Here is a 134,451-nt window from a genome sequence, read left to right on the forward strand (position 1 = left end):
TATTTGCATCTCAGTACAGAGCAGGAAACACCCCTGTCAGAGAGAATGGATTTCCTAAATTCTATCACACGGGCCCATCACCCTACAAACACCTTCCCACCTCCCCTTTTCCAGGGTGTCAACCTCCTCTTTAAATCCTTCAGCAAGGGACACCCCAATCCATTTCATTATTCAGAGATCTTTCGCTCACTCTCTCTCACACTTCTTTTTTATTTTGATTACCTCAAAGTGTGAGGTAGGGATTCACTTTCACATTTTAAAAAATGTAAGAATGTCCTCTTGAGGGCTGGTTTTGTGGCTCAGTGGTACAGCGCTTGCCTAGCACACTCAAGGCACTGGGATCGATCCTCAGCACCACATAAAAATAAAAAATAAAATAAAGGTATTGTGTCCATCTAAAACTAAAAAACAATTAAAAAAAAAATCCTCTAGAAGCCAGATTGGGGTTCCTGTTCTACCTTTTCACTTGCTAGCTCTGTGACCTCAAAAAATTTACTTAAACTCTCTCTGTTTCATTTTCCTTATCTTTAAAATCTTTTAATTCTGGTTCATAGCATGGCTGTGAGGATTTACAAGAATGTCTAGAACAGTGCATGGCAGAGTGGGCACTAAACACAGGTTTAATTTAATCTTATATGAATAGTTATATTGATATTAATTAATTAATATAAATATAATTAATATTAATATTGTATTAATTGAAACATGCTATATTTCACCAGTCCTAAGGCATATTTTGTTTTCTCGTTGTAATCAGCCTGCAGTAGCTGGGAGTGGTTGTCGTTGCCTGTACAAACCTAACTTGCTTAGGAAAGTTTCAAGTGCCTTCTATTTCCTGGGTATGTTCTGTTTAATTGCCATTTAAAATGTTTTCAAAAAGGTTATACTGTGGTTTAGCATTTAAGCAGTTATTGTGTATCCAGAAAGGCATGGAAACAGAGGAACAAGCAAGAATTTGATATTAGTGAAGCAAATAGCTGTCATTAAAGAATGACTATAATTCCAAATTTTCTTACAAAACAGCAGCCAAGTGTTTACGAGATCTAAGAAATCTGTGCGGTGTTGTTATTACTAAGGAAAGAACAAAATGATCGCTGGTCACACATGAAGCAAGAAAACACCTGCAATAAAGCTTACAAGAATGAAATCTGGGGCTTGTAAAGAAGTTCTGGGAAGAAGCAGATAATCTTTTAAGAGATGGGCCATTCTGATGGACAGAGGCTACTCAAAAACACTGAGACAAAAAGGGATTAGAAAAGTTGAACTCTGAATGTGAAGAAATTTGGAGACTGTTTTGGTCAATTGTTTTGCCTATGATTTCCTTTATTATATACAAGAGTGGGAGCACATGACTGGAATCCCAGCTGCTCAGTGGGCTGAGGCAGGAGGATCCTGAGTTTCAGGGCCGCCTTGGCAACTTGGCAAGCCCCTGTCTCAAAATAAAATGAAAAGAGCTAAGATGTGGCTCAAGACCCTGGGTTCAATCCCCAGTTAAAAATTAATTAATTAATTAATTAATTAATTAATTAATTAGAAAAGAGTGATTTTGACTTGAAAAACAGATACCTGAGTAAATCTAAAAGACTAATAAGTAAAAAACAAAATTGTTGGTTGGTAAGGACCGTTTTTTGTTTTGTTTTGTTTTGTTTTTTTGGTCAGTTTCCTTCTCTGATTTTAAAAAATCATTATTTTTAATGGTGGCAAAATACATATAACATAAAACTTCCCATATTAACAATTGTTAAATGCAAGGTCTCAGGTGCATTCACATAGGTGTGCATCCATCTCCAAGAAATTTTTTTTTTTTTTTTTTCCACATTCTAATCGGTAGTGCACCTCAGGTGTGTCCTGGGCTCCTTAGACTCCCAACGGTTCCTCTAGTGGTGGCAGTAAACAAGGCCCACCCAGAACCACAGCAAGAGCCCCACTGGCCGTGACAGGAACACCTTGCTTGCTTGCAGAAGGCAAAGTCCCATGCAAAACTTGGGCCAGGTGGGGACACAGTCATGGTCAGCCCCTTCTCCTTGTTCCAGGCTCAGGCCAGACAAGAATGTCCTGACTGCTGTGGTAAGCTGCATGATCCAGTGAGTCACAATCTCTCCAGACTTCATGTTCTAATCTGTAAAATGAGATCCACAGGCTAGACAATCTCTAAAATTCCATCTGTTTCTTTTTCTGTTTTATTGCCTGGTGGTACTTGGGATGGACCCTGGGCCTCACAGGTGCTGTGCAACTGCTATACTACTGACCTGCACCCCCAGTCCTATGGCTGTAAATGTATGATTGAGCAACTGAATAAACACACACACACACACACACACACACACACACACACACAATCATAAACGCTCAGAAACTTGTGAGCTACAGAGAGTGGCCTATTCTGGGTTTATCACAACACCTGACTAGGATATGGGCAGTCCTGCTCAGAACCACTGGTCAGTGAGCCATTCTCATGATCACAAACATCTGGATGAAAAAGGGTAGAGCAGAAAAAGTGTGTGGCCCATCCAAGCACACACAGCAACTCAAGTGTTGAGGGTGGGTTTGGACAACATTACCACAATTTCAGGTCATGAGGGGAGAGTTTCCCAGGGACCCCTGAGGCTCAGGTGGGAACTTGATGTGTTGGTATGAACAGTGTGTCTGAGGGTCAGAAGAAGTGATTCATGAAATCACAAATGGAGAGAGTGGGGGAGGCACAGATCCTGGGAGGGAGCAGGCTGCCCAGCCAGACCCCTCTGGACCCTTGTCTCTTTCTATATGCCAAGTCTGAAGGTGGGTTCCAAGATCATAAGGCAGGGTCGAGGCTGCCTTCTCCCTCTGGAATTCCCAAGTAGGTTAGAGTACTAGGGTACTAAGTACCTGTGTTCCAGGCCCTGTCCTAGGCACAAATCCCACAAGAATCCCAATCTTTTCGAGCTTCCCTCTGTTTGTGTCATTTGTGGTTGTTTCTTCCTCCCTTCCCTCCTCCCCTTCCTCCTCCTGAACAGTGGGAGCTGCAGGTCCCAGTGTGTGTGTGTGTGTGTGCGCGCGCGCTCACGTGTGTATGTTGCAGTCTCTGTTGCAAACACTTTTCCATTCCATCCCTTACTACATTCTCAACACAGTTTTGTATGCAAGGAAACTAAGGCTTGGAGTGTGACTCAGCAGTGGAGGGTGCTGTGGAACGCTCTCCAGACTAGGTCCCAGCCACAGATCAGCCACCCACTTGCTGGACCACCTTGCGTAAGTTACTTGCCCTCCTGGGCCTTAGCATCTCCCCTATAATATAACACAAGAAGCTCCACTCTATAGTCTCCAACCCCTCCCAGATCTTCATTACTGGGACTGGGACTTGCCCAAGGACCTACTGGCCATGAGGTCCAGAAGCCCATCCTCCTGACCCCACTGGGAGCCCAAGTCTGCCTTTGGATTCCCCAAGGAAGGGGCAGGGCTGGCGGGCTTAGGGAAGAACCCCTTCTGGACCCCAAAAGCTATAGCAGCAGTGATAGCATGGGGTGGCCTTGTGGAGACACTGGCTGGGCTGAATGGCGCCAGAGAGTTTCTTATCAGGCATCATGGCCTCCCTGAGCCTACACAGCTCGCTGCCCCACAGAAATGTTTCACCCTGTGGCCAGATGGCCCCAAACTCCAGGGGGGTGCCTAGAGCCTGTCACAGCTTCTGGGCCCCCGCGTTTAGGGACCTGTTCTCTTCAGAGCACAAATAACACTGTCGGTAATGGCCGGTAAGAGCGCACCGTTTACTGTGGGCCAGGTGCTGCTTTGAGGGCTTGACATTTATTATTTCTTTTAATCCAAACCCCAATCCTGTGAGGTAGGTTTTATTGTCCCCATTTTACAGAGAAAGAACCAAACGATTACGTCTCAGAGCTGGAGCAGGGTGGTGCTGGAAGGGAAGTGCTCAGCTTCCTCAGTCAACTCTGGGTGACTCCATCACCTAGAGCCAGGGTCCCCGTACCACTGAAACCACCCCTGCCTTCAGACTATGGGAGCAGCTATCTGGTTGGGGCTCCAGCGAGGAGCTGAAGCTTAATGACTTAAGGGGGATTAACTACAGGAAAGCAAGCAAAGCACAAAACACAAAACCTTATCTCTTGGTTTGTCACAAGTCGACCAGTTGTTTTCCATCCCCTTCAAGAAGGAATAAGTGGAGGTCAGACAGCAGGAAGAAATTCCCAGTCACTAGAAGGGTTCCTTTGACATCTAATGGTCAGTTCTGGGTGAGATGTGGCCCCAGCCTTTACTCATAGTTTGGGTGAGAGAGGGATATTGGACACACTGCCCTATAGAGGACTGGCATTTGCAGATTGCTGTGGGGGTTGGGAAGGCCCCAGGGCAGTAACCCTGGGGTAACTGAGGGAACAAACACGGAAAACAGGGGACGTCAGTCCTTATCTGGAGGTCATTAATGGGGAACATTAGTCAGCTGTGAAAGCAAAGATGGGGTGATAGACATGTAGGTGGGTAGGGGCCAGGGGTGGGAGCAGGGGCAACCAGGGGGAGAAGACGTATTGGCCTAAACTCCACCTCCACCCCACGTGCCCAAATCCAGGATGGACGCATACTATAAGTGGGCACAGCCCAGCCACCCAGGGGCCCAGAGAGAGAGAGAGAGAGAGAGAGAGAGAGAGAGAACCACAAGCCTCCTGGCCCGCAAGACGCAGGGCAGCCCACAGAAGGCTCCGCAGCATGTGGGAGCTCCGATCCGTAGCCTTCTCCAGGGCCGTGTTGGCAGAGTTCCTGGCCACACTCCTCTTTGTCTTCTTTGGCCTGGGCTCAGCCCTCAACTGGCCACAGGCCCCACCCTCTGTGCTACAGATCGCCATGGCCTTTGGCCTAGGCATTGGTACCCTGGTACAGGCTCTGGGTCATGTCAGTGGGGCCCACATCAACCCTGCTGTGACTATAGCCTTCCTGGTGGGCTGCCACGTCTCCTTCCTCCGAGCTGCCTTCTACATGGCTGCCCAGCTGCTGGGGGCTGTGGCTGGGGCTGCTCTGCTCCATGAGATCACACCAGTGGAAATCCGCGGGGACCTAGCTGTCAATGCTGTGAGTAACCAGAACTTGGCCCCTTCCACAAGGGGCAGATCCTGGAGAGCCGCCTGTAAAGGATGAGATGGGAAGGACTAGCTCTGGATGGGGGTCTGGGTGGGCAGACAGAGACAGACAGAGCTAGACAGAGCTGGAGCCAGGAACGCAGCACCCTAGGAGAATAAGGGAAGGAGGTGTCAGAGCAGAGGCAGGGTATGGATGGTCTGCCGGATCTTCTAAGCCAAATCTGGAGGAAGAATGGCATCAAGGTTTCTGTTGGACCCAATGCCCACATTACAGTGAGGACCGGGCCAAAACTCAGCAGGGGACAGTATTCAGAGCAGGCAGGTCTTCTGCTCTGGAGGAAACCTCAGAGCGCAGCCACTAGGTCTTCTGGAGAGAAGAGGGACAGGACCTTTTTCAGTGTCCGCTGTGTTTGGGTCTCACGATGGTCACTCCTCACGTGCCACCCACTAACACCTCACAAGATGGGCATACTCACTTCTTAAAGTTGTGAGGCCTGTGATTTCAGTGAAAGAAAGCGACACTCAACCCTCAAACCTGGGCTTGACTATGAGAGGCAAGCTCTTTCCTCCTGATCAACATTCCTGAGCCACCATCCAAGCCTTGTGCTACAATCCCAGAAACTGGAACTCAGGAAGGGGAGTGAGGGGCCAAGAGTTCTACAGTCTGTCAGTACCAGAGGAAGCACCTTGGAAACTTTGGGAGCTGAGGGAATATCAGGACCCTTCCTCTCTCCTGCTCTGTGCAGGTCTGGGACCCTGAGGGGCATGGCAAGCTTGGTCCCCTCAGCACAATTCCCACTCTCCACCCCCATCCGAAGCCAGGACAGTGAGGGCCTCTTTCATGCCCCAGTGTTCTGCATTTCTTGGCCTACTCCATCCCTGGGCTCTGATGTCTCTGAAGAGTCCTGTAGTCTCTGCTCCTTCTGCTCAGGAAGGAGTCTTCTTCATGAAAGGGGCAGAGTTGTGGGAATTCTCTCTTCTTCAAAATATAAGATACGATGAGGTTGGGAGCCCAGGGTCAAGAAAAGCTAGAATGGGTAAAGTGATGGACAGAGTGCGCCCATTTCCATTGAGAACAAAATGAGTTCACTTTGCAGTGGAGAGAGGTCCAGTTAGACCGAAAGAGGAACTTCCTGAGAGCATGGCAAAAACTCCTTTTCTGGGCTGGGGTTCAATCCCCAGCACCACAAAAAAACCTCTAATAGCAGGGCACTGGGAGCACTAAAGATCCTGGGGAACACTCACTCCTGCTCCTCCACCATTTTACAGCCTCAGAAAGGAAGGGCCTGGGAAGGGTCTTCAAGATACTTCCCAGTATTTATCATCTTGAGGAACTGGAGAGAACTCTGCCAGGCTGGAATGGGGCAGTAGTGGGGCTGACTTGTCCTGAAGCTAGGGAAACCTGGATGACCTCCAAAGGCTGTCTCAGGTACACTTGAGGACACTGAGAGCCAGCCTGGCCACCAGGAAGTTGCCACGGTTACACATCTACCCTGTGCCAGGACAAATACCATCTCATCCTTGGTACAGCACTGTGGGATAAATTCTGTAGTCCCCCCTCGCTGAGTAGCAAATTGAAGCTCAGCATCTGATTGACACAAACCACAGAACGAGTAAGTGGCAACACCTGGAAACAGCCCCAGAGCTATCTGACACCAACCCATTCCATCATTCATACCATCGCAGCCATTTACTAGCAGGAATGGGGCTGTGGCACTGGTCTCGTCATTTCCAATCCTCACACAGTCTTCCAGAATCTGTTTTGTTACTCCCATTTTATAGCAGGAGAAACTGAGGCCAAAGTGAATAGGATCCTCCAGCAAACCAGAGGCCTCCAAAAACTGTTTGCCTCCAAATCTCTTTTCATGATCCCCTGGAGGCTCTGACATTAAACAACAAAAGAAAGGGTGAGGATAGACTCTAGCAGGACCCCCAGGTGTTGCCTGAAATCTAGGACCAAGAGGTGGGGGCTCAGAGCCTGGAGAAGCAGCGTGGGAGTTGAGAGCTGTCATAGCTTCACCCAGTGCAGTGCCCAGAGGGCAGGGTGCAGAGTACATACAGGATGACAAAACCCAGAGAAATACCCAGTGCTGGGTGTGGCCCACTTATGAAACTGCCTCTTTGCTCAGCCTCAAGTTCTCTCCTTACCCAGGGCAGGGTCTGGTGGGACCAAGGGCACCCCACGAGTGAAGGCTTCGCCCCAGCCTCCAAGGGATGTGCAGGCAGCAGCCCATAGGCAGAACTAAGGCCAGCAACAGGGAGCTGGCAAAGCCAAGGGGAGAGGCTCCCACACAGGACTCATGGGGGAGGGGCACATCAGGACCAGCTCCCAGACCTGAGTCCCTAGACCCTGTCCAGGGAAGCCATTTGACCCCAGGAGGAAAGACTCCCAGCTTCCTGTTGCATCAGAATCATGTGGTCTAGAGAGGAAGGCCTTCCTGTTACCTGGCCCAGAGTTTCTTGCTGCAGTTGAAGCCTTTTCCCATATGTGGTCCTGGAACAGGAACTCTGGGTCACAGCTTTCTTTTCCTCTTGCGCTGTAGGCACACAACCTCAGCCCCCAGATCTAATGGGCTATGGATCTCCACCTCTGTTTGGGTGCTGTGAGCACACTGGGGTCCACCCCTCCCTCAGGGCAGGGGCCAGGAGGAAGGTGGTCTGGTGAGTCCCAGTGGTGTTCGGGCTCCCGGCCCAGGGACCTTCCGGGGCCTACTGCTGGTGGGCAGGAAGATGGAGCCAGAGAGGGGTGCATGATCTGTCAGTAAACCCTGCTAATTCCCATCCTGTTCCCAGCTCAACCACAACACAACAACTGGCCAGGCGGTGACCGTAGAGCTCTTCTTGACCCTGCAGCTGGTGCTCTGCATCTTTGCCTCCACTGATGAGCGCCATGGAGACAATCCAGGCAGCCCTGCTCTCTCCATCGGTTTCTCTGTGGTACTGGGCCACCTCCTTGGGGTAGGTTATGGCCATAAGTCCAGCATCCTTAGAGAGACAGACCCAAAGACCTTCCCAAAGAAACAGATGCACACACATAGAACTTTCCAAAATGACAGATGCTAAGACCCCCAGAGGGACAAATACATAAAACCCCCAAGAGGGACACAGAAACCAGAGGCTTTGATTCTCAGACACCCTAGAGGGACAGATATCACTCTAGCCTCAAATGAATTCAGAGCCCAGTAATTAAATCATGAAATTAATTGTCCATCACACAGATTCCCTTAAGGTCAAGCATTGGAGGGGAACAAGGGCACCTGGCTCTGTCTTCACCTTCCTTCCCTCCTTGACCCGCCTTCCCATCACAGATCTACTACACTGGCTGCTCCATGAATCCTGCACGTTCCCTGGCTCCAGCCATCGTCACCGGCAAGTTTGATGACCACTGGGTAATGGCTGAAACCCTTGCCTTCCACTTCCCTAGCTGTGCCCCAAACTACACACTCCTCCTTCTGAGGCCCTGGGAAGCCTTGAGTTCCACCCTTTAGTACTTGTGTGCCAAAGACTCAGTTTCCCCTCCCTGTCCCCACCTGTAAATGAGGAAAACAATAGTTCTTATTGGCTTAAGTTCTATTGTTCTTATAAGACTTACTGGCCTCTTGAGAAAAATAAGGAAGGTTACCAGCATAGAACAGATACCACATGCCTGGCACTTAGACCTCAGTAAATAGCAATATTTATACCAGTTAACACATATTTTTATTATTTAGCACCTATTTAATGTTAGGCTCTAAGTGCTTTGCAAAGATGAACTCATTTAGTTTTCACAATCCCAGGAGGTAAGCATTCTTACAATGAAAGGGAACTGAGGCACAGAGAAGGCAAGTGGCTTGCCTAAATTCAAGGTGGAATCAGGTATCATATTCAGACAGTCCACTTCAGAATTCGCCCCACTACCCCTTGCACTAACAGGTTGTCCCAGGCAGTTCATGTTGTCGTTGCTAATTACATAAATAAGTATTTTACTGTGTTAGTGTTATGAGAGACCTGCTCTCCCACATGGAGCAGAGAGGAGAGCGTTCTCCAAGCCCCAGACCATCCCAGCGTGCTCTACTCGCCCGCAGGTCTTCTGGATTGGACCCCTGGTCGGCGCCATCGTGGGCTCCCTTCTCTACAACTACTTACTCTTCCCCTCAGCCAAGAGCCTGTCGGAGCGGCTGGCGGTGCTGAAGGGCCTGGAGCCGGACACCGACTGGGAGGAGCGCGAGGTGCGGAGGCGGCAGTCGGTGGAGCTGCACTCTCCGCAGAGCTTGCCACGTGGTAGCAAGGCCTGAGCAAGGGACCTCTACAGCACCGTCTCCCCGACGGGGCCCCCAGCCCATCTTGGAAGGGCCCACCCTGTCCCTCTTACCATAGCCCATTGCAGAGTAGCTGCTTCCAGGCCAAGGGTGCTTCCAGCACCAGTGAGCCCGCAGGAAGGAGCAGCAGTGGGTCAGGGAGTCAGGAGCCTGGTAGATCCCCTCCCCTGAGGCTTTGAGCCACAGCTTCAACAGACCGGCAAGTGGAGACTTGGGGACCTAGCCCTGGAGGAAGGAGGGGCAGGCGGGCCAGGGTGGAAAGCTCTGGAGAGCCTGTACCCAGGTCCTGGGTGAGGAGTGCACAAACGCAACCTTGGGGTTCTGGGAATGGTACATTCAGTTTTGCTAGTATGCAAGTGTGTGTTCATCCCGGAGTTTCTTGTCCTCAAGTGCAGAGTTTGCACGCTCCTGAGTGTGAACAGTATGACTACAGTAGTACAAGTCTATGCAGGACTAGGAACATCTTGCTTTTCCTTGACCCTCTCCTCCCACACCTGCAATAAATCCACTTCCTCTGCAGCAGATGAGTCCTCCCTACCAGTCATCCCAGAAGAAGGGGAAAGGTGGGCCCTGATTTCCATGCCCTCCCTTGCCCCTTCAAGAAAATTCCCCCAAGTTGCTGGGCTGGGCCTCAAGATTTGGCATGACTTGTTGCTGGAGGGCAAAGAAGTGTCAACAAGAGAACAGCTCCTTTAGAAATGGCCTCTGGAAAAAGGATTGAGTGGCCAAAGATTTCCTTCTGTCCTGAGGAAGGAATCTTCAAAGAGGGAAGCAGTTATGTGTGTGCACACCTGTGCATGTGTCTGTACACAACCCTCATCCCCATGGGGGCCCCAGACTCAGAGATTAGCCTTGCACTTGGTTAGAGGAAACAAAAGCCCTTTGTGGGCCCCCGGGGCTTTGTCGTGGAGAGGGGAGATTTGCAACTAGACACTTCTTGAAAGGAGACACTCAGTTTCGCAAGTAAGCCCTGTCACCCAGCACACACCTATAGCTGGCTGGGCAAGGCACTCAGGCATACAACCACTGGCACCAGGCAGCACCCCCCGTCACCTGCCGTTCTCACCAGGCAGCACTCCTCCCCCCAGGACTCTCTGTTCCCTCTTCTCTGTTTCCTCTCCTGGCTGTGCTCCACCCACTTCTGGCACCCACCACAGGACGGTTATCATTGTGGAAAGAGCTACTCTCAGGACCAGAAAAGGGAAATGACTTGCCCAGGCAGAGGCAGGTCTGAGTCTAGAATTCAGGCTTCTAAATTTCCAAACCAGAGCAATGTTTCTCAAATGTGATTAACTGGGATTAAGTGAGATGATGCATGTAAAGATGCTGTGTGAACTGTAATTCTTAATACCATTATCACGCATTATTAGGTTCTTTTTCATTATTTCTGCTTCCTAGGGTGAGAGGAGTATGCAGAGGGACCTGACCCTCAGCCTCCTTTATTTCCTTCATTTGGTGGTCAAAGCAAAAGAGAAGAGAGGTGTAGGAGCCCCAAGCTCCAGGCAGAAGAAGATGGGGCTGGCTCCATCCTGGTCTGGCCTCTGAACTTCTCCTTACCCTGAGCACAGACTGGCAGCTGTCCCACTTCCTTCCTGCCACTGTCCAGCCCATCCATCCCCTCCCTCCCGCCTCCCTCTCCAGCCTGCTGCATAACTAACCCAGGGAATCACACCAACAGCCCCCTTTCCATGTTCTCTGTCGCCCCCAGGCTTTCAAGGCTTTTGTCTGTGTCTGTCCCACACTATACCAAGCTCCCTCTGGGCACCAGGCAGGGAGTCTATCGCGCCCCCTCCAGTCCCTTCACAGATGCGCCTCTTCTAGGCTCTTTCTTGTCTTCCTTGACCAGAGCTCTCATTGGAGTCAGAAAAAGACTGCCCTGTGTCATAGATGCTGTGGAAAGGACCCTCCCAAACCCCCACAGCTGGTGACAGCAACTTGGCCTCACTGCTTGGGGAGGGGTAGAGTCAGAGACCACACTGACCTCTGGAACTGTCCTCCTGGCAGCTTGTGTCCTTACTCTGGAAGTTCAAAGGCAGCGAGGTACCTTATCCCCACCCTGCTTCACCCCACCAAAACCCTCTAGAAGGTGCCAAGAATTTCTCTGTGCTACTTCCTGCATTTCATCTCCCCAAAAACTAAATGTGAGGTTCCCACCACTTGTAGCCCCAGTTACCCATATTAAGGTCAAAGGTAAAAGCAGGATTCTATGTGATAGGAGTGGAAGGGACATTGACAGTTACTAAGCATCTCTGTTCAGCAAACACTATGCTGGCCAACTCACATGCATTAGTTCATCTAATCCCAAAACTTCAGACAGGTTCTGGAAAGACAAGGTCCCCAGCCCCATGCAAGCTTTAACTATTTTCAAAGTACTCCCTTTAGAATCTCTGTAATTACCTCCCAATCCTGTGACATAAGCAGAGTAAATACTGTTCTCCCCATCTTGTAGATTCAGAATCTGAGGTTGAGACCTGCCTAAAGTCACAGAGTTAGAATATAGTGGAGTCAAGGCTTGAACTCTGGTATTATACAAAATCCCATGATCTTTTCACTTTGGCTAGTCCTAGGGTCCTCCTGGGAGCCCTGGCAGAAACTAGAACATTCAGCTAGGCCTGTCCAGTCCACAGTCTTGTGGTAGACACAGACCCTTGGAGAGAGTGGTAGCAGGGTAGGGAGGAAATGACAAAGAACATGAAGCTAGTTTCTGCCCTTGAAGAGTACCCAGTCAGGAGGAAGGTGGAGATCAGCTACACCCAAAGTAAACAGAGGCCAGGCAGTAGATGGACAGACTTCCAGTTAGGGACAGAGAAAGCTCTAAGTTGAGAGGAGGAGGCGGCTGACTACTGGGTCCCAGCAGCATCCATCCCCACATTCCCATTTTGTGTCAAATGATTTTGTGCCAGCAAAAGTTGCTTGGATTTTTTTTTTTTTAATCTTTAAGCTGTGATTCTGTGTGTGTGTGTGTGTGTGTGTGTGTGTGTGTGTGTGTGTATAATGTAATGCCTCCCCTCTAGATTGACTTTTTTTTTAACCCAGGGCTTTGTGCTTGCAAGGCAAGCACTTTACCGGCTGAGCTATCTCCCCAGCCCCTCCCCTCTAGATTGTAAACCCTTTGTGGATAGGGCTCCTTCCAGTTCTTGGATGGTACTCTCCTATCTTGCCTATGGGTCTTATCTAACACAGTGCTCTCTGCTTACAGGAAGCACTCAATAAATGCTCACTTGTTAATAAGTGCTATTTCTCCCACAACTTAGACATGGTCAATACAGTCCAGGTGCCAGACGACAGGCTAGGTTCCCTACCATTTCCACCCAGCTGTTAGTTTGTCCCAAGGAATCCAAAGGACAGGAGGGGAAGGGGCTTTCCCTGAGAGATTCCAGTCAGTGCCCCCTGCCACAGTAATGAGACCTGCCACAGGGGGGGACACATTCCTCTGGAGCTAGCAGGACAGGACCTAAAGTACTCAGCACAAACTCAATTTCAGGACATAAGAGCTCCAGTAGTTTCTTGTAACAACTTGGGGATAGAGTGACCCTAAAGAGATGGAAGGACCTCAGGCACAAGTCTAAGAAACAGAATCAGCTGCCTCTCGTGAGTAACCTTGACCTCCCTTAGACTCACCAGGTCCACTCCTGGTGACAAAGTCTATGTGGCAACCTGTGGTTCCCATCTCAGGTCATTGCATGATCCTGGGCAAGTAACCTGAGTCTAGGTTCCTTCACAAAGTAGCTTGGAATTAAATCACATAGTAGAGGTCAATTATAATGTATAATTTTATAGACTATATTCTGAATCAATAAAATGGTAAGAACAACTTCTTGTCTTTCATTAGCTGAAAAGGACCTAGTTCAAATCCTCAGGTAGTAGTTTCCCCCACTAGTTCAGCCTCCTGTGAGCACTTTTGAGTTTTGCCGGCTCCAAGATGTTGGCATTTGAGAACCATGAATTAGTGAAGACAGTGTTGGGAAGAAAATATGAGAAAAAAGGTGGAAGGTCAGACTGAAGGCAAATTCAGCAGTAGAGACTGACGCCAGGTCTCTGGGGTCATTAGGGTCATTGTCCAATCTAAGCCCCAAGCCCTGAAGAAAATCTTGTATATAGCTGCCATGTCCTGCTTGGGTCAGGGCCCTGGGACACATGTGAGAAAGGATAGACAGCCCTCCTGCCTTAAGAAAGATGTAGGGGAGGAGCTGCTCCAGCAGGAAATGCTACAGCAGAGTCGGAACAATAGCGGGATTTCTTTGGCTCCTGTTTTCTTTGGCCTCTTTGCTGCTATGGAGTCTGATACCAGGTCTTCAGCTTTCCTGTGTGTTCCTCCCCTTCGCCTCTGCTGGACAAACTGACAGGAGGCACCTGTTCTCTCCCTCTGCTGCACCCTAGGGTTCAAACCCTCAGGGGGCTTTTAAAATAATGCCCACAGCAGGAGAAATCTGTACTGAGTCTTCCTCTGTGCCAGGTACTGTGCTAAGTGCTTCTCAAAGCATATATGGTGGGGGTAGGGGTGTAGTTCCTTTCCCAGGATCCTGAGGGTGGGTCCTTGCTCTGAAGAACCCTCCAGCCTCATTCCCCACATGCCAAGCCTGGGGATAGGAAGACAGAGGGGTGAGAGGGGCTAGAAGCTGCGGGGTGGGGAGAACTAGAAGAAAGTGTTGCCCAGTCCAAGAATGAGGCAAAGACAAAAACGAAGGAGACACAGAAATTAAGAGGCAGAGGAAAGGAGAAAAATGAATAGTGACAGACTTAGATTGTAAAAGAAGGAAAGATAAAACAAAGAATAGGGCAGTGTGAGAAAGAGGGAGGGGGAGAATTTAAAGACAGACTGAGAGACTGAAACAGGAGAGGGAGAAAGACTGAGGAGTGACAGACTGAGAAAAACAGCAGGGAAGAGACAGAGGGAGGAGATGAAGAGAGACAAGAAAACCAAGAACATTAGCACATGTGGTTCAGAGAAAGACTGACAGGGATAAGCAGCAGAGAGAAATCAAGACCTAGTGAGTGCTTAAAGGAGGACACTAAAGAGAGCAAGAGTAGGAGGAAGAGGAAGAAAAGCTGAACCCATACGGACAGACTTTTGACAGGGAGGCAAGAGAGGTCAAGGTCTTCATGGGAGTTCAGTGGTGCCTCTGCCCTCTCCTTTGAGCCTCCGGAGTCCCAGGACCTTTTCCCTGACTCCAAACAAACCCGAATTGCCCCCACTCCTGTCTTATCAACAAGGGTAATTCTCCGTCCCCACCTCCTGCAGTGACTCGCAGGATCCCCAAGAGGACTGAGCCCTGGGAAAGTAGCCACAGAGGGCACCTCGGGGAGTCTGCTGCCTAGTCGTTACTGCCAGGGCACGCGGCATCGAGGATTGCTAATCGCCGGGACAGGCTGGCACAGTGCCTCTGATCCCAACGCCCCCGCTCCAGCCGGGGCCGGGCCGGGCCTGGGAGAGGCCCACGACGACCGCACCGCCTCCACCACCCGCTGACAGGGAGCTAAGAGGCGCTGTCCTCTGGGAATCGCATCACTCCGGCCCAGCTGTGGGTGAGGCCGGGTCAGGATGCCCGAATCGCTGGAGGAAAAGGGGAAGCCCGACCAAAGGCCTGAAGAGAAAAAAAGGCGAAGACCACGGACGGAGGTGAAGGCCCAGCCGAGGTAGACTTCCAGAGCGCCGTCGGACTCCGGAGTCCAGACCTCGCCAAGTCTCCCAGGGAGCCCGGGTCGCACAGCGCGGAGGAGAGCACGGGAGCTTTCCTGAGCACACCATGCGCGGGTACTCCGCCGCGCGGCCCGTCTACACCGCGGCCTGGGTCACGTGGCCCGGGCGGGTCCGCCGCTGCCCCGGCGGGGGGGCAGGCGCGGGGTCCGGGGCGCGCGGGGTCCGGGGCAATGGCGAACGGGCGGCGGCCGCCAGGTCTGAGCCCTGCGCGCTGCCCTTGCCCCCGAGCGCGGGAGCCGCCCACTGCCCCCCCGCGCTAGTCCCGCTGCGGGGCGCCCGCCCTCTATATAGCGCGCCCCTGCCCGGCCCGCGCCAGGCAGCCAGCCACGGAGTGGGCGCCGGAGAGTGCTCGGCGCCTCGCAGCCAGACCCCTGCCCCCGCCGCCGCCGCTGCCCCGACGGCCGCCCCCTGTCGCGGCTGTTGCCACCGGGGCCCCAAGGCCACCATGAAGAAGGAGGTGTGCTCCGTGGCCTTCCTCAAGGCTGTGTTCGCCGAGTTCCTGGCCACCCTCATCTTCGTCTTCTTCGGCCTCGGCTCAGCCCTCAAGTGGCCATCGGCGCTGCCCTCCATTCTGCAGATCTCGATGGCCTTTGGTCTGGCCATAGGCACTATGGCCCAGGCCCTGGGGCCCGTGAGCGGGGGCCACATCAACCCTGCCATCACCCTGGCCCTCTTAGTAGGCAACCAGATTTCACTGCTCCGGGCTGTCTTCTACGTGGCAGCCCAGCTGGTGGGTGCCATCGCTGGGGCAGGCATCCTCTATGGGCTGGTACCGACTAATGCCCGGGGCAACCTGGCCGTCAACGCGGTGAGTGGCCAGGAGGTTGGGGAAGGGTGGACAGGGAACCCGGTGTGTGCTCAGGACCAGGTCCGTGCCCTCTCTTGAAAATGGGTACAACCAGAGGGAGATAGTGCACACTCTTGCCAAGAAGGCCTGAAAGATGACTCTCTGGAGGGACCCCAGCACGCTGGTTCACATTCATTTCTTCTGCCCCGTCCCCTCATGTTGCTCCTACCTGGCCTTCTTCCAGGAGCCTATTGCTTCTCCTCTTTGCGTTTATTCCTCTCACCTCTGAGTTCTCTCCTTCCCCTTGGGTTTCTCACCTCTTGTCAGCCCCTCAGCTGAGCAGTTTTAATGTAACCACCAGAGAGAAATGGGTTGTAATCCTGGGTTTGGGTGACCCTGGCTTCTCTGTGCTTCTTTTTCCTCAGCCATTCACCAGGTTGGTCACATCATAACAGGTGTCATGGGGTTTACATTTAGGAACCATGGGCATGACCCTCCTCCAATGCATAGTGGTCTCTTAAATATTGGTTCTCCTTTTCCTCACCCCTGCTGCCTCCCTGCTTCTACAGCCCCAGTTTCAGGCCCCCTGTCCCATGTAAACTGGGTTCATTAATCAAACACAGAGGAGGATTTTCGTGGCCATTGTCAACCTGTGAGTCAGCCACACTGGAGAGACGGGTTTGAGGTTGGCACCAACAGCGGGTCAGGCACTGGTAGGAGGCCAGGGGCAGTTTGCAGTAGGCAAACTGGGCAGCTGCCCACAGGAGGGAGGGTAAATGCCAGCTTGTGGGGGCTGGGGTTGGGCAGAGCCGTTGACAGGACTGAGTCCAGGAAAAGCTCCCCTGACACTCTGCCTTTTGGCCACAGGCCTGAGCTTCAAGCTTCTGCATACTGTGAAGTACACAGTCTCTTCAATGAATGGCCTCTCTGAGGCCAGGTACTGGGCTTGGCTTCCTGGTACTCAGGCTCCAGGTGTCTTTGGAAGCTGAAAGCTCCGTTCCTCTAGTCCCAGCCCCAGAGCCTGAAGGCAGCAGGAGTCCTACCTAACCCAGCACCCCTACCCCCACCCCACAGATCAACAACAACACATCGCCAGGCCAGGCCGTGGTGGTGGAGCTCATTCTCACCTTCCAACTGGCACTCTGCATCTTCTCCTCCACCGACTCCCGCCGCACCAGCCCTGTGGGCTCCCCAGCTCTGTCCATTGGCCTGTCTGTCACGCTAGGCCATCTTGTGGGGGTAAGTGGAGCTGACATTTTGACTGGGGTGCCAGTTGGGGAAGACACTCAGAAGAAATACTGGTGACTCAGTATGGCATCCCCTTCAGACTGGTGAGCCCCCAAAGTAGAGCTTTGGGCCTAGTCTTTGTGTAGCTGGACTGGCCCTACTGGGCCCCAGACTTGGTCCCCCAGATTTTTTCTGGACTGAGAGAAAATAGGAGCAAGGGGAAGTGTGGTGGGAACAGGACATCAAGCCCAAGCAGAGGACAGAGAAGAGGGCATGGATAGGGTCCACGGTTAAGCCAACAGCTAAGATCCCTGCAAAGAGTCACCAGCTCTAGAAGACTTGAGTTTGAGACCTGGCTAAATCCCTGGACTGCTTTGTGACCCGGGGGGAGTCTGGACTCTATGGGAGTGAATGAGGACCCTGCCCTCCTCACCGCTGCCCCCATCTATCCAGATCTACTTCACCGGCTGCTCCATGAACCCAGCCCGCTCTTTTGGCCCCGCAGTGGTCATGAATCGGTTCAGCCCCTCACACTGGGTGAGTCTGGGCCCTCCTCTGGCTCCCTGGCAATGAGGGCCTGGAAACCTGGCAGAGGCAGTGGAGAGCTGACCGGATTTTCTGGATGCTGTGGGCCCAGAGCTTGCGGGTGGGCGTGGGATCTGTGGCTGGAGAGAAGGGGACGGGACACAGAAGGGAATGGGATGTGGCGAGAAGAAAGGCAGGGTTGGATTTATATGGACTGAGCCCCTGGAGACAAAGGGCCAGGGTGTGTGTGGGGGTGTGAATGTCTGTCCCTCTGGAGAAGGAGAGCTGTACTTTCTCTAGAGGTACAGAAGAGATCTGTGTTGATTTCCTCTGAGGATTTTGTCTCCCCTCTGGGAATCTGTGTATCTGTCCTCTCTGATGTTTTATTTATCTGTGCCTGTTGAGGGAGAGATTCCTGTGGGTCTGTCCCTCTGGACAGTCTGTCACCTCCTTTGAGAGCTTGTGGCTACTTCTTCAGGGGCTGTTTTTATGTGGAGGGGATAGTTCTGCCCAACTCTGTCTGAGAATCTATTTCTGTCCCCTCTGAAGGTTCACTTGTGTCTCTTTGGGGTGGGGTTGGAAAAGATCTGTTCCTGTGGGGATCTGTCTGCCTCCTTGGAGAGTCTGTACGTCTGTGATCCATGTCTCTGTCATTGGGGAATGGGGTGTCAGTGTATCTTTCTTTGAAGTGTGAGATCTTTCCCTCCAGACATCTGGAAGTCTGTATGTCTGTCTCTTCTCAGGGCCCATGGGTCTGTCCTCTGGTGGGGAAGGTCATGGTCCCTGAGGCCTGGGACTCAGCCTCTGACCTCTACCTGTCTCCACTAGGTCTTCTGGGTGGGGCCCATCGTGGGAGCCATCCTAGCTGCCATCCTCTACTTCTACCTGCTCTTCCCCACCTCCCTGAGCCTCAGTGATCGTATAGCAGTCATCAAAGGCACCTATGAGCCCGAGGAAGACTGGGAGGAACATCGGGAGCGGAAGAAGAGCATAGAGCTGACTGCCCACTGACCAACGTCAGACAGGGGCAGCCCCTGAACCACAGAAGAAAACAGAAGAAAGCTATGATGACACAGCTTTCTTCTCACACAGCTGGTCCTCTTGACTGGGGAGAAGGTGCTGCTGGCTTCCTGGGCTGCACAGTTAGAGATGGGAGCAGGACCCCATGATGAAATGCTCGGGTGGGGGCCAGTGGCTGGGGTCTGGTGGAAACAGGGTCTCTTTGGGACAGGGCAGATTGTGCTGCTATGAGGTCAGACCTCAGAGACTGTAAGCACAGTGCCAAGCTCGCTGGCTGCCCCAGGGTCAGGCCAGAAAGCGGAGGCTGCTATCTGCTCCCCATACCTGTAGTCCCTCAAGAGCCAGAGCCAGGCCTTAGGCGTGGAGAGGTGGACACTCCCCCAGAGCTTCTTAGCAAACTGATTTGTTGAATGCTACCTTATTTATTTCTGGTCAAGGATGCATGGGGTGGGACTGCTGGTGTTTGGGTTGGGAGCTTCCTAATAAACCACTGATCTTCATGTTTTGCCTCCATCTTTCTCCAGAGGCCTCCTGGATACCTTGGACCCACACCTTTCCTCTTTGTCATTCCATGCCCTCCCCCTTGATCTCAGTGGGGTACAAAGAGACCCTAAGACAAGTCCTCTGTGGAAAGAAGGGAAAGCTGAGGCCAGGGAATGACTAGAGGACCAGAGAAATGTGGAAGTGGTGGGGAGAGAGTGAAGAGAAGAGATCAAATATAGAAATAGAATTAGAGGCTGGGTGTGGTGGCACATGCCTGTAATCCCAGCGGCTCAGGAGGCTGAGGCAGGAAGATTGCAGGTTCAAAGCCACAACTTAGCAAGGCCCTAACCAATTCAATAAGACCCTGTCTCTAAATAAAACAGAAAAAAGGGCTGGGGATCTGGCTCAGTGGTCAAGTGCCCTTGAGTTCTATCCCCATTAAAAAAAAAAAAAAAAAGGAAGAAAAGAAATAGACCAGGAACAAGGGGTAATTGAAGGCACCCCCTTCACTCCTCTCCCACACACTCCTCATTCCTCAGTTATGTCAAGTCCCTGCCACTTGAGGAGGGCCTAGCACAAGTGCTAGGGTGTGCCAGTCAGGGTGGAGGAGAAGTAAACCAACCACAGACCCTCGAGATGCTAAGGAGGTGACCAGCCAGTTCTGTCATACAAAGGAGGAACAGCTCTGATCTCTTTCTCTGCACCTTGCTCTTTTAAAAAGGTGACTGTTGGGTTCCTGTCTTAGAGGAGCTGCTCCATTCCCCATGACATACCAGAAGCCACTCCTAGCCCAGCCCTTTTCCAGGTCTCTCTCCTGCCACCATCGTCAGTGTTCCCACCATCCTCCCCTTTGTCCTTACCTGTTCTTGTCCTGTGGACACTGACATTACTCAGGAATCCTCCTTAACCTCTCTGAGCCTCCATCTCTTAACCTGAGAAATGGAGATAAAAATGCTTCCCTCACGGGCAGTTATAGGGATCTGATCAAGTACGGGAGTAAGATGCCTAGGACTGACTGGTTCTTTGTGAGGAGAAGGGTGGAAGTCACACAAATGAGCAGTTTAAGACACAGCCCAACATCACAGTTAAGAAGGCCAGCTTGGTGGCAGATAACCTGAGTTCAAATCTTGCTGCACAACTTTGGGAAACATAAGCTCTTGGAGCTCTAATTACCTCATTGGTAAAATAGAAATGCTTTTACCTAACTCATGGGTTGTTTTGAGGAGAAAATGAGACAATGGGTGGAGATGAGACTCTGCTGCAAACAGGGCCAGGCATCTCGGCGGGTGCTCATGCAGTAGTGTGGAAAGAAACCAGCAACACACACGCCTCTGCCCTCCTGCCAGTGTCTGAACCTGTGCTCCTGCTTCTCTGGTATGGGAACCGCTCCCCTTGATCTTTAGTTTTGCCTCAGAAGAGGAGGGGCCAACAGGGCCAGGAGATGTATTAGTAGGGATGGGAGGAGCTACAGACCCTGGCTGGTGAGGCACAGACCACCCAGAGCTCCTCCAAACTGGGTTCTAGGCAACTGTGAACAGGGACCACAGGCACTCCTAACTTCACCCATTGGCTTATGATAAACACCAAGAGGCAGAGTGTGTGAGAACCATAGGGTCTTCCTACCCCATCACCCCACCCTCAACTCCCTACCTCCTGCCAGCTGCCCCAGGCCCAGGAAGCCAGGCTGCAAGTGCAAGATCTTGCCAGCAGGGGGCAACCTCGTCCACCAAATTCAAACCTGCATTTCCTCTTTCCCAAGTCTTGGGGCTGGGCTCTAGGCAGATGAGGAAGGGATGCAGGGTGGAGGGCACCGGGACCACCAGGAAGCAGCGTATCCCCATTCCACTCCACCTCACTACCCAGGAGGAGATGCAGAAGAGAGAGGAGCCCTTCCCCTTTAGTATTCAGAAGACTCAGATACAGGCATAGGGCTAACTGGAAGGCTGGCCCCTTTCTCCAGCCCAGCAATTCATGCTCCTTTCTCTCACCAGCCCTAAAGGGCAGTGTGATAATGAACAGTAGACCTATGGGGATATACCCTTGAGGGAGGGTGGGGCACCCAGTCAGAGGGAGTTATAGGTCTTGAGCTTCCTGTAGGTAACACTGACCCTGTTGGTGGGCCAACAGAGCTGTGAGCTGTTAGTGGCCAGCAGGGGATGCTATGCTCCTTGTGTCTGATCTGCCATAAGCCACTGGGTCTGTGGGCTGACAAAGACCTGTGCACCCAGGAGCACACACATGCTAAACCTCACATCTCTGGTTCCCTGAGTCCCACACAGACCTTCAGTAGTACTTAAGGGGCTGCTTCTTCTGTGTGTGTGCCCCTTCACTCAGCACAGACAAGGTCATTCCTGACGTACAGAGTCATAGCAACCCTCCCCGAGCTTTCACTCTCAGGGCCACTTGTGGACCAGCCTATGAATCTGACTTCATGTGTCCTCAGAGAGGCACACACGTGTGTAGTCATATCCAAGCACACACATTCTCAATCCTTTCTCTCACCCTCTGTGCCACCTGAAGATGGATCCAAGAAGAGTCTATATTTTCCCTAAAAGGCTTCCCCCCACCTCCTTCTCCCCCACTCCTCCCCCCAGGGGCTACCAGTTTTCACCAGTGGAAGGTGAACATGGTGATACGATGGAGATATGGAAGTGGACTGAGCATAAAGGTGGGGAATGGACAGAGCCTGGTTCTTTAGATGAATGGACAGGAGGAGGGATTGCTGGCAGGATCAGATCTATTAACGCCTCTCAGGCTCGGCAACCTCCTTTATCAAGTGCAAGTGAGGATATAAGACCTCCCTAACTTTAAATGTTTTGTAGGTAATTAGTGAGATGCTGTACAAGAAGTCACCTTGAACACTTCCCTTCCTGTCCTCTCTCCTCCCTTCTCTCCTGATCTCCTTACCTTCTCCAAACCTTGAGAGGATCTGGATCAGAGTTCATGTATTAATAGGCAACTGCAGGCAGCCTGGTGTAGGGCCTTGGCAAAAGGTCTCTGAGCATGAGTGAATTCAAAGCTTGACACTAGAGCCCAGAACTGGCAGGGTCCAGGAGGTGCTGGCAAAGGCAGGTAAAGTCAGAGCTGGAGCAGGCCCCTAAGAGTGGAGGCCCACCTGCCCTCAGCAGGTATAGGACTTGACCCAGGCCAGTCATGGCCCAAAGAGGCTCTACTGCACGTCAGCTGGGGAAAAGGGCTACCACTGCACCTAATATTCTTAGCTCCAGGGCCCAAAGCATGGATTCCAGATTGTCCTGGACCTGCCACAGCAACCAGGACCCTTCTTTACCCCAGCCCTTCTTTACCACAGCTGTCTTACTGGAGAGACATTTTGTGATTGGAAGACACTTTCCTAGATGTCAGTTCATTTACTCCTACCAACACATGGGGACCAGGGGATTATCATACCCATATTAGTGAGGGTACTGAAGTCACAGAAGCTAAACGATTGGTCAGCAGTGCAGTGCACATGGCAATTGCAAAATGATTTTTTGTTTTGTTTTATTTTTATTTTATCTGTTTATTTTGAGATAGGGTCATGCTGTTTCCCAAGTTGTTCTTGAACTCATGAGCTTAACATGATCCTCCTGTCTCAGCCTCCTAGGTTGCTAGAACTACAATCATGCACCACTGGGCTGGGCTGCAAAATGCTTTTACTTGTCTTATCAAAAACTCTCAACAGGGGCTGGGGATATAGCTCTGTTGGAGACTGCTTGCCTAGCATGCACAAAGCCCTGGGTTCAATCCCCAGCACCACCCAAAAACAACAACAACAACAACAAAACAAACAAACAAAAAAAGCTTTTAACAGGTATCTCTGCTGTTTGGTGCCTGCTTTACAGGTATAGAAACGGAGGCTAGGACAGATGTGGGGGACTGGTAAGTGTCTACCAAGCCCTCCACTGGCCCTGTTTGAGGGGACTGAATGGGAGATGGGCTCTTCAGTTACCCTGGGACACCATAGTGCCCCTCATCCATACCCCTTCCTTTCTTGGGTCTTTGTCGAATGACTCCTCTGTGCCAGGCAGGGGTGGAATTCTGCACTAGAACAGGAGAGTCACTTAGAAAGCAGAGAGCACCCTGGATCCCTGGCTCTGCTCAAGCCTGATTTCTCTATGAAGTTTACCCTGATTTTGCTCAGGGACTGGGTGGGGGTAACCAGGACAGACTTCAAAGAGGAACTGCCCTTAAGCAAAGTCTTAAAGGAGAGACAAGGAGGAAAGGCATTCCAAACATAGTGTGCATAGGGTTTCAAAGCTCATTTTAGGAAACTATGTTTGGCCTAAGTAAAGGGGTAGGATGCATGATGAGAGGGGTCCTCCCCTCCATGTTAAAGATGGAGTCAGACTTAAACCTGAGGCAATGGGGGGCCATTAAGTGTGTTTTAGTAGAGGAGTGATGTAGCCTGTATGACAGTTTGAAATAATCTCTGGACATAGAGGTGAGTGGTGTGAAGGGGCATGGACTTTAGTCCAAGAGCCCAGGAAGGAGTTTAATGCAATAACCCAGAGATTTAAAAAACAAACAAACAAAAAACAAACAAACAAAAAAAAAAACTAAACCGAGCCAGTGGCAAATAGGAATAAGAAGAGGTATCGGTTGGGAGGAAGAAGCAACAGGAGCCTGGCCACTCATTGGGAGTGGGCTGAAGGAAGAGGAAGTGTTTGGCTGATCCCTGGTTTTGGTCTGACCATCTGAGTGAATGGCAGAGCCACTTGGAGATGGGGAAGCAGGAATCAGCTGGAAGGTGCAATGGGGAGGCCACATGGACCTGGAGTTCAGGAGAAAGGTTGGGGCTGGAGGCCATGTTGAGGTCACAGTCTATGAAGAGTATGAAGGTCACCTACCCACATGAAGCTTCCAGGCACCATCGCACCGAGAGTGAAAAAATCAGTGATCCAGGAGCAAAGACCTGAGTGTAAAGGTGAGCAGAAGAGGAGCTAGCCAGAGGCAGAGATAGGAAGAAGCTGTAGATGGCTGTGCCTCATAAACCAAACCCAGAGGCTTCAAGAGTGAGAGGTGTTCAGCAGTGCCTGTGCCACAGTGAGTCAAAGGGGAAGAGGGCAGAAGAGGTGGCACAGTGGCCTAGCCAGAGCAGTTTCAGTACGGGGTAGGGGTTAGTGTAGTATGCAAGTGACTGGAAACTTGACTCCAAGCCACAATTTTCCTCTGCCCCAGGGGTACCCAGGTACATTACAGGTAAGAAGTTAAGGGAAAGAAAGGAGTGAAAACCACAGAGGAGAATGGCCAAGAGCAGGCCCCAGTCACTTAAAGGGAGTTGACACAAGGAACCCCCGACTTGGATAAAGGAGAATGGCCACCTCTTTTTCAAAGCCATGGGGACCCAAGGCAGCTGCAGGTGAGCCTGTGACTGGGTGAGAATGGAAGAAGTTGGTGTGGCAGCCTGGCTTTCTAGGTAGGATGGGAGGCACAGGTTTGGCACTCTGCTGCAGGAAAGTCAGAGTGAGCTGGTATTTGAAGAGTCAGGGAGAATTGAAGAACGGAAAGGAGATTCAACTAGGGATGGTGGAAGGATTGCTGAGCAGAGCTATAGCCCCTGCTGAGGCCAGAGACCTTAAACTGAGGCAGTAATTGACCAGCCTCTCCAGCAGTGCCCAGAAGCAAACCAGGGGGCAGAGAAGTGTGGAGTAGACTGAGGATGGAGCTGCCAACTGGGAGCTGCAAGTAGGGCCCTGGCAAGAGCCTGCTCAAGGCAAGATGCCAAGGAGTCCTCTGGGGCAGGGAGGGTGAAGCCAGGATACCTGAAGAGCAGAAGAGGATGGGTGAGGGATTTCACTGGGACTGAGGAAGGCAGAGCCTGTGGTCTAGATTTGCGAGTTTTTCCTTGTTATCAGAGGACCTCAGTCCCAGAGAGGACAGGTGTAAGGCTGTGGGAACAATATGCTGAAATGAAATAGACATGAAAGTCATTTGCCTGCAGGAGGCCAAAATTTTTTGATTCATTCAATCATTCAACAAATGTTTATTGAGGACCTACTATAGCCGATTTCTGCAAGACACTACATATAGGGATGAAAAAACTTGGGTTCCTGCCCCCTAAAGGCTCACCACATGGTTGGAGGTTGCGGGGAGGGCAACATTAACACAACACCCTGTGGCGATTGTAGTATATAAAATTGTCTAGGCATGGTGGGAACACACAGAAGGTCCTCACCCAGAAAAGGAGCAAGTGACATGGAAACTGAGCCTTAGCGATATGTAGGAGTCACCCAAGCAAAGAGAGTGGCACAGGCTAAGAAAAAGCAGGAGCATCCTCCCAGGAGCAGGAGCAGGTGTTCATCTGGTGGCACCAGAGGGTAAAGGACAAGGCAAGAAAGAGGGACAGGGGAAGCAGGAGAAGCAGGATCCCAGAGGACCTCAGCAGCCAGGCATGGAGCTTCCAAAGGGATGGGAGGCTTTGCAGGGATTTCAGCAGGGGAGCAGCAGGATCAGATTTGCATTTTGGAAAGATCACTAGGGCTACAGTGGGAAGAATTGATTGGAGCAAAGCAAAGGAGCAGAAGACTGACTAAAGGCTGCTGCGCTGCAAGAGGAGGGCATAACCAGAGTCATTGTAGGATTCAAAATCAGCAGGACTCGATTCTTTTAGTGAATGGGGAAAGGAGGGAGGGAAGGTCCAGGATGCTTCCCAGATGCCACCAGCTGAGTTGGAGACAAAGGGAGTGCATGGAGGTGGGTGGTGAGGAAATGATTTTGAGACAAAAATCAGAGGACAACCAGGTGATCTCTGTGGGCTGGTAGATACAGTCAGAGGCAAGGGCAGGGCAGGTGTGGGTACTCTTTCAACAGTCCTTCACAGATTCTTCTTAGAGAGGAGCACTTTTGTTTGCCTTGATATGCTGTGGATAAAAGGGGAGAGCCTAGGTGTGGGTGAACTTAGGGCCCATATAGCCACAGAAAGGTTAACCTGCTCGGTATGAGAAAAGAGAGGAATGTTTTGGGTCCTGAGAGGGAGGTAAGGGGGTGGGGGAGGCAGAGAGCAGCAGAAGTGTGTGAAGGGCCAGTGGAAATTCCCACTGGTGGCCAGCGGAGGTGCCCACCGCCATGTGTGTGTGGCGCCTGGTGCAGCTTGAGTAGCTATGGAATAAACCCCACCTTCATCATTCCCTTTTGCGCCTCTAGGTCCACACCCTCAGTAAAGGTGACTCTGTTGATATCTGTATTCTGTAAATGAAGTTTTAGGTGGGAATGGAGGAGAGAGCTCAATTTCACAACTTGGTTTATGGGGTGCAGAATAGACTCAGCTCATTTGCAGGCAGAGAGGATAGGAGAGCAGAAGCTCCTGGGAATGCACAGGAACCCCTGAAACAGGCCTTGGACTTGGGATCCGAGTGATCTTCCTCTAAGCTGACCTAACTACAGTTGCTCTTGCACCTGCTCTCACCATAGGTGAGAGACCTCTGTGGCAGTGCAAGTCAGGTGGGTCCTGGGTTGAAAAATCTCCTGAGAGGTTCCAGCTCAGCACCCTGGGACTTCTCCTTATCTGCTGCCCCTCCCATCAGGTGAGCTCAGGGTGGAGCAGGCACGTGAGCACCTCCCCTCATTCCACCCTGGCACTTTCCACACACCTAGACAACTCCACCTGCAGGCTCCCTGCCAGTCTGACCAGCTCAGTCCTTGGGACAGCAGTGTGGTGGAGAGCTGCAGGTGGGGTGCTGAAGTCTCCACAGAGTGAGATAGCCAGAGTCAGGCAGAGACAAGAAACCAGGGGAGAGAGAACAGAGGCGAGGAATAGAAGAGAGGCCTCTCAAGAAAAGGAGGTGACGCCAGGGCACAGACGCCAGAGCATGGATCCAGGGGTGTGCAACAGGGCACACATGCTGGTGTGCAGGCTTTGGACAGCTGTTAGTCGAGCACTGTTTGCTGAGTTCCTGGCCACCGGGCTGTATGTGTTCTTCGGCGTGGGCTCAGTCCTGAGATGGCCCTCTGCACTTCCCTCGGTGCTGCAAATCGCCATCACCTTCAACCTGGCCACAGCCACAGCTGTGCAGGTCACCTGGAAGGCCAGTGGGGCCCATGCCAATCCTGCTGTGACATTGGCCTTCCTTGTGGGCTCCCACATTTCTCTGCCCAGGGCTGTGGCCTATGTAGCTGCCCAGCTTGCAGGGGCCACTGTGGGGGCTGCTCTGCTGTATGGGGTCACTCCAGGGGACATCCGAGGGACACTTGGAATCAACATGGTAGGTGCAAGGAGGAGCATGTGGCGAGTGCTTGGGCAGAGGGTACCCACAGGGCCAGAAGGAAAAAGTTGAAATAGTAAAGTAGGAGGGCTAGACCTGAGCAGAAGGAACAGAGAAGGAAAAATTAGGCCACATGCTCACAACCAGCTCTGAGCTGGGCCCTGGGACCCAGAGAAATCAGACTTTGGTCTTCATCTAGACAGAATGGGATTGTGGTGTGAGGAACAGAAGGAAGAAGTCACACAAAAGGGAAGGACCAGATATCTAAGGGCAGGTGTAGCCAAGGGAGAGCTGAGCCTGTGGGTAGGCCAAGCGGCTCCTATACACATTCATTTTCCTCCCCACACTCCAGGCTGTGTCCTTTGCCCCTTCATTTTCCCCAGGTTCCTCCCTGCCCAGCACCCTGAAGCCTGCCTCACTCCCCACACCCCATTCTCCCAATCACCTTTGTTCCACCTACGTCCCCAGATCTTCTCCTTCCACTCCTACCCACTGGTCTACTCCCATACTACTCTAAAACACACATCCCCAGCATCTCAAGCCTTCCCCTTCCTCCCACTCCTGAACTCCTCTGCCCCATCCTGAACCATTGGCCCTAACCAACTGGTGGGGTGGGAGAGGTGCCATTCACCTCTGCAGGGAGCAAGTGTCCAGGGATTATATGAACTGCACAGATCTCCTTAGCTCCTAGAGCTGGATGCTGTGAGGTGTCACCCCCTATAACTGAGAACTCAAGGCCCAGGGGGTCACTGTCCTGCGGGTAGAACCCAGGTCCACTCAGCATAATCCCCTCTGCCAAGGTCTACAACAACTCCTCGACTGGCCAAGCAGTAGCAGTGGAAGTGATTCTGACCCTGCAGCTAGTGCTCTGTATCTTTGCTTCCACGGACAACCGTCAGGCACTGGGGTCCCCGGCCGCCATGATTGGGACCTCTGTGGCATTGGGCCACCTCATTGGGGTAAGGGACATGCACACACTGGATCCTTCTCTGGGGAAGTTACAGGGCCCTGAAGGCCAGGAAGTATTTCTCCTTGAGCTCTTCATGCCTTGGGACCAAGGCAATGTCTAATATTACAAGCCCAGGATATAGCACTGTGAAGTGAGGCTGGGGTGGGGCAGGGAACTGTCCTTTCCCAAGCTGCCTCAAGCCCCCTCACACCCTGACTGGGCACTTGCTCCCCAGGTCTACTTCACTGGCTGCTCCATGAACCCAGCCCGTTCATTTGGTCCTGCTGTCATCATTGGGAAGTTCACAGTCCACTGGGTAAGACCCTTTGCTGGGAGCCATGGGGAAAGGAGAGAAGGCCTGAACAGAGGCCACAGAGATGGAGGGACCAACAGGGGTCCACAGAGAATGAGACAAGGCCCATCAGGTCATTTAGATGTGGGCGTAAAGGTTTTCCTGAACTTGAAGGGCCAGGGTGAGTATTTTGGTTTGTACTTCCTGTCTCTCCAGATCTCATAGCCTGAAGTACCCAGTGAACTAGTGAGAAATGGACCAGAGCAGGAGCTGCAGTCTTGGCCCATGTTTTATGTTCTGTTTCCTTCTTTACTTTCTCCAGCTGGACCAATTTTCAAACTTGAATAAAGAAAAAGACAAACAGAAATAGATACACCAGCAGAGACAGAAACAGCAATAGCCAGAACTTGGCTAAAATGGGGGAGTGAGAGGAAAGAGGCAGGAGTGGATGAGGAGACCAGTCACCACCCCTAACCATGGCTGCATAAGCTTGGGCCTGTCTCCTTAGAAGCAAGGTCTCCTCAACTCCTGGGCTCAGGAGGCAGGATTTGTGGTTCTCAATTTATTCTTGTAGGCAGAGTTCCTGGTAGGCCACTAGGAAAGTAGGCAAGGTCCTAGAGTTGCCCTATGATCCTGATAGCTCACTGATAGGTACATACTTCTGTCTTAGATATTCTGGGTGGGACCCCTGACAGGGGCTGTCCTGGCTTCGCTGATCTACAACTTTATCCTGTTCCCTGACACTAAGACCCTGGCCCAGCGACTGGCCATCCTCATGGGCACCACAGAGGTGGAGAAAGTAGGGGTGGAACCCCAGAAGAAAGAACCTCAGTCCAGTTCAGGGGATGCTGAAGTGAGTATGTGAGATGGCAAAGCCCTTGGTCCTTCAGGCTTCAGAAAGGCCCCCTGCAGTAGGGTAGCTTGTCTCCTATACCTTGACATCAAGCGTTCCTGATGGTGGGCATATTATAAAGGGAATCAGAAGGCTTGGTCTCTTCCTAACAGGGTGGGCCAGGGGTGTGTCGGGGGGTGATGTCAATTTCTATCTCTAGCATTACATTTTTTTCTTTCTTTTTCAAGATGGGATCTCACTATGCTGCCCAGGCTGGCCTTGAACTTGCAATCCTCCCTCCTCAGCCTTCTGAATAGCTGGGATTACAGGTGTGCATCACATTTATAAAGAATCTGGAAGCAAATCTTTCCAGTGCCCTTCCCTAGGCCTTCCCCATCTTGGAGGGAGAGGACTTTATGATGGTTTCCCCTTCTCTCACCCAGTTGGAACTCAGTGGGATTCTGGAGTCTCCAGATCCCTGTCTTAAGGAAAGGGAATTGGAGCCCAGAGAGCCATTCTGTCCAGACTCTGACCAGAGGAACTTAGGGAGTTCTAACTTCACCCACCCAGGGAGCCTTTGGGGAGGAGAGGATAGGCTTCTGAGAAGAATCAGGCCCTTGGCACAGCCCCTGAGCTCCTCAGAGGAATTTCTCTGCCCTTGAGTGTGGTTTGGGGGCTGTGGCTTCCCTATCAGACTGGAGGCTTGCTGAGGACAGAGATTACCCTTCCAAAAGATTTTCATTCCTCATTTCTCCAAATGCTCTGGAAGGTCCCTACCCCTGAGAAGAGCTGTCACACTGAGGAATCTTTCCTTGGGCTGGCAAAGGGGTAGGATATAAGAAGGGAGCTCTGGGCCAGACCAGCCTCAGAGCAGGTTCTCCTAGGAGTTTGCTTATCCTGAGAGGGGAAGCCCCCATTCCTGCCCTTGGTTCAGGATCTGGGCCAGAAGAAGCCTCTCCAGTCTCATTCTCAGTACCCAGGATTCCTAAAAAAGCTATTGAATAAGTCCTAGGGACTGTGGAAACACAGGAACCAAACCTCAAGGTCCAGTGTCTCTGAAAGACTACTGAAGGCTGAATTGGTTTGTCAAAATTTAAAGGTTGTTGAAAATTTACTCAGCCCATGACTTGGGGTACAATCTGGTTCTTAGCGTCTCCAGTTGTAAAATGGGCACAAATCCTCCCCATGGTCTGCTATAAAAGCAAATAAGAAGTTAGAAAATGCTTTTGAAAGTTAAAATGCTAGAAAAACAACCCCAATAAATGACGATTATCATTGCTTTACTGTAATTACTGGGTTTGAATACAATTGCAGTTGATAATCACAGGGAGGAGGGAAGAAGGGAGAGGGAGATGATTGAGAGGGAGGAAAGAGCAGATTTCACTCTCTTTCATTGGCTCTACTTATTAGGGCCCTGTCCCCTTCTCTCTTGGACCTGCTGACCTGGGAGCTTTGTGGGTGTGGAGGACAGGGAGGAACCCTGAATGAAGACACAAGCCAATAAATGTCAGTTCTTCTCATCCCTATGGCGCCTATCACCATGGTATCCTGAGATGTAGCAACCAAATCCATAAAAAAGATAGGTCTCAAGGGGTTAGGGATGGGGGAGGGGCTAAATTCTTCTGAGAGCAGAATAACAGACCCAGCCTGTAACCAGTGCAATAGCTGAGTCCCTGAGGCCCATGGTCCCAGCTTTGCTCAGTGTTCTGTACTATTGTCAGTGCACAGTACTGCGTTGATCTCTCCCAGCTGGGTTCTACTCATCTGTCCTCATGATCTCTCAGAGCCCAGGGCTTCCTGTGCCCTTTTAGGAGCAGGGACAGTTGTATTATATGTATGTGTGTGTGCACACATATATATGTGTGTGTGTACCGAGGATATGATTGACTTGCCAAAGGTCACCTGGCTCAGATGCATAGACCCCTAAGTTCTCCCTAGCTCCCAGCTTAGAATTTTCCAAAATAGAGCTACAGGGGGCTAATACAAACTGCAGCACAGGAAAGGAGGGGAATTACACGATGGAGGGATGGGGGGTGTTTCTGCAGTAGGCTCTTAGGCTCCTTGACAAATTACCTCTGCGACCCCAGAGCCAATCACACATTGGGTGCTCAATAAAAGTTTGATGAATGAATGACTGAGTCTGGGCAGCTGGGGAAGGAGAGGAGGCAGTAATTGATTAAGAGGAGGAAAATTCTGGAGTTACAACTCCAAATGAGCCAAAATGGCAGCATCTGAGAAGCTCTGCTTCGATGCAGGGGCTGGGAAGAGGCACACAGCCAAGAGTTTGGGTCTCCACCCACCATTCCAGCCTTCCCACCCTGTCCCAGAACTTACAAGACCAAAGGGTAAGAATGGTTGCCTGAAGGGAAAGCTGAGGACTGCTTTCACTGATAGTTCTTCAGCACTCTTCTCTGTCAGGATAGACTAGAGCAGGAGATAAGCTTCCTGAGAAGTGAGGAATTAGGTTAGAAGCTGAAGAGCACTGAATGTCAGATGCAGAAGTAACCAAGGGTTAGCTTCTCCTTCTCAGGAGTCCTTTAATAGGACAGCAGGCCATCTGTTTGGATGAGAGAAGGGTTGGCCTCTGCGATTCCAGCTGGAGAAGCAGGATTCACCAACACAGCAGCAGGCCAGGGTGGGGGGTGGAGGCCTGGGGAGGACTGAGACCCAACCAGGAAGCCCTTGGTGTGCTTTGCCTTCCTCCCGCTTGTGGGGGAAGTTTTTAATTAATGGTGTGTAATCTGATCTGGCCCTTCTCCCTGCTGAGCACTGCCTTCAATCAGTAGAGCCATCTGCAATTGCAATTCATAATTCTCCTGAAAGGGAGGGGGACTCAGGATGGGTGCCTTGGTGATTAATACAATTAGCCTTTTATGTTGATGATTGTCTTAGCAGGAGCAGATGATGTGAGCTCAGCGCCTAGGCCGCTGCTTCCAATTGGCTGACAGAAGCCCCTGGCTGCTGCAGCCCCCACTGCTGGTCTTTAACCAGCTACCTCCAGGTATAAAGGTGACAGGCAGGCCTAATCTGGGACCAAACTGCAAAGGGGAAAAGCCCAGGAAGGGGCCAGGATCTAGGATACATATAGTCCCCTAGGACTGAGGAAAAAGGAGGATCAACACAATGGTCCAGAGATTTTCAGTTTCCAAATAAAATGACTTTGACCTAAAGGATTCTGTACACGAAGGTTAAAAGGCCACATCAGCGTAGTCAAGAGGCTAGAAGAGTTTTAATGAAGGCTCAGGCACTCACGAGCTCTGTGACTTGAGTAATTTACTTAAGGATCCTGAGCCTCACTTTCCTCATCTGGAAAATGGGAATACTTAAAAGGCTGCTAGAAGAGCAATATGAGACATGTTTAGCACCATGTCTGACATAGGCAGATCTCAGTCACTGCTAGCTAATTTTACCATCACCATCAGAGTAGATTCTATTTCAGTTACCATGAGTAAGGTTGTTTCTCTCATGAGGCTCAGGGAGGTAGAATCCCAGGGGAAAGAGGAGTCAAGAGTCAAACCCAAGAAAAATAAAGGTCTTCTCAGAACAGAAGAGTGGAGCACTAAAGTGATCATACTGGGAGAGTTGGTTTGGAGTAGTTTCGGGGAGTGAGGGAGAGGAAAGCTAGGTAAAGTAGTAAATAGATTTTTTAAAAAAGCAGGGATTTGAAGATTTGGAATTTCACTGGGAAAGCTAAGTAAACAAAAAGGGAGCCACATCAGAGCTGAGGCTTGAAATGTAGCACAGACCAAAATCATCATGATCTTTAATGAGGTCAAGTAATGTGGAATAAGTCAATTGGGATTTTGATGGGAGGCTCCACTGGGTCAGGAGAGGAGATATCCCCAGTTCCTCTGGTCCCACAATACTGTTCCCTATGACCTGGAGCAACACCAGGAAGTACAAGCAAAAGGCCCAAAGAGAAAAGAGCTTAATATTAAGAGATTTTAAACCTGAAGCTTAGTGCCAGCCCGCTGCAATGTCAGAGGAAAATAGGGAAGAAGAGGTTAAGAGCTAATCAAGATGAAGCATCTGGCCAAGCTGTGGCCACTCTAGGTAGCTGTGGCAGGGGGTCAGCACAGCCAAGACATGTAATCATTTCTCAGGGAGAGATACACCAAGGCATAGTCACATATTTAGCAAAAGCTGGGGAGGCTAGGCACGGATAGTGAAGGGGGTTTACAGGAATCCAGTGGCACTAATTAACAGGCTACAGTTAATGGGTAGAACAAGGGAAAATGAAAAACAGTTTGAGTCCTGATTAAGGCAGATGAAAGGGCAGTGACTGCCAGACTGGGAGGAGGCCAGAGGCAGGAGACAGGGACCAGTAACTCACACCTACTCCCATGGACAGATGATACAAGGCCCCGCCAGGCCAGGGCCCAGGCTTCAGTCAGAGAAGAGGCCAGGGCAGCAGTCAGGGGTGTCTGATTATGGAGCAACAGGAGGGGTGGGCATCCTCTGGCTGGGGATTTCATACTGAATTCCAGCTTTATGTCATGACCTTTGAGGCTCTCATCCCGCTGCTCCCTCCTTCCTCTGAGCTCCCATACACTCCCTGCCAACATCTACCCTGGCACTGAACCTTTCTCCCCCACTCTGAGAGGCAGGGGATTCAAACCACGACCCTTGTGCATGCTAGATGAGCGCTCTCCAAAATGAGCTATTTCTTCAGCTATGGAACCTTTCTTCATAATTATTTGAAGACCTGTCAATACCTGGACAGGAAGACCTTCTTAAACATTTTTAATCTAATTCGAATTTTAAGACAACAGGTTCCCTAACTTTTAATATCTATCCTATAAAACAGGCTCCATTTTTTTTGTGGGTTCCCCAAAGGGAGGAAAGGTCTTCCTCTGATATTCTGGATTTGGTAAACAATGAACACCGCCCCCTCTGCCAAACAATATTTAACACTTCTAGCCTCTTCTGTTAAAGTACTCTGATCTCCACCAATGCTGACCCACAATGTCATCTTCCCTCCCCTGTATCGGCTATGGGAGCCAAGACTGGTACAGAGTTTGATTCTTTTCTACACATTGCTTATCTTTGAATTGAGCCTTAGTTTTTCTGCTTTTCCTATAACATCTTCTCTTAGGCCTAAAGAAACACATTGCTTTTTTATTTGTTTGTGGTGCTGTGGACTGAACCCAGGGCCTTGCACATGCTTTACCACTGGACCTCCCTGTTTTAATGTCTCTTTGAGCACAACAAAGTAGCAGGTTACCTGCTGCGTTTGGTCCAGCCAACAGTCATTCTCTCATGAACAGCTAACATTTTCAACCCAAATAACATTGATTATATAAGAGGACGCACCACTATCTTATGAACAACTAAGAAAGCACACTGTACTGTTTATAAGAAACCACTGATTATAAGATATCCCAAGTCTCAGAGATATCATCAATACATTTTTTTAAAGCACATCTTGTAATCATTGAGATGGTCATTGTCCTTTAAAGCCTGACTCTTTAAATAAGGATTTAGTAGAAAGAGGAATGGAAAGCCAAAGTGGAGACCATATTGGAGGGCCTCTTAACTCTGCACATCTGGTTGCTATACCAGTTTTTAGATACACAGGCTATGTATGCCTCATAGTAAATAACTCCTCTCCCTCAGTGCCAGGGAGTCCACTGAAGGGAACTCCATTTTTTTCACAGGCAAAACAAAACAAAACCACCCTAATCTGAGACCACAATTTTGAGGAGATAATAGCCTAGCACTCCAACACCATTATCCAACCACTTCCCACCCCACCAGGTTATCTTCCCCAGAGCCCTGTCATGAGAAGATGGCAGAGATTAGTCATTTCCTTCTAATCGGGCTAAGACAGCTCCGTTAAGCTGCCAACTGCAGGCGGTTCCTGTTAAAGCAAAGCAGCTGGAAAGGGCTTAGCCCTTTAATGCCAGCAGCTGTATCTCCACAGTGCGGCTGCTCTGCTGAGGGGCTGGACACTGTCCAGAAGCATCAGGCGTTTAGCCCCAGTCAATGTATATTAACCCAGGAGGAGAGACCAGCCAGTTCCCTGGGAGGAGGGGCACCTCTGCCCCTAAGCTTTGTTTTCCAATAAGGAAGAAAAATCCTAGCCCCTTCGTATCTTTCTTGCTACTAAAATCTGGACTGTATCATTTCATAGGCAGAGTTTTCTCTGTGGTAGGAGCAACTCCATTTTAAGTGCTCACCTAAGGACAGAAGTCACTTGTTAGTTTTGACAACAAAAAGACTTTAGGCCATTAACCACAGACTCATTCTCCTTTTTAAACTGACCCTCACCCCCACCCCCCGCTGCCCCAGGTCTAAAGTATCCTTCTGATCCCAGGTATGCATGTGTGTGGACAAAACAGACCAATACCTCTTCTTGGAGAGCACTGGGTCTAGAGTTGATGAGGGAGAAAGCTAAACAACCCTCAGAAAGCCCTGGCACAGAACAGGTTGCTGAAGAGAGATCACTTGAAGACTTCTTACTCAAAGCCAGATGGTGAACATGAGACGGGGTGAGAGCTAATGCCACTCAGGGGGAAAGCCAATAAGCTAATCCGCTGATATGTTCCTCGAAGCAAGCTGATGGCTTGGCTCAGAGACTTGCCAGTCCCTGGCTTTGAGCTTCAGAATCCACACGCCACTCATGAGTGGCCTGAGAACTGACTACCACCAGGAACAACCTCAAGGACTCATACCAGCTCATCCTTTCACACAGCAAATAGTTCAGGACACCAACTCCAGATCCTCCATTCTGCCAGGCAGTAACCCCATTTGAAAATTCTGTCCCAAATTCTCTCCCCAGCAGCCTGAGCCTCCCTGCTCTTCCTGGGCCATCTGTTCAGAGTACATAACTATATCCACATATAGCCCTTAGTGGAATCTTGGCCCTAGGTTGTGTGTGACATAAAATTTCTTACAATGGGGAGAATTCCTAAATGATCTTCTGCTACAGTTTTGTTCATTTTATATTTGATCACTTTGCAAACAAACACCCTTGAATGGGATAAGTAACACGGGCCTAAGCAAAGGTCACTTACTAGCATTTAATGCCCAATAACACATTAACAGGCTCCACAATGCTAAAGAAGTCTGAAAGAGCAAGCACCAATGCTGACCTCTAGAATAAGAGGTGTAATACCCAGGTTCTAACCCCAGGTAAACTATACATTAGTTTGTGGACTCTGGATCAAATCACATCTGAATTTGCCAACTGGGAAAATATCGCCTGTCCTGCCCACCCCACATAGGTGTGGTGAGAACCAGTAAGCGATAAATGATGGCACTCTGAATATGATAAATCATCGTATTAAATTTCCTAGAGATTTTATGGGGAATCAGTTCCTAATTCCATCTTCAGTGATGACCAGAGATTGTAACTGGCAAGTGCTTTATTAAAAGTCTAAATATCCATTTATATGTGTCTGAGCCTAGCACACAGATGGTACCCAACTGTGTGAGTATGAGGATACTGCTGTATAAAAAACAATGAAGCTAAATGAAGCCTGGCAAGAGTTACAGAGGGAGAGACAGATAAAAAGAAAAATTCCTGCCTCCAACTATGAGTCCCTGAAAAGTGGCCTCCTTCCCCATCCATCCCACATGACTATTAGAGGACTAAGTTCTCACACTACAAGGTTATTCCTGGTGACGTCAAGCTATTTTCCACCTGACTTCATGAATAGAAACCATCAACAAATACAGCTCTGAGAACCAGTGTCTAATAAATTACACAAGTTAGGAACCTCTTGGCCTGGCATCTTCACTTATTTACAAAATATACCAGTTACAGGAAGCATATTAAAAAAAATTACTAAGTTCTTAGGTTAAGTGGCTATTCTCCAAGTCCTGTTTACACTAAAAGCACAAAGCTAACATGCCCAAACTCTGCATGCCTAAAAGTTTTTTTGTAGCAGGTCTGAAATCTGAGTTATCACCAAGACCATATCAAAACATATTGATTTAAAATCTATGGTGAGGTGTGCTGACTTGAACACTGAACTCTGTGCTACCCTCACTCCTTAAACCTGGATTCCACAATATCTCTTTCCCTGCTCATGTTCAAACTTAGTAAAATTAATGCATAATTAAGAAAACCACTCCACACATCAGGTATAGCAATGTCTCCCAAATGTTTTTCAAATAGGAAGTCATATACTGTAATATGTGTAATATAGGTGTATATATACACATATATAATAATGTATGTGGATTTGTATCTATGTATAGAGATAGTATTTCCCCATCCCATCTGTGGTTTCACTTTCAAATTTTTCAGTTACCTGAAGTCAACCACTGTCCAAAAATATCACGTGGAAAATTCTAGAAATAAACAAGTCTTAAGTGTTAAATTGTGAACCATCCTGAGTAAACATGATGAAACATTGTGCCATTTTGCTCTGTCCTGCTTGGATGAGAATCATTGCTTCGTCTAGTATATTCACACTATCTACAGCATTTGCCTTTTAGTATCACTTATTTATCAGATAAACTCATGGTATCACAAAGAGTATCACTGGTATCAATGGGTATCAATGGTATCACATGCCTATGTTCAAGTAAACCATTAGACTTAATAATGGCCACAAAATACAAGAGTTGTGATGCTGGCACTCTGGACATACTATAGAGAAGTCATAAAATGCTCCCTTAAAATGAAAAAAAGGGAAAGTTCTTGACAAAAGAAAAAAATTATGCTGGGTTGCTAAGACCTATGGTAAGAATAAATCTGTGATATTGTGAAGGGAAAAAGAAATTTGTGCTAGTTTTGTTGTTACATTCCCAAACCACAAAGGTATGTAAAAAGTACTTAGTTAAGAAGGAGAATGCTGCCCCACATGTAAAGCCCTGGCTTTGATCTCCAGCACTGAAACAAACAAAAAAATATAGAGAAGGCATTTGATTTATGGGTAGAAGACATGAAACAGAAAACGTTCCAACTCAAGACGTGTTGCACCAGAAAGCATTGCTGTTGAACACTGCAGCAAGAGATCCCCCAAAACTAATGACATCCAGTTATTTACTGCAAGTAAGTGATGGTCATGTAGACTCTGGAATAGGTCTGGACTGAAAAATATTAAAAAAATTACTAGAGGGCTGAGAATGTAGCTCAGTGGTAGAACACTTGACTACAATGCATGAGGCCCTAGGTTCAATCTCCAGTATCACAAGGAGGAAAAAAAAAAAAAAAATATATATATATATATATACATACACTGGCAAGACTGTGTCTGCCAAAGGCACATTTCTAGAAGAACTGAAGTTAATTTAAGGAGAAAGGTCACCATAGCAAGCCTTCAATTCTGATGAAACCGGGCTCTTCTGGAAGAAAATGCCCAATATTCTACATTGATAAAAGTGCAAAAGCAGCATCAGGGCATAAAATATAGGACACATTATTATGTGACAATGCAACAGGCCCTATGACAAAGCCAGTAGTGTACAGAACCCATACGCTGACAAACATGAAAACAAAAATTCTATTTGTGTGGGGGTGGGGTGGAATCCCAGGACCTTGTGCCTGTATTATCACTTCGACCCCTGCAAAGATTTCATATCTAAAAGCTTCCAACAACGACCAACATAAGTAGGCAAGTGCTCTCCCACTGATCTATAGTCTCAGCCTCAAAACTTCTGTTTTGAGACTATATTCACATAGCTTTTTATACAGTATATTGTTTTAATTTGTTTTGTTGTAATCCTTTATTGTGCCTAATTTATAAATTAAAATTTATCATAGGCATATACAAACAGGAAAAAGCATGTGTGTGTGGTGCTGGGCTGTCCACGCTTTCAGGCACCACTTGGGGGTCTCACAATGTATCCCCTGAGAATAATGGGGACAACTGTATATGTGTCATCTATCTGAAGTTAGAGGTGGACAAGAAGACCCCACCACCATAAGAAAACAAAAACAGCAAGACTTTCTTTGCTCCCTGCGCTCACTCATCAATCCATGTCATTTTGTGCCACTCAATAATTTAGACATGAATTTAAGAATGCAAGATCCCTTTCACTGCCACAGGTTCACTTCATAGCCAAAAATGACCGATTCCTCAGATCCAAACTCAAAAGTCTTCTTGCCTTCTGTCTCTACAAGCAACAAATTCACTTTAAGGAATGAAAAATCACTAAGTACCCAGTAATAAATACAAATTGTTGCTGCTGAATCAAATCACGTAATGCTTGCCCAGTTAAATAAACATCAAACTGAGGAGTCTTGCAGATTGAGGAGAATGGAGGTAAATGCTGTGATTTAAAGATTCCTGTTTTTAGCAAGCAAAATAATAAAGTTAAACTGCCTCAAGATGGAGTAAGAAGCAGCATCAGAAAGCATTAAGACAAAGAGATGGGGAGACAACCACCCCAAAGAACTGGATCCTTTCCACAGATCTCAGCTCAAGAAAACATAAATTAAGAAAATCCTCAAAAGTCAAGTTGTTCCATATGAAGTCCTATTAAAGTTGAAAGTGGGTATATAGTCCCCTTTGCTAATACCAGAATTATATTCATGGTTAAGGTCTCTTAGCCTAGTCCAAAAACTGAGCAACTAGCTGCCAACATTTGACACACAGGACCATTTCCTTTTTCGTTAATGGGCCATCAACTCCTGCACAGGGTAGTCTTGCCTTCACTAATGTTTCACAATCCATTTACTTCCTCTACATTAGTGACTGCAAACGTACCTTGGGGAGATACTGCAGAACAGCAAGTATGGAGCCAGGCCAACTTGAGGTTTGCAAAGACATAAGAAAAGAGGTAGTATCTAGAAAAAAGTTAAAAAAAAAAAAAGCCTAGCAGGCATGTGTGTCAAGGGGAGTATGGGGAAATGGGACCAATCCTCTGTCAATTTGCTGAGGCAGATAGGCCCTGCTGTGAGAGTCACCCCCTCCTGGGAAAAAAGCCAGTAGGTTGCCTCCTCTCTCCACAGTTACATATTAAGCCTGCAACTGTTTACGTTCAATCTCAGATACATTCTGTTCACCAGCTTCAGAGTTCCAAGTGCAGGTGCCCTCAGTTAATCATCCCAGCTCACTCCAGAGTCACTTCCAGCAGTGAAGGATGTTCTAGGCAGCCAGCCAACCAGCGGCATTTTTTTTTTTTTTTTTTTTTTAATTTGTACCATTCTGGTCCCTAAAGACAGGTTTTAAAAGTTTGTTTTTTGTTTAAAGTACTCTCTTCAAATGTAAGAATAAAAGTCATAAGATAAATATAGGACTTTGGTTTGGACAAAGACTGAATGAAAAATAAAAAAACAAACTTCTGGAGGTGGTCGAGTTGGGGCGGATCCAGAGGTGGGAAATGGAGATGAACAACAGGCTCAACACATCTTGAGGAAAGACAATTTTGAAAAGGCATTGAAGGTTAATATCCAGGACAAGAAAACCAATCTCATGTTTATTTTGAAAAAGCTATTTACTTTTTTTCAAATATGTGTCTTACAGACAAGCGGTAATATGAGTCAAAAACATTCTATGGATGAAAAAATTTTATAGATGTTGAGAATAATTCTAATAGAAGTAAAAGCTCACATTTATCTAGATGTGGCTATGTTCCATGGGAAAATTTCAGTATCCAAAGTGCAAAAGACAAAAATGACTGGTTTTTCTGGCCACATGAAATATTGACAGTCTTCCCTACAGCCTCTTCTTAATTGTTAGCTGGGATGACAAACAGCATACCAACCTTTAGAAATAGGAATCTACTGGACAAGAGGTGGGAGGGTCAGGCATCAGAATGAATTCAACTTTAAAACAACAAACTGGTTATGACCCCAGTCAAACCCAAAGTCTAGCAAGTAGCCCATCAGAGATAAATAGAAGTATAATAACATTTATAAGGTTGTGTCACTTCATACTATTAAGACCTAATCAATCCAAATTAAAGTTATACATACTCCCACAACTAGTTTTGTCCTCAACCTATCATTTTTATGAAGGTACCATGCTACAGTTTAATTCATAATAGGAAAAGGGAAATCCCAGGTTCTGAGAAGAACCATCCTAAATTCTTTGACTAATCTTTTCTTTACCCTGTCCCCCCACTTCCTACCCTTATCAAAGAGGTAAGGTTTCTATCATTGTCTCGTGGAAATTAGTCAAATAACACAAGAGAAAAGTCATTCCATGAGCACTGTTTGGCTTTAGGTCAAAGTGATGTCCCCTGCCCCCAAAACATAATTTCCTATTTCCATATTTCCATATAAATTCCATATTTCCCCTTTGGCCCCTGTAAGGATCTACCGTCTGAAAGCTCCCAACAACCAGCACAAGGTGCTGATAGTGTTACTGGAGGAGGAGAACAGGGAGATATATATAGTTTTAATAAAACCCTCATGCACAATTAAACTTGATTAAAAGCCTGGAGAATGCTAAAAGTAGTAATGAGTACAGGAGGCTGCAGAGCAGAGAATATAGGTGTGCCCTTTTCCTGCAGTTGGTAAATGCTGGGAAGTAACAGGCAGACGTGACTTCACTTGAGCATTGGAGAAGCAAAAAAGTTGCCTTGTCGTCCTAGGTTGGTGGCAGACTTGCTTTTGCTCCCAAATCTATACATACATACAACATTAAAAAAAAGAGAGAGAGAAAGAAAAAGTATTCTATATAAAAAAGTGAACAACCAACCATGGTGTTATATAATCAACTAAAAATAGGAAACTCTAGACAACTATTTTATAAGGTACTCTTAGTCACCTGAAATAAGAGGGAAATTAATAATTACCTTCAGACCCTTTCTTAAGAAGGGGTCCTATGGCTCTAAGTTTACTTTTAAAGTCTAGATGCTAGCTTAAGATCTGGTTTGATTTTTCTTTCAATAAACTTTGATATGCCAGAAGAGAAGTCTAAAGAAGGAGTAATCTTTAATTTAATAAGAAGGCTAATTCTGCATACCTGGGAGTGTTCTTGGTGAGGGTAGAGCGGACTCTCTGGGATAGGGAGCTGGATGAAGGAGTCTTGAGAAGCTGGTGCTCAGGAGTAGTCACGGGCCCCAGTAAGCTCACTTCAAAGAGTTCAGACATATTTTTTAAATAGGGGGGAAAAAAGAAAGCACCCTTGAAGATGACCAGCTTTAAGCTGACTACCTTCTGAAGCACTTAAGAGCTAAGGTTAGGCACCAAGCAAAGTCCCACAGATCATTTTTGTCATCATTTTTGTAACATGCAGGTGTATCTTTTGAACTATACAGGCAACTATTCAGTAAATAGCTGGCATTCACTGCCTGATTTAGACCAATCTCAAACTCCAAACTTCACACATCAAACATCTGAACATTTGGTTTTTACTTATACTAGAAAAAACAATATGCTTTCTTTTTCTTTTTTAAGTTACAGATGGACACAATACCTTTATTTTACTTATTTATTTATATGTCATCCTGAGGATTGAACCCAGTGCCTCACATGTGCTAGGCAAGTGCTCTACCACTGAGCTACAACCCCAGCCCACAATATGCTTTCTTAAAAAGAAACTTGCAATAATGAAAAAAAATAGATATTCAATGCCACTGAGGTTGGAATGAAATCACCCTTTTCATACAAAACTGTTGATGTAAACATAAACTGGTAAAAGTCTTTAAGATATCAAGGTGGGAGCCAGGTGCAGCAGTGTAATGCCTGTAATTCCAGTGACTCAAGAGGCTGAGGCAGGAGGTTCAAGAGTTCAAAGCCAGCCTTAGCACCTCAGTGAGGCCGTAAGCAACTCAGTGAGACCCTGTCTCTAATAAAATATAAAAAATGGCTGGGGATGTGGCTCAGTGAAGCACCCCTGGGTTCAATCCAAGAAAAGAAAAAGAAATCAAGTTGGTAAAATATATCAAGAAACATAAATATGTTATCAAAACTTTTAATTCAGTGATTGCCATTCATGGGAATTTATCATTAGGGTATATGTATATAATGTTAGTTGCAACAAACATTATTTCTAGCCATGAAAAATAACATCAGTCCCTAACATAACATTTAAGTTGTTGGCCAGACTCAGTAACATAGAGAGGCCCTCAGAAACTTCTTGAGACCCTGTCTCAAAATTAAAAAGGGCTAGGAATGTGGCTGACTGGTGAACCACTCCTGGGTTAAATCCTTAAGACCCCCACCCCCCAAAAAAGAATAAAAGCATATAGTACTCACAATGTGCTCAGAAAATTCTCACAATATGATATGTGTATAGGAACAAATTGTCTCTAAGCTATTATATGTACATTAAAAATATATACCCAAAGCAGGCGTGGTGGCACACGCCTATAATACCAACAGCTTGAGAGGCTGAGGCAGGAGGATCCCAAGTTCAAAGCCAGCCTCAGCAATTTAGAAAGGTACTGAGCAACTCAGGGAGACCCTGTCTTTAGATAAAATATAACAAAAATTTTGGGGATGTTGCTCAATGGTTAAGCACCCCTGGTTCAATTCTCAATTACAACAACAAGAATTACATACAGATAGGAATACATGGAAAAGTAAACCAAAAAAAAAAAAAAAAAAAGATGGTACAAATTTTCCTTTAATGTTAGAATTTTTAATATAAATTTAATTAAAAAAAATTTGTTTAATCTGTCAATGGACCTTTACTTAATTAACTAATTTGTGGTGCTGAGAATTGAACCCAGTGCATCACACATGCTAGGCAAGTCCTCTATCACAAGCCACGACCCCAGCCCAAATTTAATTTTTTTGACTATGAATTTCAAACAGTTATAGCAAAAGAAAGGGAAGAGAGCACATGACCAAAACTAAAGAGAAGCAAGTCATTAATGTAACATAAATTGAGGCCTGACCTTTAATATCTGGTGTCTGTGGTGTTGAAAAGGCATTTGAGTTTTCAATAACATGCAGAGGATCAATGTTCTCTTGCTCCACCATCATAAACTGACTCCAGTATTCCAGGGGCAGTGAAAGCAGGCGCTCTACCACCTAGAAGTTACCAAATATATTTGTAAACTTCCAGAAGCTTAGGGCTTATTTCTCATTATCCTCTCATGTATCATTTTGCACAAGTTCATACATTTTATATGAACATACACACATAAACACACATCTGTAGTCACATACACCTGTGCCTACCTTGGGTTGACGCTTGATGTCCTGTAACATTGTCACTGGGTCAGGATTGGGCACAGCATGGGCAACAATTGTAGGACCAAAGACTTTAGCCAGATTGGCAACATCCATTTTAGTGTTTGGACTCTGAGCCACTCTAATCAAAAGAGTATTATGTTAGATGACTTGCTCTCCCACTTAAATGCAGACCAAAATATAAATTCTATAAGAAAACAATTCACCTCTCACACTCCCTCACACCCAACCCACATTATAATCTCCTTGGAAAATTCCCTAATTCCCAGAACAAGTTTCTGCTGTACTAACCTCTGCAAATGAATCATGAGGAAGGCTAATGTGTCCCTGTTGGCCTGGGGTAGTTCACCAACAGCCTGGTACATGGCAGCTATGCTGTTGTCTTCATCTGTGATTTCTATAAATGAAAAGAAAGCACCAAGAGGTCTAGACTTCTTTCCCTTGACAGCGGGCCTCCAGGTTATTGACCACAAAGTCTTGTCTATACAGTAAGCTTCTGAAACTTCTGATTAAGTTCATGACTCCATCAGACTCTTGTTTCATTAACAAGCAGGACACTGGCCAACAGCTCAATATTAGAAGCCAGAGCATTTTAAAAATCACCCTTGTAGTTAGGGAAAGTAGCTGGCAAGCCATGCTAGGAAAACAGACCTAAAACTGCAGTGATAACAATTACCAAGAAGGTACTCACTCATAAGACATATTTAAGGGCCTACTATGTATGTACCAGGTTATCCTCTAAGTGTTAAGGATAAAGCAAACAAAGTCCTTACCTCCTGGAAGACACATTCTAATGGAGGAGTTAGTCAAAGAGCAAATACATTTCAGATTGTGATACATATAGTAAAGATGTCAGGCAAGAAGTTAGAAAGTAATGGGACCTGTTACTTTAGACACAATATATTTGAAGAGAAATTTGAAAGAAACAAAGAAGCAAACCACACAATTTTCTGGGAAGTGGTCAAGGCTGAAACAACAACAAATGCAATGGACTCAAGGTGAGGAGTAAACTTGGTACATTCTAAGAAGTGCAAAAATTCAAACATCCAAAATGGTGTTGGACACAACTAAGAGCCAAACAATGGAGGTCTTTTGGGCTATGTTAAAGACTATGGACTAAGTGATGGGAAGCCAATGGAGGAAAATGAGGACAGAAGGGATATCATCTAACTTAAATTTTAAAAAGGACTACTCTAGCTCATGTTTAATAATGATCATACCATATCAGACAAGAGTAGAAACAGAACAATCAATTAGCAGGTTCTTATCATATTGCAGGGGAAGAGTATGGCAAAAGGCATAGGAGCACTTCTACTACCACTCCTGACATGTATCAACTTTAAGATATATTTACAACACTGCCTAAAGATTTAACAATAGATTAGATGTGGGATGTAAGGAAAAGGAATCAAAAGGTGGTTCCAACTTCTAAAGGACAATCTGAAACTTGAACAAAAAATAAAAATGACAAAGGCAAAACAAAGAACAACCCAAAAAAACTATTAATACCCTACACAGTTTAGAAAGGAAGAAGGGACAGTCATAGGGGATATGTACTTAGTTATTCAAACTGTATGAGTACCCACTAGGATCAGGCACTGTCCTAGATTGAGGATAAAGCAGTAAAAAAAAAAGTAAAAAATTCTAGTTCTGGTGGAACTCACATTCAAGTATTAAGATCTGCAATTACCTGCTGCTTCCATAAAGGCTTTGTTTAGCCTAAAGGTTAGAAGGGGTTCTTTGAGGTTTCGAAGGAAGTCTTTTAGAAGGCTACAGATGGCATGGATATCATCCACTTTGCTGAGAAGGGGTACGGTTTTCACTCTGAGGAATTTCTCTTTCAGTTCTTTTACTGTCCGATCACAGCCTGAGATCCTATACAATCCTGTCTATTATTAAGATGAAAATCTTATGTGAGAACCTCCTAATTATTAACACAAACAACAAATTCACCCTGTCCTAGGGTTCACTCTTACCTCAGTTAGACCTCTCTGCTCAATTTCATTTACACAGTGGACAATAATGGAGGGGATCATTGGAGAAGTTTGGGACACAAAATCAGCCAGCATTCCCTGGAAAACAGCTTCCGATTATTATTTACACCATTTAGACAAACAGAGGACTACGCATTAAGAACCACTTCTAAACTAATGCTGAAGCTGGGACACATGTCAGCTATTAAATTCCTTTTCTCAAAAACAAATATTAAAACAGATTCTCAGTTATTTTTTCTGCCTCCACACTAAGAATGATTTATGATCATATATACCATACTCCTGCATGAACAAGTAGTAAGACCACCAGCTATGACTGCCTCCTCTTCTCAGGGGCAATATTGAGATTATAGTATGGTCTTATTATTTTGAAAAAGAAAATCTTTTTACATTTTAATTATTCTCAAAATTATTTAACATACTTCACAGTTGATCATGACATAAACCACTGTATAGGAGAGAATTCCATGATTATAGAAAATTCATAAAAAATTTTTATGCACTGATAAAAACTACTAAGATAAGAGAAAAATAACAATTTGACTTTCTGGGAGTGGGTAGCATTATAGTTATTTTGTTTTAATTCTTACTAATATTGTTATACAATCAGTAATTTCTTAATTGATTTCTAAATAATTTACTGGTAAAAGCTGGGAGGAGGTGATAAGAGAATTGATAAATCAAGAATGGACTTAAGGGCTGGGGCTGTAGATCAGTGGTGGAGCGCTCACCTAGCATGTGTGAGGCCCTGGATTCAATCCTCAGCATCATGTAAAAATAAAATAAAGGTATTGTGGCCACCTACAACTAAAACGAACAAACAAGAAAAGCATGGACTTGAGGTGCTGGGCACAGTGGCACATGCCTATAATCCCAATGGCTTGGGAGGCTGAGGCAGGAGGATTGCAAATTTAAAGCCTCAGCAACTTAGCAAGGTCCTAAGCAACTCAGTGAGACCATGTCTCTAAATAAAATAGAAAAAAGGACTGGGGATGTGGTTCACTGGTGAAGCACCTCTGGGTTCAATCCCGAGCACCAAAAATTTAAAAAATGAAAAATGGAACTGAGTTAATAATCATGGAAGATAAATGATAGGAACCAGTAGTTATATTAATCTTCATACCTTTTTATTTTTTTATTTGTTAGTACTGGGGAATGAATCCAGGAGCAATTTACCACTGAGCTACTTTCCTGGTCCTTTTTATTTATTTATTTTTTAATTTTGAGACAGGTTTTTTGCTAAGTTGTTAGAGCCTAAGTTGCTGAGGCTGGCCTTAAACTTGTGATCCTCCTGCCTCAGGTCCGAGTCACTGGGATAACAGGCATATGCCACTGCACCCAGCACTAATCTGTATACTTTTGTTTACATCTGAAATTTTCCAGAATAGGACAGGATGGAAGGGAAGCAGAAAGTAAGGAAGGGAAGGGAAGAAAAAAGGAGAGGGAGTAAAGGAAGAGTAGTAGAGGGGAGGGAAGAGGAGTTTGTTTTAGAAAGGTTATTAAACAGACAAACCCAAATAAGGACTTTGCTACAAGTTAACATTTTACAATTTCTATCCATTGTTCATGAATGGAAATGTATTTGACATTAAGTCTTTGAAAGGCTAAAGAAGCCACAAGAGTCACACCTCTCCAATCTTGACAGGTGTTCCTATCAGAGTAGGAATGCAGGGAAGAGGACAGCGATCCCGACATTCTGGATGAGAAACCACACGACAGTCTCGACACTTCAGAGACAGCTTGCCAAATTTTATCCGTTTCCCACACGGAACACAGGATTCAGGTTTAATAACCTGAGGATAAAACAGAACAAAAAGAACAGAGTAGTTATAAATTACAAAATTATCATCATCATCAACCAATATCTATTGAACACTTAGTATATACCAAACAACCCTCCAAGGTCCTTATACACATTTTTTATGTAATTAAAAAAAATCCAATAAAGCAGGTTTGTTTTTCTTCATTTTAAGATAAGCAAACAGAGGCAAAAGGAGGTTAAGTTACTTGCCTGAAGCTATCCACCTGGAAGACAGCATGTATAATAGTGGAAAGAACTTCTCTCTTGACAAGCTGTCAGAAAACCTGGATGCTAAATCTGCCACTGTATGTGGCTCAAACAAGTCAATTAACTCCTCTGAGCCTTGGTTGGTTTGCTTGGATTTTTATACCAAATGGTATAAAGTTAAAACATTTTGAAAACCTGCTGGGTATGGTGGCACATGTCTGTAACCTCAGACTCAGGAGGCTAAGACAGGAGATTGCAAGTTGGAGGCCAGTCTCAGCAATCTAGTGAAGCCCTAAGTAATTTAGTAAGAACCTATCCCAAAAAATAAAAAGAACTGGGGATACAGCTCAGTGGTAAAGCACCCCTGGGTTCAATCCCTCAAACAGAAAAAGATGCCATATTCAAATGCAAAATTTAAGCATGTATTACTAAAAAGTACAATTATTTCTGACAAGTTGTTTTCTTTAATACAAACCTCCATAACCAGGAGATATGTTTTCTTTAATACAAACCTCCATAACCCTGGAGATTGAGATTGGAAAGAGGAAAGGAATTTGACATTTAACTTTATAACACTAAAGTGTTTACACTTATTCCAGTACATATTATTTTTTCCATTAAAATATTGAATGCCTGAAAGAAAATGAAGCAATCACAGATCTACCGTCTTAGAGACAAAGTCATGCAGGCGCATCCCTCCATTACTCTGTGGTGTGCCTGAACTATCATTCTCAGTTCTTGGCTCCAGCGGTCTACTGTTCAGGGTGGAGTCACTGTTCCAAGGTTGTAAAGTACCTAGAAAACAAGCAACTTTAAGCTTTATCTTAAGAATTTTGTTCCTTTTGAATTTTAGCCTCATTTTTAATTTAAATGATAAACAGTAATCTGTAACCATAACCAAAAGGGAATCCCAACAGCTATGCAAAAAAACAAAAATAAAAGTTTCAAGAAAAACTAAATTACATACTAGTGGCATAGACAAGGATAGCAACCTGAAAGTAAAGCATGACACAAACATATCTTTGATCCTCAGTAGACAGTGAAGAGAAACTACCCACTACAACCAACCCCTGTCTCAGGGGGTTCTAAACAATCTACTCTTTCAAGATCAGTAGAGTACAGAGGTATGGGAACAGGAGGAAGGAGGAAGAAAGGAAAAGGGGAAGTGCTGGGACTGAATTAGAGAAAATTATATTCCATGCTTATATAATTATAACAAAATGAATCCTAATATTATGCATAACCAAAATGAACTAATAAAAAAATAAAAAAGTAACCAACTCTCTCAAATTTTTACCAGTTGTTTTAGAGATTTGGGGTAAGGGTGAGGTATTGGGGATTGAATCCAACAGCACTCTACCACTGAGCTACAATCCCAGCCTTTTCTTTAAATTGTTTTTAAGTTGCTGAGGTGGGCTTTAACTTGGAATACTCCTGCCTCAGCTTCTCAAGTTGCTGGGATTACAGGTGTGCACCACCATGTGTGGCAGTTACCAGTGGTTTTAGTAGGCAATTTAGTCACAAACCAACAGACCTGTTTTCCTTCGGCTCCTCATCAAATATGGCACAGTTTCAATAGTGGACACAGCTTCAATGGGCCCACCATCATTGGGAACAGTTACTGTAGTCTTTGCAACTATGGATTCATTCCCCTGCAACAAAAGTAACAGGAATACATAAAGATTCTAACTTTCTCTCCACTGAAGTTGAAATTTCATACATCAAAATATAAATATCAGGGGCTGGGGAGATAGCTCAGTCGGTAGAGTGCTTGCCTTATAAGCACAAGACCCTGGGTTTGATCCCCAGCACCCAAAAAAAAAAAAAAAAAAAAATATACATATATATATATATATATAAATATCAGTCAGAAGAATAAGTGTGTGTGTGTATGTATGTATCCACATATATGCAAGCAACAAAGAATTACAGCTGACAATTATTTACTTAATCAGAGTAATTACACTCATGGAGAATAAGGATCTTATCACATAGAAAAACTCTCATCAAGTACCTCTCAAAATAACAATGTAATGTTGACTACAGTGTTTCAGTGCTCAGGGCTACTAATCTGTGGTTATGTTCAAGACCACAGTTCTCTCTCTCTTTTTTTAGTATATTTTTAGATGTTGATGGACCCTTTATTTATTCATTTGTTTATATGTGGTGCTGAGAATCAAACTCAGTGCCTCACACATGCTAGGCAAGCACTCTATCACTGAGTCACAACCCCAGCCCCTAGACCACAGTTCTTTACTCTTCTTACCTGGTCTACTGTGGAGCCAATGGAACGAGTTTTCTTTACAGGACCAGGGGGTCCATCAACAAACTGTCGGCTATTGGAGCGCTAGAGATGGGGCAAAGACCAAAAACTTTAGGGCCACGTACATCTGAAGCACAGAAGATAAAATTATTCTATCAAACAAATGGATGTAAGTCCTAAGGCCTGGGGCTACAATAAATAACAATATGCTCTCTCTCACTGCCCAATTCAAATACAAATTGTACATTTTTGTACAAATACAAAAATGCCCTCAGTGCCCTAGAAAAAAGGAACAAGCTTTGGAGAAATTTAGATGATAGTGCCAGAAAAAGTAGAGCTGTAATCCTATCTAAGTACATGAAGTCTTTGGAAACACATTAGGTACCCTAAACAAGCACACATAGATAGATCTCTATATCCCATTATACACACATTTCATCCAAAGCTTATATTACAGCACAAAAGTCTCGCATAAAAATTCTTATGACAACTCAAAACAAACTTAAGTATTTCCATTTCTACTGTATGAGATGCAGCCCAGACCAGTGAATAGGACAGAATCCTATCCTGACTCATTTCCTTGAAGACTATCAATACCAGCCCTACAGGATGAATTCATCAATAATATGTGTCTCACAATGATTAGAGCAAGTATCGGGAATGCAGTACCAAGGCAAAATTTCTAGAAAAAACTCTTCAGTTTTACTTCATTAAACAAAACAAAACAAAACAAAAAAATACCTACCCTTTTTTCCCTCTTCTTCAGTTTGAAATTCTTCACCATAGAAGAATCCCAATCCTGTTGACAATTACACTGTATTAATTTATTTCTTTGGTTAGGGCTCTCCTAAAGCCATTCAAATAAATTTACAGAGAACTTTCAAGGCTTCTTGCCTAACTTATATTTGGAGTAGAGAGGGAAGGGAAGATCTCCAGTGTTGTAGCTATAGAGCTATATAGTACATTAACATGTTGTCTATCAACAATGGAAGCTGTTTTAATAAAATCAGGAATCAATACCACAGAGGCAAGAAAAGGTTAAAGAATCAACTTCTGTCGTGATTATTTCCAGTGCCTGGTCCTTTATTTCTCATTATTTTTGTAATTAGTTTTAGAACTTACAGAATGCTAGGCAGTATACTGATGATGTTAGGTATGATTCTTTGCCTTAAGGTATTGCTACTGTCTCATCAGATGTTCTGTATAATCCTGTTACTTAAAAAGTTCGAATTTAGTTTTACCTCTCTCAGTTATCCCTCTTAGCTCCCCCACCCCACCTTGCAACAAAAAGAAGTTTACCCTGAAGAATTGTATTTTACTGTGGTCTAGTTTCAATACCTTGTTCTAACCATGTGCATTTGTTTAATTTTTTTTTTTTAATATTTTTAGTTGTAGATGGACACAATACCTTTGTTTGTTTAGTTTTTTTATGTGGTGCTGGGGATCAAACCCAGTACCTCACATGTGCTAGGCTCTACCACAGAGCTACAATCCCAGCCCTCCTTTTAGTTTTCTACCAGTGATTTCTTTATTCCTGATTGTCCCTGAAAGCATAGTGTCTAAAACAGTCACATGTAGCAAATAGTATCTAGGCTAAATAAATTCAACTTCCTCAATTCATACTCAAGTAATTTAGCTTCTGGTTGTTTGATTCAGTTTCAGTTATAAGAAATAGCATAACACAGATATAGCTCAAAAATCAGCTGCTATTGTTTTTATTTTATAGCCAAGACCTATTGTATATATATCATTCCTTTTTTCAGAAAGGGGTTGCCTAGTATTTACATCCACAAAATGGTCATTTTTCACCTCTCATCAAACACTGAATTTGGAGACAAAACTCCTAGCCACGTAATAGGTATTTGTCACTATTTTGCTAAGGCAGAAAATCAACAGTTAATAACTTTATCTGATTTATTCTTTGGTTTGCTAAGTTTCTGCCAGTAACAAAAAAGATACACCAATCAATGAACTACCTGTCTCCTAAATAACAAAGAATAGAATATTAGGAGATGATCTTTTATGCAGAAACACCATCAAAAAGTAAGAGAAGAATGCTGCCTCATAAAAGCAGAGTAACAAAGAGTTTAAACGTTATCCATTGATCAAAGCACTATACAATATCTAGAAATTCTCATCACATTCTTCTTGGCTGAAGTTCTAGCACTTCAGCTTCAATCTTTTTTAGCGGTGGGTGGGGACAGTACTAGGGATTGAACCTAGAGGACTCTTACCACTGGGTCACACCTCTATCTCTTTATTTTATTTTAAGGCAAGTACTCACTAAATTGGTGAGGTTGGCCTCAAACTTGTGACCTTCCTGCTTCAGCCTCCCATGTAGCTGGGACTGCAGATGTGTCACCAACCTTGGTTTCCTTCTAATTGCAAAGTATGGTTAGCTTTCCTCTAGAAAACTAATTCAGAAATAAGGTACTCGTCAGTTGGGTGCAGTGGCATATGCCTGTAATCCCAGTTACCAAAGAGGCTGAAGGTGAAGGATTCTAAGTGGCCAGCACAGACAACTTCTTAGTGAGCCCTGTCTCAAAATTTAAAAAATAAATAAATGAATAAAAGGGTAGGGACATAGCTCAGTGGTAGAACACCCCTGGATTCAATCCCCAGTATACAAAAAAAGAAAAAGAAAGAAGACACCAATGTGTTAGCTCCAAGAACAGCATATAAACCCTGCCTAGATACAGCCTTGTAAAGTTTTTATTGTTACCTGGGGTTTTAATAAGTCAAGATATCATAGTACATGCAACTCACAGAGATCCTTTAAATAAACTCAAACTCATTCCAAATCTTGAATTCTACATTTTCACTTCTAGAAACTAAATATATAGGTAAGACAGCCTCTTACAACTTGTAAATTGCTAGCTCAGAATCTATAACATATCAATTAATAAAGCAGTAATAAAGGGTGTCCAGGAGAGATGTTCCTCTGGGAGCAAGGTTAAGAAAAGTAAATAATTATCATCTGAGATTAAATGTTTATTACCAGTGATTCATCAGTTTTGTCAAAGCTGATATCTGATAAAATGGAACCAGATTCATCAATGGTTGACAGTCTAGAGAAACAGAACAATACAGTGTTAGACATACAAGACTGTGGAAAGTAAAACCCACCAACATTCAGAACAAGTCCCACTGGTCAGGTAACATGAGCAAGTTCATTGCATTTCTTCTCTAAGGACACAAATACAAGTTCAAACCCTAGCTTTGATGGCTGCTTTTTATGTTTTCATGGGGAATGTGTGCATAAATACAGGTGTATCATAGTTGCTTTTTCAGCAGAGGGCTTATAACAGCAGGTGAAAATTATAGCCAGGGCTATGGGTGCTGCTATTCCCTGCTGAGTCTATACTATAGGTTACTAACAAAAATCACAAGGCAAAAGAGTAGAAGTTTCATTTGATGGCAATTGTGGCTGCTTTCTACAAGACAATACTACCAAGCATTGGCTTTTTAAGAAATTAAGTCCATATATCTTCTTAGTTATAAAGATTCCCCATAAAACAACCAAGCAACAAAACAAACAGCTCTAAGAATGCTGACCTTTCCCTACTTATTGTATTGGGATGTTCAATTTGAAACTTGGCTAAGACTATTTTAAATAGTGATACTGTGAAACAAAATTATTGGCTAGTATTGGGCTCATAGCAGCCTTTCTAAACCAGAAAAGCCACAAGAGCTCTCTGGAGAGTAAACACTGAAAGTATTGCTGAACTGCCACTTTCACCTTTAGGTTTCTTAGCAATGTGCAGGATTAGTTATTGATGTGCAATTTAGCACTAACATCAAAATTTTATCCCTGGTGAAACAATATCCTAAGGAGAGATTTAAAAAAAAAAAAAAAAGAAAGAAAAAGAAAGAAAAAAAACAGATCCCTGTACCTTTATTACCTACCACCCTTCCCCCAGTCTTTTTCTGCTTTCTTCAGCACACATTTCAGAAGCAGTGTATTTAAGAGTTCAGATAACAGGAACTTCTGACAGCTGGGTTGCTTGTGATCAGATAACAACAGATGCAGTTCCCCCACCTTTTGTTCCCAGCATTGCCACTGGATGGTTGGCCTCTGTTGAGAAAAGCCAAAGCTGATTTTTGCTCCTCGCTTAGTTGAATGCTACCAGATGTGTCACACATGAGCATCTCTCGAATCAGCTGAATCTGTCGTTCCTACAGACCAAAGCAGGGTAAAACATCATATCTAGCCAGGGAAGAAGGCTTCACCTCAAATTTATGGAATAGGCAGACCAGAAGACATTAAAATACAGCATTATGCAAATGGACCTTCAGGAAGGCAGCTACACCAATAGCATATTAATTCACATCAAGCCCAGATTGTGGCTCTGATTTCTGACTGTTAAAATGAACTCCATCTAGAATAGTGGGGTTTCTGCTATAAGACTTTCCGATCAAACTGCTAATCCAAGAGGAAAGTAATGCAAAATGAAAGTCCCAAAATAGCAAAAACACTTTTGTGTCATTTTATCAGGAAAACTATTGACTTCTTCTAAGGATCAAAGCAGTCACCCACCTTTCTAAATGGTGGAGCAAAATGCATTAAAACGGATACAAAGCTGTAATGCACTGGAACCAGACAATTTGAGTTTACTGAGGCATCTAACACTGAACTAAGATGGATTAGTCCCTCCAAGAAAAGGCTTTCCTTTGCACCATGACCCACCCTGGCACATCAAAATGATAGTGTTTTATGTCAGTCACATTGCTCAACTGGTTGACTACATCTAGCCCTTTACCCTAAATTAGACAGCAGTGAAGAAGGAAAGAGTTCAAATTTCCTTGCCTGTATCAATGACAAAGGACCACTATTCACATAAGGAACAGTGGGTAGCACTTACAATAAACAATGTGGGATGCCAATAACTTGTGACAGATCAAGAACACTAGAATGTCCCTGCATTCCCCCTAATTTTAACTCTAAGTGCTCATTTGTAATCTGTCATTGAGTAATAGCTTCAAGTCTAAGGGATAAAAAAATTTTTAATTTCATGAGCCATAGGCTACAATTTCAGTTCCAATCACAAGAAGATGTCAAAGGACAGGTCACTTTCAGTTCTTTAACATGGAGGAAACTTGGTATCTTTGGCAAGTGAAAACATTCTTAAAATACTGCTTCCCCTGAACCACCACTGTTCAAGCATAGAAAACAATACACACCAGTTTTTCACAGTCAGCCTCAGCTCGCTGTCTCCGTTTAATCTCTACATCCACTTGATTTCGTGCATGCTTTAGCTTAACATCCAGAGCACTACGCTCAGTCTCTGCTTTCATCAAAAGATCCTTGTATTTCCCCAGCTCATGGTCTGTTCTCTGCCATTTCTTCCGGAAATCCTCAAAGTCCTTTGCCAATTGGATGAATTCTGAGGAAAGATAAAAACTTGAATAATTCAAGTATCAAGCAGAATTTACTGCTCAAATAAATGGGTCCTATGGTTAGCTTAACTATAAATATGTAATTAAGGGACCAACTGAACTATGGGCTAACCCAGCTGAAAATAACCAGAAGCAGATCCTGGATATGTTTATTACTATAGATGAGAGCTTTGTGGGGAACAATTCCTGATCAATAGGCCACTTACTTTTGGCTTAGCCAGTGGCATCTGCTATAGAATATGTAACTCATTATTCACCTGGCTCCAGATGTAACACCAACACTGAACAGAAGGCAATCAAAGGGGGATACCTTTGGGGCAGCTGTCACACACCAGGACAGTTACAGCTATAAAACAAAAACAGTCTCCTTCACAGTCACGCATTGCTGCGTCAGAGACACTAAACAGCAAATTCAAATGTAACTGCTGTAATATGCTCCAGTAGATGTAGATTAATATTATAGATGTCTAGGCCTGCGATTCCATTCAGCTATATAATTATACAAATATTGATTTGAAAGTAAAGAGCCAATTTGCTTTTGCTGTTTAACACTGCCTGGAGGTTATGTAAACATTCTAGTTGGAAAAACAGAAGAGAAGATCATAAAAAGTTCTTAAAAAGTCACTAAGAGCAAAATGTGGACTATCCTCAAATGTCTGCAAAGAGGACTGAGGTCGTGATTCAGTGGCAGAGCACTTGCCTGGGTGTGTGAGGCACTGGGTTTGATTCTCAGCACCAAATTAAATAAATAAATAAATATTTAAAAAAAAAAAAAAAAAAAAAAAAAAAAAAGAGTCTGCAAGACAGCATCACTTCCAAGTTAGCAACTCAAGCAAGATAACCCTCATGGCATTCATTCTTATCACCTGGTATTGGTGAAGACAGTCCTACGATGTATTTGCTTTACAATTTTTTAAAAATTTATAACTTATTTATTTATTTTTATGTGGTGCTAAGGATTGAACCCAGTGCCTCACATGTGTGAGGCAAGCACTCTACCACTGAGCTACAGCCCCAGCCCGTCTTACAATTTTCTGGTTAACATCAATCTATCTAGAAGCATCACTCTCCATCAACATCATGAGGAAGGTTCCAAGGTATATATCTACTGCTGGTCAAATTAACACAGTTTACAGTTGAAACTAGGTCACTAAATCAAAGCTAACCCATTCTGAGGCAGTAAGGGCACTTTTTCTATTTAAACTTAACCTGAGAGTATAAAAACAATATAGCATCCTTTTATAACTTGACAATTTCAAAACTTACAAATTAGGATACCAAATCATTCTAAAGAAACCAAGTCATTAAGGAAACCTTAGGTTTTGGCAAATAACAAATTTTAGCAAAATAGGATTTATGACCTAGTTATCACAATGTAAATAGCAAGGATTAAAAATTAAGTTTTACCATGCAAATAGTTTTAAATAACATGCTGGTTTAGCAAACGGTCAGAAACATTACTGGTTTTTAAAAGTCATATATATATCCCTCTGTAAATTTATTTCAACATTATAGATTCACAAGTAACAATTTTTAAACAATTTCTTACTTGGCCATGCTGACTGACAATTTGTCAATCATGACACTCACATTAGTGCATTTCTGTGATGTATATAATATTTCAATTTCAAGAAATAAATTTTTAACCTCATAATCAAATTTTTTTTAGCTCTACACTGTGGTCCATTACATAGTATTTCTAAATATGGTGATATATATATACAATTAAATATTTACAAAACTGAAAATCAATTTGATAATGAAAAATCACCATGCAACCTCATTTTTGCTAGTTTGTTCTTTAGGATATTTCTCTCTCTCTCTCTCTCTCTCTCTCTCTCTCTCTCTTTCTCTCTCTCTCTCTCTTTTTTTAGTGGCACTGAGAATTGAATATGTAGGTGCTCTACCATGGAGCAACAGCCCCAGACTTCTTCGTTTTTAAAGGTCTGAGTTGCTGAGATTGGCCTCAAACTTGTGATCTTCCTGCTTCAGCCTCCAAAGTAGCTGGGATTACAGGTATACATGACTCACTTGGCTTCTGCTGACTTTTCTGGGGGAGAGGGAAGTACTGGGGATTGAACAAAGGAGTGCTTTACCATTGAGTTACTTCCCTAATCTATTTTATTTTTTGAGACAGGGCCTCACTAAAATGCTGAGATTCACTAAGCTGCTGAGGTTGGCCTGGAACTTGCAATCTTTCTGCCTCAGCCTCCCAAGTCGCTGGGATTAAAGTCATGTGCCACTGCACCCAGCTTCCTTTTGACATTCATAAAGAGCAGGGACCTTGTGTTTCTTCTGCTCTTTTATCTCCAGTGCTTACACTCTGCCTAACACATAGTAGGCACTTAAATATTTGTTGCATGAGTGAATAAAGAATTGCTATTCAAATCAAATCTAAACTCCAGGCATCCAAGTTCATCTTACCAATCTAATCAAACTTACCTCCTACACTACACAATATTCTCCCTCACTAACCCGGTCTGTCCCTACCCCCAAAACGCATATTTACTTCTGTCCTCTACGGGCAAGTTTTTGGTACTCCAAATGGAATACCCTGCCTACTCTTCTTTATATACCCATTTTTCAAATCCCATCTGCTCTGTGAACCCTTTCCTAGTTTGCTCCATATTAAGTTGTTCTAGACTTCCCAAAAGAATTTACTGGTATTTGTACTATCTGCTATTTCATTAGGGAAAAAAAACACCTAAGTTTCCTGTGGTTGGCACACTCCCCTGGCTTGCTCTCTTATTATTAGTTTTTTGTTTGTTTTTTTAGCAATACTGGGGGTTGAACCTGGTGGCTGTCACACTGGCTCTCCCACAGAGCTACTTATTATTTTTTATTTTGTGACAGGATTTCACTAAGTTGCCTCAAACTTGAGATTCTTCTGTCTTGGGTTCTAGAGTTGCTGGGATTACAGGCCTGGGCCACAGCACCCAGCTATTCACCCATGTTCATTGTACAAAAAAATGGGATTCATAGTGATGAGCTCCTATTGTGTGTATAACACACTTTAATCATATCTGCCCTTTATCTATTGTTTCCTCCTCTCTGTCATCTATGGGTGATCAGGTCCACTCATAAAGTGTTAATTCTTAACAACCAGATCTAGGTCAGGCATGGTGGCATATGTCTGAAATCCCAACAGCTCAGGAGGCTGAGATAGGAGAACTGCAGGTTCAAAGCCAGTCTCAACAACTTATCAAGGCTGTAAGGAACCTAGCAAGACAATGTCTCAAAATAAAAAAATTGGGCTGGGGAGATAGCTCAGCTGGTAGAGTGCTTGCCTTGCAAGCACAAGACCCTGAGCTCGATCCCCGGTACCACAAAAAAATAAATAAATAAAATTTAAAAAATAAAAAAATTTTTTAAAGGGCTGGGGATGTGGCTCAGTGATTAAGCACCCTTGGGTTCAATTCCTGGTACCAAAAAACAAAAAGACAATCAGATCTATCTCAGATTTCTCCTCCACCCAAAATGTGTATTGCCTTGTGGATTTTCTGACTTGGGATGCTTTTAATGTGAAAGATTAAAAAATAATAACAAAAAAAAACATGGAATCAAAAAAAAAAAGAAAAAAACTCCTGCCTCTGAAACTAAAATATCATAATTTTTTTTTTTTTTCCTGGTACCGGGAATTGAACTCAGGGGCACTCAACCACTGAGCCACATCCCCAGTCCTAATTTGTATTTTATTTAGAGACAGGGTCTCACTGAGTTGCTCAGCATCTCAAAGTTGCTGAGGCTGGCTTTGAACTCGTGAGCCTCCTCCCTCAGCCTTCTGAGCCACTAGGATTACAGGCATGCATCACCATGCCCAGCACCATAATTTTCTTGATGACAAGCACCATATCACATTTACCTCATCATGTATAATGTATAATTACTATTATACATAGTATAGCACAAATCTACTATGTCACTGGCACATAGTAGGTATCTACTAAATATTAAGATATACCTATTCTTTTTTTTTTAATTTTTTTAATCATAGATAGACATTATACCTTTTTTTAATTTATTTATATGTGGTGCTGAGAATTGAATCCAGTGCCTCACACTTGCTAGGCATGTGCTCTACCACTGAGCTACAACCCCAGCCCCAAGATATACCTATTCTTAATTTATACACCAATGATATCAAAAATGTTCAGGAAACTTATAACAAAATAAAAATAGAAGATAAAAAAACATGTAGATTGGGTAAAACAAAGATAATAAAATATGTAGACTATTAAGTTATTTATTGGAATATTAACTTTCATTCTTAGTTTTCAATAACCTTGGGTTTAGTTTTTAGAAAAATTGGACAAAAAAAAGAGAGAAAGTAAAGAAATTGTGAAGAAAGGCAAAAATAAGGAGTCAAGGCATATGTGGCCATGGGGGGAATTCCTGGGATCTAAGAACAGGACAGATACTGGGGTGTTTGCACAAAGATTTTAGAGCCTAGAAAACACTGAATTACTTTAGTTTCTCAAAAGCCAACACTGCAAATTATAAATCAGCGGCGGGGGAGCCGGGGTTGGGGGGGTGGCGCAAAATGTTCTTCTATTATAAAATAGAAATAAATAGGAAAATGGAAATTTGCTTGTTTGTTTGGTTTTGGCATGATCACTTCCAAAAATATTTTCACAACTAGTGCATCAATGTATCCCCAAATTCTCACAGCACTCCCAAAACAAAGATAAAGATATTTAAAATTCCTGTTATAGCTAGAGAAACAGAGAAATAATAGTTTAAAGCCAGCACTAGTTTCCAAGACACTAAACCTCAAATTCTTTCCTCTAACCCCACATCCTATCTGTTGTCTCTTCCTACAGGTCTTATCATCACAATCTCTTCGACACATTTTCCCTTGTTTCCATCTTTCCAAACACCATCCCAGTCAGGATTGGAATTTCTCTTATTGCTTCTTTCCTGAGCTATGGCAACTGTCTCCTTTCTACTAGTCCCCCAGCCTCCACCTCTGATGTAGTCTATACCTCTGCCAGGGTAAATCTTACTAAAGCACAATTCTGATTATGCTACCACACCTTACTCTGATTCTCCTCAAATCCTCCTGCCTCCACCAAGGCTATTGCCTGACCTGAAATGTCCTCATTCATCTCTGCCTGTGAGGATCCTACCACTTATCTAAGGTTCAATTCAAACCCTACTTTTCTCCATGAAGCCATTTAGTTGTCCCTTTCCCTCAACTCAACATATGCTGGAAGATGTGATAGGTTCTCACAAAATATTTGCTGAATGAACTTGGGTTTTAAGATCTCTTATTTCATATCTGCTCCACTAGACTTCAAAGTAATCCATCTTCTGAGATGATGTGACCTCAAAAGAGAAGTCTGATTAGTATGCCATTGTGGTTACTGAGCTGATACCAGATGACAGGGTCATGCAGCAGCTATTAGAGAGAGAAAATAGAATATTGTTCTGAGAGGCCTGTGAGTGGAAAAGAGCTATTAAAAGCATCAATCAATTTAAATAAAATATTGCATGGAATAAGCAAGATGCTGTACTAAGTACTATGGAGATAAAGAAAAGTTCAAGACACAGTTCTTGCATTACTTTCATACCAATAAGGCTGACTTGAGAGCAATACTTACTAAACTGGCAATTACTGAAAATCTGAAAGAGGAGAAGATGGCAACACAATAAGAAGCTGGCAGAGAATGATTTCCTTATATTACATACACCAAAGCCATTAGCCCCATTTTCCTTTCTTGCTTATTAACTTCCCAGACTATTCCCTCTATCAACACCTACTTTTTTTGGTCTTTTTGGAAATACTGGGATTGAACCTCAGGGTCACTCTACCAGTGAGCTCTATCCCCAACCCTTTTTATTTTGAGAAGGATCTAAGTTACTGAGGCTGGCCTTGAACTTGTTATCCTCCTGCCTCCTGGATCTCTGGGATTATAGGTGTGTACCTCATAGCTGGCTAATACCTCCTTTTTCTTTCCAGGTCTCCACCCTATCTCAATCCTTCATTACTATACATTAAACATACAGAGTAGGTAAAAGTAAGTGACAAGTTTCTCCTTCAAAAAGAAGTTAAGACTTTTTTTTTCTCAACTGAAAATGTTTTATAGAACAGAAAAAGGTCAGGATAAAAAATATAGACAAGGGGCTGGGGTCCGTGGCTCGGTGGTAGAGAACTTGCCTAGCATGTGTGAGGCACTGGGTTGGATTCTCAGCTCCACATATAAATAAAATGAATAAAATAAAGGTCTAACATTTAAAATTTTTTTTTAAATATAAGGAAAAAAGCAATATCCTTGGAAATCCAAATTTTTCTCAGTTCATACAAAAATGAAATTTGCAACTAATGCCAACAATTCAGTGGAAAGAGAACCTTGATAATGAAAAAAGTCTGGATAAAATCCATTTAAGAGCAAATATGAAACCATGTGTGGTGATACACACCTGTAATCCCAGCAACTAGGGCAGCTACAGCAAGAGGACCACAAGTTCAAGGCCTGCCTAGCAACTTAGTGAGACCCACCTCAAAATAAATTTTAAAAGGGCTGGGGATATAGCTCAGTGGTAAAGCACCCCTGGGTTCAATCCCCAGTACCCCCCCCCCAAAGAAAAAAGAGCAACTGTAGAAAAAATTTTAGTGCCCATTTGGAATGAGTGCCCATTAACCTTTGATCATGGATAAGTGACTATCACTTTCTTTTTAGATAATCCAAATAAAGAGCAACTTTAAGACCGGAACATTCTTCAGTTTTGTAGAAAACCAAATTTGAAGTGTTTTTTTTTGTTTTGTTTTTTTGTTTTTTTTTTCCTTTTTGCACAGATCAGCTCAGAATGACTTACGGAGTTCATTTCCTTCACTGAGAATCTCCACCCGGCGCACAAGCTGCTCAAACAGATTCCGCAAATTCAGCATTGTAGTATCCATCTTTCTGCCAAGAAATCAAATATACATTAGGGGTCCTGCCTTCTTCCCTTGACAAAAGATGCAATAGCAATCCAGTACAGCTATCAGTAACCAACATCTGGACTCTTAACATTTGCAGCTACCATTTTAAGAATCTCAAACCACCACCCATGTTTCGTGTGATCTTTATTATAAAAACAAAGTTGGAATGTTTAAGACTCATTTGAAAACTAGAAAATCTTTTCAGACTTCTAAAGATAACATCTCCTCTCATGCCTAACTTGCCTAACATTGTAATCATTCTGGTGCTAAGAAGGAGGAAATTAGGAGCAAGTAGCTCAGTTGATTACAAGATGTCCAAGTTCAAACTGTAGTTCTTTAGTCAAACCTACTGACTAATATAAGTTTTGCTACTTACTTCTTCTGAAAGTTGAAGTCCCAGAATGTAACTTTAAAGGTTTATTTTTTTATTACATTTTTAGCTAATGCCCTGTTGCAACTGCCTTTCAAAACACAGGACTTGGTCAGCACATTTTCTACCAATGGCATAGATGACGTCACACGAGTGATTAAGTGGGGAAATTGCCAGCTCAGCAGCACAAGAATTATTTCTGTAATACAGGATTCTCTGCTGGACTGTGTGCAGGAACTATGTCTAATAAATTTATACTAAGTATAGGCAAAGGATTATGTTGTACCATATTCTGGCATCAGAGAGACAATACACCACCTTCACAGTTAGAAGGGCAAAGGAAAAATCATTTGTTACTGTGTTCTATATAGTGAATTTCAGCTTCTTATTTCCCCCCAAAGACCTGCTGATATTACATTAAAAATGCAGTCCTTGCAGGCAGTTCTGTTCTAAATAGACTTCAACTGGGAACATTTTGAGGAAATAAGATCTTCATTTTGCAGTCAAGAAAGACACACATTTACTGGATGTCATGAAAATTATCAAGAAATGAAATAAGTCAAATATGATTTGAAAAGCAAATGTCCTCAAAAATAATATTAAAAGACTCCTCGTATGTTTCTCTAACCAACCCTTAACATTCTAGTCTAGGCTATTATTTCATGTATCTAAATAAAATTTTTTAGAGTTTTTTAAATTAATGTTTAGAGATTTTGTAATTTTTGTAAGATTGTGCCATAAGTTATAAGGGCAAGAAAGGGAAAAAAAAAAAAAAAAAAAAAGGAAAAACAGCCCACAAAGGACAAAGGAATAGAAACATAAGGTATTTTCTATTAAACATTGCAGATGTATTAACTTATACTCGTGTGACAATTGCTCTAATAGCAAAAAAAAAAAAAAAAAAAAGACTTTGAATTCCAGTCTTGGATGCAATATATACCTGAATCAGGGCTGAAAACCAAGATCTTCAAATGGCAACGTTATCTGTTCTAAGCTACATAATCACAGCAAACTGCTAAGCAACCGGACCAACAAATTTATTACAAAGATCTTTCTCTAAAATAAGAAAAAAAACCTAAAAGAATAGCATTAAAGCTGGCAGGAAGAGATCTGGAAGTCATGAAGATGTTCATAGACTTAACAAAAATAAGCAAACAAGACCAAGTACTACTGGACAGAAGCAGGGCAGGGCATTCAGTAGTTAATTCAAATGATGATTTCCTTTGGCTCCCAGTATAAATGGAAGACTCTAAGCATTAGTTTTAATATAGGGTACTGATTTCTTTCATCAATACTTGTCAATTATCCTAAAATTTTTAAACAGTAAACTTCTTTCCAAGAACACAGAAAAGGAAATTTTCATGATGCAACTAACATACTGAAAACTGGCTTAAAAATTGAGTTTTTAATGTTTTAAATGATAATAACATGATTTTTTTTATCCCCTCTGATTTGAATGTTTGTGTCCCTCCAAAATTCATGTGATAGTATTAAGAGATGATTAGAATGTGAATGGAATTAGTGCTCTTATAAAAAGGCTTAAAAGAACTTGTTTGACTCACCCTTCTGCCATGTGAGTACACAGCAAAGCACCGTCTTGGAAGCAGAAAGCAAGTCTTTACCAGAAAAAGAACCTACTAGTACCTTGCTTTTGAGGAATAAATTTCTATTATTTACAAATTATCTACTCTTAAGATATTTTGTTATAGAAGCAGGAACAGACTGAGGCAAGCCTCTTAAAAAAAAAAAAAAAAATCCTCACATTTTCTCAAGTTTCTTTAGTCCATTATTCTCTAGGTTCTTTGTGCATACTCCCTGGAGTGAGGTGGTCTCTTGAACACAAACATGGATGGGCATAGTGGTGCAAGCCTATAATCCCATGACTCGAGGCTGAGGCAGGAGGATTGCAAGTTGGAGACCAGCCTCAGGACTTTAGCAAGACACTGTATCAAACTAAAAAATAAAAAAAATTTTAAAGAAAAGAATGGAGCGCCTGGGGGTAGCTTAGTGGTAGAGCACCACTGGGTTCAATTCAGGAAGGAAGAAAAGAAACACAAACCTGATTCCTGAAAATAATTCAACACATTGAGAATCTACATGGGGAACATCTCACCACAGTAACTGGTATACATACAACAAGGGCAATAAACATTAGTCTACTAAATGATGCCTAGGAACAGTACCGATGAGGTAGTTATTTAACTAAATTCCTAAGGCTGTATTATAAACAACAAAGAGGCAATCCTTAACTGTCAGATATTCATAGTCTACATATTTAGAGTTTTAAAAATAGTCTGATTATCACTTTTTGTTTTTCCCTCAACACCAGACATCCCATAAAGTTCAATCTTCCAAACACTCAAACTTATCAAATATTCCACCTTAACTATTACATTGTTATCCTATCCTACAGACTTCCAAGCTTGACCTCCCTATTTTTATCATTCTCCCAGAAGCTAGCTTTCAAACTTCAGAAATGCCTTTGGTTCCTCCCTTTCCTATAAGCACATATCAACTCCTATAGCCTTTTCCCTTATTTATGTATTATACCCACCCCCTCACCACTCGCAGGTTGTAATCCTTCACTTCAACTGATCTCACTGCCTCAAGTAACATTCCTGCCACCAGTCTTTCCCCTACCGCTTTGCTCAATTGCCACTCAGACACACATACCTTGCACTTCAATTTAATTTTATCATATGCTTCTGTCTTGTATCCCACGTAGACTCTAAATTTGAAGGCTGAAACCTTATATTTGACACTACTGTATTACACACACAAGTATTTAACATGATGCTTACACACAACAAACATAATTGATAAATGGAAGTCAGAGAATACACACACACTCATGATACCTCTGTCAAAAGAATTTCCATTCTACCTCAACATTATTGTATAACATACATTAAAACAAAAATAGGCGTAGGGTAGAAATCCTGGGATAAAGCTTTAGCTCCTCTATCAAAAGCATAAACTTTGGTAAACTGCTTAAATTCTGAGACTAATCTATAAAGTGAAAACAACAGTATTTGTCCTAATTATCTCACATAAAATTATAAATTAATATAGATAAAAATGTTATAATGCATAAATTGAACTTTACTATCAAAATATAAAGTATATATTTATATGAAAGTATGAAGTGGGTATTTTGTTTTGAGTCTCATGCCTGTTAATTATATCCTAGAACAGTGATTCCCAAATCTAATATTTTTTTCTAGACTATCTCCACATAAGAATATCACTAAATTCAGAATTTTACACTGTTTTTTAAAATAGTGCTATATATTTAGGGAGAAAAAAATCAGTATTTACTAGGTACATTTGAAGTGATTTGGGCACCAAAACTGACACTTCACATATATATTTTAAGTGAATCTAATTAACTTCAATTTAAGACAAACACAACTTAGGTTTAAAGACCTTAAAACACTAATAAATGCTAAGCTCACAATGAAACCCCAGTGTAAGTCCAAAATCTATGTTCTGGGAGAGGAATAGGAAGAACAGTAGAATTAAGTAGACATAATTTTCCTAGTCTTGTATTTGAATACATGACCAGGGTTACTCTGCATCGTGTACAACCACAAGAATAGGATCCTAATTAGAATAAGTTATATTCTATGTATGTATAATATGCCAAAATATATTCTACTGTCATGGATATCTAAAAAAGAACAAAATAATTTTTTTTCAAATCTGTTATCCACCTCAACACATCAAAGAAATGATGTTACAAAAATATCAAACTATGTTGCAGATGTTGCCAGACACCTCCCTGCAAAGTAAAACATGTCAGACAAAGAATGACACATATAAAAACAAAGACCATAGCTAAATCCCAGACCAAAAAGAATCAAGGACATAGTAAAATTTTACCAGGTCAAGGCTTCTAAACAAGCTGTTCAAGGAAGCTTGTTGCTTCTGAAGAGTTAATTTTTTTCCTCTAGGATAGGTTTACTTAAGGTAATCCAAATATGGCACTAGCAAAACATAATCCTCTTCTCTTTATATGCTGAGGGACCATATATTTTTATTACCATTCTACAGAAGTGACTCTCAGGAATTATTTATAAGTGACAAAAATATCTTTCTGCATCACCACTAACTCTTGATATCTCAGCCAAATTGTAACTCGAAAAGCTAAAATTTACTCAACCCATTCAATGTGTCAAATGAGAATGGTCTTAATTTTCCTGTTGGGTCAGATTTTTACCCTCTTGTTTATTTCCTCCCCCTTTATTATTTAGCTCCATAGCTAGGAGATGCACTAATGTGAAAGGAAACAAAAACAAAGTCATATCTAGTTGCATTACTTTGAAGCAGTAAAACAGCTGTCACTTTCCACAACAGAGACTGCTGCCTTTTGGGAAAGCTGAAATGATTCCTGTGTGTAACAAGGAAATCAGTTTGTGGAGCACTTTAAACAAAAAGGTGCTGGAGAATCTCAGCTGTTATTGATGGCAATCCCCAGAGGTGGAGAAGTCACTGTGTTACAGATTCCCAATCTGTGAGCATCCCTAAGGGAGCAATTTGGCAACACTATGAAAGAGTCTCAGCTTTCCATGATTGCTCTGAGACCCCAATTTAATTTCAATCACCCAGGCAAGAGACAGACAGTCCTTCAGAATAACAGACCTATCACAGATCTTACTGCAGGGTATCCTGGGAAAACTATATTCTTCTACCTCCCCCTACAAACAACATTATTAAAAGACCTATATATCAGGGTTTTTTTTTTTTTTTTTTTAGCTCCAACAAGGGTGTTAGATATTGAAAGACACACCAATAGAAGATCACTTGAGTTTTCCATCAAAATGTTTCAATGAAAAACATCACAAACATGGCTGATCTGGAGATTCCTAAGAAACCAACAATATAGATTTGGGGCTGCCAAGGAAAACCATACCCAAAGAATCTCAATACTAAGATTTTTTTCATACAAAAGCATTTCAGAACAATTCTTTCCCCCGCAAATGTCCAGCTTCTGCTTCACTATACTGAAAGCCTCAACCCAACTGGCAAGCAGAAGGAATATTATATTGAAACCAAATGTTATTATGAGCAAATCAACTGCAGAAAAAGTAAACAGAATGCCCTCAATCCAACATGAATGAAGACTAAAATAAGGGTAGAATTGAATTATGATTTCTCATAAAATTGTCAGTTCAACATATCACAGGTCAGAATACTTTCTTGTTATCCTTCTCCTTCTTCTGTGAATTCTTCCCATTCGGAAGTCTTCCACTCTTCAAGGTTTAGACTTAAGTCTTACAAATTCACTGAAGCCTTCCCTAACCATTTCAGTCCAAAATGACAAAATGAATTCATTTATTATCTACAAACTCATTTGGCATGTATAAAAATACTGCCTGGAATTATAGCTCAGAGGTAGAGTGTTTGCCTACCATGTACAAGGCCCTGGGTTCAAACCCCAGCACCATGAAAAACAAAACACTGCTTAATAGTGTAAATGTTCTATGTTCAAAAATATTATCTTTTAAAATAATAAAAAACCTCATCAATCTAAACAACTATATGTATATCCATATATATCCTTTGCTCATTATACATTCATAAGAGCTGCAATCACAGATTACATGTAATTTTGTGCTTTCCTTTTTATTATCATGTTTCCATTAAGTTCAAAAGAGTTAATGAACGACTACTTAACCATTCACTTCCTTAGATATTGAGATAATTTCCAGATTTCAGTTACCTCTTTGCCTGAATCTCTTGCGTGGTCACTCTCTTGCCTCTATTAAGTCTTTATTAACATCTCATTTTGTTTTTCAGTGAAGGCTTTCCTAACCACCCTAAATAAAATTTCAGACTTTCCCCCAACACTTTCTTGCTTTATTTTGCTCCAAGGCACTTATCTCCATCTAATATACTTATCTACTTATTTTGTTTATTGTCTGTGGTCTCCCCAAAAGTTAAAATTCCAAGAAGGCAAAGATTTTTGGCTGTTCTGTCCATTGCTGAGTCACTGGTGCCTAGAACTGTGTCCAGCACTTGGTAAATGATTAATAAATATTTGCTGAATGGATGAATTGAACATCCCTATGGATGGTATTTTTCTTTAGGTGACTGTGTTGCTCAAAATAGATTTCCAAATACTATATTGGAGTGTAAAAACCTTTTACAGTTCTTAATACTGCCAAAATATTTTCTAATTGGGCTGTACTAATGGGTGATACTCCCCAACAGTGTCTAGGCCTACCAGATTCACCACAGTTTTCTTTTTAAGTTCTATTGCCCCAAATAAACTGCACACTCCTTTAAAGTCAAACAGGATTGTCTTCTACCTATACTTTGCACTTAAACACCTGTTGAATGATTAAGCTACAGGAAAGGGGCCTTCTCTAAACACTCTGAATAACTCAAAAGGCTTATTTACCCGACTTATTAAAAAGTAAGATAATGACATTTTTCAAGGCTTATCTTTCCACCCACCCCACTTTTCTACCCACTCTCCGACTACGAATGAGATACTGTTAAGAAAAAGTACGTGTAAGTGTAAAAATAAGGCCTCGCTGTTAGTGAAGCTAAGAATTAGGATAGGAAGGGCAAGATATCACAGCCTCCGGCAGCCTAACCAGACACACGCCCCACAAGGTAGTGGGGCTCCACTTCAGACTGCTCGGGCTTCTCCCATAGCACGTCTTTTCCCGTAGAAACATCCTGTGCCTTCGTAAAGGATAAGGGATGTTACCCCGACCACTCCCACACTGTTATTCGAGAGACACTTTTTTAGAGTGAACCCCTGACCTGACCTGTTCAAGCCACATCTCAAAAAGACGTCCCCGACTTGCCACATAACCCGGCGCCAAGAAAGAAGTCCCCCACCCTGCCAGCCCCCGCCGCAGGGAAGCGCCAGTGGAAGGATTACAGTTGCCAACCTTTCCCCCGGTTCCTGAGGTGACCAAGGCTTACCGAGTCGGACGCTCTCCTTCCTACCACAATCCAGCGCCAGATGCACCTAGTCTCGCAATGCCCGGAGACCACTCCGCCGGGCCAGACGGGCCCCAGCTGGGAGGCCTTCCACTTACCTCCGCGCCTCACCCAACGGCAGAGGGGTGCCGCGCCGCCAGCTCGGGTTTGAAATCCTGAACCAACCAATCACAGAGAAATTTATTCCTCCCACGCCGTCCCTCTGCGCTAGGACGCACGCGTAAGGATCACGGGGGCGGGACCAGTACTACGCATGCGCATTCCGATAGAATGAAACCAAAGCCATTTTAACTAAGGTCAACAATTTTTTGTGGGTTTTTTGTTTTGTTTTGTTTTGTTTTGTTTCTCGGCGCGCTCTCCTGAAGCCATTGGGACGCCATGTTGACTAAGGGCAAGCAGTGTTTCAAGAGTACATATTTATCCTTCCCCTTTTCCTTGTTGTCTCCCCCAGGCAGGGAAACCGAGCTCTTGGAAACTGTTAACATTTTCCGAATGTCGCTGTAGAACAGGAATAATTTCTGAAAGAGAACAGTAGTCATTTTCAACCATATTTACTGAGCTGTATTATCTCTTTATTCGCATCTATTCAGGCTTTCATTTGACATTTGACATAAAGTACTCCGACTTCATAACAAGCGCTCTGCTAGGAATCAGAAAAAATAATGTGGTCTCTGCTTTCCAGTGGCGACAATGGAGGAGACAGTTCAAGGAAACAAAAATAAACACAAAATTAAAGTGTTAATTCAATCTAATAAATGTTATTTAGAACCGGGCATTGTGCTACTGCAAGGGATTTCATACCTTTAAAAAATCTGGATCCATAGTGAGAAATACATTTTACATTACAACGAAGAATCAGCGAACTCTGTTCATCCTTACTATATGTAAATTAACCTGTACTTTTTTGTCCCCCCTTCCTTATTCAGGTCCCTACCTCATGAATTTACTATTCAATGAGTGACAACCTGCACTTTGAAAAAGTATTGACTAGAGTATACGAGAAGCAGTGTTTAAGTAGGACAGAAGAGGCTGGACACCAAGGAATTTTCAAGAAAGTAGGTTTATTGACTATAGGATCCAGAGGAGCTATCACCTAAAAAATTCTCCCTTGCATGAAGAAACTAGTTTGAGCTTTGTACCCAGTGGGAGGAGGGGCTTGGAGGTTTACGTAACAGTATTTCTTTTTCTTTGAGGTCTCAGAAAGTGTTTTTTGACCCACCCTCTATACTAGACAGAGGTTTCACAAGTTTTTTTCTGCAAACCTGGCATTAACAAAAAGAGGAACTACCAACCACAAGGCCCTCTGCATAAGTTTTTGTTAATAAAAAGCTTTCTGACAAGAAGAGGAACTTATATATTACAAATATGTTGGGGGTTTCTGCTTACTTATGGTAAGGATCTTCTGGGTAGGGGTCTCTGGCCTGCTTTAGTGTGATTTAATAGAAATATCACATTTGGAGAGATATTAGTCAAGGATATGAAATTTCGCTGGGTGCCATGGTAACATACCTATAATCCCAGTCACTCCAGAGGTTGAGACAAGTGGATGGAAAGTTCCAGGCCAGCCTCAGCAATTTAGACTCTATCTCAGAAAAAACGGTGGTGGGAGGGCGTTGAGGTTAGCTAGTGGTTAAGCAGTCCTTGGTTCAATCCCCAGTGCAAAAAAAAAAAGAATGTAAACTTAAGAGAAGTTAATTCAGGAAATTATTATAACATGATGACTATAGTTATTAACAATGAATTGGGGCTGGGGAGATAGCTCAGTTGGTAGAGTGCTTTCCTTGCAAGCATAAGGCCCTGCGTTCGATTCCCAGCATCACAAAAACAAAACAAAAAAAATGTACCCTTGAAAACTTCTAAGAGAGTAGATCTTCTCACCACCAAAAAAATAAATAAATAAATAAACATGAAGGAACTGGATAAGTTAATTAGCTTGATTCAGTCATCCTAAAGTTCATACATGTAGCAAAACATTATTTTGTACAACACAAATATACATATTTTTTATTTATCCATTTAAAAAAAAATCAGGACTGAGCACAATGGCCCATGCCTATAATCCCAGGGGTAGCTGAGCCAGGAGGAGCACAAGTTGGAAGCCATACCCCACAACTTAGGGAGACCCTGTCTCAAAATTTAAAAAAAATTTAAAAAAATTAAAAAACTGAGTAGGTAGCTCAATGCTAGAGTGCTGAGTTCAATCCTCAGTACTGCAAACATCACAGATTTTAGAACCAGAAAACTTGATTCCATTTTTGACAATACTAATGGAGCACTGTTGTTTGCTAGGCATACCACTTAACCAGCTTGCTTGCTTGCTTGATTGATTGATTGACTTTGTACTGGGGACTAAACTCAGGGCTTCCCACAAGCTCTACCACTGAGCTACACACCTCCAGCCTCCACATTATTACTTTTTATTCCCCCAGTACTGGGGATTGAACCCTGGAGTGCTCTACCCACTGAACTACATCTCCAGCCCTTTCTATTTTTTATTTTGAGACAGGTTTTCACAAAATTTTTGAGGGTCTCACTAAATTGTTGAGGCTGGCCTTGGTCTCCAGGCGGCTGGGATTACAGGCATTGCGCACTACCATGCCCAACATTTTTTAACTCGTATGTACATCACTTCCTCCAACTATAAAATAGAAATAATAAAAACCATTACTATCTCACAGGCTTATTCCCAGATCAATTGAGGTAGAGTATGGTATGCTATCAAACTTTATCCTCTGTAAATTGTAATAGATTATTAGTATTATTAGGAAAGGGATGAAAAAGGAAATGCAACTGCAAATATATTGCCCCATGTAATCCTCCCAACAACCTTTCAGAGTTAGAAGCATTTGTTGATTACATTAGCCTGTGTTCCTAAGATACCCAAGGACTAAATTGTCCAACTTCTACTAGAACAGAGATATGTGTAAAGTAACTTAGAAGCGCAAATGAGAAAGCAATTAATCCTATCTGGGGAGTGGGAGTGTTAGAAAAGCCTAGATGCTGACATCTGAGCTGGGACTTGAAGTGTGAATAGAAATTTCCCAGAGAGAAGGGATTGGCAAATTCCTGGCAATGGAAAGATCATGTGACCTCTGAGGAATGAGGCAAGTGTATATTTAATAAATACACAAGCACACAGTTTACAAAGGTTTAGGGCTATGAGGGAACATTTACTTCAACTTTCAGATGACCCTGGGGTTTCAGTAGGTGTAATACGTCTGGGCAGTATTGCCCTAAGAAGGGGAAGGAAAAACTGGCAAAGTAGATTGGGAGGAGACCAGAAAGAGATTGGATTTTGTCCTATAATAAGACTCAATGACAAGTGAGGTATGGACTGACTTAACTGATTCAGGACATAGGGCTGGGGGTATGGCTCCATGGTAGAATACTGCGTAGCATGCACAAGATCCCAGCTTCAATTAAAAAATATGTGTGTATATATATGCCAAGGTGACTTGGAGGATGATCTAGAGAGGAAAACATCTTGATTTAGGCCAGTGGCAGTGGTGATGATGAGGAGGGGACAAGTGGAAAACATTCATGAAAGCAATGAATTAGATGAAACAAATATAATAAATGATTGGAACTCAGGGTTGAGGGAAAGGAGAGAATGTAGAATGACTTGGCTCTCTCTCCTTTACACCCCAATTACACTGAGTACAACTCCTGATTCTCTTGTGTGTGCTCTTTCATCTTCTAACTACTGTTATACCCTAGTCCAGTTCAAGAGTACAACCACCAGTGAAACTGTGTGCCCCTCCCCTGCATTCTCCCGCACCCCTTGGTACTGGGCATTGAACCCAAGGTTGCTTTACCATTGAACCATCCCCAGCCCTTTATATTTTGAGGTCTAAGTTCCTAAGGATTTTGCTAAATTACTGAGACTGACCTTGAAGTTGCCATCCTCCTGCCTCAGCCTCCCCAGTTGCTGGGATTACAGGAAGTGCTACTGTGCCTGCTCCCTCCCTTGCATTCTTTACACCTTGAATGGTCTTTAAAAATGCAATTGTAATCATGCCTTTCTGTTGCTTAAAACCATTAATGACCTCAGCTTGCCGCCTTAATTAAGATCAAAATGCTTATCAAGACTCTCCTATCCTGCCCTTGCTGTCCCCTTCAGCTGTACTTCTGGCTTTTACAGTTGCTCAAGTGCATCATGCTACTATTCCCATCCAAAGTTTCACCCTTGCTATTCCATCTACCCCAAACATTCTTTCACTGCCTTTTCATCTGGCTAAGTTCTAGTCATCCTTCTGGACAGCTTAAACTTTTACTGCTTTCCTCAGGGGGGCATTTCTGATACCTGACTCCATGCCCTTGCTGTAACATGCCCTTAGCACTCCCATCTTCCATTCTCATCCATGTCACCTCGTTTTTCTTTCTTTCTGGTTCTTCTGTTTACTGTTACATGGTCTTCCATAAGCCAACTGTGCTTTGGTTCACTTGTCTATAAGTAGAAATAATATCACCTATCTCATGGGGTTGTTTTTGTGTGTGTGATGTTTTTGTTTTATTTTTGTAGTGGGAATTGAACCCAAAGGCCGCTCCACCACTGAGCTGCTATAACCCCAGTCTTTTTCATTTTTTGAAACAGGGTCTCACCTAGTTGCTAAGGCTGGTCTCCAACTTGGAATCCTCCTGACTCAGCCTCCCAAATCGCTAAGATTACAGGCTTGCACCACTGGACCCTGGCTTTCACATGTTAAGAGGAATAAATGATACATTCTTGCAAAACAGCGCAGGGGGGGGGGGGCGGGGAATGGGGCAGGGACACACACACACACACACACACACACACACACACACACACAACAGTTCCTGGCACGTGGCATTTAGTAAATATTCCTTATTTTCCCTACTAGACTATAAACTTCCAGAGAACAAGAGATGGTACTCCTTTCACTTATTGCTATATTTTCTTGCAGCTGAGCTGAGTTCAAAGACACAGTTGGTAGTATTGCACTCATCCCCCAGTCCGTGTGCCCCAAATGATGGGCGAGGAGCTCAAGACCCCTCCCCCCTGCCCGTGCTGGGGATTGAATTTAGGGCCCTGTGCTTGGAGGTAAGCACTCTAACAACTGAGCTACATCCTCCGCCCCAAATGTTTAAGGGGGTTCTTAACACAAGTATGGAATCCTAATTAGAATAAGTTGTACTCCGTGTATGTATAATATGTCAAAATACACTCTACTGTCAAGTATATCTAAAAAAAAAAAAAAAATTTAAAAGGAGGGGTTGGGAGATGGGGATATAGCTCAGTTAGGCAGAGTTCTTGCCTAAGGCCCTGGGTTCAAATCCCTAGCACCGAAGAAGAAGGAAGGAAGGAAGAAGAAAGAAGAAAGAAAGAAGAAAGGAAGAAGAAGAAGAAGAAGAAGAAGAAGAAGGAGGAGGAGGAGAAGGAGAAGGAGAAGGAGAAGGAGAAGGAGAAGGAGAAGAAAGAAGAGGAGGAGGAGGAGGAGGAGGAGGAGGAGGAGGAGGAGGAGGAGGAGGAGGAGGAGGAGGAGGAAGGTCTTTAACTCCCTTTCTTCCCAAACTATAGTTCTTTGGGTAGGGAGGCATCCTGGGGCTCCACCTTGTACCAGAAAAAGCAAAAATGTTAGTACCGGAAAGCATAGAGTTCGATTCCCGGCTCTGTCACTTGTTAGAGGCGAGATCTTTTGCCCTGGTTATTTAATCTCCGGCGTCTGGAGAGACAATCACCGGGTGGTTGCGAGGTGCCAGGGAGGTAATGGCTGTAAAAAGGACTTCTGTGTGCTGGAACGCGCCGTCAGAGGACGCGTTATTTCCCTTAAGCTCAGGAGGCGTGCCCGCGGGTCGGCGGGGGCGCCACTCTGCGCCCGCCCCCGCCCGCGCAGCCCCGCAGCCAGGCGCTGGGAGTGCTAATGGGATTTATGCTAATGATGAGGATGCGGGTGACCGCCCGAGCGCGCCCGCGCTTGGTTTCGCTCGTCCGCACCGCTCCAGGAGTCGGCCGGTTGCCCGGAAGTCGCTACAGAGGAACTGTCACCGTCAGTCCGTGGGCAACCGGAGAGGCCTACAGGGATGCGAGGAGACGCGGTCCCTGACTGCGGTCCGTCTGGCCGCCGACGAGTGTTTGTCTTCATGGCACCCACCCCGCCCCAGCTGGTTTCTGCCTTCCAGTTCCTTTTTGATTGCTCTCGGTCTCTGGAGGTCTCACTCCTTACCTCATTCTACGGTTAGCTGCTCTCTGTCTAGTAAACCAAGATATTTTGAGCACTTCTGCCTTCCGGATAGTTCTCTAACCCTCCCCCCTGGGCGGCGGCAGGATGAAGAGGAGGCCCCGAGGCCAGTAGCAAACAGCTCCGAGCGCCCAGTGAGGGCTGTGCACTGGGGGCTGGGCGAAAGTGAACCCACTTCTTGCCAGGAATCAGGAGAGAGTACCCGAAAGCCAACCCTTTGGGCTGAGCTCTAAAGGAAAGATAGAACCCCAACTAGGATGGGATTTGGAAATGATGTAGGCAGATGTGTTAAGAGAAATGGGAAAGCCAATACAGGGTGGGTGACTGGAATAGAAGGACACTGTTTGGAGGTTTGGGGGGGAATGCTGGAAGGGATTTTGAGAGGGCAAGGTGAGAGATCTTAAGACCAGACCAAATAAGTTAAATGTAATTCCTGAAGCACTAGGGAGCCATTGACGGCTTCCTTCCTATTTCTCTAAAAGACACAATAAAGCTAGTGGTTAAATACATGCTGGGACTCTGGAATTACACCGTCCTGGTTCAAGGTTTACAGTCCACAACTATAACTGTGTGATGTGGAACTTCTCTTAGCTTCTCTGTGTCCATTTCCCTCTTAAATTTGGGTGATAGTAATAGGAAATGATAAACGGCTCTTGGAAGGAAGATATGAAGCTGTTTGCAAAACAGCACAGGGCCTGGTACATAGTGTTACAGGAGTATTTGCTACTATTATTTTGTATCTCCCCAACTTCCTTTGTTTGATTAGACCTCAGAAATGCAGGAACATAGATATTTTCTCCAGTTTCACCTCAGCCATCCTCACATAAAAAGGGGCTATAAGATGAAAATGTTCCTAACAAGACAAGAATGGACTTCACTAGAACCTTGGGAGCCCAGGGAATGGATGGAGACTCATGGAATCAGGGAAACCTTTTTGAAGGGAACCATCAGGGAGAGTTAAAGGGTCACATCCAGCAGGGTGGTCTATCTAAAACGGGGATAATTAGGAGAAGACCTCTGATAATAGGAAGGGTATGCCCTGCCTTGCAATAGGAGGCAGTAGCTCATAGCCAGAGGAAAGAATACAGGAAGCCAGAACACTCCTTCCACTCCCTGTCCACTACCTGCTGAGCCCTGGGCAGAAGTCTGAATGGCTCATCCAGACCATTCTAGTCAGAAGTATCTCCTAGGAAAGGCCAAAAACCTCAAAGAGAGAAATTGGTCACACAAACACACACACACTGACTGAGACACTCTCCCACTCATAAACTATCAGGATCCAGAAAATATTCTAGCCTAACCTGAAGGTGCATCCTAAAGATAAGATGCTCACTATGATGTGATACAGAGACACTACCCTACCCTAGGAGAGTAAAGGCTGGGAGAGTGGTCAAAATGGAACCCATCCTGGCAAAATGAAAAAGATCAAGCAATACATTTGCTGTCAATGGCATTGGGGGTTGATTTTTTTAGCAGAACAAATGAACAAGGACCAGGGTTTCTGGTCCCTCAGCTTCTCCAGTCAGAGCACCAGATTCATCCTATGTCCCTTCTACTCTATATATGCCACCTGGTCCTTCCCTGGTCAAGTCCCACTCATCTGCACTTCCCTTTCATGTACCCCTAACTGATTCTGAGCTCTAGATTTCTTTCCACAATCCTCTGTCCCACCCTGTCCCTTTGTCCCTTGTCTGGGGTCTAGGTACTATCCCTGTCCCCCAGGCTGGGTGCTCCCAAGTCTGTTCCTCCCAACTTTCCACACATCTGACCCTTCCACGAGGCCTCTCTGAGGTTTGCCAAGTGATTGCTCTTAAGTGGAGAAGATCAGAAGGAGACACAGCAAAGGAGCAGCAACATGCATATTGGCAAGTCTTCTCTGGACAGCAGAGGACAGTAGGACAGGCAGGAAGGTCTCACACACACACACACACACACACACACACACACACACACACACACACACACACACACACCAGGACTCTGTGCTCTGCAGAGGTCAGTTTCCCTGGGGCCTCAGGCCTGCATCCTTATTGCCCACCAAGTCTTTCCTATCTGCTTCCACAGGGAGACCCTGGTCATGGGGGTATGGAGGGACTGGCTTTCCCTAGGGAACCTCCACATTCCAAGAAGCTTTCAGCCTTCCAGTGACAAGGCCATTATCAAGTCTGGGATCATTGCAGCTGCTGCCCCATTGATAGCCCAACATGCCCTTCCCCTCTCCCCTTATTTCTTCTCCTCCATCATGTCTCCCTCCCGCCTCTGTGAAGACTTCAAGGCTGTGAGGAAGGACAGAATGGAGCCCATCCCTGCAAAATGAGAAAAGATTAGAGCAATACATTTGCTGTCAATGGCAATAAGGCTGCCTGAGCAGGGAAGGAGGAATATTTGATTTCAGGCTCTCCAGGGGTCTTGATGGAGGAGCACCGGCAGCCTGCAGCCCGGGGCCTGACTGAGTGGGGAGGGCTGGTCCCAGCCCCAGCCAACTAGAGACCCTTGTGTCCCAGCCCTCCCATCTCCATATCGACTCTATCCTCTGCAGTCACCTGCAGGGTTCCAGCTTCCTCCTCCCCACCCATCATTTCTTCCTCTCCACTGCCAAACTTGTTTCCCCACAGCAGTTTTTCTACCCGGTGCTGGGTGATAGAGCAGAAAGAACACGGCCCTAGGAGGTGGAGAGGAGTCTTTGGCTCTAACCCACCTTTTGCTTCAAGCCCAAGTCACTCCTCTCTAAGCCATGGGACAGCATGGGAGAAGAGAACAGGGCGTTTGGCATCCTGAAACCTGAGGTCAGCTAAGCCACTCACAACTTTGGTCCTTTAACCTGTCAGCTTCTATTTATTCATCTGTAAAATGGGGTGAAGCAAATAATAAATAATAAGGTTTGTGTCCTAGGGTGGTACTGAGCATTAATAAAGCTGTGAGTATGAAGGTTGTTAACAATTGTGAGGATTCATGGTACATTTCCTGCTGAAGGTTGGGTCTGGATTTCACAAGACTCCCGAGGGTCCTGCCAGTCCTAGGATCCCTGATTCTGGATCCTGACCTTCAACAATGAGGAGAAGGTATAGCCTCTGTGGGAAAGGGGATAAGGCAAATTCTCTGCCAAAAAGTCCAGAACTGAGAGCCTTCAATTCACCTGGGATCAATCCTGAAAGACTTTCTGCAGGAGGAGGTTTTAGCAGTGGCTGGTCACTAGTGTCTTCTTAATTCCACTGACCCTCTTATCCACATGTGAATGGTGCCCCCTGGAGTTACTTAGTGGCAGGCCTGCCTGGATGCCATTTCTGCCCAGCCAGCCTCCGGTGCCAGACAAGGTGCTGGAAAGGAAAGGGTGGAAGGGACTAAAGAACAGAATTAACGTTTATTACTAGGCTGCCATGTGCCAGACACCTAACAGTGTTTTTCATGTGATATCTAGTCTACAGATAGAGCAGCAGCCTAGAGGTAAATATGACTGATATGGAGTTGATTGACTTTCCCATTGTGATCACCAGGTGTCTAGAGCCCATCACTCCACACTGCCTTCACTAGGGTTGAGGCTTCTGTCCTTGGCCTGTCTTCCATGGCTGTGCTGGAGAACTGGGCAGATTTTTCCCCCCTGGGGAATTGAACCAAGGGTCTCACAATGCTCAACTACTGAGTCACATTCCTAGTCCATTTAAATTCCTCTAAACCATAGTTTTCTCTTCTATTAAAGAAAGTGACCTCCATAAACTTACAGCCCAGAAAATGCTTTGAAAAGTATAAAGTCAAACGCAAATTTATAATGCAATATACTTCCATGTGCTTCTTTTTAAAACAAAATTTCTTTTTTTTAGTTTTAGGTGGACACAATACCTCTATTTTATTTTTATAAATAAAATAGAGTGAGTGCTGAAGATTGAACCCAGAGCCTCACGCGTGCTAGGTGAGCACACTACCTCTGAGCCACAACCCTAGCCCATCCGTGTGCTTCTTTTCTGACTCCAAACTCATTTCCCACTTCTCCCCAAAATGGCTTCCCCTCTGAGATCTCCTCACTTCATTTTTATCCAGAAGCATCAAGCTAATTCACGTCTTCCTCTTCCCCCACTGCCTCTCGTCATCTCATTGGTTCTTTGTTTAAAAATTATTTTTCTATATATTTTTAGTTGTTGATGGACCTTTATTTTATACATTTATTTATATGCAGAGCTGAGAATCAAACCCAGTGCCTCACACATGCTAGGCAAGTGCTCTACCACTGAGTCAAAACCCAGCCCCATTACTGGTCCTTGAAGGCCTAAATTAGGTGCCTTCTGCTCCATGAAGACTTCTCCTACCATCCTGATCCACAGTGTCAATAAGTATAGAATTCCTTGACTTAATATTCATTTTTTATGACTGTGTCCTGATTCCTCAACTAATCTGCAATAGATTCTCTGAGGGCATAGACTGTCCCCTACCTCTTTGTAATCCTAGGGCTTGAATAGAGTCTGGCATATATTGGGTGCTAGAAAAACTTCTGCAGCTGATAATGTGATGATGGTGCGCATGGGAATCCATATTTGAAATTAAAGTAATGGTGGTGACTGTGATAGCAGCAGCAATGGCTGTGATGGCAGCTATGGTAGTGAGTTTGCCAGCATGTTGTTTTGGAGATGGTGCTATTGATGATATGAATTTGAAGATGGTGATGGTGATGGTGACTACATTAGTTACCTATTGCTGCATAACAAATTACCCCTATTTTTGGTAGCCAAAACTAAGTGACTCAAAACAACATACATTTATTATCTTGTGGTTTCTGTGCGTCAGGAATCAGCATGACTTAGTTGGATGCCTCTGGCTCACAGTCTCTCACAAGGCTGCTTACCAAGGTGACAGCAGGGGTGCAGTCTCATCTGTTGTCTTAACTGAGGACTATCTATCCACTCCCAAGTAAATGTGTTTGATTATTGGCAGGATCCATTTCCTCTTACACTCTTGGGTCTTGCTGAATGTTAACCTAAGTCCTGCCTTCATTCCTTGCAGTGTGGGCTTCTCCATGGGTAGCTGACAGCATGGCAGCTGGCTTTTCTCAGTGTAAGTGATAGAATGATAGAATACCCAAAAATGGAAGCCACAGTCTTTTTTTTTTTTTTTTTTTTTATTTGAAGCCACAGTCTTTTGATAGCCATTTTTTCCCCCTCAATACTAGGATTGAACCCAGGGGCACTTTATCACTGAGCTACATCCCCAGTCCTTTTTGTTTTTTATTTTGAGAAAGGGTCTCACTAGGTTGCTTAGGGCCTCACTCCAACTTGCAATCTTCCTTCCTCAGTCTCCTGAGTCACTGGATTTAAGGCATACACCACTGCTTCCAGTGATGGTAGCCTAATCCTTGAAGTAAAATCCCATCACCTCTGCTCAATTCTATTCATGAGAAACAAGTCATTAAACACAACCCATATTCAAAGGGATAGGACTGCACAGTGGCAAAAATACCAGGAAGCAGGGGTCACTGGAAGCCATTTTACAGACCGCCTACCACAATGGCAATGGTGGTGACAATGACAATAGAGGAGGAATGCTGGAGGTTTATGGTTCTGATGGTGGCAGCTGATCCAGAAATGGTAAGATATTTGAGAATGAAAGTATTGGAGCTTCCTCAAACTGAATCTCAGTGGAAGAATCCAACAGGCTGGGGTCAGACATATAACACGCACTCTTCTCTGTACTCCAACCCCATTCCAGGTCCAGGCCCAAGTCCATATCCATTCCCCTAGAGTTCTCCCTACCTATTATTTTCACTGCCAATCACCTTCACCCTAGGCTGCTGCTCTCCTTTAGGCAATTAATGAGCTAAGTAATCACCAAAGGGAGAGCAATTACTGCCAGCAGTCAAAGGGAGAAAGGTGAGAGATGGTCAGAGGCCCATATGCTTCCAGTTCTGGGGCTAGACTGTGGTTCTCTCAAGTTAGATACAGCCACCTGCCCCAACCGACACTGAACTCATGTCATCTTCAGTTGCCACATCTCTGTAGACACAGCCTACCCACCATGACTTTATGTTCCCTTGCTCAATTCTTCCTATAAACTTTAGGTCAGAGCTACATTAAACCCATGGAAGCCTATGTTCTCCAGAGACCCCTGCCTCCATCTCCTGCCTCCAATATCTCTCCACTTCAGATGAACCCCTATTTTTTAAAATTTCCTCCAATATCACCCCTGTTCTTTGATAAGTACAGAAAGTGTTTATCTTTTCTTAAGTCTCATCCCTACAATGACCACCACAGCCCCAACTACACCAGTGCCAGAGATTTTAAGTTTGGCAAGGCAAAAAAAGCCTAATGTGCAGGAAAGGCACTTTCGGCAGCCAGGAGATATTGGGTATTGTGGAGACCAAATCCCCCTACAGTAGGATTGCCAGGTTGAGTGACAGAGGTGAAAGATGTTAGATTGGGAATCAGGAGACCAGGATGTTAATCCCAGCTTTGTCACTCACTCATATTTCTGCTTCTGCTCTCAGGCCTCAGTATCTTCATTGGTTAACTGGTAAAGGAGAAACAGAGATTAGATGATCTCTAAAGACCCTGCCAGTCCTAAACTTATATGATTCTGCTTCTTGTGAAAACGGTAAAGGATGAGTGGAAGGTTATAGCTCCTCTAGAAGGCTAAGGGCCATGTGACCCAGATAATAGTTTCTGTTTGCAAAGGAAAGTCAAATCTGGTCACAGTGGGGAGGCTCCATTCTGTGCAAGTAGGAACCCAGGACTACCCCCATCTTCCCTTCTTGCCTCTGTCCAGGACCCAACTGTACAACCTAGAATTGCCAGCTTCCCCTGTGGCCCTTGTCAGCACATCCAGTCAGTCACCATCAGCCAATTCTAAGATATGCTCACTTCTTTCATCTTCCTTCTGACTCTTAACACAGCCACACTGTCCCCTTCTAGTTCATACCCTTTCCATTTTTCTCATGGGCACCTGGACACACTTCACTGTTTCTTGCCTGCAGACCATTGCCCCGTGTGACACTTCTTTCCTGGTCTGTCTCCCATTTTTATGACCAATCTTTCTCAGTTTCCTTTGTCTTTCAGCCTCCCTACTTGCCTTCCCTCCTTCTGTTCACCTTTTAAATTTGGGTGAACCCCCTAAGGTTTTGTCCTTGGCCATCTCATAGTGGTAGCAAAATAACAAAAGCAAAACAACTAGGATTTAATGGTGCTTATAAGCTACAAAAGGCTTCACATGTATTTTCATTTGATTCTATGAGGTAACTATTATCCTACATTTAATAGAAGTCAATTTTGCCTTCATGGAGTTTTTAAAAACTGTCCTTTCCTTTTTATTTTCATTGCCACTGCCTTAATTTAAGCCCTTAATACCTCATCTTAGAACCTTGCTTCAGCACCCAAGCTGACAATACTGTAGGTCTTAGTGGTTGATGAGAAGGAAAGGATGTAGTTCCAGTTAACCAATTGACCAAGGGCTTTCGGCTTAACTGAACCAGACCAGGCCCCACTCAGAACCGTGGTTACACAGGGGGCTGTGCTGTAAAGATAAGGCACTCAGAACTAGAATCATTTTGGGAAGAAGATTAGGGTCATACACACACAAATCAGAACCTGTGATTGGTCCAAATGGAAAGAGGACAATTTCTGATGAAATAGGTGAAGGGCTGCATAAGGAGCTCCAGGAGAATCTCCTTATAAGCCCCCCCACCCCCAGGACTTGTGCGCCCATCCCAATCTCTAGTCCTTCAGATCTGCAGCTTCAGCCTATGGGAGAAGGTAAATTTCCACTCTTAGTTTAAGTCAGGAAAACCCTATTCCTGAGAAGAAGAGAAAAAAAAAAAAAAAAGAATAAGAAAAAATGCAGTATTAGAAACATTGAATAAAGAAATTTAAACTCATGACATTGGTTTTATAATGAGTGAAGGTTTATTTGTAATTTTGTATGTTTTATCTGCTTTATTTTATTGGTTGTGGTACTGGGGATTGAATGCAGGGCCTCACACATGCTAGCAAGTGCTCTACCACTGAGCTATATCCCTAGCACCTTTTTTATCTGCTTCTAGTGGATATTTGAAGTTTTTAAGAAAAACTGATAGCCAGGAGCAGTGTATGACCCTGTAATCCCAGCTACTCAGGAGGCTGAGGCAGAAGGCTTGTAAGTTTGAGGCCAGTGTGGGCAATTTAGTAAGACCCTGTCTCAAAATAAAATTTTAAAAAGGAATGGGAATGTAGTTCAATAGAAGAGTGCCTATGAGTTCAATCCCCAGTACCACAAAAAATAAAAACAAAAAAAAAACTGTTAGATTTATGAAGAACTCAATTTTATTTGTAATCAATGTTTAAATATTTAGAGAAATATAATTTGTTAAATTCAGAAGTTTTTTTATTCATTGGTTGTATATGTAATCTGAGAATATTTAGGGGAATGTTAATAATCAAGGATTAATAAATTGGAAATCAAGTACAAAAAATGAGTCTTTTTTCCATATTTCAAAGTGCTTGGAGTCACTAAATAATTTATCATCCTAAACTTTCTGATTTCTGAGTCTTCAGTTGATTCCCAATCATTGCCAACACCTCTGTGACTCAATTTCCACATCTATAAAATGGGACAATAATACTATCTGAGGGATTAATGAGATAATTCCTTCCACGGCACTTGGTACAATGCCATGTGCTTAACACCTAAGTGCTTAAAAAATGTTGGCTATCTTTTTCTGTCCCACCCCCCCATGTCACCTTCTGCTCAGAATCCTCCCATTGCTGCCCACTGCTCCCAGCACAAATCCAGGATCCTCTATATGACACTGAGAAAGTTCATGTCCTTACCTCTCTGCCTCCTGCCCAGCCTTGACCCTCACTATTCTCCTTGACCCGCCAGATAGATGAAATTACTCTCTCTTTGTTTCACCCTGGTCCCCTGCCCTCTTAAAGACAAGACCCATTTCTGATTGATCTTGGGAAACAGAGGACTGCCCCGTCCACAGTCTGGTGTGTAATAGGTACTCAGCTAACAGGTGATGGATTCCTCTAGCTCTGGCTAGTCAGGTTATCCAAGCAGAAGTAGCAGAGACCTGCAGGTTCCCTCACTGACCTATGCAGACCATGAGGGCACAGGAAATGGAGGAAGCCAGCAGTCAGCACTTGCCAGGGCCCACTGGCCAGATGGCATGAAGATGGTAGAGCCAGATTCCTGGAGCATGTGGAGCTGGATCTGCTCCGCTCATCAATATTCCCCCAGACATTCAGCCCTTTTCGTCAGTCAACACTTTTTTAGACTTCTGTGCCAGGTGCCCGTGTGAGGCAAGGCAGACACCAGACTGGTGTCAGTTCCCAAAGAGGTATGCCCATGTGCCCAGAACCCCTGTGTGTGCGCATACATGCACCGCACACAGCCCTGAGACCCAGCTCCTGACAAGCCCCAGCCGTCTGTGAACCAGGCTGAGGGCCGCCTTTTACCCTGTTTCCAAACAACTCCCCTTTCCGCGCCAGCGCCGCTGCCTCTCCCGTCTGTTTGCCCCTCGCCTCCTCCTCCCTCTGTTGGGGCTGCCGCTGATGATGAAATTTGGCTTGCAACACCCTGTTCCTCCCCTTCCTGCAGGCCTGGGAGAGGATTAAGCCGCTAGAGTCTGAAATCGGAAAGATCCCAGCTTCTGCGCCCCGGCACCTCCCCACGCTCCCTCCCCCTCCCCGCCCATGCAAAACCAGAAAATTAATCTCCCCTTCTGCCTGTGATATGGCGGGCTGCATTACAAGCTGGGCGTCGAGATAAAGCGGAGAGCCGAGGGACGGCGGCCCAGCGCAGGGGCCCCGGGTGGGGCCGGCCGGGGAGATAAGGGCCTCCCAGCCCCATGAATTATTCACCGGCACTGCCTCCTCCGGCTCGGCGGCCGCCCTGGGCGCTGAGATTGCGCCTTCCACGCGAGCCCGGGTTAGGTGGGAGGCGGGGGCTCACGGGGAAGGGCAGCGGGCTGTAGAGGAGTCCTCCTGAGAAGGGGGAAGACTGCTTAGCTGAGGCACAGCTCAGAGACACATGCGCCCTGTAGGGCCAACTGATGGAAGAAAAGGAAAGTGTCCCTAGGCCTGGGGCACCCCCAGACCCAGCCAGAACCCCTAGGTGTGCTCCTCATTTATGCAGCTCATTTAACACTATTGAGCGGCTGCATTTGCCAGGCTCAGGCCAGGTCCTAGAGCAGGAGATTCAATCCCTGCCTGAGGGTGCCCTGGATACAATGCTCCTACTGAATGCCTGGTGCCCCATAGGACCTGAGCACCCTTCACTCGCCTGCCTGTCTATAATCCTTCTCTGCTGCCCACCCTCTTTGGAAGTCAAGATAGTTTATGCGTATCTGAGATACCCCCACTAGAAATGGGTGCAAGGGGAAGGCAGAAGACAGACCTTCTAAGACAGCCAGAGCCCCCCAGAGAAACCATGGCAGGTGGTCCAGAAGACACCTGGGGGTTAGTGCTAGGGTAAGGGGTTAATGTGGGAAGTTCCCTGGAGGAGGCCCCCATCCTCTGTGGGCCTTCTATTTCCCTCCTGCTCTCCCTCTCCTTCTCAAAGGCCCCAGACATAGCTAGCTGGGTGACACATGCCTGTAATCCTAAACTACTCAGGGGCCTGAGGCAGGAGGATCACAAATTTGAGGCTGGCCTGGGCAATTTTGCAAGACTGTCTCAAAATAAGATAAAAAAGGAATGGGTCTGTAATCCCAGAAGCTTGGGAGGCTGAGGCAGGAGGATCACAAGTTCAAAGCCAGCCTCAGCAATTTAGCAAAGCCCTAAGCAATATAGTGAGAGACTGTCTTTAAATAAAATTAAAGGGGCTGAAGTTATGACTCAGTGGTAGAGTGGTCATCTAGCATGTTTGATTCTTAGCACTGCATATAAATAAATAAAATAAAGGTCCCTTGACAACTAAAAAAATATTTTAAAAAAATTTTTAAAAGGCTCAGTTGCTAAGCATCCTTGGGTTCAATCTCTGGTACAAAAAAAAAGAAGTACTGGGAATGTAGCTCAGTGATAGAGCCCTCGCCTAGCATGTTTGAGGCCCGGGTTCAATCTCTAATACTAAAAAAAAAAAAAAAAAAAAAAAAAAAGGAAAAGAAACATCTAGACTTTTGAAGAAAACTTATCAATCTCTTTCCTATCTCAATGTCTCTTTCTACTTTTGTCCTTACCCACCCCTTTCCTCCATTTCAGTATCTGTCTTTCCATTCCTTTCTCCCCTGCTGTGTTGTGCATTCATCTCCCCTTTTAATCTCTATCTTGCCCTGATTTCTCCACCTCCCTTGCTCTCTGCTTTTCTGTCCTCTTCCTAATATATTTATGCATATATATGTATACACACACACACACACACACACATAATCTCTTTAATGATCCCTCCCTTTGGAAGGTGTGACTTCAGAAAATGACATGTTGACATGAATTGGGATGTGTGATAGAAGAAAGGTGGCCCTCTGCCAGCCCACCTGGGAGTGTTGAAGGAAAAGAAGTGTCCAGCATGAGCCTGGTACACAGACAGGGTTATCAGCATGGATAGAGAGCACCCCAGAGATTCACTGGCACAAGAAAGAGATCCTGAGATGCCCAGGAAGCCAGCCATGTGTGGTGCTGAGAGAGGACAAGGACCACAGGAGGCTCCTTCAGGGTTACAGACACCAGGCAGGTAACCTTGACCCTGCTGACTTGTAGCAGATGTGGAGCCCCACACTCATGAACCAGCAAACTAGACACATTAACTGATACCCAGATTCAATTGGAGAAAGAAGGGTAATGAGGGAAGAAGAAAAGGAGTAGAACAAAGAGAAGCTAGACAGGAGGAAGAAGTGGGAAGGAGGATGAGCAAATAAATGAAGGATGTAGAAGGCAATGACTTGGGTAAGAAAAGGGCAAAATCTGAATGGAGGAGAGAGGAGATTAGAGAGAGGAATGAAGGAAGAAGAAAAGTGAGGACAGCAAAGGGTAGAGGGAGAAAGGTTAAGGGCAGCAGAGAAGTGTGGGAGGAAGGTAAGAGGAGCATTTAGACCAGAAAAGAGAGAAAGCAGGGGGAGAAGGTGAGGGTCATGGGTGGGGACAACATGGAGTGTGAAAGGGTGGAGGAGGGATGTGTTGATGGGTCCCCAGCCCCTTCCCAACCGCCTGATAATTAACTCCTTAATTGTCTCTGCATTTGCTGAGCTGGCAGATGAAGTGGATGCAGACAGATTGGGGCGCGTGTGATTTCACGCACGGGGGAGCGAGAAGAGCTGCTTGAGAGTCCCAGGGGGCCTTGTCCCTCCTTTGCCCTCCCCTCCTCCCCACCCATCTCTGAGAGGCTGGAGGGTGCTTCTGCACCTAGAGCAGATGGGGCCATCTGCAAGAGAAGCATCCATGGGGAATTTGCCCCATCAGCCTTTCAGGGATGATTGTCATGCTTGCCACTATTGATGGAACACCTACTGTTTGCTAGCACACATTGTTTTATCAGTGCGGGCATTAGCTGGATTTTATGGTTTGTGGAGAAAGGTGAGACTCAGACAGGATGTTACTTGCTTAGAGCCACATAGCACTTGTGTGACAGAACTGAGATTTGAACCCAGGTCAGCAGGGTGCCAGAGTCCTGGGAGGGTCCTGGTCAGATGCTTTTCTCCAATGCAGAGAGAAACATCTTCAGGCCTGTTTTTCTCTCAGCCACCAGGGGAGAAAAGTTCTGAGGTCTGGAAACGGCAGGGGCCAGAGATAAGGAAGTGTGGACAATAAACTGAGAAGAGGCTGAATGAGCCAGGGTCTCTCAGGGCTTGGACAAGAGGCAGGTGGGCCCAGAGAAGCAGAAGGGAGCAGTGGGACACTACTCATAGTCCTTGAATCCCTCAAGTGTCATTTTAGTAAGACCTTGGCAGTGCCAACTTCTTTTTTTATTCATCCGGGCCCCACAAAGCCCTGCCAGAATGACTGCCCCTCTGCTACCCTATGCTAGTAGAGCTGGTCCATCCCTTTATTTCACTCTTGACCTTTGTACTAGAGTTATCCGTCAATATGTTCATCTTCCCTTGCTTCTGGGAAATTTTGAGGGCAGGGACTATGCCACTCCTCACCTTGTCTGCAGACTCCATTCTGGGGTTTGAAACGGGAAAAGCCTCAATGGAGATTTGCTGCAATATACAGCACAGGGAAGGGGTATGCAGGAACCCACTTCATCTCAAAGGAAGAGGAAATTACAGCATGAATGATTTAGGCTGTAATAAGAAAGAACTTCCTAAGGTTGGGGCCTGGGATACTATGAAGGATTGATTCAGACCCACAAATTCTGAAGAGCTAAGTTCCCCAAGATTGGTTACATATTACTAAGGTCTTAAAAAGTTGAAAGAAGCTGGGCATGGTGGCACATGCCCATAATCTCAGCGAAGAGGTTGAGACAGGAGGATCACAAATTTAAGACAAAAAAAAAAAAAAAAAAAAAAAGAGAGAGAGAGAGAGAGAAAAGGTGGGGGGCTTGGGATATAGTCAGTGAGAAAGGACCCCTGGGGGAAAATAAAGTTGGGAGATCTGGGGTCCACCCCAGAGATTCTGGTATATTTAATTTAAGATGGGTCCATTGCATCAGTGTTTTGAAGAGCTCCCCAGGTAATTTGAATGTGCAGCCTGTTGAGAACCACTGACTTAGACTCTGTCCTGATATGGCTGTGTTGGCAGTTTTACCACCAGATCTAAATACTAATGCTTATGATAATTGTTATTTACTCATTGAAGATTTACTAAGTATAAGCCAAAGAACTGAACATTTTCCATGCATTATCTCATATAATCCTCAAAAAACCCTGTGAAACCAACATTATCTTCGTCTTATAGATGAGGAAACTGAGGCTCAGAGAGGTCAAGAGAACTGTCCATGCTAATGAATGGCAGAACCATGTCTAGGAGCTGAGATCTCTTGATTCATGCCTTTGATCTTCCCCCAACCTCCTCCTGAAGTTGCTGTTGGCCTCAATCAGTCTTTGCCTGCCTCCATCTCACCTCATCACCTTCTCTCCACCCCCGCTGCTCCCTCAGTAACATCCCAAGTGATTGAAGCAATTTGCAGCCATTAGAAGAGGCTCCAATGTGTCACTCAGCCTGTGAGGGTGGAAAGGTGGGGGAATTACAGAAGCTCTAATGTGATCCTCCCCTCCCCCTGAAGCCATTTTGGGCTTCAGGAATCAATTAGGTCCATTGCTTCCTCAGGTCCCTATATGGGACCCTCCCATGCGAATTCCCACTCCCAAATACCCTCTTGAGTGGAGACTAAGTATCTGGGAGAGTGCTGCCACCCAGTGGCTGCCCAGGGACATAACAGCCCTCCAGCACCTCCTGGTGCTGCTGGACAGCTCCCCAACCTAAGACCTGAAAAGGAAATCCTTCCTTCCTTTCTTAACAGTACCTCCGCGCCCAGGACCTTAGTAAGTAGATCCCCAACCTCTACAGTTCTAAATCCACACTCCCTCTAGAAAGCTCCAGATTTGTTCACTGATTCCTCATGTGTTCCCTACTCCCAACGCCTCACAACTTTTCATCCAACTTTTTCCCACTGTGTCATCCCCTCATTTCAGGTTCCTTCTTCCACCTTAAAACCAGCACCATCTCCTGGGGATCCACCTCTCACCTTCCTTCTCCCAGAGCTGCACCAGCCTGTAAGTGGAGCAGAGGAGCCATTGGAGATACCATTCTGGTCCCCGCACCCCCCTACCATCATCTGACACCATCAGACCTCAACAGCCTCAGTGCTAAGAGCCCCTAATGAGCATCAGCAAATTAACAACTTCCCCTTGATTGCTCCTTCTCTGTTAATTGGATAGGGAGGCCCCTCCCCTCAAGGCCTCTCAGAAAGGAGGAGGGAGGGAGGGAAAGAGAGAGGTAAGAGCTACAGGAACAACTCCCAGGTCTGGGTTAATACCCAGACTTCTGCTCCATTTCTAAGCACGGCTCCCCTTTGCAACGTTCCCCTTCCTGTACCCCTCTTATTCCCTTTCCCCGTTTTCTTACTTCTGTCCAAATTCCCTTGAGCTCTGGCTATTTCTTCTTCCTTCCATCTACTCCTCTTTTAGAGATTTGGTAGTGAGGAGCTGCAAACATACCCCCTGCCCCCAGAGAAGCCAGCACTATAAGGATAAATTCTGGGTGGCCAAGTCTGTGTGCTCGTTCACATACGTGCATGTATGTATGTGTTACATGTAGGTGAGGAGCAGGGATAAGAAGAGGTGAATGAATATGTGCAAACTACTGAGTGCTTGCCCTGTGGACCAGGCCTCTGGGATGTGTGGATATCTGTGATGTGTATGTGTATGGCTGTGAGTGGAATGGTGTGACTGTGGTCTGAATGTGTCCACATGGGCAAGTGCTTGAATCAATCAAGTGTGACTCGGAGATGTGTGTGTGTGTACACGTGTGCGTGTGCCACCAGAGGAAGCAGCAGCAAGAGGCAGGAGCATCGATCCGAAGGAGACAACGCGGGGAGGGGGACGCTGGGGGCAGACACACTCCTTCCTGCGCGCACACACGCGCGCGCGCGCGCGCACATACACACACACACACACACACACACACACACACACACACACACCACATAGTCACACACACAGGCCATAGGACCTCACAGGCAAGGAGACGGCTCCGGGACCAGAGGGAGGCAGCCTTGCGGAGAGCGACAGGGAGGAGGGGACAAGCTAGCGCCGCGAGCCCTCGGTTCCGCTCCGCGGGCCAGGGGCCCCGCGCGCACACCGGCCCAGAGACACCCTCGCAGACACTCGTAGGCGCGCACGCGCACCCTCACCCCTCCTCCACCACTCCCGCCGCCTCCGGGCCTGACGATGGATCCCTGCAGATACCGGGGCTGAGAGCACCCGGCACCGCGCACCTCGCCGAGCCCGTGCGGACCGAGCCGAAGCGAGCTAGCCAGCGAGCGCGCGCAGGCGGGCGGGCAGGCGGACAGATCTGAGCCGAGCCGGGCCGGGCGGGCCGCTCCCTGCAGGGTTCTGCGCGGCGTGCCGCGGCGGCCGCCGGCTCGGGCTCCGGGCCATGAGCCCCTCCACGACTCGGCGCTGAGCCCACATACGGCCTCGCGCCCCAGGACCTGCCGCCGGCTCCCGGCTTCCCGAAGACCCCTCAGGTGGGTTTCCGATTTTCCCACTGTTGGCCGCGGGGCTCCCCAGAGCCCAGAAGCGGGGACTCTCCTCCTCTCTACCTTTCCCTAGCTGCTGGGGCGGGTCGGAGGCTAGGGAGGGGGCGGGGGCCGAGCAGGGGATCTGACTGCGACGGGAAGCTGGACTGGAGGGGGGTGCGTTCGGGGCGGAGACAACTCGCTGTCATAGGGAACCGCGCCCCCCCTCCATACATCCACCTCGGGCAACCCGCCGCCCCCACCCCCAACCCCTCACCCCAAACACACACACACACACACACACACACACACACACACACACACACACGCCTGCGCCTACATAAGAACTGGAGACACCCCAGGTGAGTACTCTGGCTGGGCCCCTCCCCGGTATACCCACCTCCCCGAGGATTTTCTGGCCCAGGGTTAGCTCCTGCAGGGAGAGCCCAGTCCTAGGGATACCCTTGATTAGGAGAGGAGCTCCTGACCCTGGGTTTAGCCCATCTGGGGGAGTTTTATCTCCAGGATAGGGTAGACATTCCTGTCCCAGAGTGACCCCACATCTGGAGGGAACTCCTGTGCCTGCCTGTGGGAGCATCAGGACTTCCCTCTCGCCCTTTAGTGACTATCTGGGGTCTCTGGCCTAGAAAGATTCCCTGGGAGAGCACTCTCTTGGCCTCAGCTGACCCCCTGAGCCTCTATTTGGAGGCGCCCTGTCCTGGGACAGTTCCCTTGGCCAGACACTTTTGGCCTTGAACACTAGGGAAGTCTTCTGCCCCAGGAGCACTGACCTCTGGAAATGGGGATTCTGGATGGACACAGTTGGGAGAGCACCATATATACTGTTATCTCAAGACAATAGCAGACTCTGTCTTTTCCCCATCCTCCTGCCAGGATCCCCTAGGCAAGGATGGAACTGAAAGCTGAGGAGGAGGAGGTGGGTGGTGTCCAGCCGGTGAGCATCCAGGCCTTCGCCAGCAGCTCCACGCTGCACGGTCTGGCCCATATCTTCTCCTACGAGCGACTGTCCCTGAAGCGGGCACTGTGGGCCCTGTGCTTCCTGGGCTCACTGGCTGTGCTGCTGTGTGTGTGCACCGAGCGTGTGCAGTACTACTTCCACTACCACCACGTCACCAAGCTCGACGAGGTGGCTGCCTCCCAGCTAACCTTCCCTGCCGTCACGCTGTGCAACCTCAATGAGTTCCGCTTTAGCCAAGTCTCCAAAAATGACCTGTACCATGCTGGGGAGCTGCTGGCCCTGCTCAACAACAGGTGGGTGGATCCCACCCTCCCCTCGGCCTTGCTCATGAAGATGGGGATTCTGGATGGACGGTGGAAGGGCCCCATGTGTACATTTTTTTATGGTACTGTGGATTGAACCCAGGGATGCTTTACCACTGAGCTACACCCCCAGTGCTTTTTATTTTTATTTTGAGACAGGGTATTGCTAAGTTGGTGTGGCTGGCCTCAAACTTGAGATCCTCCTGTCTCAGCCTCCTGAATCTCTTGGATTTCAGGTGTGCGCCACCACACCCAGCCCCTTATGTATTCTTATCTCAGGGCAGTGGCAGACTCATCTCTCAAGTCAGTGTGCTTGCCTTCCTAACTTACCACAGAACCAGCCAACCCAGCCCTCTACCCACCCCTCAAACCTGCCATTCACAGCAGAGGAATTGGGGTACTGCTGAGCACCTAATTAAGGCACCTAATATCTGATTCCAGTATAGTCCAAAACAGTGCTACCCTTACCCAGCCTGAGTTGTAAGACATAGGCATTTTCTAGAGTGACCTTTGCCCTCCCTCCTGCCGCTACGTTCTGATCTCCTCATTTAGGGCAGACCACCTTTAAAGGGTAGAGACTATATTATAAAAGCCAAAGCTGCTACTTTTTCCATGCTTCCTCTCACCCTTGTACTGAAATACCTAGATACTTCTCTTTTCTCAAACTACATGTGGTGTAGACATGCCCAGCTCTCCTTCCTTGCCTATCTGTGCCCAGGGCTAATTCGCAGGGATGGATGCTATCCCCCCAAAAGAAAGGTATGGGCCCTCGTGGTTGTGTTGATCCATGTGCCACTTACCCCCCGGGCTCCAGGTATGAGATACCAGACACACAGATGGCTGATGAAAAGCAACTGGAGATATTGCAGGACAAGGCCAACTTCCGCAGCTTCAAGCCCAAGCCCTTCAACATGCGTGAGTTCTATGACCGAGCAGGACACGACATTAGAGACATGCTGCTCTCCTGCCACTTCCGGGGGGAGGTCTGCAGTGCTGAAGACTTCAAGGTGGTGAGTTCTCTGCTGTGGGGTATGTGTCAACCTTGTCTTCAGTGGAGGAGGAGGCAGGGAGCAGGCCAGACCTCTCAGTGCTTGCTGTTCTGGGAGAGAAGTGTGTGTCCTGGGATTTGCTTGTAGAGTACATTTACACCGTGTGAGAGCCTGAGACACAACCTTTCATCCATTAAAGCAGGAAAGAGAACCTACAGTGAATACCACACACTCACACACACACCACACATGCACACATGGCCAGGCATGGCCTGGATTGCACTAATCTTACCTTCTGGACCACAGGTGGGAGTAGGGATGGGTAAGCTACAACCTTGTTACTCAAAGTGAGGTCTGATGACCATCACCCAGGAACTTGAAAGAAACATAGGACCTTGCCACCCACTTCCCAGACCTACTGAATTAGAATCTACATTTTTAATAAGATCCCAAAGTGATGTGAGTACACATTAAAGTTTGAGAATTGTGAAGCATGGGAAGTAAGAGAAGCTTCCCTTCAAATAGCCAGACAGGGTCAGGTATGGTGGCACATACCTGTAATCTCAGTGATTAGGGAAGCTGAGGCAGGAGGATTGCAAGTTTAAGGTCAGCTTCAGCAACTTAGTGAGGCAGGACTTCGGCAACTTAGCAAGGGACTGGGGAGGTAACTCAGTGATAAAGTACCACTGGGTTCAATCTCCAGTACCCCATCCCATATACATATGTGCACACACACATGCACGCTTTCATACACAAATACTGTCCAGTTAGGTATCCCCCTTGCCAGCAAGAGCCACAGAGCCAGGGTCAGAGGCGATCAGGATGCAGAGTCATAAACTGGAAGCTCCCTTTGCTTCTGAAAATGGAAATGTCCCACAAATACTTGCACAGATGTGGTGGCCTCAGCACATCTGATGTGCTAGGTTATCCAGGGCAAGTCACACACATTCTTCAGGGTTAAGATCCCACAGAGAAGCCAGATGAGGGGTTGCATGCCTGAAATCCCAGCTACTTGGGTGGCTAAAGCAAGAAGATCTCTTGAGTCCAGGGGTTGGAAGCCAGCCTGAAAAGCATAATGACACCCCCACCTCAAAAACAAAGATCTGGGCACAGTGGTACTCATCCATAGTCCTAGAAACTCAGGAACCTGAGGCAGGAAGGTCGCAGGTTCAAGGCTAGCCTGGGCAACTCAGTGAGACCCTATCTCAAAATAAAAAATAAAAAGGACTGGGGATGTAGCTCAGGGGTATAGCACCCCTGGGTTCAATCCCCAGTACCAAAAACCAAATAAAAAGACACAAAGAAGCTGGAAATAGGCCAAAGGACCTGGAGCTATTTATGCATAACCATAATCTCAAATGGAAGGACAATGCTTATAACTCTTCAGAATGCTTGCTAGGCTTTCCCAATCCCTTTGATAAATAACCATATTATCTCTATTTTACAAATACACAGTCTGAGATACAAAGAGGTAGAATAAGTTGCCCAAGCTCACTAGCTAATTAATGACAGATTCAGGATTAGAACTCATGTCTCATTAAGTACCACTGCAGTGTGCTCTTTTCATTAGTATTGCTGACCCTGGAGTTCCTGTGTCCACTTCCAATTCTGGCATTGCTCTTTCAAAACTCAGTCTCCCCAGGATCCCCTACTCTCATACCTGCTCCCAATTCTCCATTCTCAGATATTCTTCTTTCTCTCAACCTATTTCCTCCCCAACTTCCTTGCTTCCTTCTAGCATTAGGGGAGCATGGGCTGCATTTTTTTATGTAAAAAGGTTAGAGCCATGGTCATGGGTAGTGTTTCCTGCTGAGGTTACACAGGCTTCCCATTCTCTTTGTTTGTTTGGTAGTGGGAATTAAACCCAGGGGCGCTCAACTACTGAGCCACATCCCCAGCCTTTTTTATTTTTTCTTTTGAGACAGTGTCTCGCTAAGTTGCTCAGGGCCCGATTAAATTTCTGAGGCTGGCTTTGAACTTGCAATCCTCCTGCCTCAGCCCTGGGGATGCTGGGATTACATGTGTGCACTGCACGTGGCACTTCCCAATCTCTTTAAGCCCTGTTCTGCTAACCAGTTTCATGGGCTTTTGTCAGTCCTGTTGTTCAAGGGTTACATGACCACACTCCTTGCTAAATCAAGCTGAAGAAGAATGTAGACCAGGTGCAAGAACCACTTCCTTCTTTGTTTTCCTTCTTCATAACAGGAGAGTCCTAGATTCCCCAGAACTTGAGACCACAGGGTTCCTAAGCTTACAAACTTTATTACAAGAAAACTAGAACTGTAGGTAAAGGTGGAAGTAAAATCCAGAACCCTACCCTTCTCTAACACATCCAATATACAAGCAGAAGGGACCACCAGGAAAAAGAGAACCTGTCAGTTAGATGGTTTGTAGTGTTGGATATAGAAGCGAAGTGCTTGACTCAACTTGGAAAGGTGCTAAGGTATATAGTTGGGATACTGTTAATCCAGAGAAAATACTACTCAGTTGAGTATCCATTTGTCTGTCATGTCCAGAAAAATTCCAAGTAGCGATGCTAAGATGTTTGGAGATACTGAACTGTGATTGGTCCATGTTGTCTGAGGGGGGAAATTCCAAGCAGTCAGATGGAGTATGATTGGTTCATAAAGTCCTGGAGCAATCTGAATTCTTCCTTCTCCTGGGGGAAGAACTCTGCAGGGTAGCACTCTGCAGGTCCAACTGTAACACTTGTTGATTCTGGGTTGTTAGGGAAGACCAGGTTTTTTGTTTTTCCGCCCATGTATCAAAGACTTGACCCTGAATCTGGCTGGACTCAAAACCCTCAGCCTATCCTTCTACCTTCTCTGGTTGCCCTCAATGTCAGCCCTTTTCTGTCAAGAACTCTACCACTTCTGCCTGTATGGATATTTCTCCCCAGACAGGAGTCTGGTTGTGAGTACCTATCTGACATCTCTTTGGCTGAGAAGGGCCTTACAGGCCTTCTTCTCTGGGTCCCCAGTCCTAAGGAACTCACACATTCTTTGCTTGGTGCTCTACCCTCTCTCCTCTCCTTGGTCTCATAATTAGCATGTTTCCTAATTCATGCCATTCTCTGCCAGACCCAGATATTGTGATGTGAATCTAGCTCCTGGATAAATGTGGCACTGACAGAAAACATCTGATTATAGGGTCAGAGTTTGTCTTGGCATCTTCTGCAGCCTTAATATCAGAGGGTCTTAACTGAGGGTCCAAGCCTTTGCTCAAAGTGTTTGCAAAATACAGTATGCATGGACACATGCAGACTCTTCTGTGGTGTTTCCAAGGACAACCCTCACTCAAACAGTAAGAACTTGTGCCTGGAAAAGGGTTTGGAGATAATGGAGGAGATCTTTTCTGGTCCCCAGAGACACCAACTCCTTTGATGAGAATCTACAGTAACAGGCACTCCCCCAGAAGTGCCTTGAAATCCAGCTCAATCTTGGGGAATGGTGGTCACAGACTGTGCATCCCCTGGGTATAGCTAAGAGCGGGGAACCTGGGAGAAATTGGGTTGGAAATCCTTTGAGACTGAAGGTGTAGAAGGGAAGTAGGGGAAGTATCTCCAAGCAATCCAGTTGGGCGGACCTCAGTAGCTCCCTCCTGATCTAACAAAAGAACCAGAAGACCAACTACAAGGACCCCTCTTTCTGGGCCACCTCCTTTCCTTCCCAGTGGGGTGCTTGGTTGCCAGGGCAACAGGGTCTGTGGCTCCTTTCCCACCTTGAGGCTAGTCAGGCCAACGAAGGGCAGGGGTCCCATGGAGGGGGGCCAGGGGCGCAGCTGTCTGTTGGTGTATGGGCGGGGGCTGGGGAGTGAGCACAGTTGCAGCTGGTGCCAGCCTCCAGCTGCACCTTATCTGTCCCTGGCAGTGGGAGCAGCGACGTGACTGGAATGCTGAGCAGCACCAAGGGGAGGGGGCTGGCAGATGGTTGCCCAGTCTGCCCTATGCCAGCCCCCTCCCTCCAGCTGAGACCCAGAGACTTTGTCGGTGCAGGGCGGAGGGGGGAAGCAGGAATGCTGTCTGGACCTTGAAAGACAACTAGGAGGGTAATCAGTGGAAATTCTCAGGATGGGGGTATTGTAAGAGCTGTAATCTTTTAATAAGGGGGTAGAATTGGGGGACAGGAATTGGGGAGGACAGAGGAGTCCCCCAGGACCCTGGAGTGAGGGGTAGAATCTCTCAGAGGAAAGGTGGAGTGAAGGGGGTGGACATAGTGGTAGGGGCAGGAATCTCCTGGAGCACCTAAGGAAGGGAGGTACTGACATGAGAGGCTATGTGGGTGGGTGATCCTGGGATCCCATAGGGGAACAGAAAGGTCATCATAAAATAATCAGAGCCAGGGTTGTCAGGACCCAGGACTCTGCCCTTCATCCACACCCCTCACCCCCATCCCCACCCCATAGAAGCTCAGACCAGGATTCTTTTAGAAAGGCCCAACCTTATTATCTGGGCCTGTTCCCTCTGGCTAGGCAGAGCGAGTAGGAGCTGTGGCGGGGAAAGGCTGCTGTCTAGACTGCAGTGCAGAGAGGAGGGTCCTGACTACCCCACCCAGGGGTGTGGTGGTTTTCAAGGGGGTGATTTGGGAGGGGGAACATGCAGCTAGCAGAGGCTCAAGTGGAGGAGAGGTGCTCTGCCCAAGGAGTTTGCAGATGCTAAGTTCCTCCTGCCCTATCCTTCCCATCTCTCTCTCCTCTCTGGGAAGTGCCTGAACTGAATAGAAGTGGTTGGTGAGGAGCTGAGCAGAGCCAGTTGCAGGATTCCAGTGACCCTGGGTTGGTGTCTCTCTCTTTCTCCTACACAGATTTACACAAACACCTCTCAGATAACTTAGTTTTTTCTCCTCTCTCCCCTCTTCCCCCACCCCCTCTCTCATCCCAGCCAGTTCTCCCAGATTGCTATCAGCTAAGAGGCTACTCTAAGCTAATTGATCTCCTGGCTGTTGGCTAAAGTAATAGGGAATTGATGTAAGTAAGTGTCTCTGGAGGCAGAGACGGAAGTGGAGGGCTGGGGAGGGAAGTGATTCCTGGCTGCCTAGCCAGAGGACAACTCACTTTTTAGATGTGAGCACTGTACCCCAGTGTGTCCAAGAGGCAGAGGGGAGGCCTGCAGAGAAGTCAGGAACATTCTGCTGTGGGTGGAGTTTGCTTCTGAGTGTGCATCAACTTTGTGGAAAGCAATTGCAATTCTGGGGGCAATGTGAGGGAGAGTGAAGATTCCATGAGGAGCTGGGATTGTGGGAGTGTCAAGCTGCAGATGATTCATTCCTGTAATGGACACAGCCACTTCTGAGTGCCAGGTTCTGTGCTGGGGTGCGGTGGTGGCAGGTAGGCCCCACCTCTACCCTCAGGGACTTGGAAACATTCAGGTGGAATCCACCCAATCTCCCCAGTCACTCTCAGCTACTCAGACAATCCCAATGTTAATGAATATGCTAGAAGTTGGGTGTGATGGCACATGCCTGTAGTGTCAATGACTTGGGAGGCTGAGGCAGGAGGATTTGCAAGTTCAAGGACAGCCTGGGCCACTTAGTGAGACCCTATCTTTCCAAATAAGAAGTAAAATAGGGGCTGGGGTTGTAGCTCCGTGGTAGAGCACTTGCCTAGCACATATGAGATACTGAGTTCTATGCCCAGCACCACACAAAATAAATAAATAAACAAAATAAAGGTATTGTGTTCATAAAAAAATAAAATAAAAATAAAAAATTAAAAGGGCTGGGAATGTAGCTCAGTGATAATGTACCCCTTGGTTCAATCCCTAGTACCAGAAAAAATAAATAAGTAAAACTGCCAGCTCCTGCCCCACTGTACCCTCCCCAAACAATGAACCAGTCAATTCTCTCCAGCAAGGCAGGATCATTTTCCTGCCTTTGAACTGGCCCTTCAGGCATAAATTTTCCTTCTTTTGTCTGAGGTAACAGCTCCAGAAGCTTCTATCCTATGACAGAGTACTATCCCAGTCAGGACCCTTGGATAAGCATTCCAGGAGACTGGGAGGGAGACAGAAAGAACAAGAAATGAAGCCTAGTTGGGCTGGAAAATGGGGTTGGACATTAGGAATCCTGGGTTCTACTTTGTGTAGAGTTCCAGCTGACTTCATTTCTTAACTTCTAGACCCAAATTCCTATCAGGAGGAACAACCCCCCTAAGGGGGTTGTTAAAGTGTTCTTTGTCCAGGGGCAGCTTCTCCTTCAACCCTCCAGGAGAGGGAACCCCTAGGAACCCCTGGCCAAGCCCACACTAGCAGTATGTATTATGAATGACCTGGACACGTGTATCAGACGTCTTCCTCATGGGATATTTAAAAAGTGAGCATGAAACTGCTGTGTTCCCTTAGAAAACTGTAAGAACAAGCCAGATACAGTGGCATATGCCTGTAATCCCAGCAACTCAGGAGGTTGAGGCAGGAGGATCTCAAGTTTGAGGCCAGCCTCAGCAACTTAGCAAGACCCTTAGCAACTTAGTGAGACCCTATCTCAAAATAAATAAATCAAAAAGGATTGGTGATGTAAGTCAGTGATAGAGTACCTCAGTTTCAATCCCCAGTACCACAGAAAGAAAAGAAACTGTAAGAACAAAGACTCTGCTGCTGCCCCAGTTCTCCATAGCCACTCCAGAGGGAAAAGAAGGGCAAGGTGTGATCTTTTGGAGATCCTATGAGTTTTCAGAAAGAACACCCATTCCCACTGCTCTCATCTGCACACCCTCAATGTGGCTGACAATCCTGTGACCTGAGGGTAGGATTTTGTTACTTAGTGTTTTATACTTTAGTTGGTGTGTCACATCAATGTGCCAGGCTAGGAACATCCCTCTAGGGAACACTGCTGCAGTGGCCTTGACCATGGACAGCAGCCAACTCAACCTTCTCAAATCATACTCATTGAATGTGTGCCCCAAGGGAACAAGCACACATGTGGACCTCATGTGCATGTCTGGGGAAGAATATAGATGTAGACTAGCATGTGAAGTGAATGTAGGTGGCTGTGCATGGGACACATGCAGCTTGGTGACTGGAGCTATGGGAGAGAGCTTTTGTGCAGACAAAACTCTTGCATGCAGAGCACATACCAGCAAAATTAATCATTTCTTTCAGCCAAGCTTTCACATTTACAGATTCCCTTTACTTTTGCTCATTCATCATTCTGGAAGGTAGGAAGATGTTTAATATCTTCACTGGAAAGATGAGGAAACTGAGGCTCAGAGGCATGTTATGTGACTTGTCTAAGATCATGCAGTCAGTATATAACAGAGTGAGGCCCTGTTACTTCTGATCTTCCAAATCTGAGTTTTCTCTATGTGGATTCAGGAATGGGAATGCATATGGTGAATGAGGCTGCTCTGGGGTCTCCAGCTGCCCATGCTGTGGTGAGGCAGTGAGGGAAAGAAAAGTGTGGAGGAAAAGACCCTAGGAATCCCAGCCCATGGGTTGGGTGTGCCAAGTCTTTGGAGTCCTTTGACTTTTCATTGCACTATGTGGCCAAGTCCCAACCACTGACTTTCCCCAGGATGGCACCAGGGCAGCCAGGCTCTACTAGAGGAAACTGTACGCCAGGGCAGCAAGTATCACATTGTGACCATGAACAACATCCTTAAATGGGCCTGCAGTGCTGCCTGGCAACCTCAGTGTGTTGTGCTGGTCAGCTTGCCCTCCCCAGTGGTTACTGCAAACTTCTCCCTCTTCTCAAACAGCCCTCTTCTAGCTTCTCACTCACACTCAGCATATGACCTTGCTTCCTACTTTGCTGAGAAAATAGAAGCCTCAGACAAGATCTTCTTCCTTCTTTGGGTACCAGTGCCTAGAAGGGAACATCCGTCTTATCTAAGATAAAATCAACTTACTCTTTTCATCTGATCCCCTCTGCCTTTTTAGGAACTTTATCCTATAGATTCTGCCTCTCCATCCCCTATAGACAGATTCTCCTTCTCAAGTGAAACCATCCCATCAACAATGAAACATGATTAAGATGCTCCCACTTAAAAATAGATGCCTGAGCCAAGTGTACCAGCACATCTGTAGTCTCAGCTATTTGGAAGACTGAGACAGGAGAATCACCTGAGCCTAGGAGTTTGAGACCAGCTTGGGAATGCAGCAAGACTCCATCTCAAACAAAGAAACAAACAAAAGCTTCAACAACAGCTACCATTTATTGAGCACTTACTATGTATTAGGCTTTGGGCTAGGATAAAAACCAAAACACATATGGCTCTCAACTGCTCGCTGCCCCCCCCCCCCCGTTCCCCTCACAAAGTTCTAAAAAGTGATGTGTATAGTCACAGTTCCATTTCCTCATCTCTGACTCACTTTCTGATTTATTCCAGGCTGCCTTTTCACCCATCACTCCTCCTAAATGGTTCTAGCTAAGGCCATTATTGACCTCCATGTTGCCAAATCCAGAAACCTTGTTTTATCCGTGATCTTTAATAGTATTTGAAATAGTTGACCCCGCCTTCTTTTTGAACTACTCTCCTGACAACCAACTCTTGGTTTTCCTCTTTTATGTTGAGTCATTCCTCTGTCTCTTTGACAATATAGTGTCTTCTCCTTGACCATTAAGTGTTGTCTCTACTTAAGGCTCAGCCCCAAGTTTTGTTCTTCTTTCAAATCATAAGGGTGCCAAGTGTAATGGCTCATGCCTGTATTCCCAGCAACTTAGGAGGCTGAGGCAGGAGGATAACAAATTTAAGGCCATCCTTAGCAACTTAGCAAAGCCCTCAGAAACTTAGTGAAATCCTGTCTCAAAAAAAAAAAAAAATAAAATAAAAGGACTGGGGATATAACTCAGTGGTAAAATGCCCCTGGATTACATCCCCAGTATCAAAATGCTGCTGCTGCTGCTGATGATGATGATGATAATGATGATGACAATGATGATGATGATGATGATGATAATAATAATAATAATAATAAATCAAGTAAAAGTACAGCTTGAAGAATTTTACACTAGTATATCTTACAATGTAACAGCTACATATTATGTTGGTGTGTATTTACATTTTTTTGGGGGGTGCTGGGGATTGAACCCAGGGCCTTGTGCTTGCAAGGCAAGCATTCTACCGACTGAGCTATCTCCCCAGCCCCTACATTGATATAAAACATTCCCAGCATGCCAGAAAGTTCCTTCAGGCCCTTTCCTAGTCAATACCAACCCACAAGAGTTAGCCACTATTCTATCAGGATAGATGTTTCACTTCTTCTTGAGCTTCCTAGAGTATATGTGTCCTCCATCCAATATCTCAATATCTACTCTTTTGTGTGTCTGTTTTTGCTCATCATTATGCCTGTGAGATTTAGTCATGTGTGTAGCAGTAGTTGGTTCTTTTTAAATACTGTGTAATATCTCATTATATGTATATGCCACAATTTATTTATCCATTCTACTACTGCTATACATTTGGGTTATTAGCAGCTTGGGGCTCTTATTAATGAAGCTATTATGAATACACTGTTTGTGTTTTTTGGTTGACATATACACTCATGTCTCTTGGCTATGGAACTGGTTAAGTCATAAGCTATGACTCTATTTAGCTTTAGTGGTATTGCCAACTCAGTCATTTTTTCTATTTTTTAAAAACTTTTTAATTCTATTCTTGGGAAGTCTCATCTTCACTCATGATTCCAATTATCATTTACACACTGACAACTGCCAAATATATGTCTCAGTCTAGTTCTCTCCTCCTAGCACCAGCCCCAATGGCCAATTTTCCACTTAACATCTCTACTTGGATGTTTTCAAGGTTCCTCAAAACCAGCATGTACAAAACTAAACTTGTCCTCTTATCTCTCAAACAGGTCCTTTACCTGTGTCCACGATCAGTCTAGTAAGACACCTCACTATTTAATCAGGTATGCAAATTCCGACTCTCAGTCTCCTTTGCCTGCCTTGAAAGGACCTGCCAAGTCTTGACAAGATCCTCCAGTTTTGCCTCCTCTGCCATCCTGCTCCATACCACCCCTCAAACCCAAGTCACACCCGGACCACTGCAATAGTTTTCTAATAAGTCTTCCAGCAGCCCCTCTGGCTCTTCTACTCAGCAGCCAGAACTGTCTTTTCAAAACACAGCTTTGATTGTTTGATAGCCTTCCATAAGGAGGCCCTCCATTGTTGTTGGACCAGAATCCTTACCTTAAAGGCCCTGAATGATCTGAGTGCTGCCTTCAACCCACCTCTCCAGATATACCTACCTCCTCTCAGCTCTCTCTCCTTGGAGGTCTTTGCACACATTCCATTCTCCCTTTGGAACACCCCCCCACACTGGTAAATAAATATTATTTTTTATTCTTTAGCTTGCAATTCAAATATCACTCTCAGAGAAGCCTTCCTTGATTCCCCAGTCTGGGACAGGTCCCTACCCTATATTCTTTGCCTCATTGAACTATAGAAATTCACAGCACTTGTCATAGTTTTCAATTAAATATTTGTATTTGTGACTTTTTAAACTGATCTCTCTCTCTTTCTTCAGACAGTGAGCTCCATGTGGGCAGGATCTGGAACCATTATGTCAATAAGCAAAGGAAGAAGGAAGGGATTTAGAGAGAGATGACCTAATTCTAGTTTCAAGCCCATTACTTGCTATCATGAGACTTGAACTGGTTGCTGTGGCTCAGCTTCCTTACTTGTCCAATGGTTATGAAGTTACTCAACCAATTTCTTTGGCAGGGTGTGTAAGGATCCCATGAGATGTCAGTTAAAAACCCTGAAACTCTGCATAGAAGAAGCTGGGTATGGTGGCACACACCTGTAATTCCAGTGGTTCAGGAGGCTGAGGCAGGAGGATCACAAGTTCAAAGCCAGCCTCAGCAATTTAGTGAGACCCTAAGCAACTTAGTGAGACCCTGTCTCAAAATAAAAAGGGCTAGTGGGGGCTGGTGTTGTGACTCAGTGGTAGAGCCTTGCCTAGAATGTATGAATGTTTGATTCTCAGGACCACATATAAATAAATAAAAGTTCATTAACAACTAAAAATATATATAAAATAATAATAAAAATTAAAAGGACTGGGGATATGGCTTTATGGCTTGTTGGTCTAAACCCTGGTACCAAAGAGACAGAGAGAGAGAGAGAGAGAGAGAGAGAGAGAGAGAGAGAGAGAGAGAGAGAAATTCAGAAAGAAATATAATAAATCAGAAACCACTCAGTTGTCACACACAGCTGAAGAATGCTGGTGGGGAGTGATATAGAGAAAGGGCAGAAACTTGGATAGAGAGTTCAGAATTGAGTGTAGTTCTGTGTTTGTGTGTGTGTGTGTGTGTGTGCGCGCACCCGCACACATGGGCACAATTGAGCACCTCTTCTGGGGCCCTCTGTGTTGCCTAGGGTATGGGTATGCCCCCGACACTTTACTCACTTTTCCTTCTGTAAAACTTTGAGTTTGTCTACTTGGATGAGGTGAAGGCGAGAGAGAACCTTAGAGGAGCAACACGGGGTATGGAGGAGGAAGCAGCTGTGTGTGCAAGTGTGCATTTTTGTAGTGATGTGCAGGAGTGCGTGGCAGGTCTTGGTGTTGGTGCTGGGAAAAGGTATACAGCCATACCAAACTCACAGTCCTCTGAGGCTGCACTGTGTCTGTCTGACCTTCTTTCTGGTGGGGCCCCAAGCAGGAAGCTCTCCTGCCTTAGTTTCCTCCCTCTGGAAATCCAATCTATATCCACTTCCAGGACATCTCAAGGAGGGGGACAATGTCCTCTAGTGGGCAAGAAACACATGGGCAGCTGCAACCTCCCCAGTCCAAGTCTCAGCCTTGGCCTGGCCCCCAAAAATCCAAGACAGGAAGTTACCTCTGAAACACTTTCTGAGAAGATGCAAGGCAGGAGGACTCTGCCCTCTGAGACCTGAGGTCTGGCAGGCAGGAAGAAAATGCCCACAGAGCAGGACACAGAAAAGCAGCCCATGAATCCATATAGGAGAAGCCTGGGGGCAAGAGCTGAAGGTGTGTGTGTGGGTGTCTCTCATCCTCTCTGCAGTGACTTATCTCTGGTTACCCTGGTGTCCTTGGCCTTTCTCATTTCCGGTTCCTCTGCATGGTCTCTGGGTCTTGATCTTTTACTCTCATAGGCTCTGCCCTCAAGGAGCTCCTGATCACTATGCATGCCAAAAGGGCCCTGAGCAGAACTAGACCCATCTGTTTATTCCCTGGCCAGGTACAAACCCCTGTGGAATCAGGGAAGACTTCTTGGAGGAGGTAACATATAAGCAGGTATTGAAATATAAGTAGGAAGCCAGGTGCAGTGCTTTGTGCCTGTAATCCCAGCTATTGGGAAGCTGAGGCAGGAGAACGGCTTGAGTTCAGTTCAGGGCCCACGTAGGCAACATATCAAGACCTTGTCTGGACAGGAAAGGAAAGGAAAATGAGTAGAAACTCTCCATATAGAGTCAAGAGAAGACATGGAACTGCAGATAAGCCTAGTGTGGCCTGGGGAAGGTTATGATGGCTGAATGATGGGCTGCAGTGGAGGGACAGTGGTAGAAAATAAGGCTGGAGCTTTACTGTCAGCTTTGTAGGTCCACTTGGGGAAATGAATTTTACCAAGAGGCACTGGGGAGTGAGAGAAGGTCTTTAAGCAAGAGAATAGTCAGAGTCACATAGCATGGACTAAAAGCAGGGAGAAAGGGAGAAACTGTTGAGAGACAGGGAGGTCAATTAGGAGGCTGTTGTTTAGGCAAAAGAGTTTGAATCCAGTCGAAGACTAAGATTGGAGAGGGGCCAGACCTCAAGTCTCCTCTTTGGGGCCTCTGTGTCCCTGGCAACAAAGCTAAAGCTTTGACTGTCAGTTCTGCTATAGCCTGGCACCCTTCCTCCCATCCCCAACTCACTCCTGGGGTTCTCTGTCAAAAAGGCAAGGGGCTACTGGATGTTTAAGGAATGGGAAGGCCTGGGTAGACTTGTCTAGCTCCCGTTGTTCCTCCTCTGGCCCCACAGGGGAAGGGTTAATCTGCTGTCTCTCATTCCCTCCTTCCCTCCCTCCCTCCCCCTCCCTTAGGTCACCTTCTTGGCCCTGGAGACTTGGCTGGTGGCTCAAGTTCCTCAACCAGTGGCCCTGGGTAATTAGAGCACACAGAGGGGTCAGAGGATTGGGGGCAGAGGGCACCTCAGACTGAGGGACTAGGAATCTGCAAGGCTGAGGGTTTTGTGAGTAGCCCAAGATTGGTTCCAAAAGCTCCCTACCTGACCCAAGACCCTTTGTCTCTGCATTGATCTCAATTTCTTCCATGCACTGGAGAATTCCTCGAATCCCTCTTCTGAACTGTTTTGGGGTGGGGGAGTATAGTGATGATCTGCCAGCAAGCTTTTCAGCTGCAAGAGACAGGGTCCCCTCCTCCAGTGCCAGGAAATGGCCACAAATGAGTCTGTGGTCAGTGAGAGACTTCTGCTAATGGAACCTGGGTTGCCTCACAATCCACAACAGTGGGTAGGAGAAGGAAAAGGACCTAAATGCAACTCAGCATGGAGGAGGGGTGCTGGCCTGAAGTAAAGCTGGAGGTCAGGGGATAAAGGGGGTCCAGGATGAGCTGGAGAGAACTTGGGGTTAAGGGAGTGATTATAGGGAAATTGGAGGCTTGGGGAATAAGCTAAAGTAAATTGGGATCAGGACAGTGATTGGAAAGTAACTGAAGATCAAAGGAATGATTAGGGGGAACTGGGGTTTAAGTGTAGATTGAGAGAATAGGGGATCAATGATATGCAGGGGGAATTATGGGTCAAAGGGAATTAGAGAGAAAGTAGAAGTCTGAGAGAGTGCCTACAGAGCATGAGAGGCTTGGATATCCCAGAGGAATAACTAGACTTGGGAGAATAAGGGAGAGAGCCAGAATTGGAATTGGGAAACTGGGGGACATGCTGAGGAACAGATTGGAGGGTGAGAGAGCATGCATGTGTGCCCTGGGGGAGGTTGGGGACTGTTACCAGCTGAGATCATCCTGCAGTGGGAACAAAGGTTCCCACCTCACCTGGGGAGGGGATATGAAGAACCCCAGCCCTAGGTTTTTCCAGGGTTTCCACTCTGTCTTAAACCCTCTGGGTTCTGCTGGTGTCAGTGACAGGAAAGGGGCTCCAGCTCACCTCTTCATCAGCCTTCCTTTCCCACTGCCATCAATTATTCATTAGCCCTCCCTGGCAGGGCAAGCTGGTCTTCCTTTCCATGCCCCGCCCAGCTTAGCTACACTGCCACAGAGGCCCCAGTAAGGAAGGACAGCTAGCCAGGCAGTGGAGAACTAGCTGAAGAGCTAAGTGGCTGGCCCTGCCGGATCCTGCCTGGGGTCACATCTTTTTCCCTGTGGCACCTACCTCTTTCCTCCTGCCAATCCCCTGGTGTCGGGAAGCCCTTGGAGAAGATGCCAATCCAGATCTTCTGCTCTGTGTCATTCTCCTCCGGAGAGGAAGTCCCAGGGTCCTTGGGAGATGTCTGGGGTCCCCACCATCACCACCAGCAACAGCAGAACAGCTCAGAATCAGAAGAGGGGGAAGAGAAGGAAAAGGATGCATTGAAGAAGGAGGCCATCAAGGGGGCTTCGCCTGTGGATTTGGTGGCCTTTGCCAACAGATGCACCCTCCATGGTGCCAGCCATGTCTTTGTGGAAGGGGGTCCAGGGCCAAGACAGGCTCTGTGGGCAGTGGCCTTTGTCTTGGCACTAGGTGCCTTCCTGTGCCAGGTAGGGGACCGTGTTGCTTATTACCTCAGCTACCCTCATGTGACCCTGCTAGACGAAGTAGCCACCACGGAGCTGGCCTTCCCAGCAGTCACCTTCTGCAACACCAATGCTGTGCGGCTGTCCCAGCTCAGCTATCCTGACTTGCTCTACCTGGCCCCCATGCTGGGGCTGGATGAAAGTGATGATCCTGGGGTGCCCCTTGCTCCACCTGGGCCAGAGGCTTTTTCTGGGGAGCCCTTTAATCTTCATCGTTTCTACAATCGTTCCTGCCACCGGCTGGAGGACATGCTGCTCTATTGCTCCTATCGCGGGGGACCCTGTGGCCCTCACAACTTCTCTGTGGTGAGTGGGGGTCCATGCCTAGCATAGCACCCTGAGATTGTCTGCTGTGGCTCTCCTTGACTGTCACCTACTGGGGCTGGGGCTGGTAACCACTCAGTGTCCCCACCTGGGCCAGAGCTCATTTGGAAGCCCAGGGTCTGGAGCTGAATAGATATTACCAGGTCCATACCAGTACTGCTCTTCCTGTTAGAATCTTGAAATGTATCTGTTCTAGCCAGTAATTAGCTGGTGCCCTAAGGCCTCTGATATTTTCCAGCCTCACCTGTCCTTCCCCAGCCCCCTCATGGTCCAGCAGTTCCCAGGACCTTGCTCTATCTGTGAGGTCTACATTTGATCTGTTGGTGGGTAACTATGCCTAGCTGGTTGTTAACTATTTTGACTGTCACCCCTGGACTTATGCTGGGGCAGGAGACACCTGACCTCTGGAGAAGCAAAAAGGGGTGGTAGGGAGGTGGTGGAGGGGTCGAGACAGCCCCCATCTCTACCCCCTGAACCACTTGTCTGCATCTTCCTCCTTAATTGCATCCTCATTTGGTCTTCTGTGCTCTCTCCTATGGAAGCCTATCCTCCACCCACTGTGTGTGTGTGTGTGTGTGTGTGTGTGTGTGTGTGTGTGTGTATGGGAGAGAGAGAGAGAGAGAGAGAGAGAGAGAGAGAGACGAAGGGGAGAATAACAGGTTACCTCTAAATTAAATCCCCTTTTCCCAGTTCTAAGTGGCAGAGACCTTCTTCCCAGAGGAAGCCCTCACTGAGGGTTAGCTTCCCCCTTGGCCCTCCCACCCTGAGGTCTAGGGCCTTCCCTAGACCACCTGCCACACTGCCACTTCTGCCCTCTGATTCTCCAGCCATCTTCCAGTTCTTTCTGACTTGACTCTTCTCTGGCTCCTCCAGGTTACAGATGCCTGGTCTTTCCTCCCCACATTCTCATCCTCAATCCCCCCACCTCCTCCCTAGTGGGAGGTGCAGGTGGGTGCCATCTCAGACCATGTAATGACTGAACTCACATAGGGACCTGGGAGTTTTGGCCACTGGATCTCAGAAAGGCCAGGTGATACAGGACTGAGACAAAAAAAGGGTCAACCTCTCTCCTGGGGCCCAAGGGTAGAGCAGACACTTTTTATCCAAAACCACCAGGTGGCAGCAGCAATCCATTGCTCAGCAGCCCCACCCTCTGAGCCAGGGCAAGGTTGGGGCTCCCAAGGGACCTCAACCACCTGGACTCCCTCCTATGCCTTGATGGAGGGTAGGTGTAGGTATGTGTCAAGAGCTTATGGCATCATGTCACAAGAGCTTGTGGCAGAGTTGCAGAATGAGGAGCCCTCAGAATTCTCTGTGCTTTATCATTAGACCTCACCCACAAAATGGGGGAGAGCAACATGTTTTCTCTTCTGGGAGAGGTGGCAGAGGCTGTACGAGGAAGGAGCAAGGACTGTTTCTTAGTGACCTCCACTGGACCTGCTGCTGGAGTCTGGCCTGACACTTGTCTCTCCCTTCTCTGACCTTGTCTGTTTCTTTGTGACTCACTTTGTGGACTTTGTCATCATCCAGCAGTAGTAAAAGCACACCCATTCAGTTTACAGGGAACACTCATGGAGGCCATGGGAAAAGGGCCACTCTACTTTCCACATCAGTGTAATCAGAGGTATGATAAGGGCTGTAATGGGGTGAGGAGTCAGGAGCTCCCAGGGCTGAGATTTCTTCTGGGACCTTCATAGCTCTGCACAAGCATTGCCAATATGCTATGTATTGGTGCTTAGTCCTAAGTGCTGGGAGAAGAGGTATTGGGTGCCTAGGTGAGCATGGTCCTTAGCATGGCAACTGGGGCTGTCAGGTTCTAATGAACCTGACAATGATGGACAATGATGGATATAGGGGGCTGACTGGAGGAAACCAAAAAAACTTTGGTTTGGGGGTCTTGGGTTTGAGGGCAGGTCTTGGGGAGAACAGGATTTCTAATGCCTGGGGTGAAATCCAGGAGAAGAGAAGATCTATCTCAGAAGGCCTCAAGGATCTGGCAGTGAGAGGATCCTGGTGATGGAAGTGCACATGGCAGAATCCTGACCAGAAAAAAAAAAATTGCCACTTGATATTTCAATTGAAAAGACTTTAACAAAGTGACTATTTATGAAGTTGTGCACAGGATTAAGAAAACCAGTAAGAGGGCCAAGGCAGCTAGCAATAGTGGGAAATTGTTATCACTGCTAGGCTAAAGGACCACAAAAAAGAAACAGTTCCATCAAGGGGGCCTTCCTGGCAGGATATGTAGTCATGTAAGGTCTAAGACACTGGAATCATTACAGAAAGGTGAAGGGTGGGGAAAGATCAGTCCTCCAGTCTCTCTCTCCTCTTGCCTTCTAATCCCTTACTTGTGGTTCTCATTGACCAAGCCTAACCCAAAGCCCATTCAGGTGGCAAAGGGGCTCAGACCACAGATCCCACAAGGTTAGCTTCCCACTGGATATAGCAGGACAAAGAAGGGTGGAGAATAGGTGGGAGAAGGTGACAAATGGAGAATGAGCTGCATAGGAGGAACTGTTCCTGAAGGGTATTGGAATTCCTGCTGGGTTGGGACTTGTTTGGGGACACCCCTTGGTTGGTAGTAGGTACAGGACTCAAGCTTTCTATTCTGCCCCCTACCAGGTCTTCACACGGTATGGAAAGTGCTACACGTTCAACTCCGGTCGAGATGGGCGGCCCCGGCTGAAGACCATGAAGGGTGGGACAGGGAATGGGCTGGAGATCATGCTGGACATCCAGCAGGACGAGTACCTACCTGTATGGGGGGAGACTGGTATGTTGTACCCCTCAGGGGCCCCCTCCCCATGCTTCCTGGCCCTAGCCTCCACTAGGGCTCATGGCTCAGGCTTCTTCCCCTCCTCCCAGGACTTCACCATCTGTATCTCTGACTTTACCTGACATCCCACACTCACATTTCCCTGGCTCCCCCTTCCTGGCTCAGTTACTCTCCAAGGTAACCAGCCATCCTCTTCCATCAGCGGCTGCCACTCACTCTATAAATAACTCCCTCTCTTCTTGGGCTGCCTGCCTGTCTGGTCTCAGGGGGCTGTGGGGCAAAGAGAGATGGGGAGAAGGGAAAAAAGGGAGGAGGAGAAATGGAGAGTGTTTGAAACAGTGACACTTTGAGGGAAAGAATGTGAGATACCAAGATGCATAGTAAAGACCAGGTAAGAAAAGAAGCACATAGGAGGCAGGGGTCATTGCAGCAGCATGGAGCTGGTAAACCCAGAAGGCAGCTAGTGGGGGTTAGGACCCCATAGAGAGCCTAACTATCAAGTGGACACTGTACTTATTCTCAGGAGAGGTAGGATGTCCTCAGCTCTGAAGGAGATAGGAATTCAGAAGCCCTCCCAACCCACATACCCCTCATTCCCATAGACGAGACGTCCTTTGAAGCGGGCATCAAAGTACAGATACACAGTCAGGATGAACCTCCTTTCATCGACCAGCTGGGCTTTGGTGTGGCCCCAGGCTTCCAGACCTTTGTGGCCTGCCAGGAGCAGCGGGTGAGAGGGCCATTGAAGGCTGGTCCTGGGGTGGGGTGTCAAGGGGTCAAGATGGAGTGGTGGGTGATCGATAATGGGAGGAACAGGTGAGGCAGGGCTTTGAGGGAAAGCCTCAAAGTAATTGGTAATTGGGCTAGTTAGAAACATGAATGATCTAATGAATGGGTATATTCTACAAACCGCAAAACTTCAGAGACTGCAGAGGGAGAGGGGGCAGAACTCCTGAGTTCTGCATCTTGTCAAAGAACTCCAAGGTGACTCAGGGAGAAGTCACCACATTCCCCCAGCTCCTCGGCTCTCCCAGCAGCTCATCTACCTGCCCCCGCCCTGGGGCACCTGCAAAGCTGTTACCATGGACTCGGATTTCTTCGACTCCTACAGCATCACTGCCTGCCGCATTGACTGTGAGACACGTTACCTGGTGGAAAACTGCAACTGCCGCATGGTACACATGCCAGGTCAGGCCCCAAGTCTCCAAGCACAATCCTGGGGACTTGCCCCTTGCCCCTTGCTCCCCATTCATATCAATCTTTCCAGCCCAATTTCAGCCCACTGCATTCTTTATCCTCTGACTCTTATCTTTTCAACCACAGTTCCAACCTTTGCCAAAAAGAATGGGTGGAAGGGTCTAGGAAGGATGGACTATCGGGGAGGGTCACTTCCAGGGCACACTGGGGGCTAGCTAATCCTACTATCTCATCCTATCCTTCCATCTTCCACCTTATATACCACTGCCATCTCATGTCCCCTTTAATCTCCATCCTGCACACTATCTTCTCTCTTCTGTAGGGGATGCCCCATACTGCACTCCAGAGCAGTATAAGGAGTGTGCAGATCCTGCCCTAGGTGAGTGCCCCTACTGTGGGGTAGCCATGGCAAGGGTAACAGTTGCTACCAGCCACATGCACAGGGGTATCAGACCAAACTCCGGAAGCTCCCAGTAACTCCTGCATTATGCTGCACCCTCACATGTATCTGACTTTAAGGCTAAGAATAGCATCTTCAGAAACTCCTATGAAAAATGAATGGGGAGGAGCCTTTACATGCTTTCATCAGCATTTCAGCTGGTTGACCCTAAAGGGCCCCCAGGGAATGACATATAGGATTAGGAAATAATCATGGGGAGGCTAGGTGAGGATCAGCACAGAGCAGTCACAAGGCCAAGGTGAAGAGCACATCAGGAAGTGGAAGCAGGGTTCCTTTGGGCAGGGCCAGGATGTTCGTGTTGGGAACTACCACTCAATCAACATCTCTCACCTGGCTTGGTACAGACTTCCTCGTGGAGAAGGACCAAGAGTACTGCGTATGTGAAATGCCCTGCAACCTGACCCGCTATGGCAAGGAGCTGTCCATGGTTAAGATCCCCAGCAAAGCCTCAGCCAAGTACCTGGCCAAGAAGTTCAACAAGTCTGAACAGTACATAGGGTAAGGGTTCTACTGTGCAGGGAAAGGCTCTTAGGCAGGGACTGTGGAGGGTAAAAATGAGCTTGATGGGGGACCAGCAGGCAAGAAGGAGTTGAGATGACCTGGGGAAGATCCAAGAGGTAATCAGAGTTGAGAGTGAGAGTGAAGTGGAGATGGAGGGAAGATCAAGCCAGAATAAGCAATGGAAGCATCTCTTTTTCCTCCCTCATTTTATCCTCTGTCTTCATCCTCATTTCTGTAACTAAGATCACCTCACACTTGCCAGTGTATAGAGCTTCTTTTCTTATGTGTCATTTACATTTAATTTAATCCTCACAATTTTTAAAAGGCAGGTATCTCCATCAGCATCTCATTTTATTGATATGGAAACAGGTTTGGAGAAGCTAACTTATAAGGTCACCTTGCTAATAAGGGGCAGAGATATGACTTGAACCTAGGTCTCCTCCCCCAACCCCTATGCAGGGAGAACATCCTCGTGTTGGACATTTTCTTTGAAGTCCTCAACTATGAGACCATTGAGCAGAAGAAGGCCTATGAGATTGCAGGGCTCCTGGGTGAGCTGCTGGTATCTGTCCCCTTCCCATGCCATAGGCATGGGGTGGCTCCCTACCATCCAAAGCAGGGTGCTCGCTCTGTCCCATTCTCAGCGGCTTCCCCCCACACCAACCCTGTTGTCTTGGTATATAGTGGGGGAAGGGAGTTGAGTCTTCTCTTAGGGCAAAGTGGAAAAGACAGGCCCTGGATATGAGGGAGGGGTAGGAGGTGGAGGTGGAGACTATTTCACATACCTTTGAAATTGATCCAGATACTAAGAGTGTTGGTGTGTTTTGTAAACAATTCTTTTTCCTGAATAACACCTGTTCATATTAGAAAAGTAGGAAAATACAGAAAAGCATGGAGAAGAAAATAAAAATCCTGCCAGAATCTGGCTTTGCAATTCTTCTGTGTGAAGGCTACCCACTCCCTTTGAGAATATGGCTGACCTGCCCCACTCCCACCGAGTCCTGCCATTTCCACCATGTACTGACTCCCTGACCCTGACCCTACGCCCTCCCCCCCTCCCCCCCGCAGGCGACATCGGTGGCCAGATGGGGTTGTTCATCGGGGCCAGCATCCTCACGGTACTGGAGCTCTTCGACTACGCCTACGAGGTAAGGGAGCCGGGCAGGGGGGGACAGGCGAGAGGCGGGGTTCCAGGCCGCCCACCCCACCCCACCCCACCCCTCCTAGGTTATAAAGCACAAGCTCTGCCGACGCGGGAAGTGCCAGAAAGAGGCCAAGAGGAGCAGTGCGGACAAGGGCGTGGCGCTCAGCCTGGACGACGTCAAAAGACACGTGAGGAGCGAGCAAGGGGGCGCCCTCCAGGCCTCCCCTTCCCCCACCGCCCAAGGACCATCCCCTCCCTGCTCGCCATCCCTCCTTTGCCTCACAGTACTTCATAGCGACCTGTGGCTCTTCCCGTAACCAGTCCCTGTTTTGCCCCTTTCCCTAGAACCCGTGCGAGAGCCTCCGGGGCCACCCTGCTGGGATGACATACGCTGCCAACATCCTACCTCACCATCCGGCCCGAGGCACGTTTGAGGACTTTACCTGCTGAGCGCAGGCCACTGTACCAAATGCCTAGGTGGGGAGGGCTAGGAGAGCAAGGGACCTCTAGCTGCCCTGGCATCTGTCTTGGAGACTCACCCACACTTCTGGGGCAGTCCTGTCCTCTCGTCTCTGGTGAGGAAGGAGTGTGGACTGTAGAGTCCTCTCCCTGCCTCTATCCCATTCTTTTTATTTTAACAAAATTAAACTAATCTAAAAATGAGAGGGGGCAAGGGATCTCAGGCTGCCCCTCTCTGCTCCATGCTGCCTCCCCTAGCTCCCAGCCTAAATTCTGTCTGTCTGGCTGTCATCTGAGTGTCTGCCTACATTCTGCTGCCACCAGTCACCAAAGCCCCCTCCCAGTGAGGGGTGGAGGGGATCCTTGGGGTCTGGGATTTGGCCCCAAACCAGAGAATGTACCTTAAGGGGGAGGGCTAGTGGGAGGGCTTCCCCAGCCTTAAGAGACCCTCTCAGCCCAGTTACTCCCCCCAAATCCAAGTCTCCAGGCAGGAACTAGAACCCCAGCCTCACACCCTCACACCATGTGGAATCTCTAGTAAGTGGATATGGGGACAAGATGTGGCCCTGGTGCTGTAGGCCACATCCTGATACTTACAAGTTCAACCCCACCCCAAAGCTGCTGGAGAGAAATCCCAAGAGGTAGCTCCCCTCTACATCCCACAGAAGACCTGGCTGGTTAGCTTCCAGCTCAGGGAGAGGGGCACTGGTGCCTGACCTCACTGGCCCCTCTCCCAGAGGCCCTTGCAGAGGGCCACATCCATAAATTTTCTTATGGAACTCTCCCAAGTCCTCTTCCCTAACTTCATTTGCTTCTTTCAACAACCTCATCTGCATTTTCTATTTCTATATGATACAGACTCTATATTGCTATATCTCTGTATATACTTTCCTCTAACCCTGTCTGTCTTCACCCCATTCCCTCTTGTCTCTGAGATCCATCCTCCCACTCAAAGTTCCCCCTTCTGTGTTTCTCCCTACTCCCTGGTCTTTGAATGCCTTCGCCTGTATAAAGAATTGGACTCTCTCCCCTGGTGTCTGTACTGTGTACACACATCCCTCTGAGAAGCACAAGGAGATGACACGCGCATTGTAACCTTCACACTGTCTCGGTGGCGACATAAAGGAAGCTGTGAATCACAAGCTCTGCCTCTATCTGGCCTCACCCTCTCCCCCCAAACCTGGGCACCCTCTGCCCTCCCTGTAGCCTTAACATTCCCTTTCCCTGCTCCATCTATCCCAGTGCCCTTTGCTTGACTGACTGTGGCCTCCCCAAGGAAGAGGTTGCTACAGAGGTAGCCTCTACCCAGGGAATGGAGAGCTGTGCTGAATATTAAGCCAAGTGTCAGCCACAGAGGGAGGTGGGGATTGGTGATTCCCACAGCTGGGGCAGTGGATGCCCACAGGTAGAAGCTGAGGTCTCGGCAGTGGCCCAGCCCCACTTCCTCACCTTATGCCCAAGCCAATCACCTATATTTTCTGATGAGGCAGGGTTTGGTAGTGGGAGGAAAAAGGCAGGCCTAGAAGAGGAGTTGAAAGCTCTGCTCTTCTGTCCCTCCCTACCTTAATGAGAGACAAGTGAGGTAGAGGGCTTGCCCCCACCCCCTCCACCAGGCACCCATCCTAGGCCAGAGCACCAAACCCTTTCCAGGCCTTTTCTGCCCAGTTGTCTCTTGGTCTCCAATCCCAGAACAAGACCTGTGGGCAGGTCACCTGTGAATTGACCTGGAGCTGGAGTGAGGCTGTAAGACCTTTGGGAACTCTTAAGAACTAAGAGTTCCTTTCTTAGGAACTAAGAGTTCCTTAGAGATCTGACCTCCCCAGAGGGAAGCAGGAGCAAGGCCAAGAAGTGTGCACTGGATAGGGGAACAGCAGGCGGGGCTGGGTGACGCATGCCTCTGGTCTAATAAACTGGGTATCAACCATGTCCTCTTCAGTGTTCTTTTTTTTTGGGGGGGGTGGTGGTATAAACTGGGTATCAACCATGTCCTCTTCAGTGTTGTTCTTTTTTTTGGAGGGGGGGTACTGGAGATTGAATTCAGGGGCACTCAACCAATGAGCCACATCCCCAGCTCTATTTTGTATTTTTAGAGGTAGGGTCTCACTGAGTTGCTTAGAGCCTTGCCATTGCTGAGGTTGGCTTTGAAATTGCAATCCTCCTGCCTCAGCCTCCCAAACTAAAGTGTTGTTCTTTTTGTTAAAATTATTTAGGTATTCCCACTAAGTGTCTAGAGCTGAGCTAGGCATATGGCCACACAATCAGGGGAGGAGCAAAGAGTTTTGAGTAGGGAGACACTGGTCCTCCTGAATGGGACTGGCTGATCGTCGCACCAGGAATGGTTTGAATCAATGGGCAGGGAAAGAAGAAGGGGACCAAAGGCAACTAATTTCCCAAACAGAAGTCCCAACACAAAAGAGTCTTTGGAGAGAGGGCAGGGTCGAAATTCAAGATAAACTAGAACTTAAATCTGGAAGCAGGTTAGGTTAAAGGTCAGACAACATTAGGTTGAAGTTCCCACTTGAGGTAATTATTGAGGCGGGCTATGAACCAGGAGACCTGGAATCTAAGATTTGCCTTCAGTGTCAACTTGGCAGGTGTGTCTTTGCCTAGTCACTTACCTCCTTTGAGTTCAGCTTTCCGGTTTGTAAAACAGAATTACAGTTTGCGCCCCTCCTCACACACCCGGGGTTAGAGCAGTTAGAGAATGAAACGAAAAATAGTCAAAGCGCTTTGAAAAGTTAAACGCACTGGGCCAACATGAAGCAATTACTCCAAATCCCTCTTCATCAGAGGGCTGGAATCAAGGTTGGGGCAGGGGCGGGGACTGTGGTCCCTTCCCAGGGCCTTGTCTTCCTCCCGTCGGCCTGGGGGCGCCCGCTCGCGCGGCCTCTCTATCCTACAGTTCCTCTCTATGGTTTTCCCTCCCGGACCCTGAAGGCGGGAGGGAGTGGTCAGCACGCCTTTTCCGCTAGTTGCCCCCTCTAGCCTACAGTCTCGCTGTTCCGAGCTTCCCATGCCTCCCGGTCAGCCGGGCGCACAAACAGGCAGGCACTCGGGGGGCGCGCGGGGGCAGGGGGAGTTCCGGTTCCGGTTCTTTGTGCAGCTGCAGCGGCGGCTCCGGGAAGATGGCGGCCCGGGCGGGCTTCCAGTCTGTAGCTCCGAGCGGCGGCGCCGGAGCCTCTGGAGGGGCGGGTGCGGCGGCTGCTCTGGGCCCGGGCGGAACTCCGGGACCTCCCGTGCGAATGGGCCCGGCGCCGGGTCAAGGGCTGTACCGCTCCCCGATGCCCGGAGCGGCCTATCCGGTGAGTGAGGCAGGAGGAGGGGCGCACAGGCCGGGGGCGGGGCCCTGGGAGTACCAAGGGTGGGGGAGTAGTAGGAGGGACTCCCTTGGGAGGGGTTCGTGCCCTGGGTGGGGGGTTGGGGGAGGCAGTTGGCATCCTCACCTGCTCCCAGAGGCATTGTTTCATTGGGGAGTCGATGTAGAACCAGGGTGGGTTAAGTGGCGCCTGGCATGGTTATGGAGTGCAAAGGGGCTTGAGCACCTCCAGAGCTCACAGGAACACCCAAGGTTTAGTTGCAAATTGAGGTCAGCATCTAAGGAGCTAGCAGAGAAAATGTGGAACTAGAGATGTTGGAAGAGTCAGACCCAACGTAACCTGGGGAGAATTTGAATATAATCCGACGGTCTCTTAGCTTTAGTACCCTGTTTTTCTATGAAATCACTATTGAAGCAGAGGAAACACCAATTACCTATATTCCAAAGAGGCAGAGAGCTGTCCTTTCATTGTCCCCCAATCTCCCTATCTTGTTTCAAAGAACTCAGATTTCCCCCATTTTTTAATGGGGTTAGCAAGGGAAGCCATTACATCTTTGGGTTCTTTCCCTTCTGTAGAGACCAGGTATGCTGCCAGGCAGCCGAATGACACCTCAGGGACCTTCCATGGGACCTCCTGGCTATGGGGGAAACCCTTCTGTCCGACCTGGCCTGGCCCAGTCAGGGATGGACCAGTCCCGCAAGAGACCTGCACCTCAGCAGATCCAGCAGGTCCAACAGCAGGCGGTCCAAAATCGAAACCACAAGTAAGATGACTTGGGGAGTGGGGGAGGGGATCTATGAGGAGAGAAGTGGCAAATCAAGAAATGGTAGTGCTGAGTCAGCAGATGTTGTTAAGGGGGCTCATCCTTGAGAATGCCTTGTGGAGTTGATGGTTTTTTGGGGAGAGGGTTTTCTTTGATTTGGGATCTTTTCAGGCCCTCACTTTATTATAAATGAAAGTGCTGACAGCTTATCTTCATGTTCTGACTAGTTCTATTCCAACCTGATAACAGTATTTATTCCAAACAGTGCAAAGAAAAAGAAGATGGCTGACAAAATTCTACCTCAGAGGGTGAGTCTAGACTATAGATCTTCTTGAAGATGTGGTGAGTTTGAGAAGAGAGATGACCAGCTCTAGATCCCAATTATATCTTTCTGTTCCTAAGATTCGTGAATTGGTACCAGAATCCCAGGCCTATATGGATCTTTTGGCTTTTGAAAGGAAACTGGACCAGACTATCATGAGGAAACGACTAGATATCCAGGAGGCCTTGAAACGTCCCATCAAGGTAAAACAGGACAGCATTAGGCAAAGAGCCAAAGGAGAGGACTTGGGAACCTTCACCAGGCTTTAGATGAGAAATCAAAGGCACAGCACAGCTCTCCTTGGCATTTAAATTGCATCTCTCCCTTCCGCCTACAAACCAAGAATTATATTAGTAGCATAAGAACAGCCGGGGGGAGGGACTTTTGATGTCTCTTGCATCAGAAATATACCTTGTCCATGTTTTTGCTATAATGGCTCTGCTACCTTGGGAACCTGGCACCTTGCATGACTTTGTCCACTTGGCATCCTGGTGTATGCACTTGTACTTAGGTCAGTGGCCTGTACTCCTCTTCTAAATGGAATCTTCATCCACCACCTGGAGGGACTGGGTAGACAGTAAACCAGTATGTTAGGAGCAGTTTTGGGGTTTGGGGAGACCCTTGTCTTCAACATCAAACCACTGAAGCCCCACTATCAATCCTGTTTCTGCCTTCCTCAGCAAAAACGGAAGCTGCGAATTTTCATTTCTAACACTTTCAATCCGGCTAAGTCAGATGCCGAGGATGGGGAAGGGACGGTGGCTTCCTGGGAGCTTCGGGTAGAAGGACGGCTCCTGGAGGATGTGAGTTAAAGGTCCACTGTGGTCGGCATCCAGGGTGGGAACTGCTGGGAATGAGTAGTGTTGTGCAATCAGCAGGAAGCCTGACTGGTGCTCATAGCTCCTGCTGGGAGCATCAGAGAGAGGGACACTGTTCCCTTTACAGAAAGACAATAGTCCTTTGTATCTGCTTCCACAGCTTTGACCCTCACTGGTGTCATATTGTCCTGAGATCTGATTTATTGTTTACCTTTCTCCTGGTGCCTTTGAATTTAACAGTATCTAAAGTTTAGTTCTTTGGTTTTTTTTTTTTGTTTGTTTGTTTTTTTATCAAGTGAGTTTGATGCTTAGCATTTGAGGCCATGCTTCCTCTTGGGGTCCTTAAGGTCCTTGATTCCCATTGTGGTAACTCCATCTTCACTGGAGATGCCCCCGGTTTAAGTAGAATAGATTCCTCCAATAGGCTCTTTGTGGCTTCACAGGGAACATCAGCTGACAGGTGATAGCCCCCAAACTTCCCACACCAGCAAGCAGCTCCTTGGGGAAGCTCACCTTTCTCTCATTCCTTACACTCTCTGGCTCTCTGTTTTTAGCTGCTTGTAGGCAAGCTAATTTGAATGCATTTTTGCAGGAGAACCAGAGTTCAGTGTCATAGTCTTCTCTTCTATGTTGGTCCAGTCCATCTGCTTATTGTGTTGTTCTGTCCAAATAAAGCTGTTTTTGTCCTGGCTGCTTTTTGCCTATGATTCATTTCCCCTCTACAGTCAGAATTTTCTCTATTCAAACTTGCTTTGTTATGTGCAAAAGTTTGGCTTAGCTTGTCTCATTTCCCAAAGGGTAATGAGGTAGGTAAGTCAACGATCCTGTCTTATAGGCTGCTTCTTCAGGGTTCTGTTGCTACCTGCCATGACTTGTTTAATACCCACAGATGCTTTTCCATCTCCTCAGAAATATTCAGAAGGCATTTTTAGTGTTTTTTTTTTTTTTTTTTTTTTTTCCCTCCCATTGCTGTTGTGGACTCTTTTTTAAGAACTTTGTTGTGGGAAATTTATTCTAGCCTTTTCTAACATGACCTTTTCTCTCTCTTCTAGTCAGCCTTGTCCAAATATGATGCCACAAAACAAAAGAGGAAATTTTCTTCCTTTTTTAAGTCCTTAGTGATTGAATTGGACAAAGACTTGTATGGGCCAGACAACCATCTGGTAGAAGTGAGTAGTTCTGCTTTCTAGATTTTGACTCTGTGACTGAAGGATGATGGACTTGGGAGCCATACTTTAACCTCTGTAGTGTAAGCGGGAGGTGTAAAATAAAGGGTTACCCCAGGTGTATAGTTCTACCATTGCAGTTTGTACATTGACCTCCAGGTGGCACTAGCTGTGTTTAGTTTGCAATCTAACTTGTCCCGCCTTTTTAATGTTATCCTGGCCACTGTCCCCACTTTCAAGGGAAATTCTAATGGAGGCCTCGTTTACATGCCAGGCTATCTCTGCTCTGCATCTTGCTTGTTAATACTGGTGAGTCATTAGTTACCCACACACCATTCATACTTTTTCCTGGTAGCAGTTACTATAGTTAAACGGGTTGACTAATAGGATACTAGTACTTGCCTATATTACCTTTATAGTTATGGGACTTCCTTTTGGTTCCTGTTCCCTTAGAGTCACATATAAATCACCAGAAATCATTTAGCATAATGCCCAATAGCTCAGTGTTTTGAAGACTATATTAGCAATAGTATTCTTTGGGATACAATCAGAACCAGAATGACAGTCCAGCACTCCATGTAAACTTAACTTGCTCCTTTCTTTGCCAGTGTAGCCGCAGCCCCTTAACCTCAACCACTAAGAGACATGGAAAGGTCTTTACCATCTAATAAGGGAAGTAAGTCATAGAATCAATAGAAATTTATAAATCTATTTAATTTAATTTTATAGAAGTAGAGTATAGTGGCTGAAAATGTGGACCGTAGAGTCAGACACATTAGATCTCAAATCGCAGCTCCACCACTTTCTGGCTCTTTGACCTAGGCAAATTGCTTCATTCTCCTAAGCATTAGTTTTCTTACCTATAAAATAGGTATTAGTGCCTATCTCATGTTTGGGAATTAAGTGACAATCCAGTTAATGTTTTAGAATACTTTTGCATATAATAAATATTCAATAAATAGTAACTACAGTGTATTTCTGTTCTTTTTGTGAATAAAGTTATCACTAGAAATTCATGCTAATTTAAATGTGATCGCAAACACATAGAATTAAAAAGTTAATCTATTTATACACAGACAATAATCCCAGTCATATGCAGTTTTTAGAGATGCATCATGTTATTATTCTTCTTCAGTAGCCTCAGTAATCAGAATTGAATGAATGTTCAGTCATTACAGAAGCTCTTCCCTCCCACCCCAGCTCTTCCTCTGGGAGAGCACCCCCTGACATCTTCCTCTCTGTAGTGGCACAGGACCGCCACTACCCAGGAGACTGATGGCTTCCAGGTGAAGCGACCAGGAGACGTGAATGTACGATGTACTGTTCTACTGATGCTGGATTACCAGGTATTCCGTGGAGGTGTGAGGGAGTCCAACTTTCATAGTCATATTCCATTAGCAGTCTGACTGAGGGTTTAAGTCTGGTTGTGAATAATTTGTCACTTTAGTATGGAGATAGTTTTTAGTCCTGAGTTCTTCCTAGTGTTTTCCTACCCCTGAGAAAGCACTTTGTTAATATTTGCTGACTAGATTGAATGTTCTTCTGTACTAAGTATCCTAAAATACACATAGACCCAACTAATTAGTTTTATCACCTACACTCTTTGATTCTGTGTAGCCTCCCCAGTTTAAATTAGACCCTCGTCTGGCTCGGCTCCTTGGCATCCACACCCAGACTCGTCCAGTGATCATTCAAGCACTGTGGCAATATATTAAGACACATAAGCTCCAAGATCCTCATGAGCGGGAGTTTGTCATCTGTGACAAGTACCTCCAGCAGGTAGGTAAAGAACCCATTCTTTTGTTAGAATCTACTCAAGCACTAATTATACTCAAAATGCAAATTTGTAGCTGCTTCTGTTTCCCACAGATCTTTGAGTCTCAACGTATGAAGTTTTCAGAGATCCCTCAAAGGCTCCATGCCTTGCTTATGCCACCAGAACCCATTATCATTAATCACGTCATCAGGTAAGCCTGTGCATGGGATGCTGTGGAGTATGCTGGAGCTGGTATTCACCTGCTGGCACAGCCAGTTGTCAAACTTTACAGGGATTTTACAAGCAGGTTGTTAGACAAAGCTGTTAATTAAATTATATAAAATTAAAATTAAATTCATTATACTAAAAGTGAGGGTGATATATATTCAAAACTTAACTGCTTCCTGGTTATTACATTTTTCTAGTGTTTGTGTTCTCAAGATTACTTGTGTCTTGCTGGGTATGGTGGCACATACCTGTAATCTCAGCAGCTTGGGCGACTGAGACAGGAAGATTGCTAGTTCAAAGTCAGCCTCAGCAACTTAATGAAACCCTAAGCAACCTAGGGAGACCCTGCTCACAATAAAAAATAAAAAGGGCTTTGGATGTGGCTCTGGTTAAGCACCCCTGTGTTCAATCCCTGGTTTAAAAAAAGAAAAGAAAAGAAAAGAAAAGAAAAGATTGTGTTTGTATGGTGGAAATACTACTGTATAATGATTGTTTTTGTTGCATAGCTCTTTCCCATTCCCTGATCAATGATGGAATATTGGTGGCTGGAAATCGCAAACACTGCACGTTAGTGCAGTATTCCTGCTCCCTCAGAGGATTAGTTGTTAAACCTTTATGAGCTGATCACTGATGTGAAGGATCAGCAGCATGTCTAAGTGGTAGGGCACTCCAGTCTGAGACTAACTCCATTGCTTCTGTTGTCTATTTAGTGTAGAAGATAGAGAGCAAGGCATCTCTAGGCAGATAGAGTGAAGAAAGGTCCCTTTAGTTGGATATTGTCTCTTTGCACTCTCCTTTGCTCTGTATTAAGTCTGGTAAAAGTCTGCCATTCCTTATGTCCTGATCCATCATTTACCAAGTAGTAACTCCTATAATCTATATATTGGGTCCATAAAAACTGTTTTGTCCTGGATTCCTGGGATTAAGTTAGACTGCTTTTTCTTTTCTTTTCCTTTTTTTAACTTTTTATTTATTTATTATCTATTTTTTGTGGTGTTTGGGATCAAACTCAGGACCTCAAACGTTGTAGATAAATGCTATACAAACTGAACTACATCCCTAGCCCTCGGTCGTGTGTGCGTGTGTGTGTGTGTGTGTGTGTAAGAGAGAGATTTGACTTTATTTGGGGGGTTAATTTTAATGAGTTTAGGGGTACTTTACTGCTGAGCTACATCCCTAGCCCATTTTGAGACAGGGACTTAGGACTAGGAGGACTAGGGATATACCTCAGTGGTAAAGCACTTGCCTAGCATGCATGAGGCCTGAGCTCAGTCCCTAGCACTGGGAAAAATAACAAGATGTGAGACAGGGTCTTGCTAAATTACTTAGGGCCTTCCTAAGTTGCTGAGGTTGACCTTGAATTTGGGATCTTCCTGCCTCAGTCTTCTTCTGGGGTTACAGACATGTATCACCTTACCCAGTGTTTAATTTCAGTGGTTTCGTTTGTTTTGGTTTTCCTGATACTGGGTACCAGCAATTGAACTTAGGTGTGCTTAACCTCTGAACTATATCCTCAGCCCTTTTTATTTTATTTTATTTTATTTTGAGACAGAGTCTTACTAAGTTGGCTTTAAACTTGTGATCCTCCTGCCTCAGCCTCCCTAATTGCTGGGATTATAGGCATGTACCATTATACCATGGCTTAATTTTAGTTTAAAAGGGAAAAAGATAAAATTCTATAGCAGTGATTTTCTTTAGAGAGGAAGGAACTTACTTTTCACTAGATACATTTTGTACTATTTATTTTTTAATTAATTAATTTTTTTTAGTTGTAGATGGACACAATACTTTCATCTTATTTATTGAACCCAGTGCCTCACTTGTGCTAGGCAAGCACTCTACCACTGAGCCACAACAGCCCCTTGTACTATTTAAAATTTTTTATCATCAACTTTAAAAAAAATTAACTTCATTCAGGGCTGAGGATATAGCTCACTTGGTAGAGTGCTTGCCTAGCATACATAAGACCCTGAGTTCAATCCCCAGCACCACTAAAAAACAACAAAAAAATTAACTTCACTGAGGTAGAATTTGTATATAATAAATTATACCCATTTAAAGTACAGTTTGAAGACTTTTGGTAGATGTATATGCCACATGGCTACCTCTTCAATGAAGACACAGAATATTTCTGTTGCACCTAAAAGTTCTTGGGCCCTTTTGCAGTGAACCCCCTTTGCTTTCATCCTTGGGCCATCATTTGACACTGTATTTAGTTATCAGGGGATAAGCCCTTTATCAGATCCCTTTGGTTTCCTTCCCAGTGTTGATCCAAATGACCAGAAAAAGACTGCTTGTTATGACATTGATGTGGAAGTGGATGATACCTTGAAGACTCAGATGAATTCTTTCCTGCTCTCCACTGCCAGTCAACAGGAGATTGCTACTCTAGACAACAAGGTAGGGTCTCGACCCTAGCTAATTTGGGTGTTACCATTTCCCTATCACAGTTTCTAAACTGCCGTTTTTCATTTTTTTCTTTTTGGTTAGACTGCCTTTTGATTCTTAGTTTTAATTCAAAATATGCGAATACCCAGTATTTGTCAGGTACTGTACTTGGTGCTATTTGGAGCCAGACTCATATGAGTTCTGCCTCTGACTATCTTTTAAAGTGTTGAGCCTTAGTTTCTGATCTGTGAAATAGAGACCATACTACCCATTTTTATAAAGGTGCTATGAGGATGAAATGAGACAGTGTTTAAAGATATAACATTGGCAAGCATGGTGAGCACAACTGTAATCCCAGCAACTCAGGAGGCAGAGGTAGGAGAATCACAAGTTCAGAGCCAGCCTCAGCAACTTAGCAAGACCCTGTCTCAAAAAATAAGGACTGGGGGTGTAGCTCAGTGGTAGCATACCCCTGGTTTCAGTCATTAGTACCAAAAAAAAAAAAAGTACAAGCTAGGTTAGGAGTACAGCCAGTGGTAAAACACTTGCCCACCTGTGTGAAGGCTGAGCTCAATCTCAGCACCATACACAAACACACAAAAAAAGAAGTGGTACAGGCCATTTGGTGTATTAGATACAAAACAGGTGCCAGGGGATAGGATATTTGGGGAAAGGAAGCTAGATGAGGAAGTAGGAGACTTATCATAAGGTTTTGATGCAGAGAACACTGTTTTTTACTCCATCCTGTAGGTGAAGTAAGGAATTAGTCTAGTGAAGAGGTTTTCACCAGTGGAAGCACTATTGCTATTTGTATTTAGAATGATCACTGGCTGGAAGGTGGAGATTGTAAGAGGGAAGATGTGGAGGCAAGAAGCCCAGGTAGGCAACTGCTATAGTCATCCATGGAAGATCTGTCAAGGCCCTAAACTAAAGTTACAGACAGTGAAGATGGAAATAAGTAGACTAATTTGAGAGGTGTCAAAAGAATTAAGGGATTTGGCCACTGTTCGGATGGAGGTGAGAGAGGAGGAACAATGATGACTCCTAAGTTTCTGGCTTAGGTGGAAAGTTGTATTTATTATAATTGGGAAGAAGAGGAACAGGCATTAGGGAAAGGATACTGGATTTAGTTTTGGAGATGTTGAGTTAGGTTCTTGAGATGTCAAGAAAACACTTGAATTGTTTGGAATTTAGAAAACGGACCTGGAACTGCAAAGTGGGAACGCATGACCCTGTTAGTGATGTGGATTAAGTATTCACCATGTAGTGCTGGATACTGAGGAGACTAAAAGAAAAACTGTACCCCTTACTTGGGGTACACAGAGACAAACAAGTGCACATTACCTGCTGAAAGAATGCTCAGGGCCAGGAATTGGAACTTGGCACAGCATTGTAGCTCTGGGGAGCAGCACCAGTGCCTAGGTTGATAGTGACATGCAGAGATGTCACGCACTTTCTACCATCTAACTTCATGTTTCGGTAGTATGAAAATGGTATGTTCCTTGTTCCTTTCAGATCCACGAAACAATAGAAACTATCAACCAGTTGAAGACTCAGCGGGAATTCATGCTGAGCTTTGCCAGAGACCCTCAGGGTTTCATCAATGACTGGCTTCAGTCCCAGTGCCGGGACCTCAAGGTAAAGAACTTAGTAAAGGATCAGTGGAGACTGACGAACCAATTCTTCTTTGGTATATCCCATTTTACAATTAAGTAGGGAAAACCATCAAGTGTCGATTTAAGTATTTACTCAGTGTTGTCATTGTGCTGCATATTGTCAAGAAAACAGAAAGGAAGACCTGATCTCTGCAACATGCTTTCTATTTGGAGAAACTAAGCTAATATGATTAAAAATAGTATGCCATATAAGACATTATCAAAACTCACCAGAACCAGCAAAATAATTAAAAAGTGAGGCTAGAGTTTCTGGGTAAGGCTTCATGGAAAATTTGGAACTTGAAGATATTTTTCCCCCCCTTTGGCCCTGGGGATTGAACTCAGGGGTGCTCAACCACTGAGCCACATCCCCAGCCCTATTTTGTATTTTATTTAGAGACAGGGTCTCATTGGGTTGCTTAGAGCCTCACAAAGTTACTGAAGCTGGCTTTGAACCCGCAGTCCTCCTGCCTCAGCTTCCCAAGCCGCTGGGATTACAAGCACACACCACCCTGCCCAGCTGAAGATATTTCTCAGAGAGGAGAACACTAAGCTCAGGCAAGAAAATAGGCATGGACACAGAAGGTGTGAAATACATCCAAGTTTTCACCTAACCTGCTGTTGCTGTGACTACAGTTAGGGAGGCTGCATAGAGGAGCAGGGGCAAAGGGCACCAAGTAGGTTTCTAGACAAGGCAGTGACTTGTGAATAACAGGAGGCTACCAAGGTATTGTATTAGTTCACTGGGGCTACAACAGCAAACTAACACAAACCTGTGGCTTAAACAACAGAAATTTGTCTCACAGTTGTGGAGGCTGGAAGTCTAAGATCAAAGTGTTAGCAGGATTGGTTCCTTCTGAGGGCTGTAAAGCAGAATCTGTTTTAGGCCTCTCTCCTAGCTTCTGGTAGCCTCAGGCATCCCTGAGCTTATAGTTAGCTTTCTCCATGTGTCTTCACATCGTCTTCCTTCTGTACCTGTTTTGTCTCTATCCAAATTTTCCTTCTTTGTAAGGAAACCAGTCATGTTGAATTAGGGCCAACCTAATAACTTCATCTTAATTTGATCATTTGCAGAGACCCTATTCCAAATGAGGTCAGATTCACAGGTACTGGGGGATTAGGATTTCAGCATCTTTTGATGGGATACAATTGGACCAGTAGGAGGCATAAGGCAGAAACAAGTCTATTCTCTCCTTCTCCCTGCCTTTCTTGCTCAGACAATGACTGACGTGGTGGGAAACCCAGAGGAGGAGCGCCGAGCCGAGTTCTACTTCCAGCCTTGGGCTCAGGAGGCTGTGTGCCGATACTTTTACTCCAAGGTAGGTGCTTGGAACACACAGGAAAATTGACAAAAATACAAGAGGTGTGTGCCTCTGATAGGAGTCAGTGGTTTTAGGTACCAATTTCTGATCAACTCTCTCAGTTTCCATTATTTTCTCCTTAGGTGCAGCAGAGACGACAAGAATTAGAGCAAGCTCTGGGAATCCGGAATACATAGGGCTTCTTCTACAGCCCTAATTTGGCTGCTCCAGTTCTTTATTTGGGCCCTGTGCTGCCCGCCTCATAGCACCTGCCTTGGTCTTGCTTGGGGCCTTCCAGGGGATGCTGTTGGTTCAAGGACAACACCAGAATGAAGAGGGTCTCACATTTCTGTCTCACAAGACACCTCTTATCCTCTTCTCCCATCCCATCCCTTCCTACCCCTCAGCTTCCCTCTGCCCCACAAAGTTCCTATGTGCCTCTATCCTCCCCTGGTCTACATAGGACCTCTAGATAGTGGTAGAAAGAGAATCGGTAGTGGTAATCAGTGCTCTGAATGGACTGGGCCTAAGGCCAGATGGTCTTTAAGGAGACCATCTACACTGATTTAAGCTAGCCCTTCAGAGACCCAGGAGTTGGGAGTTGTAGCCCCTCCTCCAAGACTCAGGCCTGGGGGCGCTCTCTAAGCTAGTTCATCTTGGCCCTCCTGATAACAGAATCCAATTTCCTTCCTTCCCTCCACAGGTTTGGAGCAAACTCTCCCTTCACTTGTTGCCCTCTAGCACTAAAGGAACCCTGGCTCTTGGGCTCCACTGAGCCCCAGGTCAGTCCCCAGTCCTCTGCTGTCTCAGTGCTTCTGCGACTCCTTACTAGGGGTCTACATCAGTATTGGAGTTTGTTCTTGAATTGTTGCTCCCTCCTGCACACTCCTTATAACTACCCTTTGTAAGATTCCCTCATATCTGCCCTAACCCATGGCATTTGGGTGGGGGAATCTTGCCTTTTCCTGTCAGAGCCCCAGGGATGTAACCTAGGGTACTGTCATTGCCAGCAGAGGCTATTCCTTCCTCCTGTTGCTTGGAAGAGTACTTGTTCGTTCATTCTCCCCTGCCCCCTCCCTTAATGGAGAAACAGGCCTGAAATCAAACGGGTAAAGCCCTGGGCTATCCTGTCTTCCTGTCCCTCGTCTGCCCAGTTTACACTCAGTGGTGACTTCTAGGGTACTGAGGAGTGAAAGCGCCTAGGGCTGGAGAACAGCTCTGAGTTGGGTTTGTGACTCTTCCCTCTCCCTGCCTCACAGGATTGTGACTTCCCCAGCCCTTGCCCTCAAAGCTTCAGACCCCTCAGGTAGCAGCAGGACCTTGTGATCTTGGCCCCTTGGAACTGAGATGGTTTTGCATCTTTCCAGGAGAGCCTCAGATTCTTCTTCCAGGTTGTATCACCCCCGAGTTAGCATATCCCAGGCTCGCAGACTCAACACAGCAGGGTGGGAGACAGCTGGGCACAGGGGGATTCTGCCAGCATGGGTCTGAACCCACAGAACTGACAAAGCCCCTGCTTCCCCACCCCTCCTCAGGCTCCTGCGAGCATATCCCCTTGCCCCTTGTCCCTGCCTGTTCTACACTGGGGACAGCAGAGTTTTTTCCCCATCTTCCCCTTCCTGCCATATTCCCATCCCTCCTTCAAAAGGTTCTCCCCACAGTGACACTGGACAACCCTGGGGCAGCTGAGCCCTGGCCTGGCTCCTGGCTGGAACCATGAGGAGGAAGTTCAGCACTCCTACACAGTGTCCCTATTGAAGATAACTTTTTATTAACTGAATTATTATGTTTTTTTCATGGACCAAAATTTTTTTTGTACTGTCCCCTTATGGATGTCACCCAGTTTTAATAAAAGAATCTTCTGAAGGGTGAGTCCCCTGCCTTCTGAGGGAGAGCTCCTCCTGAGCTCTTTGATCTTCAGTACTACCACCAGCCCTGCTCACAGTGTCATTCTATTTGACGGATATTTATTGGTCACCAGCTATGGTGCCAGGAACTGGGAACCTAAGGAAAATGAGGTTTCTCCCCAGTGGGCTTGGTCTCTCCTGAGAGGTTGGTAACCCAGGGGCGAAACAGGCTAGTTGCTGTTTCAGGTTGTTGGGCTTTACCACTGGATCTTTATAGAGTCCTGCTCCAACTTCCCTGTTTATTAGATACTGATAGGTTAGTGGCACTGCCATCTTCTCTTGTTCCTCTGAGCTCCTCAGGCCATTTTCTGGTTGGAGTCTTTAGGTGCCTGTAGTCTGTTAGGCTTGATAAACCTGAACCTCCTTTAGAGGTTCCATTTCTTCCTGCAACAACCAAGGCCTGGGTAGCAGCAGACATTTATATTCCCTGAGCTGCTCTCATTTCCACTGGAATCCCAGAGTGAGATGTCAGTTCTTAAGATTGGCATGGAAGTGCTTGCTGTGTTTACCACAAACAAGTGTATGGAGCCAGGGTACACCTATAATCCCAGCTACTCTGGCTGCTGAGGCAGGGGATTGCAAGTTCAAGGCTAGCCTGGGCAATTTAGTGATACACTTCCTCAAAAAGTGTGTAACTCAGCAATAAAGCGCCCCACTGGGTCCAATCCCCAGTAACACGTGCGCGCACACACGGTATGGACAGCCAACCTCTGGCTGGCAGCTTGCAAAGTTGAGTCCTCATTAGCAAAAGATGAAGTTCTGCAGTTCTTCCTGCTCCCCACTTGGTGGCTCACTGCTTTCCTCTGCTACTGTTCAAGAAGAGGGAGTAGAACATTGGATAAGTGTAGCTGCATTGCTTCCATGGATGGGAATACTCCAGTATTGCTTGTGTGCAGTGAGACCCACCAAAGATAACCATTGTTCCTAATCTGGAACTTAGGGTTTCTCAGACTTGATAGGGAAGCAGAGGAGTTATGGGGGTGATTACAGAGTGGAGAAAATTGATGTCAAGGACATTGAAATGACATCTGTTTTTACCCAGGCTAATTACATGTTTAATGAATGGCTAATGAATTGTTAATTTCAAGCAAATATTCCACAGTTTGCACTCAGGAAAAGAGCTCTAGTGATACAGATAACTTCCTGTGACAAGCCATTTCTGAATCTTGGCACCCTCTTTATTCCTATGTAAATGAACAAATTCTTTGTCTCTACTGTATGACAATAGGGGCAAAATGAGACATGAAGAAGCATTTAGGCAAAAACAAGGGAATTATTTTTGTGCATAACTGTCCATTCTTTGGTGTTCCTAATGTGTGCCAGGGACAAAAACATCTTTCCCATCCCCCATAATCAGTGCTCCCAGCTGGCAGCCTGGCACTGGTGTCTTCATCTCGGTGCCAATGCAATGAAGGAGTGGTCTGTGGGAGGCTAGCCCTATATCAGACCTAACTTTGTTCTAAGGAAGACAACCCCTACTGATTTCTTGTATGTTTCCCTCATAGGGACTCCCTGTTCATAAGTGAATATGGCAGGCTCTTACTGGGCTATCATTGGAACGCCACAGTCTGACCTCCTACCTGATTACCCTTACCCACTGGTTTTACCCAGACTTCCCTGTAGCCCACAACTTATTGCTGTCACTGACCAGTGGCAGCCTGGAGGGTTGGTAACGCCTACTGAGCATTCTGCCAATCCAGGAGGTCAGCACATGAGCACAGTATTGTCTGCCCTCTAGGCCAAGGTGCAGAGATTGGAGGGTTAGGAGCCTCTTGCTCCACTCTCTAGATGAGCCTGGAAACTGGCGCTCCTCCTCCTCTTAGTCAAACAGATGGCTATGGGCAATGTAGAATCCGAACTGCTGAACATATTCCTGCCATTCTCTCTACCCCAGTGATACCTGCTTACTCTCATGGCATATGAAACCACAAAACTCCACCTATCCCTGAATTTGGAAACTACTGCTCCAGGTCCTGCCTCTCTCTCCGTTTCTGGTCTCTGCAAACTAGCTGTTGACCTGTAGAAGCCGCCTGGTGTACAAGAGAAAGAATCTTGAGCAATCTCAAAGCCTCTCAAGGACAGTGTACACTTTAGCTGCCTTATCTCTCCATAAGCACAGAAGAATTGTGGGCCACATGGCATCAGAACCCTCTGACTTTTGACCTTTCCCACTTTACCTTCCTAGAAGATATGCAGGTGGGGATTTTCTGAAAGGCCCATCAGTGAGTCCCTGATAGTACCAAGATAACTGTGCCCTTGGAGGCTCATATCACCCTTGGGCTGGGTTGCCCCCAAAGCAGGCCCTTATTTTTATGTGGTCTTAACAGTGGACCCACACTCACCACTCCCCTCATTCATATCCCTGTAATGGAGCTACTGTGGGACTGCTTGAAGACAAAACTAGAGCAGCTTTGG

General features: G+C 45.8%; 6 protein-coding genes and 1 long non-coding RNA gene across 30 annotated transcripts; 6 read left to right on the forward strand and 1 right to left on the reverse strand.

Moving 5' to 3' along the window:
* Nucleotides 1-4,585: 4,585 nt before the first annotated feature.
* On the forward strand, nt 4,586-11,024 carry AQP2 (aquaporin 2). The gene is made up of 4 exons (XM_079139764.1): nt 4,586-5,052; nt 7,854-8,018; nt 8,369-8,449; nt 9,125-11,024. The coding sequence occupies exons 1-4, from the start codon at nt 4,693-4,695 to the stop codon at nt 9,332-9,334; spliced, it is 816 nt and encodes a 271-aa protein (XP_078995890.1). The 5' UTR covers nt 4,586-4,692; the 3' UTR covers nt 9,335-11,024.
* Nucleotides 11,025-13,669: 2,645 nt separating this feature from the next.
* On the forward strand, nt 13,670-19,118 carry AQP5 (aquaporin 5). Of its 2 annotated transcripts, XM_079139756.1 has the most exons (5): nt 13,670-13,814; nt 14,601-15,867; nt 16,921-17,085; nt 17,527-17,610; nt 18,427-19,118. In XM_079139756.1, exons 2-5 carry the CDS (start codon nt 15,106-15,108, stop codon nt 18,607-18,609), a joined length of 1,194 nt encoding a protein of 397 aa, XP_078995882.1. In that variant the 5' UTR covers nt 13,670-13,814; nt 14,601-15,105; the 3' UTR covers nt 18,610-19,118. The 2 variants fall into 2 exon arrangements, with proteins under 2 accessions (XP_078995882.1, XP_078995883.1); XM_079139757.1 differs by lacking the exons at nt 13,670-13,814; nt 17,527-17,610 and having other exon boundaries at nt 14,036-15,867.
* A 4,526-nt stretch (nt 19,119-23,644) lies between these two features.
* Nucleotides 23,645-62,982, forward strand: AQP6 (aquaporin 6). Of its 5 annotated transcripts, none has more exons than XM_079139761.1 (6): nt 23,645-27,302; nt 28,103-28,261; nt 28,487-28,567; nt 29,214-29,396; nt 29,624-29,704; nt 62,877-62,982. In XM_079139761.1, the coding sequence occupies exons 1-5, from the start codon at nt 26,910-26,912 to the stop codon at nt 29,690-29,692; spliced, it is 885 nt and encodes a 294-aa protein (XP_078995887.1). In that variant the 5' UTR covers nt 23,645-26,909; the 3' UTR covers nt 29,693-29,704; nt 62,877-62,982. The 5 variants fall into 5 exon arrangements, with proteins under 5 accessions (XP_078995887.1, XP_078995886.1, XP_078995885.1 ...); XM_079139760.1 differs by lacking the exon at nt 62,877-62,982 and adding an exon at nt 30,786-38,512; XM_079139759.1 differs by lacking the exon at nt 62,877-62,982 and having other exon boundaries at nt 29,624-29,854.
* Nucleotides 40,709-70,541, reverse strand: RACGAP1 (Rac GTPase activating protein 1). 9 transcript variants are annotated; one of them, XM_079139749.1, is made up of 18 exons: nt 70,428-70,541; nt 62,897-62,985; nt 56,391-56,426; nt 55,865-56,067; nt 54,723-54,859; nt 53,682-53,751; nt 51,429-51,482; nt 50,687-50,767; nt 49,955-50,072; nt 49,085-49,215; nt 48,041-48,205; nt 46,395-46,490; nt 46,109-46,307; nt 44,710-44,815; nt 44,407-44,539; nt 44,121-44,256; nt 42,242-42,350; nt 40,709-41,898 (listed from the first exon to the last, which is right to left on the reverse strand). In XM_079139749.1, the coding sequence occupies exons 2-18, from the start codon at nt 62,979-62,981 to the stop codon at nt 41,823-41,825; spliced, it is 1,935 nt and encodes a 644-aa protein (XP_078995875.1). In that variant the 5' UTR covers nt 62,982-62,985; nt 70,428-70,541; the 3' UTR covers nt 40,709-41,822. The 9 variants fall into 9 exon arrangements, with proteins under 9 accessions (XP_078995875.1, XP_078995873.1, XP_078995874.1 ...); XM_079139747.1 differs by having other exon boundaries at nt 70,312-70,462; XM_079139748.1 differs by having other exon boundaries at nt 62,897-62,981; nt 70,312-70,459.
* Nucleotides 70,439-72,129, forward strand: LOC306660985. The gene is made up of 3 exons (XR_013763808.1): nt 70,439-70,549; nt 71,256-71,958; nt 72,002-72,129. It is a non-coding gene; the product is annotated as an uncharacterized lncRNA (long non-coding RNA).
* Nucleotides 72,130-92,055: 19,926 nt separating this feature from the next.
* ASIC1 (acid sensing ion channel subunit 1) lies at nt 92,056-118,191 on the forward strand. 6 transcript variants are annotated; one of them, XM_079140409.1, is made up of 12 exons: nt 92,056-92,609; nt 93,495-93,872; nt 94,696-94,891; nt 112,501-112,651; nt 113,257-113,384; nt 113,689-113,842; nt 114,174-114,230; nt 114,656-114,809; nt 115,272-115,363; nt 115,881-115,960; nt 116,040-116,144; nt 116,302-118,191. In XM_079140409.1, exons 2-12 carry the CDS (start codon nt 93,511-93,513, stop codon nt 116,404-116,406), a joined length of 1,584 nt encoding a protein of 527 aa, XP_078996535.1. In that variant the 5' UTR covers nt 92,056-92,609; nt 93,495-93,510; the 3' UTR covers nt 116,407-118,191. The 6 variants fall into 6 exon arrangements, with proteins under 6 accessions (XP_078996535.1, XP_078996536.1, XP_078996531.1 ...); XM_079140410.1 differs by having other exon boundaries at nt 113,692-113,842; XM_079140407.1 differs by lacking the exons at nt 92,056-92,609; nt 93,495-93,872; nt 94,696-94,891 and adding an exon at nt 108,710-109,860.
* Nucleotides 118,192-119,108: 917 nt separating this feature from the next.
* SMARCD1 (SWI/SNF related BAF chromatin remodeling complex subunit D1) lies at nt 119,109-131,995 on the forward strand. Of its 6 annotated transcripts, XR_013763811.1 has the most exons (14): nt 119,143-119,717; nt 120,308-120,495; nt 120,761-120,803; nt 120,898-121,020; nt 121,498-121,620; nt 122,688-122,804; nt 124,046-124,147; nt 124,419-124,768; nt 127,050-127,185; nt 128,689-128,811; nt 130,046-130,147; nt 130,273-130,467; nt 130,833-130,911; nt 131,389-131,995. XR_013763811.1 is itself a non-coding variant. In XM_079139791.1 (13 exons), exons 1-13 carry the CDS (start codon nt 119,541-119,543, stop codon nt 130,324-130,326), a joined length of 1,548 nt encoding a protein of 515 aa, XP_078995917.1. In that variant the 5' UTR covers nt 119,206-119,540; the 3' UTR covers nt 130,327-131,995. The 6 variants fall into 6 exon arrangements, 3 of the variants coding, with proteins under 3 accessions (XP_078995918.1, XP_078995916.1, XP_078995917.1); XR_013763809.1 differs by having other exon boundaries at nt 130,273-130,911; XR_013763810.1 differs by having other exon boundaries at nt 130,833-131,995.
* Nucleotides 131,996-134,451: the final 2,456 nt, after the last annotated feature.

This window comes from Sciurus vulgaris (assembly GCF_902686455.1).
Source record: "Sciurus vulgaris genome assembly, chromosome: 5".
Taxonomy (NCBI): Eukaryota; Metazoa; Chordata; class Mammalia; order Rodentia; family Sciuridae; genus Sciurus; species Sciurus vulgaris.

Bases quoted from the DNA above. Each gene is read 5' to 3' on its own strand.
- AQP2 (XM_079139764.1), top strand. From the start codon at position 4,693: ATGTGGGAGCTCCGATCCGTAGCCTTCTCCAGGGCCGTGTTGGCAGAG. The intron at 5,053-7,853 runs GTGAGTAACCAG...TCCTGTTCCCAG, and splicing joins GGGACCTAGCTGTCAATGCT to CTCAACCACAACACAACAAC. The intron at 8,450-9,124 runs GTAATGGCTGAA...ACTCGCCCGCAG, and splicing joins GCAAGTTTGATGACCACTGG to GTCTTCTGGATTGGACCCCT.
- AQP5 (XM_079139756.1), top strand. From the start codon at position 15,106: ATGCGCGGGTACTCCGCCGCGCGGCCCGTCTACACCGCGGCCTGGGTC. The intron at 15,868-16,920 runs GTGAGTGGCCAG...CCCACCCCACAG, and splicing joins GCAACCTGGCCGTCAACGCG to ATCAACAACAACACATCGCC. The intron at 17,086-17,526 runs GTAAGTGGAGCT...CCATCTATCCAG, and splicing joins CGCTAGGCCATCTTGTGGGG to ATCTACTTCACCGGCTGCTC.
- AQP6 (XM_079139761.1), top strand. From the start codon at position 26,910: ATGGATCCAGGGGTGTGCAACAGGGCACACATGCTGGTGTGCAGGCTT. The intron at 27,303-28,102 runs GTAGGTGCAAGG...CCCTCTGCCAAG, and splicing joins GGACACTTGGAATCAACATG to GTCTACAACAACTCCTCGAC. The intron at 28,262-28,486 runs GTAAGGGACATG...CTTGCTCCCCAG, and splicing joins CATTGGGCCACCTCATTGGG to GTCTACTTCACTGGCTGCTC.
- RACGAP1 (XM_079139749.1), bottom strand. From the start codon at position 62,981: ATGGATACTACAATGCTGAATTTGCGGAATCTGTTTGAGCAGCTTGTG. The intron at 50,073-50,686 runs GTAAGAAGAGTA...CTTTTGTTGCAG, and splicing joins TTGGCTCCACAGTAGACCAG to GGGAATGAATCCATAGTTGC. The intron at 48,206-49,084 runs GTAGATCTGTGA...TTTTATCCTCAG, and splicing joins ATGACTTTGTCTCTAAGACG to GTTATTAAACCTGAATCCTG.
- ASIC1 (XM_079140405.1), top strand. From the start codon at position 109,201: ATGCCAATCCAGATCTTCTGCTCTGTGTCATTCTCCTCCGGAGAGGAA. The intron at 109,861-112,500 runs GTGAGTGGGGGT...GCCCCCTACCAG, and splicing joins GCCCTCACAACTTCTCTGTG to GTCTTCACACGGTATGGAAA. The intron at 114,231-114,655 runs GTGAGTGCCCCT...GGCTTGGTACAG, and splicing joins GTGTGCAGATCCTGCCCTAG to ACTTCCTCGTGGAGAAGGAC.
- SMARCD1 (XM_079139790.1), top strand. From the start codon at position 119,541: ATGGCGGCCCGGGCGGGCTTCCAGTCTGTAGCTCCGAGCGGCGGCGCC. The intron at 122,805-124,045 runs GTGAGTAGTTCT...TCCTCTCTGTAG, and splicing joins CAGACAACCATCTGGTAGAA to TGGCACAGGACCGCCACTAC. The intron at 127,186-128,688 runs GTAGGGTCTCGA...TGTTCCTTTCAG, and splicing joins TTGCTACTCTAGACAACAAG to ATCCACGAAACAATAGAAAC.